Source organism: Haliotis rubra, unplaced genomic scaffold (assembly GCF_003918875.1).
Source record: "Haliotis rubra isolate DU_JTF1 unplaced genomic scaffold, ASM391887v1 Scf254, whole genome shotgun sequence".
Classification (NCBI taxonomy): domain Eukaryota; kingdom Metazoa; phylum Mollusca; class Gastropoda; order Lepetellida; family Haliotidae; genus Haliotis; species Haliotis rubra.
In genome coordinates, this window is record NW_025766603.1 from 457,842 (window position 1) to 579,737 (window position 121,896).

The 121,896-nt window shown below is 41.0% G+C and overlaps 1 protein-coding gene across 1 annotated transcript; it reads left to right on the top strand.

Moving 5' to 3' along the window:
• The first annotated feature begins 43,105 nt into the window (after positions 1-43,105).
• Positions 43,106-120,159, top strand: LOC124279656. Its single transcript, XM_046715495.1, has 2 exons — positions 43,106-43,260; positions 118,091-120,159. The coding sequence occupies exons 1-2, from the start codon at positions 43,222-43,224 to the stop codon at positions 119,420-119,422; spliced, it is 1,371 nt and encodes a 456-aa protein (XP_046571451.1). The 5' UTR covers positions 43,106-43,221; the 3' UTR covers positions 119,423-120,159.
• Positions 120,160-121,896: the final 1,737 nt, after the last annotated feature.

Genomic DNA, 121,896 nt, shown 5'->3' on the forward strand with positions numbered 1-121,896 from the left:
CGCCCTGAACTATTATAGTTAAAGCACGGGGACATTGCGAGCGCATTCGTAACTACTCGTCCCTTTCCGTAACCTGAAAGAAGACTCGTACCCCTCTCGTAGCCATTTTACTGAACTTGACTGTCTGAGCGCAAAAGTGCAGAGAGAAAGAAATAGTCTAGTCGCCGAACTATGTTTAACATGGTTAATACTTTCCTACGCCATAATGTTAATATATCCTGGTTATAAAAATTCAGGAAACCCAGGAGGGCTATGCAATAATAAGAATATACTTGAAATGTTTGGGAAAAAACTTATGCAAGCCGAAATGAAAATTATTTCAACTAACTATTTTGACCCAATTTCTTCTCTACATACGCGAATTCTGATTGGCTAGGGGGATATTTCTCCCTGACATGGCTACGAGGGGGGTACGAGTCTTCTTTCAGGTTAACCGCCGCCATATAGCTGGAATATTGCTGAGTGTGGCGTAAAACTAAACTCACTCACTCACTCTTCTGGTTACGGAAAGGGACGAGTAGTTGCGAATGATTGCGAACGTTGCCTAGTCCAGCTGAGACATTCTATCCGTCGAAAAGCATTAACGTAATGTTTCCACAAGTGATGTTAGCCGAGTGAAGCACCTGCAAACCAAGAAACGGGGTGCTACAGAGTAGTTTATTGTAGGAGGCTGTATGAGGCGATGACAACTGACATGCATCGTGACGTCGGTTACCAAGGGTACGTTTGATAACGAGGGGGCAGACGAGAACAGCGTAGTGACGTCAATACACTGTGACGTAATGCTAAAAGTATACATTAACGTCTGATAAAGTACTGTCGGCGCCTTTGATCGTTAACCGAAGCATCTTAGAAAAGATGATATGAACACCACGTTGTCCCTATAAAAGATAGTTGTCTATAAGCTGTCAGCTGATCTGAATTTGTCTATTTTAATATTAGTGCTCCTTTACATCCATGTACATCATCCACAGAAGACTTGGAGCAAGGCTAGGTATTTATGTGCGTGCGTGCGTGCGTGTGTATCTGTATATTCACAGAAGGAATCTTTGTCAATGTTTCATGTACATATTACATAATTATAAAGTTTTGCTCAGGCGTAATTATATGTATGTATTATATATATATATATGTAACAGGTGTGTAATCTGGTGGCATGAAATAAAACAACGTTGGAATTATCTGCCCCTTGGTGGAGGTTGGTATATATACTACCCATCAAAAGTTTAGACTCACTAGTATAAATGTAGCCACTTACTTCAGTCAACAGTTCTAAACTAAATCTTGCAAAATATTCCATACTGTTAAAATGTACTGTTTACACATGAACTGATGTTTATTAAAACAAATTCGTAACGTTGAAAAGATTATTGTCATGAGTTCAGTAAATAATAAAAATCAGTGAAAATTGGGTACAATGTGTGAAGCCCATTTCTGGTGTCCCCCGCCATGATTTTGCTGGAATATTGCTAAAAGCGGTGTAAAACCAAACTCACTCACTCACTCACTCACTCACTCACTCAACTGATTTGAGACCAGAGCTCTAGGCACAGTAAATAAATGCAATTTAAAAACATACACCATAGGTGCAAGAGAACACTTCAACCACGAAGGTACTCAACCAGCCCAGAAACACTTAATATTAACACAACTTCACACCAAAACGCAGCTGTTCACATGCACGACATTTGCACATGTTTTTCGGCAATTTGATGCATGATCCTCGTGAAATTCATCTGCATAAAGTTTGCAGTTGGCTCCACCAAGTTAGTGGAGAAATCAGTCTTCGATGTAACCACATATATATATATATATAGATACATAACATATAGTGAGTGTTTTAAGTGAGTGTTGGGAAGTATAGAATGGAGGTAGTGACACAACGGCTATCATTTGGTGTCTATTGCTTGCGGCAGTTCAGAAGGATATAGGTGCCGGGTCCAACAGCGTACCAACTCCGTGAAACCCGTCCGACGATATATGAACAAAAGGACCGTACTCACAAAAAATATGTCAAACAACACACACGACACGTACATAAAACTCTCCTGCACATGCACACATAATGTACGCAATAAAGATATATATATATATATATATATATATATAGAGAGAGAGAGAGAGAGAGAGAGAGAGAGAGAGAGACGCACACAAAAGACACGCACACACATGCGTTCACATTAATGTACGTAAAAGAAACGTACACGAGACATGCACGCCCACGGTGTAGCTGTAGTAAGTTACCTGTGAAATTATATCCGTATAATTTTAACCCCTACTTTGAATATGTTAGAAGGTGAAAACAGATTAGAACTATCACTTAACTATTAATATACTGTTTGTAAGAATTCCTACTCAAGTTTATGTATGAAAGCCTGTAAAACTGTAGCAGGCGAGATCATTGATAACAGTTCAATTAATGAACATTGACAGCAAGTAGTTTTGTAGGTGAACACTCATCAGCTTTGTATGATTGCTGTAAATATTGAGTATCAGTTCAAATCCAATTGTCATAGAGTAAACCATTTCAATAAGTTTCTGTAAAACTTCATATATTCAAACGACATATTTGTTTCAATATATGTCCAAAGCACACCGAAGTTCTATCCCCTTTGTCTATTTAATGTATTCAGCAAACATTCGGTTTATCCCCTCTTATCATAACACACAAACACGCGCGGCTCGTCGACGGCCTCACATACGGCTACGTCGACGATAAAGAGTTGCCGTCCGACTACTGCCTGTGCGTGTAAGTGACAGAGCGGGTCTCCCATCGAAAATATTGGCCACTCGGTCCCGATGTGCGTTCTGTCTGTACATGATTTCATTTTATGTACTATTTCGACCATTATTATCCAACCACAATAAAAATGGCTGCTGCTGTCTTCAACTCTACCGCTGACTGTCTTCCGTCTCTTGTCCACCATCCTGAACTACCATCCGAGAGCACCCCCACGGACGCTCTTGGACACAATCATAAAGCACTATGTTCATTTAACAAAGTGAACACAAATCAGAAAGAACCAGTATGTGTATGATGTCAAAACCACGGCGAATGCTCAAATTGCAACCACAATTCGTTTCATTCCAAATAGATGAGGAGGGCACTATTTGATTCAGATGGGATACAAGTTCAATATCAAAACCAGAAACCCGACGTCTATCGATGGAGATTAGTTGCCAGAAAGATTGTCGCGCTACAATCAACACCAAGGATTACAAATGTTGTGACCGCGTACTCCAACCAGCACAACTGTCAACCAGATGAGAGCAAGATCTCTGCAGATCTCTGATCTTGTCTCTAGTTCATGGGTATCTAGTTTGACCCAACACCTGTTGTTCTATAGGATTATCACTCTTGTCTGGTTCATTAACACCATACAACCGAGCTGGGTGGATGGGAAACACACACACACACACACACACACACACACACACACACACACACACACGATCGATTAAAGCGAAATTAACATTGTGAATCCTCATAACTTTACCTTGCCAATTGAACATTCAAATCTCAGAATTTTATTCAACTTAGGATAAAAGTTGTTTAACAAACGATCATAGTTTCAAATCGCTATTATTGGTATTAAAATGGGGTATGCACATTAAATGAAACACCGAGAACAAGTAGGGCTGGTCAAAGTTAACGCTCATCACGTACCGCACGTGCTTTTGTTTCACTGTTCCATCTACTGCGCTTACCCCCTTGTAATACAAACCAATAATAGCGATTTGAATCTATGATCGTTTGTTGAACAACTTTTATCCTAAGTTGAATAAAATTCTGAGATTTAAATGTTCATTTGGCAAGGTTAAATAATAAGTATTCGCAATCTTAATTTCACTTAATTTGATTTACTTTTTGTTTCATCGGTACGTTTTCACTGCAAACAGACTATAGTAAACACTAATACGCATGTGACCATACCCAAAATAGAGACACCTGTAAAGCGTATCGGATGTCGGGTATCGGGCGTCGGGTGACGTGTGTCAGCATTCTCCAGATTGTTGTCATTGTTGCTGCAGCTGCAACTAGGTGACGTCACGTTAAGGCGTGTTCACAACAAACTACCTGTATCAACTCCTGGCTCGTGTTTCAAGTGCACGCGGGTGCACTGCACACCTGGTGCATCGCGGTGAGATCAAAGCATAAACTGCACAAGGTGTGTGTTGGTAAACTAACATTTCGCCTGGACTGAAAACGCGAATATTTGTTTTGTGTAATTGCCTTTTGACATATAAAATAAAGGAGCACAAAAATCTTTGCAAGATTGGAGAGTGGGTGTAGTAGTCGACTAAGGCGCCTCTATGCCGAGTTCAGTCCTGGTTCAATCTGATATTTCTCGGTGTGTCAGTATACCATACCCGTGGGTGTTAATGGGTTCATAGGGGCAGTGGGGTAGCCTAGTGGTTACAGCGTTCGCTCGGCGTGAAGAGCGAATACTAAAACCGCTGGGCTACCCCCACTGGTCCCCCACCCCACCCCCACCCACCCCTCCGACACTTATAGGACAAGGGACCACAAAAAACACGGATAGTTTTGCCAAGGTCACACAGTTTGGAGACGTCACTAAGGCAACGCATATCGGAGACGTAACCAGGCGACGCCAGTCGGAGAGTTTACCAAGGAGTCACAGGTCGGAGACGTTATCAGAGAGACTAAGGTCAGAGACATTAGAAAGGTGACACAGGTCAGAGACGTTAAAGTGAGTGAGTGAGTTTACGTTTACGCTGCTTTTAGCAATATTCCATCAATATCACGGCGGGGGACACCGCAAATGGGCTTCACACATTGTACCCATGTGGGGAATCGAACCCGGATCTTCGGCGTGACGCGCCAACGTTTTAACCACTAGGCTACCCCACTGTCCCCCCAGAGACGTCAGAAAGAAGACACAGGGAAACTAAGATCAGAGACGTTACCATGGAAACTATGGACAGAGACGTTACCAAGGAGACACAGATCAAATGCATTACCAAGAAGACGCATGTCGGAGACGGTTGATAAGAAGACGCCGGGCATGCAATGCACGTTCACGAAACCAAGACCTACAAACCGGTTCCCGTTCCCTAAAAGTGCTACGAATTTCAAAAGTCTGTGCAAAAGTATGTGAGTTAAAATCGTTATGTGAGCCGGGCCCAAATCTCTTGAGACCAAAATACCAACTTGCGTCCTTCAGTTTAAAAAACAACGCCCATGCTGTTACGAAACCGGCTAAAAAAGCATCCCAGTCGAGACGAATTCATACATTATTGAAAGTAAAAGTCTGAATTTTTAAACAGTCTTTACTTAAATATCGCCGCCTCCCCTATAAATCAATACCCAAGGGTTTCAGATCGATGCTGGCACAATGGTGTGGTCGGTGCATATTGAGCGAACGGAAATTGCTTACTCTACATGTGAGCCAACTCACAGCAGATCATTTCCTCCGTCATTAAAGAGAAAGGTAAACACATGTCACTGTACCAATTGAGTTGAAATATATGGATCAATTTCGTGTTGAATAACAAGCTTTGGGACACTTAAAAAACAGTCTGTAAATAAGCCAAGGTCGGCGAAGTCGTATTGAAGACTCGTCGTTACATTGAATCCATACGGAGTGTTTACAATCCACGTTCTCGTGGCGTTTACCGTTATTTTTCCAGATTGATTGCATCGGCCTGGCATCAGATGTAGAGATAAGAGTGATTGAGTTGAAGACATTTGAGTGAGTGAGTGAGTGATCGATCGCAGGGTTAGTGATTCACTGAGTTGAGTGAGTGAGTGAGTTTGGTTTTTACGACGCTTTTAGCAATGTTCCAGCAATATCACGGCGGGGAACACCAGAAATGGGCTTCACACATTGTACCCATGCGGGGAATCGAACCCGGGTCTTCGGCGTGACGAGCGAAGGCTTTAACCACTGGGCTACCCCCACCGCCCCTTTGGGTTGAGTGAGTGAGTGAACGGGAGATTGAGATTGGACGAATAAGTGAGTGAATTGGTCACCAAAGTCATGATGTTCGGTGAGGTAGTCTAATGGTTAAAGGTTGTTCAGTTACAGTAAAATCTCGGGTTCGATTCCCGACATGAGTACAGTGGATGACGCCTAATTTCGGTGTCCCCCGTCGTAATATTACTGGAATATTACTAAAATCGGTTATATTATAGTTTACCCCTCAAACGAATCAAAAACAAGTTCAACACGAAAAAAGCCAGTACACATCCCCAACGATACGGCTTGCCGTCGTTTCACTACCTTTGTACCTATCGCGAACTACTCAACAATATGACAGGTCACGTGGGACGTTTGGTTGACATTAGTCACGTCGACACAACGGTGACGTGACATCGCGTGACACACCGTGACTTATCAGGGCAAGCAAATTGTGAATTTGTCCACCTATTAACGTCAGAGGCGAGAATTGAAGACTTCAATCGCTCAGAGGGTTCAGCTGATAAGTAAATATTGATAGTGATATCACCTAGCGCTGTCGTAAGGGAGCGGTCATTAATATTGACTGGGCTTCCGTCTACCTAAACAGCGGATAGACGGTGGTCGATCGGTAGGCTCCGATTGAACGATGCCCAAATTAGCGTTCGTTGAATCTGGGTATCGAGTGAAAACGAATAGAGGACTTCGTGAAGTTTGTTCGTCAAGGAAAAGTGCTGCTTCTAAAATTAACATTAGCGGATTTTTATCATTTTCACTCTTTCACTTTTTCTACTTTCGAGGAGAACGCTTGTGTCCATGTTTATTTGCTTCATTATCGGTAGTGTAAGTTTAGTTTCATGCCTCTTTTAGCAATATTCCAGCAATATTACGGCGGAGGACACCGGAAATGGGCTTCACACATTGGACCCATGTGGCCTCAGACCACAATTATTTTTCCTTCTTTGCTATCTACAGTGACATGCCAGTGCACCATAATTAATATCGGTCGTAGGCTGTTCTCCTGTTGCATGCTCACCAACCTGCCACTTGTCACTTAATCGGCAAAATATGAGCCTGGATCGACCATGTCGATTTTGCTGTATCCACTGTAAACAATGGTCACCGGAAGTTACGAGCCGAAACACACCAGACAGCCTTGAACTTGGGGTCAAATCAAGGAAGGCTGGTGTCAATACCATGAGTAGATTGTGGACCAACAAAATTTTGCAATAAAGTACAATGTCTTACCTTTCATTTAAGCTATCACAAGTCACCCTGAAAAAATCAGCACAAGCAGAACAGCCCATTTAAACAAGGCACTATATTCTCATATTTTACTTCCGGGTCATGGTAAAAGTTAAGGGGGGTAACTGTGGTCTGAGGCCTATCAGGACACCAAAAGTCTGCAAATTAAATAAAACTTAATCAATACTAAGCCCAGACACTATGTAAGGCTCACAGAAAATTTGAAAGCCCTAACTCATACACAACTTGACTTATACTGCTTTTACTCCATGCTGTATCTCTGGCATTTGAGTGTTAATTTTGGGCATGAATTAATTTCAAACACAATTCTAATTTGTCTATAACTCCATAACCAGGTGGAAATTGACAAAAACATCAAGTGTTCCTCTTTTGTTATTGCATGTGCTATCAAAGGACAATGGTTTCAGTCCATTAAAGCATTTTTTCATTTTTTTCTCTATTTTTATATACATACATGCATTTTATACTAAAATAATTCCATTAAAGTTCATATTTTTCAACAAAAATGAAAATTGAAACTGTTAAATTTGTATTCATTAGAAAGCCCTATCTTTCCTCGTTAAATTGATTGGCTGCACAAGTAGCTGAGTACAGCCAATCAAGTGCAGCGAGTCACCAAGCATGTCCACTCTCACCTGACACCTGGCCAATACGCGACAAAGTGTCAGTAGGTGTGTATGGCTCAACTGCGATTTACACCAGTGGCGCAAGACATGTGTATGTCTTGAGTTTCCAATACATTTTCTAATACATATACCTGCTTGTCAGTGCCAGTGACAACACACAGAGATGGGATATATAAGTACATGCTGTGCTCAGAGCTCATTAGTTCTATTCGACACAATCACGATGAAAGGCGACCGCAAGAGAATCAAGTCACAGTTCAGCAAAGGCCATACTCCCTGGAACAAAGGTCTCACCCTTGAATCGGAAGAGTCGGAAAGTGCCTCTCCACCCCAGATACCCAGGACAGTCACTAGGTTGAGTGCAGAAGACTTCTCCCTGGTCACCAAGTCAAGGCTGGATGGCACTGGGCTGTCAACACCTGACTGCGATGGCATCTCTACTTCAGTGAGGCTGCTGCGTCCCACTTCAACGAGCAAGCATGACCTGAAACAAGAGTCAAGCAAAGATGACTTGGAGGGTATGCGACTAGTCGACAATGAAAAGGTGGCCGAAGCATGGAACACAGCTCTGCGACTGCATCGGTCAACATCCAGTGACTGTGACGACCCTCAGCTGCAGATAGCCAAGGAGAGAAAATGGGGAGCATGCTGGAAAATAACACTGAAATGTGTCACATGTGACTTTGTAGCACCTGAAATGAAGTTATACAAAGAAATCGAGACGGGTAAACCTGGGCCAAACCCAGCAGCACCCAACGTGGGACTTGCCTTGGGTCTACAGGACACACCTATAGGAAATACGAGAGCGAGGTTACTGATGGCCAACATGGACATTCCACCCCATGCAGGAGCGGTATGCAGAGGACCTCCAACAAGGTGGCTAAGGCTGTAACTGAACTTAACACTAAGGATATGGCAGAAAAGGTGGAGTTAGTGAAGGAAGTTAATCGAAAGAGGGGTACTGAGCCGTGTGAGATGAACATTGCTATGGATGGCCGATACAACTCGACAACAATAGCAAGCAGGAAGAAGCCAGGGCAGAATGCATCACAAGCAATCGGCATCGCCTGCGAAACTGTTACTGACAAGAAGTTCATCGTCAGTGCGTCATTCCAGAATAAGCTCTGCTGGACTGGTGCCTGGCTGAAAGGAAAAGGCATGGATGTGAAATGTCCAGGGGCACCCAGACTGTACTGCGAACATGTCGGCCTTCCTCCATTCTCTGAGTTCAAAATGGGGAGGACATTGGTAATCAGCTCACACTACAGGGTGTACTCATAAAGTATGCCACAACCGATGGGGATTCGAAGTCTGCAGATGGAGTAGACAAAGCTCTCAAAGTGTTGGACCCAATGTGGAAGGTGCAAAGGCTAGCTGACCCAACCCACTTGGCTCAAGGACAGTTCCGACAATGTTACAGAGCTGATTTTAGCAGATATGTTCCCCGGCACTACTCGTACACATAAAATGGAAGCAAAGAAGGTGCTGAGCCAGGATGTCAAAGCACGGTGCAGCCTGATACTAAAGAACTCATGAAAGATCATGCAGGTGACATGAAAACACTTCGTAGTATCTTACCAAGAGTGCTCGAAGCAACCCTCAAGTGCTACAGCGGCTGACTGCTCCAGGTGTGCCGGTACTCAGTTGTGTGTAGAGGAGGTGTAACAAACAGCTGGTGGCAGCGATCCATGTTCCTCGGCTGCAACAGTATCACTCATTTCAATATGGATGACAATGATAAACACTTGCTTAATGAAATTCTCAAAATGAAGTTAAGTGTAGAAGTGGTGGAACAAATGAAACTGTACACAGACACACAGAAATGTGAAGCTGCCAATCGATCACTGAGTATTTCTTTGCCAAAGAATGTAAACTTTTCAAGGAACATGATTGGGAGGGCTTCTTCCACAATTCACAGGCTCAACAATGGCCCTGGGACATCAGCAATCGACAAGTGCGACCATTCTGGGGTGAAACTTTCAAGCCGAGCTGTGCAGTCACTTGAACAAATGGACAAAGGAGGCTACCTATCACAAAGACTATCAGAAAAGCCCCAGTGTTGTGAAAAGGAAACTTACACAGCATGGAAGCAAGATCTGTGAACATTTGAAGTCTAAACAGACTGACAAAGCAGAGTGGGGACTACAGAAAGGGTCAGTTAGACCCTGTACCGTGTTTTCAGCAAAAACCATGAACATTCTTATTCAAAATATTGAAAATGTGCAGTGATGCTGCAGAACTGTATGTGCTAATTACTTCCTAAAGACAGATGCTGTGTAACTTTAAGTTTAAATACATCATAATGTCTCTAAAGCTATGTGTTGTGAATAAATGCTATGTCACAACTAACTGTGACTGTGGTGAAAATCAGGAAATATGAATAAAATTTTACTATATTATTTGATATAGTATTTTCATATACTTTGCCTTTGTTTTCTGTTCTCCTATGACTTCAATGCCAAAAGGCAATCTGGGAAAGGTGCATGGCCTTTACACACACCCTGTTTACACAGGCCACTCTGTCTGCATTTATGCTGTGTGGTTCAACAGACAGGTGTTCGACATAGGTGCATTTACTGTTGTGGCACAAATGGCTGATGTCGTAATCACCTATGTCGAAGTTTTTCCCTGTGTACTATAAAACTCAGCCTGTGAGCATGAGTAGTACGCCACTGGTAGGCTATGGGGCAAAATACCGCAACACCCCATACCCACTGTGCTTGCATGCTCCAGTCCACATATGACATATGCCATTTTCCACACTGAGGACTGAATTCTTCACAAACTTGGCTCTATATCTTTGGAAAAAGGCTTGAATATTAGCCATTTTAGGTATCACATGCATCTATAAGGCACGTGCGGTGTAGTGATACATACATTCACCATAATTGAACCAATATGTCTAAATATGATGCGTCCGCTCACTCACTAAAACAATATGCAATCAGAAAACTGAAATAAATTCATAAAAATGTAAAAAAAATATTTTCAGTTGAAAACACATGTATACATATTTCAAATGCTCCTGGCAGTAAATATGCAAAGTTTCAAGTGAATATTTTGAAAAATAACAGACATATAGCAAATTAAACACTTGCACTACCTTCACCATATCAGGCCTCAGACCACAATTATTTTCCTTCTTTGCTATCTACAGTGACATGCCAGTGCACCATAATTAATATCGGTCGTAGGCTGTTCTCCTGTTGCATGCTCACCAACCTGCCACTTGTCCTTAATCGGCAAAATATGAGCCTGGATCGACCATGTCGATTTTGCTGTATCCACTGTAAACAATGGTCACCGGAAGTTACGAGCCAGAAACACACCAGACAGCCTTGAACTTGGGGTCAAATCAAGGAAGGCTGGTGTCAATACCATGAGTAGATTGTGGACCCAAAAATTTTGCAATAAAAAGTACAATGTCTTACCTTTCATTTAAGCTATCACAAGTCACCCTGAAAAAATCAGCACAAACAGAACAGCCCATTTAAACAAGGCACTATATTCTCATATTTTACTTCCGGGTCATGGTAAAAGTTAAGGGGTAACTGTGGTCTGAGGCCATGTGGGGAATCGAACCCGGGTCTTCGGCGTGACGAGCGAACGCTTTAACCACTAGGCTACCCCACCGCCTCTCGTTATTGGTAAACCCCTGTTTGGTTATTCTACACCAAATCAGATTCCGTAGTTTAACAAGCACTTTTCGTAGGGAGCCTTCAGTGTGGACTGAATCACCTGACAGCTGTGGTTGGGTGATTTTGTGTAATATCTTTGTGTTTATAAAATTTACATCCACACAGTAATTTAAACTGATCATATTTTTCAATATTTAGTGCTGTCTCTTTCAACACAATGACTTATACTGAATGTGTGCAGAGATATTTTAAAGTTGGTGACATTTGCTGCGGAACCGGGGAATGGTGTGTTCAGCTTCCTGTACTCGGAAAAGGACATGATTAACCTTGCCAAAATTTGTGTTTTTTATTGTAGCTTTACGACCACATTGTAATGGCTGTTAACTACCGGGTTATTTTTTAAGAAAATATATAATGTTACTTTGAAAGTCTATGGGAAAATATTTGGGGGGTTTTTTGTGATTAAACTAGCCAAAATTTGTGTTTTAATTTTTGCTTTAAAGCCACACTGTAAAGGCTGTTAACGGCCTGTTAATTGTTTTGTGTAACCTGTGTGATTGGACCAGGAGTCGGCGGTGTTGCGACTATTGTAACGTTTTGATAATGTTTTTAATGTTTTGGTCAAATTCAATCTTTAAAAGACACTGTCTAAATTCTTTAATTCAGCAGTATATATTCATTGTCTTTCAATCTTCACCATTCGCAATAAAAGAAATAAAATGTGAACACGCATTCAAAAAGGCGGTATTTCACTTGATTCTATTTAGCTGGGGCTGACAAATAGGCCGAGTTCAGTCTCCCTTTAAGGGCTCCAAATCCATGTCTTATCACTGAGAAATTAACGAAGTTGTACAAATATTTTGTCACGTTAAACGGAACAGATTAAAATCTAGAAATTGTGAAATAAGGAATATGACCAACTAACGGACCATGCTCCAGTATCTTTAAGTGCCAAGGTTCAATCTGATAACAGACAACGGACTTAACCCAGGACCAGTATCGCTAGTCTGTCTTACAGTCCGTGAATCACATTATTTTCCCCACTGCTTAACCCTCCTTGCAATGCTAAAGCCCTATATGAAGCAAGTCTAGATATACTCAGGTTCTGAATCCCCCATCTCACTTGGGCTCCTTTTCAATTTAAATGGGATTATTTGTTACTATGAAAATATTCAGAGACTAAGCGTTAGTCTACAGTATCGCTTGCTGTGCTGGTTGGATATAGATAAGCAACACACTTTGGGCGTTAAAGTTACTGAGTGAGTGAGTGAGTTTAGTTTTACGCCGCACTCAGCAATATTCCAGCTATATGGCGGCGGTCTATAAATAATCGAATCTTGACCAGGTAACCTAGTTATCAACAGCATGAGCATCAATCTACGCAATGGGATACGATGAAATGTGTTAACCAAATCAGTGAGCTTGGCCCCCCGATCCCGTTAGTAGCCTCTTACGATAGGCATGGGTCACTGAAGATCAATTCTAACCCGGATCGTCACGGGTCTTAGGCGTTAAAACGAGTCTCTGCATCTACCGCTATGTTTGAACACTTCGTGAAGAGCGGGCGGTGGTGTAGCCCAGTGGTTAAAGCGTTCGCTCGTCACGCCGAAGACCCGGGTTCGATTCCCCACATGGGCACAATGTGTGAAACCTATTTCTGGTGTCCCCCCGCCGTGATATTGCTGGAATATTGCTAAAAAAAGCGGCGTAACACTAAACTCAGTCAGTCAGTCAGTCGTGAAGAGCATTGCCAGTACACTGATGCCGGTTTGATCTAGGATGCCAAGCTTTTAGTAAGACGTCAACGCTGGTACCATTAGGGCGTGTTAATGCATGAGCACGGGGCCCCACGAACATAGGATCGAGCTCCATGCTAATCTAGCCTGTCTCACAGCCCCTGAGCCGCATTATTTTCCCTGCTACCTAGGAAAATATTTGGCAGCAAAGAACACTTCATAATAAAAAAAATATATATAATGGAAATTGAGCACTGACACTTTATTCACTTTCAGAGACTAAACAAATCTGCAGAGGGCTACTTTCTTTGAATTTGACAACATGTACAAAGATTCTTATCACCCATTACTATCTAGAGCTATATGAGCTTTCTTGGGTATAATTGTTTCAGGGTCTGCAACAGGCTACTTGCTGCCTAGCCCTCCCTGCAATGCGAAGGCCCTTATTGAAGCAAGTCTAGATTTCCTCAGGCTCAGAATCTGACTTTTCACTGGGGCGGCTTTTCAATTAAAATGGGTTTATTTGTTACAATCAATAAGTAAATAAATACTAAGCTAATTTACTGCATTATATAAGTATTTGTTACTGGAAGATGTATATTTAATATGTGTGTGTGTGGCTAAACAGGTAAAATATCATATAGGGGCTCCAATTCTCTTCTTTGAAGAGGGGTCTGTAATACTGTTGAGACGGCCCCGGCTAAACTTGCTCCAAGGCTGTACCGAATACTAAACCCATGGATGTATGTATGGTAATTATATAATTTAAAGAGGCAAGTCTAGATAAGTGGACAGTCCAACGACGCCAGTCTGTTTGAGGGGCAATGTGTTAATTTTATTTATATTTTTTAAGAGTTTATCATTGAAACTATTAATTATTACCAGCGAGACGTATGCAAGTATAGGACCTGGCTACCATGAGCAGCTGAACTGACCGACTGAGGGTTAATATCTTGTCTAAATGGGTTCCGAAGACACTACACCTAGATATTTCTACAAACGGGGCGAGGCAGACTTGCAAACCACTTCGGAACATCTCTTAGGGTAAACGATCAGCACCTACGTGTATTTGTTCAGAGCTGGGTTCGCGAAAGTCCATACACCTTAACAAGATTAGTGTGGGTATTGTGTATACCGAGTTGGGGCTGGTGTTACGGTACACGAGATCGCATAGATGAATTTTAGAATCTTCAGAAGATATGATCCCGATTTAGTTTAGGCTGGTACGGTTCAGTTGAGTACTGCAATGTCAGCAGTTTACGACCCTCGATTATCCAGTTTATTGGAAGCTCTATAATAATATGGATCTTTTCCCTATCACAGCGTCATTTTAACTGATTTGAATAATAACAGCTGCTCAATCAGATTAATCGTACGAGAGATATTCTCTGCTCAGCTAGATTTAAACAGAATCGAGATATAGTACACTGGATATTGAGTAATTTGGGTTTTAATTCGAACACCCGGGTTCGATTCCCCTACACGGGTACAATGTGTGAAGCCCATTTGTGGTGTCCCCTGTCGTGATATTGCTGGAATATTGCTAAAAGCGGCGTAAAACCATACTCACTCACTCATCTATATCATCAATAGTCTCTTCATCTATATTATCGGGGGCGGTGGGGTAGCCTAGTGGTTAAAGCGTTGGCTCGTCACGCCGAAGACCCCGGTCTGAATCCCCACATGGGTACAATGTGTGAAGCCCATTTCTGGTGTCCCCGCCGTGATGTTGCTGGAATATTGCTAAAAGCGGCGTGAAACCAAACTCAGTCAGTCAGTCATCTATATTATCGACAGTCTCTTCATCTATACGACGGCCTCAGTTCTTACGGTGATATGTTCACAGCGAGCAATCCCGCTGGACCAAGATTAGATATAATGTTCTACATATACCTTCGAAGTCATCTTGTTTTGTAAGCGCTGTTTACTCCGGAAGCATCAGGGAATTTCACCGAACTTTTCATCGATCAAATTTAAATTAGTAAGCTATTTTTATTATCTCTGAAATTAACATTGATTTTCCCCAAAGAATGTACGTCAAAACAATTTGACTCGTGTTTCGGTAATCTTCTGGGTGTTATTTTGGATCAACCTCGCCCAGCTGCGAAATTGGTGCTGTTATATTGGGCCCCTGGTTAATGTTTTTGTGGAGTTAGTAAGTAATAACATGGTGGGTTATTTTATCAGTTTTAATAGCATATCACCACTTACAGAAAACTTATGAGAGATGAGAAGCGTGTATGTGCGTCTCAGTGTGCGTGCGTGCGTGCTTGTGTATGTGTGCGCGCGTGCGTATATGTGTGTGTGCCATTCGGTAGAATAAACTTCGATACGTTAAGTAAAACATATCTTTTCCATGTTTGTACCACATTAACAGCTTTTCGTCTCTGAAACTGGATGCCGATTTCTGGTGTTCCCCGCCGTGATATTGCTGGAATACCGCTAAAAGCGGCGTGAAAACTAAACTCACTCACTCACTCACTCAAAGAAACTGGATGACAGATTAAACTTTTTCGGCTGCGTAAACAAATATGTTTTAAATTTCAAAATATGGTGATATTTCGTAAAAGGATCATATGATCTCTCATTAATTGTATTTAATGAGGTGCGTTTGGGTAGCCCAGTGGTTAAAGCAAAGACCTGGGTTCGATTCCCCACATAATTGCTATTCCTTGATGTTTCCCAAAGTTATGAATACACAATGTCTTTAAGAAAGTGGTCAAATGTAGCAGATTCATAAAGCACAGATTCTTGTAGGGGCGGTCTGTAAATAATCGAGTCTGGACCAGACAACCCAGTGATCAACAGCATGATCATCGATCTGAGCAATTGGGAACCGATGACATGTGTCAACCAAGTCAGTGAGCCTGACCACCCGATCCCGTTAGTCGCCTCTTACGACAAGCATGGGTTGCTGAAGACCAGTTCAAACCCAGATCTTCACGGGTAGAAAGGAATAGAATAGAATAGAATAGAATAGAATAGAATAGAATAGAATAGAATAGAATAGAATAGAATAGAATAGAATAGAATAATACTTTAATGCCTTTTCAGGAATTTGTGTTACATCAGCAGACCTACAGACACATTAGAGAGATACCAAACATATTTACATGAATTCATTGATTTAGGTATCTTCACATTTGTTTAAGAGAGATATACTTGGAATAAAGGATGTACGGGCTCTCTTAGTTTTCGCCAATTGGAACTTTGTAGCGGCGGCCTGAAGGGAGGAGGTTGTATTCCGAATTTAAGTAGTGAGTATAACGGTCAGATATGATTTTGACTGCTTGATTCACGATTTGCCGCTCATATATTGATGATAAACATTCAAATCCAGTGGGCTCCATGCATTGTTTCGATGGGACGTGGTAAGTTGAACTCTGGTTTCGGGGCGCATGGCTACCTTGAGGTCGCTAATTGGTTGTGGGCAGGGTGTGTTGGTATGTACTAACAACGGGATCAGGGATTATGGATATGTGAGAGAGTCCTTCAGTATATATTTGTCTTTGGGCTTACCTAAATACGCCGATTCACTCGATTTCAGCCTGCACTGGCACGAATCCATATTGGAACTACTTCAAGCACGTGATTGTCACATGACTGATCATAACCTGCCGATAGTCGTAAACCTTATCTGGCTATTTCTGTTGAACAAATTATATAATTGGGATTATATCAGTTAGGTAACCCGTGAAGATTTGGGTTAGAATTAGTCTTCAGCAACCCATGCTTGTCGTAAGAGGCGACTAACGGGATCGGGTGGCCAGGCTCGCTGACTTGGTTGACACGTCATCGTTTCCCAACTGCGTAGATCGATGTTCACGATGCCAGTCACTGGAATGTCTGGTCGAAACTGATTATTTACAGAAATTACCAATAATAGCAAGTGTACATGCTTAAAGACCCTTGAAGATCCGGGTTAGGATTGGTCATCAGCAACCCATGCTTGTCCTAAGAGGTGATTGACAGGATCTGGAGTTCAGTTTGAATTGATCGAAGCTCGTGCTGTTGATCACTGGTTTGTCTGGTCCAGACTCGATTATTTACAGACCGCCGCCATATCGCTGGAATAGTGCTGAGTGCGGCGTAAAACTTAACTCACTCACTCACTCGTCTCTTTGAGGCCATTAAACGTTGATGAAAGATTAGCACCTTCAGCACTATATATGTTATCTTTAACACGAAAAACAACAAAAATCCGTAACAAAATGAAACAAAAGATAAAACCCCAACAAAAAAACTCCGTCAACCTCCCACAACCATCCCCCGCCCCCACCCCCATAATCAGTAAACTCCATCACAACGATAAACATTACATGCAAAAAGAAATGGAGTGAAAACTGAAATTTCCAGACGTGTCCTTGAACTCTAAAAAACACACGGTAATGTCGCGTTTTGGAAGGCATACATGCATGAACGAAGTAACTTCCTACGAGCCGTCGTGTGCCCATGGCAACCCTCACGTTCTATGCAGGAACTCACAATTTCGGCCAAAGTGGTGCTATAAAAAAGACCTAATCTGTCCTTGATGAGTGTGGCGTTAAACAACAAACAAACAAAATATCTGTTAGGTACAAATTGTAGTAGTTTTGGTTTCGAGTTCAATCGGGATTCGAACCCACACCCCTAGAATAATGTGCCAAATCGTCAGTACACAAAGTCACGGCTCTAACCCACTGTACCCGAGTGTACCCGAGTGTACCCGAGTTGATCCGAGTGGATCCGAGTGTATCGAGTTGATCCGAGTGGATCCGAGTGTCGTTAGAAATACACAGACTGGGAGCTGACACACACTTAAGAGACTCCGACTTCGGCAGGTCATTAGTGTAATGGTGTTCCATAACCTCGGATCTGTTGTTGCGGACTGAAGTTGTTCTTTTTGTACGGCTGTTGCTGTAACAATAGCATGTTTCCATAATACTTGGATTCTGAAGTCGCTACAATGGAGCGTTCTCCGTGGACTTGGATTAGGCCAGAATTAGCTAATGAGTCTGATATTCTGACTGAGGATTCTTGGCTCATTACTGAGAGTGGTCTTGTGGCTGTGTCTGTAAAACAACAACAACGCCTTCTACAGAACCCCTCCGTGGTCTGGTTGATAGAGCGTTTGCCTGGAGAGTGGAGGGACGGGGTTCGAACCCTGGATAAGTCATACCAAGTGAGTGAGTAAGTCTGGTTTTACGCCGCAATATCAGCGATATCACGACGGGGGACACCAGATATGGGAGTGAGTGAGTGAGTTTAGGTAGATTAAAGAATGAACCTAACTCAATTCCATAATGCCTCAACTCTTTAAAGGTCACATGCAACCAAAACATCAAACATAATTAAAACACAATTATCACTTATTCATGACATATAATATACATTGCTGGTTATGAAAAACATATAAACAAAATTATAAGCGTACAATCGCAAATCGAAAGTGCAATATTGTGTACTCTTGGGTTTACTTCCCTCGAAACGAAGCAGCCGGGATACCGAACCCATTCAGAGCGGGTGGGTGTGCACTCAAGTGTAACGGCTGGTTCATTTGCAGATGCCCTCACGGCTCATTGTGTGTGTATATATAGAGATGTTGGGTTTTGTAAATGCATGCTCATTTTTGTGTATAACATTTTACAATCAACAGACATCATAACATGTCATGTGTTCAAGTATCACACCTGCCTGTCTGTGTAATTACATAATGTGACAGAGACCGAACTCGGGCCATAAATCAATGCATTTTGTTTATGGTGTACAGCCTGATTGGTGTTAAGTTCAAATTGCATGTGGTCAGTGATAGCAGCTGTGTATTGAATATTGTCATTAGCAGACAGGCAGGCAGACACACAGGTGTCAATAAAACAAGACATTGAGTTTTGTCTGTGACAACTACATATCTATATCACAGTTAGAAATTCTGTCAACGCTAAATAATGTCATTGCTTTCAAGTATCGAACTGAGAAAGTGACTCGGTAAGAAGAACGTGTGGTGCAATAGACAAATGAAATTATATAAACAGTTAATTTACTGTTATAACATATAAAAGCTCGCGCCTGTGAGATATCAACAAAACATTAGAAAAATAGCTCACACCAAAGCCTTCACCGAACAACCCGCTTCCAAGCTGCGCGAACCTATTTCACTGCTCACGTGCTCAAAGAGGCAAGTCTAGATAAGTGGACAGTCCGAGGACACCAGTCTGTTTGAGGGGCAATGTGTTAATTTTATTTATATTTTTTAAGAGTTTATTATTGAAACTATTAATTATTACCAACGAGACTTATGCAAGTCTAGGACCTGGCTACCATGACCAGCTGAACTGACCGACTGAGGGTTAATATCCTGTCTAAATGGGTTCCGAAGACACTACACCTAGATATTTCTACAAACGGAGCCAGGCAGACTTGCAAACCACTTCGGAACATCTCTTAGGGTAAACGATCAGCACCTACGTGTATTTGTTCAGAGCTGGGTTCGCGAAAGTCCATACACCTTAACAAGATTAGTGTGGGTATTGTGTATACCGAGTTGGGGCTGGTGTTACGGTACACGAGATCGCATAGATGAATTTTAGAATCTTCAGAAGATATGATCCCGATTTAGTTTAGGCTGGTACGGTTCAGTTGAGTAATGCAATGTCAGCAGTTTACGACCCTCGATTATCCAGTTTATTGGAAGCTCTATAATAATATGGATCTTTTCCCTATCACAGCGTCATTTTAACTGATTTGAATAATAACAGCTGCTCAATCAGATTAATCGTACGAGAGATATTCTCTGCTCAGCTAGATTTAAACAGAATCGAGATATAGTACACTGGTCATTGAGTAATTTGGGTTTTACTCCGAACACCCGGGTTTGATTCCCCACACGGGTACAATGTGTGAAGCCCATTTCCGGTGTCCCCACCATGATATTGCTGGAATATTGCTAAAAGCGGCGTAAAACCATACTCACTCACTCATCTATATCATCAATAGTCTCTTCATCTATATTATCGGGGGCGGTGGGGTAGCCTAGTGGTTAAAGCGTTGGCTCGTCACGCCGAAGACCCAGGTTCGAATCCCCACATGGGTACAATGTGTGAAGCCCATTTCTTGTGTCCCCCGCCGTGATGTTGCTGGAATATTGCTAAAAGCGGCGTTTAACCAAACTCAGTCAGTCAGTCATCTATATTACCGACAGTCTCTTCATCTATACGACGGCCTCAGTTCTTACGGTGATATGTTCACAGCGAGCAATCCCGCTGGACCAAGATTAGATATAATGTTCTACATATACCTTCGAAGTCATCTTGTTTTGTGAGGGCTGTTTACTCCGGAAGCACCAGGGAATTTCACAGAACTTTTCATCGATCAAATTTAAATTAGTAAGCTATTTTTATTATCTCTGAAATTAACATTGATTTTTCCAAAGAATGTACGTCAAAACAATTTGACTCGTGTTTCGGTAATCTTCTGGGGTGTTATTTTCGATCAACCTCGCCCAGCTGCGAAATTGGTGCTGTTATATTGGTCCTCTGGTTAATGTTTTTTGGTCGAGTTAATAAGTAATAACATGTTGGGTTATTTTATCAGTGACGTTTTAATAGCATATCACCACTTACAGAAAACTTATGAGAGATGAGAAGCGTGTATGTGCGTCCCAGTGTGCGTACGTGCGTGCTTGTGTATGTGTGCGCGCGTGCGTATATGTGTGTGTGCCATTCGGTAGAATAAACTTCGATACGTTAACTTATAAATATCATAAACATATCTTTTCCATGTTTGTGTCACATTAACAGTTTTTCGTCTCTGAAACTGGATGCCCATTTCTGGTGTCCCCCGCCGTGATATTGCTGGAATATCGCTAAAAGCGGCGTGAAAACGAAACTCACTCACTCACTCAAAGAAACTGGATGACAGATTAAACCTTTTCGGCTGCGTAAACAAATATGTTTTTAATTTCCAAATATGGTGATATTTTGTAAAGGGATCATATGATCTCTCATTAATTTGTATTTAATGAGGTGCATTTGGGTAGCCCAGTGGTTAAAGCAAAGACCTGGGTTCGATTCCCAACATAAATTACTATTCCTTGATGTTTCCCAAAGTTGTGAATACACAATGACTTTAAGAAAGTGGTCAAATGTAGCAGATTCATAAAGCACAGATTCTGGTGGGGCGGTGGGGTAGCTTGGTGGTTAAAGCGTTCGCTCGTCATGCTGAAGACCAGGGTTCGATTCCCCAGATGGGTACAATGTGTGAAACCCATTTCTGGTGTCCCCTGCCATGATATTGCTGGAATAGTGCTAACGGCAGCGTAAAACCCAACTCACTCACTCACTCACTCTTTCAGCTAACACCTGGTGTCATCACTGATTTCAGTGAACCTTTCGTATATTTATCACAGCTATTTCTTCCTATACATGAAACATATTTTGTTTCTGGGGATAGTCAAGACTAGATATTGTTTGCACTGACGTTCTACACATACCCTACTAAATCATCATAATACAGATATTTATAACCTTTCTAAATATATGAACAAGATAAAGGGGTCGAAAGCATATTTACCGAGTTTGTTTTTGTGCAGTCACAATTTGAAAAACTGTTGTTAAACTTGATTATGCCTTTTCAGTGAGTGAGTGAGGTTAGTTTTACGCCGCACTCAGCAATATTCCAGCTATATGGCGGCGGTCTGTAAATAATCGAGTCTGGACCAGACAATCCAGTGATCAACAGCATGAGCATCGATCTGAGCAATTGGGAACCGATGACATGTGTCAACCAAGTCAGTGAGCCTGACCACCCGATCCCGTTAGTCGCCTCTTACGACAAGCATGGGTTGCTGAAGACCAGTTCAAACCCAGATCTTCACGGGTAGAAAGGAATAGAATAGAATAGAATAGAATAATACTTTAATGCCTTTTCAGGAATTTGTGTTACATCAGCAGAGCTACAGACACATTAGAGAGATACCAAACATATTTACATGAATTCATTGATTTAGGTATCTTCACATTTGTTTAAGAGAGATATACTTGGAATAAAGGATGTACGGGCTCTCTTAGTTTTCACAATTGGAACTTTGTAGCGGCGGCCTGAAGGGAGGAGGTTGTATTCCGAATTTAAGTAGTGAGTATAACGGTCAGATATGATTTTGACTGCTTGATTCACGATTTGCCGCTCATATATTGATGATAAACATTCAAATCCAGTGGGCTCCATGCATTGTTTCGATGGGACGTAGTAAGTTGAACTCTGGTTTCGGGGCGCATGGCTACCTTGAGGTCGCTAATTGGTTGGGGGCAGGGTGTGTTGGTATGTACTAACAACGGGATCAGGGATTATGGATATGTGAGAGAGTCCTTCAGTATATATTTGTCTTTGGGCTTAGCTAAATACGCCGATTCACTCGATTTCAGCCTGCACTGGCACGAATCCATATTGGAACTACTTCAAGCACGTGATTGTCACATGACTGATCATAACCTACCGATAGTCGTAAACCTCATCTTGCTATTCAAACCTTTTTCTGTTGAACAAATTATATAATTGGGATTATATCAGTTAGGTAACCCGTGAAGATTTGAGTTAGAATTAGTCTTCAGCAACCCATGCTTGTCGTAAGAGGCGATTAACGGGATCGGGTGGCCAGGCTCGCTGACTTGGTTGACACGTCATCCTTTCCCAACTGCGTAGATCGATGTTCACGATGCCAGTCACTGGAATGTCTGGTCGAAACTTGATTATTTACAGAAATTACTAATAAAAGCATGTGCACATGCTTAAAGACCCGTGAAGATCCGGGTTAGGATTGGTCTTCAACAACCCATGCTTGTCCTAAGAGGTGATTGACAAGATCTGGAGTTCAGTTTGCATTGATCGAAGCTCGTGCTGTTGATAACTGGTTTGTCTGGTCCAGACTCGATTATTTACAAACGGCCGCCATATCGCTGGAATATTGCTGAGTGCGGCGTAAAACTTAACTCACTCACTCACTCGTCTCTTTCAGGCCATTAAACGTTGATGAAAGATTAGCACCTTCAGCACTACATATATGTATTATCTTTATAGACACCGCCCACACCTTAAAAACTCAACCAAACACGAAAAACAACAAAAATCCGTAACAAAATAAAACAAAAGATAAAACCCCAACAAAAACACCCCGTCAACCTCCCACAACCACCCCCCACCCCCACTGGACGCTCCCATAATCAGTAAACTCCATCACAACGATAAACATTACATGCAAAAAGAACTGGAGTGAAAACTGAAATTTCCAGACATGTCCTTGAAATCTAAAAAACACACGGTAACGTCACTTTTTGGAAGGCATACATGCATGAATGAAGTAACTTCCTACGAGCTGTCGTGTGCCCATGGCAACCCTCACGTTCTATGCAGGAACTCACAATTTCGGCCAAAGTGGTGCTATAAAAAAGACCTAATCTGTCCTTGATGAGTGTGGCGTTAAACAACAAACAAACAAAAATCTCAGTTAGGTACAAATTGTAGTAGTTTTGGTTTCGAGTTCAATCGGGGATTCGAACCCACACCCCTAGAATAATGTGCCAAATCGTCAGTACACAAAGTCAGGGCTCTAACCCACTCAGCCCGAGTGTACCCGAGTGTACCCGAGTGTATCCGAGTGTACCCGAGTTGATCCGAGTGTCATTAGAAATACGCAGACTGGGAGCTGACACACACTTAAGAGACTCCGACTTCGGTAGGTCATTAATGTAATGGTGTTCCATAACCTCGGATCTGTTGTTGCGGACTGAAGTTGTTCTTTTTGTACGGCTGTTGCTGTAACAATAGCATGTTTCCATAATACTTGGATTCTGAAGTCGCTACAATGGAGCGTTCTCCGTGGACTTGGATTAGGCCAGAATTAGCTAATGAGTCTGATATTCTGACTGAGGATTCTTGGCTCATTACTGAGAGTGGTCTTGTGGCTGTGCCTCTAACAACAACAACGCCTTCTACAGAAGCCCCTCCGTGGTCTGGTTGATAGAGCGTTTGCCTGGAGAGTGGAGGGACGGGGTTCGAACCCTGGATAAGTCATACCAAGTGAGTGAGTAAGTCTGGTTTTACGCCGCAATATCAGCGATATCACGACGGGGGACACCAGATATGGGAGTGAGTGAGTGAGTTTAGGTAGATTAAAGAATGAACCTAACTCAATTCCATAATGCCTCAACTCTTTAAAGGTCACATGCAACCAAAAAATCAAACATAATTAAAACACAATTATCACTTATTCATGACATATAATATACATTGCTGGTTATGAAAAAACATATAAACAAAATTATAAGCGTACAATCGCAAATCGAAAGTGCAATATTGTGTACTTGGGTTTACTTCCCAAGAAACGAAGCAGCCGGGATACCGAACCCAGTCAGAGCGGGTGGGTGTGCACTCAAGTGTAACGGCTGGTTCATTTGCAGATGCCCTCACGGCTCATTGTGTGTGTATATATAGAGATGTTGGGTTTTGTAAATACATGCTCATTTTTTGTGTATAACATTTTACAATCAACAGACATCATAACATGTCATGTGTTCAAGTATCACACCTGCCTGTCTGTGTAATTACATAATGTGACAGAGACCGAACTCGGGCCATAAATCAATGCATTTTGTTTATGGTGTACAGCCTGATTGGTGTTAAGTTCAAATTGCATGTGGTCAGTGATAGCAGCTGTGTATTGAATATTGTCATTAGCAGACAGGCAGGCAGACACACAGGTGTCAATAAAACAAGACATTGAGTTTTGTCTGTGACAATGACATATCTATATCACAGTTAGAAATTCTGTCAACGCTAAATAATGACATTGCTTTCAAGTATCGAACTGAGAAAGTGACTCGGTAAGAAGAACGTGTGGTGAAATAGACAAATGAAATTATATAAACAGTTAATTTACTGTCATAACATATAAAAAGCTCGCGCCTGTGAGATATCAACAAAACATTAGAAAAATAGCTCACACCAAAGCCTTCACCGAGTATTCACCGGACAACCCGCTTCCAAGCTGCGCGAACTTTTTTCACTGCTCACGTGCTATGAGCGCAGCCCAGCTGTTGAAACCAGTTTTCCCCAGAAAAGTCGGGGGAAAATTAGTGAAACGTTTGAACTCCGATTTCGCGCGGTTGTTTTCATCGCGTTATTTTTCAAGTTTATAAGTTGAATTTGCATTTTTTACGATTTGTTTCGGTAAGTCCATACCGAAAGGTATCAGAATCTGCAAAGTTGTGTTTTACGTTGCATGTGCCCTTTAAGTGAGTGAGTGGTTTTACGCCGCTTTTAGCATTATTTAGCTTTTAGCAATATCACCACGGGGTACACCAGATATGGGCTTCACACATTGTACCCATGTGGGGAATCGAACCCTTGTCATCGGCGTGACGAGCGAACGCTTGAACCACTTGGCAACCCCGCCGCCCGTCATACCAAATGACGTTAGAAGATGGTACTTGTAGCTGCCCTTCCTCCAATGTCTGACTTGGACATAGGTGGCTGAGAGTGACTGAGTGAGTGTTGGGGTTGGGGAGTGGGGGTGGGGTGAGTGCGGTACTGAGTGAGTGAGTGGTTGGTTGGTTTGTTGTTTAACGCAACATTTAGCAATGTTACAGCTCTTTGCTCTTTGCAAATAATCGATCCAGTGATCAACAGCATGAGCATCGATCTACGTAACTGTAATAAGATGACATGTGTTAACCCAGTCAGCGAGCCTGACCACTCGATGACGATATATAGTCGCTCCTTACAAGGCCCGTAGAGAATAAGGCATTAAGAATATTAGTGAGCGAGTGAGTGAGTTTAGTTTTACGCCGCACTCAGCAATATTCCAGCTATATGCAGCGGTTTGTAAATAATCGAGTCTGGACTGGCACAGACCAATGAACAACAGCATGAAGATCGATCTACGCAAGTGTTTCAGACAAGTCAGCAAGCCTGACCACCCGATCCCGTTATAGTCCGTTTGTTGGTTACCTGGCTGTTGTACCAATTCTGAGACAAACCATCAGAGTTGGTCTGTCGATTCCATGTGACTGTGCAAAATGTGGTTTTGTTGCAATTATTAGATTTTGTGTTAGTGAGCAATTCATCGGTCTAAAATGAAGTCAAACGGACTCTAGTCGCCTCTTCCGACAAATATGGGTTATTGAAGATCAATTCTAACTCGGATCTTCACGGGTCTATCAAGAATATTAAAGAAGGATAGTTTGCAATTGGCTAGCTAGGGGTAAATATGTTCTGTGGCTGCGTGGCACATTGGTGGTGAGTGGATAGGCGGGTTAGTGAGTGAGGGAATGAGGCATTAAGAATATAAACTAGGTACACTGGTCTCATCATCTATATGATCAAGGATCTCTTCATCTAAATAACCAATAAGTTCTTCATCTATATATGCTACACACAGCAACTAAACCCCGTGTTTAACAGTCCCCTTTCATCGTCACCCTTCTCTATTTAATGTTCTTATTTGCTTCCGATACGACCCCTTTTAGAAAGGGTGTCGACAGGTTATGACAGTTCCGCGTTTTAAAAAAGGGTCCCGGTGTCGCTCCAGCGACCCCGACCATTAAAGTTCTCGTTGCGTCAAACAGCATGAGTGACACGGATCGAGTGATAACCTCGCAACAGAGACATCTTAAGAAAACCGTGATAAAAAGGCGCCAAACAAATGGCTTTTAAGCATGGCCGATTTTTTTTTTATCTTTAAAGTCGTACCTGCCTGGACCTTTTAAAAAAACCATCGTCATTTCATATTGTCGAGACTTTTCTTCATAAACTCAATAAAGGGATTAAGGGATAAAGGTTTACTTGACTCCTACAATCGCCATCCTCGAGAGTATCAAGGGGATTTCAGACTATACTGAAGGAAACAATTAAGGGAACACCATTTCATGGCAGTGTTCCTATACTTATTCTCAGATTTCCTCCAACAACGCTTTTCCAAGCTGGTGATGAAAAATGGAAAATATTGAGGAACACTTGAATTTTCATGTGTTCCTTTATTTGTTTCTCTCAGTATATTATGATAAATACCCTTGACTCCTTCGCAGCAGATTCGAATGTTCGCCACGAACAATCAAATTACTCGAAAGGCATTCTGTGCAGAGTTAATGATACAGACATGAGGAGATTCTGACGTCACTTCCGACACGAAGTCATGGTGGTTAATGGTTCCAGAGGAACATGAAATACACTGGACAGTGAAGGCTGTCCATTTATCAGTAGCCTTGCTCCAAGGCTGTACTAAATGCTGAGCCCATGGATGTATACTAATTAGAATCCAGTCTGTTACTATTATTTTTTAGAAATTATCATTTAAACTATTCATTATTACCCTAGAGACTTGTGCAAGTCTAATTTATCAGCTGTAACAAATTTCAAAGTCAACCAACGTTGTTTGCTTGGTAATAAGTGTGTATGGCAATGACACTTATTACCACCGCCATTGCACTAGGGACACATTTACTCTACGCGCTTTCAACATTTGTGAAGCTATGCAGCATGCGCAGACGCTCGTATATAGGCAAAAACATGTCGCTAGGCCCAGAATTGTACCCATACACAACCATGTCACCAGGCAGAACCAAGACAGAACCACGTCACCAGGCAGAACCAAGACAGAACCACGTCACCAGACAGAACCATGTCACCATACAGAACCATGTCACCAGGCAGAACCAAGACAGAACCACGTCACCAGACAGAACCATGTCACCAGACATAACCAAGATAGTACCACGTCACCAGACAGAACCAAGACAGAACCACGTCACCACACAGAACCACGTCACCACACAGAACCACGTCACCACACAGAACCACGTCACCACACAGAACCATGTCACCAGGCAGAACCAAGACAGAACCACGTCACCAGACAGAACCACGTCACCAGACAGAACCAAGACAGAACCACGTCACCAGACAGAACCACGTCACCACACAGAACCACGTCACCAGACAGAACCAAGACAGAACCATGTCACCACACAGAACCACGTCACCAGGCAGAACCACGTCACCACACAGAACCACGTCACCAGGCAGAACCAAGACAGAACCACGTCACCAGACAGAACCACGTCAGAACCACGTCACCAGACAGAACCAAGACAGAACCACGTCACCAGGCAGAACCAAGACAGAACCACGTCACCAGACAGAACCACGTCACCAGACAGAACCACGTCACCACACAGAACCAAGACAGAACCACGTCACCAGACAGAACCAAGACAGAACCACGTCACCAGACAGAACCACGTCACCACACAGAACCATGTCACCAGGCAGAACCAAGACAGAACCACGTCACCAGACAGAACCAAGACAGAACCACGTCACCAGGCAGAACCAAGACAGAACCACGTCACCACACAGAACCACGTCACCAGGCAGAACCGAGACAGAACCACGTCACCAGACAGAACCATGTCACCACACAGAACCATGTCACCAGGCAGAACCAAGACAGAACCACGTCACCAGGCAGAACCAAGACAGAACCACGTCACCACACAGAACCACGTCACCACACAGAACCACGTCACCACACAGAACCATGTCACCAGGCAGAACCAAGACAGAACCACGTCACCAGACAGAACCACGTCACCAGACAGAACCAAGACAGAACCACGTCACCAGACAGAACCACGTCACCACACAGAACCACGTCACCACACAGAACCAAGACAGAACCATGTCACCACACAGAACCACGTCACCAGGCAGAACCACGTCACCACACAGAACCACGTCACCAGACAGAACCAAGACAGAACCACGTCACCAGACAGAACCACGTCACCAGACAGAACCAAGACAGAACCACGTCACCAGGCAGAACCAAGACAGAACCACGTCACCAGACAGAACCACGTCACCAGACAGAACCACGTCACCAGACAGAACCAAGACAGAACCACGTCACCAGACAGAACCAAGACAGAACCACGTCACCACACAGAACCACGTCACCACACAGAACCATGTCACCAGGCAGAACCAAGACAGAACCACGTCACCAGACAGAACCAAGACAGAACCACGTCACCAGGCAGAACCAAGACAGAACCACGTCACCACACAGAACCACGTCACCAGGCAGAACCAAGACAGAACCACGTCACCAGACAGAACCATGTCACCACACAGAACCATGTCACCAGGCAGAACCAAGACAGAACCACGTCACCAGGCAGAACCAAGACAGAACCACGTCACCACACAGAACCACGTCACCAGACAGAACCATGTCACCACACAGAACCACGTCACCAGACAGAACCACGTCACCAGGCAGAACCAAGACAGAACCACGTCACCACAGAACCACGTCACCAGGCAGAACCAAGACAGAACCATGTCACCAGACAGAACCAAGACAGAACCACGTCACCAGGCAGAACCAAGACAGAACCACGTCACCACACAGAACCAAGACAGAACCACGTCACCAGACAGAAACCACCAGACAGAACCACGTCACCAGGCAGAACCAAGACAGAACCAGAACCATGTCACCCACACAGAACCACGTCACCAGGCAGAACCACGTCACCACACAGAAACACGTCACCCAGGCAGAACCACGTCACCACACAGAAACACGTCACCAGACAGAACCAAGACAGAACCACGTCACCAGACAGAACCACGTCACCAGACAGAACCATGTCACCAGACAGAACCACGTCACCAGACAGAACCACGTCACCAGGCAGAACCAACACAGAACCATGTCACCAGGCAGAACCAAGACAGAACCACGTCACCAGACAGAACCAAGACAGAACCACGTCACCAGGCAGAACCAAGACAGAACCACGTCACCACACAGAACCACGTCACCAGGCAGAACCAAGACAGAACCACGTCACCACACAGAACCACGTCACCAGACAGAACCATGTCACCAGGCAGAACCACGTCACCAGGCAGAACCACGTCACCAGGCAGAACCAAGACAGAACCACGTCACCACACAGAACCACGTCACCAGGCAGAACCAAGACAGAACCATGTCACCACACAGAACCAAGACAGAACCACGTCACCACACAGAACCACGTCACCAGACAGAACCAAGACAGAACCACGTCACCACACAGAACCACGTCACCAGACAGAACCAAGACAGAACCACGTCACCAGACAGAACCAAGACAGAACCACGTCACCAGACAGAACCAAGACAGAACCACGTCACCAGACAGAACCACGTCACCACACAGAACCACGTCACCAGGCAGAACCAAGACAGAACCATGTCACCACACAGAACCACGTCACCAGACAGAACCACGTCACCACACAGAACCACGTCACCAGGCAGAACCACGTCACCAGACAGAACCACGTCACCAGGCAGAACCAAGACAGAACCACGTCACCAGACAGAACCAAGACAGAACCACGTCACCAGACAGAACCACGTCACCAGACAGAACCACGTCACCAGACAGAACCACGTCACCAGGCAGAACCAAGACAGAACCACGTCACCACACAGAACCCCGTCACCAGACAGAACCAAGACAGAACCACGTCACCAGACAGAACCACGTCACCAGACAGAACCAAGACAGAACCACGTCACCACACAGAACCACGTCACCAGGCAGAACCAAGACAGAACCACGTCACCAGACAGAACCACGTCACCACAGAACCACGTCACCACACAGAACCATGTCACCCACAGAACCACGTCACCAGGCAGAACCACGTCACCAGACAGAACCACGTCACCAGGCAGAACCACGTCACCAGACAGAACCACGTCACCACACAGAACCACGTCACCACACAGAACCACGTCACCAGGCAGAACCAAGACAGAACCATGTCACCAGGCAGAACCAAGACAGAACCACGTCACCAGGCAGAACCAAGACAGAACCACGTCACCAGACAGAACCAAGACAGAACCACGTCACCAGGCAGAACCAAGACAGAACCACGTCACCAGGCAGAACCAAGACAGAACTACGTCACCAGGCAGAACCAAGACAGAACCACGTCACCAGGCAGAACCAAGACAGAACCACGTCACCAGACAGAACCACGTCACCAGACAGAACCACGTCACCAGATAGAGCCACGCCCCCAAACATAACCACGTCCCAGCCATCTGTTCATGAGACAGAACCTCGTTACTAGCACACGTCGAGATATAGTCTATAGGTTGAAACGGATACAATTTATTTTGTCGGTCGTGTAATCAACACATGACACTAGTTTCACAAACCGGAAGCTGGTGCAGCTTCTGAAGGCGTCCATAATCCATAGCAGTTCCTATTTTCACCTGCTAATGATCCATTCCCCCTGTCAGACCCATCCCTCTCTAAATTATCCCCTACCAAGCTTATTTTATCAACCCCGAATATATAAAAGTCAGTTATTCTCTCCAGTTCTTATGAGACACCGGAAGTGGCACTTTACATAAACTCTTGAACGCAAAGGCGAGAGCGGATATGAGCAAATGGGCTATTGTGCCTCGTCGTGTCCGGTCGTTTGAAGACATCCCTGTTAGAAGCTTGTACTTCGTGAACTTGTCATGACGTCCTCTTTAAGCAATCAAGCAACTCCCGTGGTCACTGAGGGACTACGTCTGCGGTCTCGGGCCAAGACTATGTTTATGTTGGGCCCAGACTATGTCTGTTTTTTGGGCCCAGTTTATGTCTACGTGTCGGGTCCAAACTATATCTATGCCTCGGGCCAAGCCTATTTCAATGTTTTAGGCCCAGTCTATGTTTATGTCTCGGGCCCAGATTATGTATATATATCTGGCCCAGTCTTAGCCTACGTCACGGGCCCAGCCTATATATATGAGCGTCTTGGGTCGAGCTTATATTACATGGCAATGCCTTGGGCCCAGCCTATATCTTTATCTCGGGCACAACATAGATCTTTATCTCGGGCCCAGCTTTTATCTATATACCCGGCCCATGTCAAGATGTGGCCCTGCCCTGGGTCAAATGGGGACACGGGTCTCATTAATCACGCTAAGTGCCACGTACGGGGGGTGGTCTGTTCCTGGACACAATCATTTTCTTTCATTTCTATTCCCAAAGACGACAACCTGAATCTCTAGACATGCTGGATATGAGAATATACATTCTGAAAAACACTAAAATTGTTGACATCCTTCTGTTAGAGTAACGATTTTGTGTTGTTAGCTTGCTTGATGTATTGCTTTTATGCTATTCTATTTTTCTTTCTTTTATAAGTATTGTACTATTGCTTTAGGTGAACTTTTGAAGTTTTAAACTAATATCGGATGAGATACACGTGGTAGGTGCCAGGGTAGTTTTTTACAGGCCCCACTCGCCTCGTATCACTACAAGTTGCATCCTTTCATCTTTCGGTGTTCGGCTGAGAGTCCCATTCCATTATTACTCGCATTTGAAATTGGACAAATGTTTGGACATTAAAACTTTCGGAATACAAATCCGTAGTTTTTTTCCATGTCATCGTTTCTCAATCGTTGTTTCAAGTTTCGAAGGATCCCTAGCTGGCAAGATGAATGTGTTCTTTGAAAACTAATCCTTATTTCCTTGGAGAAATATATTTCGCTCATTGTGTAGGCGCAACTTCCTGTCTGTCGAGTTGCGAGTGCTCACTGTACAATAACTGAGTGACGGAAAAGGCCCATACCCTCTCGGTGCGATAGGAAATTAGTGTAAGTAGGGGTTGTATAAGCACGAAAATTTCAATATTTCACGACAACGTTAAGTACTGTCATCATGACCCCAGTATCGAGGTCACATAGGTCATGAGATGTCACACTTAGATCATGAACTACACGTATACCGTTGCCATGGAAACGTGTAAATAGGGTAAGAGTCTGTCAACATTTTATAAGCGTCCTATACTTCAGCAATGAAATTGTTAACTTATAAGTCTATATTTAAGGTTCTGCATAAAGAATTTGATGCAAAGGACCAATCATTACTTTACGTTTAATTACCCCTTTTTTCACTATTTAAGGGTTCGATAATTTGAAAAATGGCAAAATCAGGTATCACCTTAATATCAGTGAGTGAGTTTAGTTTTACGCCAGCAATATCACGGCGGGGGACACCAGAAATGGCCTTCACATATTGTGCCCGTGTGGGGAATCGAACCTGGGTCTTCAACGTAACGAGCGAACGCTTTAACCCCTAGACTACCAGATATACTTATGCATTTGGGCCAATAATGGTACTTACATCCAAAACTGGAATTTTGTGTCTGATTTCCAAACATTTAAGTCTGTCAGACGTGAAATGTGAGGCCCGGACGTGAGTAAGTGAGTGATATTTTCGGTAGCCTTTTAAACTTTTCCTGTAATATCGCGACGGGGTATCCAATAACGGGCTTCACACACTGCACCCATGTGAGCAATCGAACCCTGCCCACTGGCGTGACCAGCCAACATAATTGACAACGGTGACTACTTTCTCCTTAATCCTGTATCAAAAACAACAACATATCGCTGATCAAGGGACAGCGTCTGGTTCTACAAGAAATCAAGACAAAAAACATCGGATAAAGAGAAAGACGTGGACAAGCCGCCGACGATGTAATTCACTGTCAAGAGTCGCGTCCCTTATGGATTCAAGAATCCTATCCCTGTGAGTTCAAATCCGAGATTCTCCCGACTGAAATGGTATCAGCAACATACCTGTGTTTGAACATAGTGAGAGCCCCGTGGTGAATATTGTCATGTAGTAGTGTTGGTAAACAGCGTTGTATTTCTATTACATTGTAACATTCAATAGCAGGCAGTGGTGTGCTGGTTATACTACTATATTTCAGTGAATGAGTGAGCGAGTCTTATGCCGTTTTAGCAAGATTATAGCAAGATCATGGCAGATCATAACACGAGAAATGAGCTTTACACTCTACTTATGTGGAGAATCGAACCTGGGTCTTCCGCGTGACGGGCGAATACTTAAACCACTAGGCTACCCCAAGGCCGACTATATTTGAACTGGGAGGCGAAACTAGTGTGAAAATACAGTATCCAGGGTGACGATATTGCTGTAGCTTTATAGGTTTAACCTCACTGTGCCAGCTCTCTGAATGTTGTCCTAAAGATTTAACAAGGTATTAACGGTCGCCCATGAGTAGTTTTCAGTTATAGTCTGTTCACGGTAAAGATGAGTTGTGGTCCAAGCTCAGCTGTAAATCATAAATGATGAGTGAACACTTTTCATGTCAATGTTTATAACTGAATATAGCCTATGAGTGAATATAACCTATAACTGAATATAACCTATGATTGAATATAACCTATAACTGAATATAACCTATGAGTGAATATAACCTATAACTGAATATAACCTATGAGTGAATATAACCTATGAGTGAATATAACCTATAACTGAATATAACCTATAACTGAATATAACCTATAACTGAATATAACCTATGAGTGAATATAACCAATAAGTGAGTTGTGTCACAAGTTTAACGTATACAGTGCACCCTGGTTATAATGCCCCTGGTGATAATGTCACTCTTGTTATAATGCCATGCTTTGCCAGAACGGATTTCCTGCCTATACTCTGGTTATAGGAATTCCTTGGTTCCCTGAACTTATCACCACGTACAGAGATATCCACAACCATCCAGGTGATGAACAGGATGTCAAGATTCAGGAATTCCATGGTTCCCTGAACTTATCACCACTTACAGAGATATCCACAACCATCCAGGTGATGAACAGGATGTCAAGATTCAGGAATTCCATGGTTCCCTGAACTTATCACCACTTACAGAGATATCCACAAACATCCAGGTGATGAACAGGGATGTCAAGATTCAGGAATTCCATGGTTCCCTGAACTTATCACCACTTACAGAGATATCCACAACCATCCAGGTGATGAACAGTTCATCAAGATTCAGGAATTCCATGGTTCCCTGAACTTATCACCACTTACAGAGATATCCACAACCATCCAGGTGATGAACAGAACATCAAGATTCAGGAATTCCATGGTTCCCTGAACTTATCACCACTTACAGAGATATCCACAACCATCCAGGTGATGAACAGGACATCAAGATTCAGGAATTCCATGGTTCTGAACTTATCACCCTGAACTTGTCACCAGATTCAGGAATTCCACTTATCACCACTTACAGAGATATCCACAACCATCCAGGTGATGAACAGAACATCAAGATTCAGGAATTCCATGGTTCCCTGAACTTATCACCACTTACAGAGATATCCACAACCATCCAGGTGATGAACAGTTCATCAAGATTCAGGAATTCCATGGTTCCCTGAACTTATCACCACTTACAGAGATATCCACAACCATCCAGGTGATTAACAGGACATCAAGATTCAGGAATTCCATGGTTCCCTGAACTTATCACCACTTACAGAGATATCCACAACCATCCAGGTGATGAACAGGACATCAAGATTCAGGAATTCCATGGTTCCCTGAACTTATCACCACTTACAGAGATATCCACAACCATCCAGGTGATGAACAGAACATCAAGATTCAGGAATTCCATGGTTCCCTGAACTTATCACCACTTACAGAGATATCCACAACCATCCAGGTGATGAACAGGACATCAAGATTCAGGAATTCCATGGTTCCCTGAACTTATCACCACTTACAGAGATATCCACAACCATCCAGGTGATGAACAGAACATCAAGATTCAGGAATTCCATGGTTCCCTGAACTTATCACCACTTACAGAGATATCCACAACCATCCAGGTGATGAACAGAACATCAAGATTCAGGAATTCCATGGTTCCCTGAACTTATCACCACTTACAGAGATATCCACAACCATCCAGGTGATGAACAGAACATCAAGATTCAGGAATTCCATGGATATCCACAACCCCTGAACTTCAGGAATCACCACTTACAGAGATATCCACAACCATCCAGGTGATGAACAGTTCATCAAGATTCAGAATTCCATGGTTTCCTGAACTTATCACCACTTACAGAGATATCCACAACCATCCAGGTGATGAACAGTTCATCAAGATTCAGGAATTCCATGGTTCCACAACCCCTGAACTTATCACCACTTACAGAGATATCCACAACCATCCAGGTGATGAACAGTTCATCAAGATTCAGGAATTCCATGGTTCCCTGAACTTATCACCACTTACAGAGATATCCACAACCATCCAGGTGATGAACAGTTCATCAAGATTCAGGAATTCCATGGTTCCCTGAACTTATCACCACTTACAGAGATATCCACAACCATCCAGGTGATGAACAGGACATCAAGATTCAGGAATTCCATGGTTCCCTGAACTTATCACCACTTACAGAGATATCCACAACCATCCAGGTGATGAACAGGACATCAAGATTCAGGAATTCCATGGTTCCCTGAAATCATTTGGAACCATCTCTACACGTATGGGGCTAAGACGACAAACCATCTGGAAGGCTGGCACCCCATGCAAGCTAAACGAGTTAGTCCCCAACCATCCCAGCATGTTCAAGTTTGTGGAAATGTTGAAGAAGGAACAGAACTACACAGAAAGTGTTCTACTACAGATCAATTCAGGAGGAAGATTGCCACCCAAGAGAAGGAAGTATCGACGCCTTGAGGACAATCTGTAGCAGGAGAAGGACAATCTACTGGCAGGCAGAGACTTTGTTTGAATATGTTGATGTTATGTGTAATTTTGTAAATTTCTGATTATTCAAATAGTAATAAGTTTCTAAGTATTTTCAGAACAGACTTTAACTAATCCCTCTATTGTCTGCCTGTTAACCATGGTTGACTGCACTAGTAACCTAAACAACAACAGCTGGCACAGGGCACAGGGCACATAGGGCATGTTATGGCTCTGAATGTAAATATAGAAATAATATCCATTGTATGCTGTGAGTTTCACAGTCACCAGATACAAGTTAAATTGAAAACTGTTTGCGTCTGTGGACGAATGGTTTGAGGGGACGAATGTCCAGCTTCTGAAGTCTTGGAACGTGAAATACGGGTTGTGTGGGAAAATATTCTTTTACACTATATTAGGAACTTGTAATAATACGATCAAAAGGACACATCGCTAAACATTGAGGTAAGCCATCAAATAGTATCTGAATTTATAGCACTCGAAGTAGCTGCTTATGTCGTCTCGAGATGACGTCAGCCATGTTTGCTCATATAAACGTATGGCACACGGTAGATGAAATAATGTTCAGACTGGAGTGGAGCTCAGTTCACTCACTTACCCGCTCGCTCACTCACTCACCAACCCATTCACTCGCCCATCCACCTACTCACACACACACACACACACACTCACTCACTCACTCACTCACTCACTCACTCACTCACTCACTCACTCACTCACTCACTCACTCACTCACTCACTCACTCACTCACTCACTCACTCACTCTCTCACTCACTCCAACTCACTCACTCACTCACTCGTAGGTGCAATCCCCGATCGGAGCTTGGGAATAACGGTACTTAATAGCTTTAACTACAGTGCGATGTTAAGCTGAAGTAATGTTCAACTGGATTGTCTGCTCCAAACACAATTATTTACAGACCGCCGCCATATAGCTGGAACATTGCTGTTGAGTGCGGCGTAAAACTAAACTCACTCACTCAATCCCCGATCGTCTGTTCCTGACACCTTCAATGTCGTGACACTATACACTCCTTCCTTATCGTCAATTTCCGTATATACATTCTGTTTCCCTCGCGCTACATTTAGCACGGTTTTTAAACTCACGAATCAAGGATCATTTCCTTAAAGTATACAGCTAAGTAGAAGGGTTGGCAACAACATTCCTGATGTCCCTTAGTAAGTCAACATCGTTTCTTATCTATTCGCCGAATGTATAGCTTTTCCGCCCAAATATTTTTAAAACAATATGACGAGTTAGCTCACTTTACAAATTTCTTGAATTGCGTCATAATAATTCAAGTAATACGTTTGTAATTCTGAAAAAATGAAAAATGAGTTTTGAGCAAATGACAGTGGTATAACTAATTCCATTATGTCATTTACGTGTCGTTGTATTTGGGTATTAATCTCTTAGAATTCGAAGAAAACTTCTTATTGTTTTCTCCTTAATTTGGTATGTGTCGATGACTGCAGTATCTTCCATTTGAAAAAATACTATCCCCCGAGGCTACGGAGCTGCTAGTTTCTAATTTAGACAAAGTGTTTCCATGGTTATTAGTTTGAGGTGTATGAGTTATGTTTGCTTTTGTCTTTACAATCCTATTGTATGGAATCCTAGAAGGGACATTGTCGCGTTATCGCATTGTCGCCTTTACAAAAACAAGCAAAAGGTGGCAAAATTAATCAAAGTGCGACAACGCGACATTTTGGACATGTGTCGCATTGTCTCTATGTCACATTGTCGCGCTTTCAATAATGTGTTTTAATCAACCAAAGGGCGATATATATAGCGACAATGCGACAAATGGCCAAAATGGTTAATTTTGCCACTTTTTGCTTGTTTCGTAAGGGCGACAACACGACACTGTCCTAACTAAGATTCCATACTATTGTGGGTGGTGGGTAGCCTAGTGGTTAAAGCATTGGCTCGTCACACCAATGACACGGGGTCGATTCCCCACATGGGTACAATGTGTGAAGCCCATTTCTGGTGTCCCCTGCCATGATATTGCTGGAATATTGCTAAAAGCGGCGTAAAACTTAACTATTGTGATTACGATGACCATAACGATGATTCGTCGATCAAACGGTTTCACATGTCCCGCAAGAGCTTAGCCTTTGAATACGTTATGCCGTGATATGATAATCTTTCAGCGATTACGTAAGATGCGATTTGTAACCGAGGCCATTATGAAAGGCTTCTATAGGTGATACAGTTAGCAATTGATTTAAAAAGGTTGAAAAACTGCATCAACACAAAATCTGTTTCCAGCATCTATTTCATTCATGATGATACGTGCACAGACATCCAGGAACAGAAATTCTAAATTTAGGAAGAACTTTATGACTTGTTTGAGTAAAGGAAACTATTTTTGAAACTGGCTTCGATGGCTCTATCAGTGCTCACATAGGGGAGATCTTGCTCTTGCACACAGCACAAATCCGTGAAGATCCTGGTTAGAATTGATCTTCAGTAACCCATGCTTGTCCTAAGAGGCGACTAACGGGATCGGGTGGTCAGGCTTGCTGACCCCAGATACCATTCGGACATTGGCCCAACGTCTGAATGCTATCTGGGACTTGGTTGACACATGCCATGCGTAGATTAATGCTCATGCTGATGATCACTGGATTGTCTGGTTCATACTCGATTATTTACAGACCGCCGCCGTACAGCTGGAATAATATTGCTGAGTGTGGCGTTAAACAACCAACTTTAAAGCTCATACATGATTGGATCTGTGAGGCGACGGTTGACCGTGCTCGCTGACTTTGTTGTTATTATTATTATTATGCTAGCATTTGTATAGCGCCGATATCCAGCTCAGCTCAGCTGCTCAAAGGCGCTTTGTTTTTCCCTCGTTCACTGGATGTTGTAGTCTGTCTCACAGTCCCTGGACCACATTATTTTCCCCACAGCCTAGCCTTCCCTGCAGTGCTAAAGCCCTAAATGAAGCAAGTCTAGATTTCCCCAGGTTCTGAATCTCTGGTCCTTCTAGGGCTCCTTTTCAATTTATAATATTTTTGTTTGTTACTATCAAAATTATATCTATTCAGAGACTAAGCATTAGTCTAACTTGGTTGATACCGTGCCATTTTACTCTGTTGCTCATTATGCCAATCACTTGTTTGTCAAGTCTAGACTCGATCATTCACAGACAGTGGCCATATTAAAATACAAGAAAAAATCTTGTCTTGTCTTGTAATACTGGAGCGCTAAACCATAAAACCCCTGAAGATCCGACTTAGAAATGATCTTCACAAATCCATGCTCATCGTAAGAGACGACTAATGGGATGGGGCGGTCAGGCTCGCTGACTTGGTTGACACCAGTGTATGAAATAAGGCCCGTCCGACAGCCTGAGATGGTCTTGATTTCTGACGGACGGTCTAAATTTACAGCTAGCCAGCCCGATGGTCGGGTAAAATTGTAGATGTTCCATATATCTGAGTAAATTCACTATATTTGGTCCGGTTAAATCCATTTGGGGCTGGTAACATTTTGATGTCTTGCTGGGTTTTTGGCTTATTTCATACACTGTTGACACATGTCATCGTATCCCAATTGCGTAGATCGATGCTCATGATGTTGATCACTGGGTTTACACATTTGTATATATAATCAAGTCATTCATCTTCAGTAACCCATGCTTGTCGTAAGAGGTGACTAACGGGATCGGGTGTTCATTCTCGCTGACTTGATTGACACATGACATCATATCCCAATTGCGTAGATCGAGGTTCATGATGTTGATCACTGGATTGCCTGCATGATTTGCAGACCGCTGCCATATAGCTGGCATATTGCGGCGTAAAACAACAACCAACAACCAAACAACAAAAAATGATATGTTAAAAACAATTCTCGGTGAAGTTCCCGTAAAATGCCTCAAAGGTGTTTTTACTTGACATCTGCCGTGTCGTATCTTGTACGCCTGTCAGTTCATATACTTACTTAATGCTGATCTGTTAATCTGTTATTGTATAGTTAGCATTATCATTGCATAACAGCAATAAAACATCTGCCACAAAAGCAGATAGCGCCAAGCCAACCATCAAAGATCTGTTGTATAAAACGTGCCATTGATTGAAACTTACCGAAGTGTGAAATATGAAAATTGATCTAAACCGAATTCGGATTGTTTGATCTCCATCGCGTCAGTTGTATTTTTTTATTCTTTCGATTTCAAAGTGTTTGTGGAAGCTCGTTTAGATAGAGATAAGTGAAGTCTAATATTATCGATTTTTGAGTAGTAATAGAATGCATGATATCTAAAATTGGCGTTGTTTTTTAGTTTTCTAAAACGAAATCGATAAATCCGTCTTTGAGGTATGGATAATATTGTCATACGTGGATTGTCTGATTAGATTACTAGCACGTTAGAGGGAAACTGTATGATGAAAATCGTTAATTATCAAGATAACATGATAACCTTGAAATATGACGTCATTGAATGTAAAGGGTTCATAATCCGTAGCTTTGCTTCAAGGCTGTACTGAATGCTAAGCCCCTGGATGAGATGCATAGCAATTCTATTCTTAGACTAACGCTTAGTCTCTGAATGCATATCATTTAGATAGAAACAAATAATTCCTATCAAAAAGGAGCCCCAGTGAGATGGGAGAATCGGAACCTGAACCTGAGTAAATCTAGATCTAGACTTGCTTCATTAAGGTCTTTGACATTGCAGGGAGGGCTAAGGGAAGGGGAAATGTTGCGTTACAGGGACTGTGTGACAGTCTATTCTAGTCAAGAAAAGCAGACAGGATACCAGTCTGTTAGAGGGACAGTGTGCACTATTTTGCATATTTTCTAGAAAATATAAACAATAAATTAATAATTATTGCCTGATAGACTTGCGCAGATTTAATCATTCTTTTTCAGTGAAACTATTGAAAAACCGCCTGTAACCGTGAAGATCCGGGTTAGAATTGATCTTCAGTAACCCATACTTGTCGTAAGAGGCAACTAACGGGATCGGGTGGTCAGGCTCGCTGACTTGGTTGACACATGTCATCGGTTCCCAATTGTGTAGATTGATGCTCATGATGTTGATCACTGGATTGTCTGGTCGAGACTCTATTATTTACAGACCGCCGCCATATAGCCGGACAAGAAACAAACAACCAAACAAATCCCGCTTGCTTTAACTGATTTTAATTATTTCAACACGAGGAGAACTCTGAGAAGACACATCGACCCATTATGGATAACTGCAATCAGGCCTACCAAAGAAAACTTTCCAACTGTTTGCAGAAAAAAGCAGAAAAGCCCGGCAATATTCCACCCCAAACAAATGTTGCCATTGATGTTGAAACATGAAGGCCACCCGGAAAGATCCGGGTTAGAACCGGTCACCCACGCTTGTCGTAAGAGGTCACTAAGCTTGTTGCGAGGGGCAACTAACGGGATCGAGTGGTCAGGCATGACTTGGTTGATGTACGTCATCGTGATCGCTGTGATCGATGTTCATGATGTCAGTCACTTGATTGTCAGTCTATTTATAGACCGCCTTTATATAACTTGAAAATTGGGCCTAAACAACGTTGAAACAGACATGAAAGGGGATTAAAAGAGACCCTGTGAAACAAACCCATATCAACATTATGACGTAACGCGCTTGGTAAGGTATGACGTCATATTCACAACGTCAAATGTATTGTGCGCCTATGCGTCATAGAGGTTCTATGAAGTGTTTCTGTAAGACTACCACGTTGTTACAAAATTATAATAATTAAACCACCTGTTAGCGTCTTATATGCCCCTTAGCCTCTTTAATTAAAATTCAGAACAGTCAGCCATATGGAAAGAAATATTGACAACATGAGCATCCATTAACACAACTCTCGGATACGGTGACATGCACGCAACAAAGGCAGCGAAAATTGTCACCCGATACCGTAATTGCCTCCCGTTACGACCAAAAGAGGTTGATGTGGATCAATTCTAACTTATTTTTTGTGGGTCTGATATTAAAAGATAAACCCCGTTGAAAATGTGTTACATCAAAACAACAAGGCTTCTATTGTCATACAAATAATATTGGAAGGGGTTTTGTCTCCACACGCAAACAAACATCCCGCCGGCTCGCTGTATTATATATAGATAATCTGAAATAGCGCTGACGAAATGAAACCCTCAAAAGAACTCCCAAAATAGCACATTCTAATCCCACCCGGTGTGGTGTTTCGAACCCAACCCGGAACCAGCAAGTCGAACTTTTACACTGATTTCTCCCATGAGGAGCTCCCTCTCGCGGCGAGTTTGCAAAGGTAGGCAACTGTCGAGGTACAACGGAGAATCAGACAGGCACGTTCGTAGAAGAAGGCTTTCATATTTTGGACTAGACCCACCAGGAGGACACGCGGTATGGAAAGGGAGATCAGAGGATGACGATGAGAAGAAATTTCGTCATCGGCCTGTTTTTGGTAAGTGTGATTCTTTTCCTGCTCGAGGAAATGTGCCCCGTCAGCTGATGTTACTTTCGAGGGATTTTGCTTGACGGATTTGCCCGTTTTAGATCTAGTTTTGACTGCTACTAGACACATTCAGACACTTTGGTCTACAGATCTGATTATTTTGTATGTTGTGTTGTGTGTTCTGGAGGCAACAGTGTCTCTGGCGTTTTTCTGATAGTCCCGAACAACAAGCTGTCTGCAAACAGGCATCCCAACTCATACGGGGTTCATCTCATAAGCTTTTCGGCGAATTTATACGTCTCCTATCATTTCACTCAATCTCTGGTATCGTTGTGTGAACTTGAAGAGAAGGTTTTTGTTATCGTTGTGTGAACAGTTTATGTCTTGAGTCGTGCTATTACTTGATTGATTTGACACGATTAAAGGGAACTTGGTGTTCGTTTATGAAGATTTCCCCTTCTAGTACAGTCTGTTTTGTGTGGACAATTTCCGCTTGATAACTTAGATATGTCACTGTTCACAGTACAGCATTTCATGTGTATGTGTGATATGTTATTAAATATCAGATATATTATTATATGTCACATATGTTACTAAATATCAGATATGTCATTTTATCTCAGATGTTCAATCCACATATTATAAGTGTATCAAAGACAACTGAATAATACTAACACTGAATATTATATGTTCTTTACTCAGTTTGGCTGAGTGAAACTTGATTATATCCAGACATTCATGTTCTGGACAAAATATAACAATCAGTAGTGTAAAATAATACTTCTCTCGCCTTGAAACAAGTAAGGGATTGTTTGTATTTTCTGGTTTTGAAAACGTGAAAAATTATTAATGGTTTTACTTAAGATATGAATAATTATTTACATAACATGGTTTTACATAAGATATACAATGAGGCCTAGCTTTGTGATTGTGTGCTGACAATGTTAGGTAATTTTATTTGGTTTTATTTCAATATTCAAATTCAGGAGCTAAAGCTGAGGCTATCTAAACATGCCACATTATTCTAGACTTGAGTCGAATTTACTTTCAAACCATGTCTACAGAAAGCCTAAGAGAGCAGGAGAGTAAACATGTGACATATTTGAACTTGTTGAAATTTTGATATATTACATGTAAAAAAGTCAAACTTTCCTATGTACGTAATTGATTTACACTGAACCAGACTAAATTTAGTAAATTTGAGCCTTTGTGGTCACGCTTCCTAGCACTCAGCTGTAAGGAGACAACATAGGATCTCATTGACTCGGAGTCAGTGTACTGACTACTCCCAAGAACAATCCTTATTTGGAACTGAGGTGATCTAGACTTGCCAAATCATTCAAGACGTGAGAAGGTCTCTTATAATTAGTGGTGTCTGTTAGTCTGTGTCACATTCCCTGAACCACGTCATTTTCCCTCACACATAGGGGTGGTGGGGTAGCCTAGTGGTTAAAGCGTTTGCTCATCACGTCAAAGACCCCGGTTCGATACCCCACATGGGTACAATGTGTGAACCTCATTTCTGTCCCCCGCCGTGATATTGCTGGAATATTGCTAAAAGTGGCATAAAACATACTCAGTCACTCACAAGTACACTCATTACTGTTTCAATATTTGTAGGGGCAGTGGGGTAACCTTGTAGTTGAAGCGTTCGCTTGTCACGCCAAAGACCCGGGTTCAAATCCTCACATCAAGAATATTGGGTATTGAATACAAGTCAGGAGCTGACCAGTATATTTAGTGAAACAATAACAAAATAAATTCTTTGACATGTTTTGACCACGTTCACAGTGTTAATTTATCATGACAATGAGTGAGTGAGTTTAGTTTTACGCCGCTTTTAGCAATATTCCAGCTATATCACGGCGGGGGACACCAGAAATGGGCTTCACACACATTGTACCCATGTAGGGAATCGACCCCGGGTCTTCGGCGTGAAGAACAAAGGCTTTAACCACTTGGCTACCCCACCGCCTCTATCACGACAATGAACAGTGACCACGTTAATGTCAAATATACAACAGTATTGGCTGTTATACTCACCAGTGACCACATTACTGTCAAATTAGATCGATAACAGTGTTGTTTAGTATCTAGTCTGTCTCACAGTCCCTGAACCATATTATTTTCCCCACAGCCTAGCCCTCCCTGCAATGCTGAAGCCCTATAGGAAGCCCGAAGTAATGCACAATGATCCTCCAACAGACTGGTATCCTGTCTGCTTTTCTTGACTAGAATAGACTGTCACACAGCCACTTCAACGCATTATTTCCCCTTCCGCCCATCCCTTTCTGCAGTGCTAAAGCTCCAAATGAAACAAGTCTAGATTTCCTCAGGTTCAGGATCTGAATCTTTGGTCTTCCTGGAGCTCCTTTTCAATGTAAATTCTAAGACAAATCGTTAGTCTATTGAGTGTCCCCCCATGAAGATCCGGGTTAGAATGTTGATCTTCAGTAACCCATGATTGTCGTAAGAGACGACTAACCTGATCGGGTGGTCAGACTCACTGACTTGTTTGACACATGTCATCAGTTCCCAATTGCGTAGATCGATGCTCATGCAGTTGATCACTGGATTGTCTGGTCCAGACTCGATTATTAAGATCGCCGCCATAGAGCTGGAATATTGCTGAGTGCGGTGTAAAACTCACTCACTCACTCACTAGTGTAAATTGTCAGCTACGGTCACAACACTGTTAGAAATGCCTCGGTAGGTATATATTAAATTTTAGCTTGTTTACATATTATTTGCAATACTCGACAAAAATTCTTGCATTTGATAACTAAAGAAGTTAAGATATATCTGTTCAAAAATAAATGCCAACAAAAGGACTGTTATGACTGTCCTGCATATTCCGTGAATCAAGCCGTATCCATTCAAGAATTCAGTATTGTATTTGCCACTATTGGAATTGAACTTTCATGAAAGAGTGTTTTATTGTGAATCGGGTGTTATTTAACAAAGTGAAACATGCAAAGTGGAATATATTCAAGTCACGCAGGATATTCAATAGAGTGAGTGAGTATAGTTTTATGCTCACAAAACATGCCTCCTCAATTGATGTTGAAATACCCAATAACTGTATCCAAGGAAGAAAATATACTCAGTTCACAAAGAAATGCAAATAACGTAAAACTGATACTGCGGTGAATAACGGGACTGATGTTTGCATATGAAAACATGCAAAGAAAACCTGTCCTTGAACACACAAATAATCTTTATTCAAAACCAGTCGGGTTTTGTGATAATGTCAGTACTAAGATAGATAATAATGTTGCTAGAATGTGCCATTTGATAATGTCACTCGAGATTCATGAGAAATGGCATCTATAGCCTCCATCAGCAGCCACTTTGATATCATCAGAACACACGACAAGAGTAAATGAGTATTGGACACACACCACTTCATATTCTTTATGTCTTATTTTGTGTAATTTCAAATATTGTAATATTTGTGTTACTTTTGATGTTTGGTATATATGTTGAACACTCAAATTAAATTCTCAGTTCCTAAATATTTGTAATATTCACGTTTCTTTTGATGTTTGGTATATATGTCGAACACTCAAATTAAACTTTCGATACCTAATCTGAAAAATAATTTGTGGATAAATACTCCCCAGCTCAAAGGATTTACTGGAGACTTGATGTAAGAAAATGAGCTATTGATTCTCTGAAGTATATTTCTTACCAGAATAGATGCGTCAATCTTTTGTATAACTTGCAATCTACAGATGCAATTAGTTTTCAGGACTCAAAGAGACAAACCGTTTTTTATCTCCAGACTTGCATTTTAGATTACTGAGACGGCCAATCGCTGTTCAGAGTTTTCTGTTTGAACTTTCCATTTATCATGTTTATAAAGTTTCATAGGATCTAAATTTGTATTACCAGGATATATTAGATCTGTTCAGAGAACAATATTTGATGTAGTCCGCAGCAAATGACAGTTAAGAAATTCAAATTTGAATTAAAATGTTCCTAATTCTTCACAATTTACAAAAGTGTGAACAGTAATCAAATACTTTTTTAACAGGAAGTAAATATTTTTTTAACGGTATTGTAATTTTATTTTTATAATTTTGCTGCCCTGGCACTGAGGTTATCTTGACAGATAAATCTCTGCTTTAAAACACTGTTATCTCACGGAAGAATGCCAGATAGGGTGTTTGACACTTCCGCTAGTCCACTAGTTAAGATGCATTCTACATCTGTCCGATATCAGCCATAATTATCCCGGTTGCCTTATCTCCATGCTTTAGATACCTTGGACCCATATGCCACAAGCTTTGTTTCAAAAAGTGATGTCATCACCTCCGTCTCTCTTATCGTCAACTTAACACAGAATTGATTTCATGACCTTGAGATCAGTGACCAATCAAACTGCATCTTTCAGAGGCAAGTTCGATAAAAAAGTCCTCATTCAAATCACATGACTCAGTGTTGGATGTAGTATGGGGTGGGGTGATGTTATTGTGGTTAAAGTGTTTGCTCGTCAAGCCAAAGGTCCAGGTTTTATTCCCCAATGTGTGAAACCCATTTTCTACTAATATTGCACTACAGTTTTGTGTATCAGGAAACGATAAAAAATATTATTTTAAGAAATCGTGTAGTTAACTAACTTGGCAATTTTCTTATACATTTGTATTCCATCAAATGAAAAAAATGGGGGAAAATCTTTACTGACCAATGTTGAAACATTTTGACCGAAATAAAACCCTAGTTCCTCGTAAGTACACTCATGGGCAGGAAATCTCCTGGTTGATAAATTATGGGTTTTTTTAGCTGATGGAAATAGCTACTTGGACTGAAGTTAGCCCCGTCTTTCATACAAGTATTTTAGCAATAAAACATGTCGTCACCATTGGCATCCCCCATTGCTCTCAAGTGGCTTACTGCATGTGTATATCAACTTGGTATCTCAGAGGTGTTGATACGACTTGACCTTTGAACCTTGAGGTCTGGATGGACAAGAGTATGTAAACAATGGCTGACCGATTAGCTGTGGGTATTGCATCGGTTTGATATGATTCATATCCCCATCGTAAATATGTGTCCCATGGATCCGGGTTGTGTGGATTTTACATAACGCAGGACTCAGTGTTGGATATGGCATGTTTGCAAATTTGGTATAAAAGAATAGTTGTACAGGGTTTCATGCGATGCTCAAATGTGCGTCCATACAGTGTGTCTACAAATGTAGAGAACAGATGCAGAAAAATAATACATTGCGTCCAGAGGGACCCACAACATTGTTCACTGTACCCCATCTTTGACTCGGCTAAGTGTTTGGTTGTTTCCTTCAGAGCAGTTACATGGATCATTTCATCCATCAGTCCACATGATCAATGAGTCGTTCCAGGCTCGAAAGAAATTATCGTACAGTTCTCTACACCATTACTTCACAGTACCCACGTATTGCCTACAAGGGCCCTTAAAACTAATAATTAGGGGTCCCCGCGACCCCCATGTTTGTGAGTCAAGGTAACACCCAGCATAACGTATGACACAGTGTTGGATATGGCACAGAATGACTGAATAGTTGTGTGTATTTTGATATTTATATCGCCAGTATATAAAAATGATTTGTTTTTCATTTTATTATTTTATTTACAAAAGATTTACAACAGCCGTCTTCCACTCAGGCCACATGTCTGAAACATGAGTCAGGTAAAATTCTTTTTGGTGTTGTAATCTCAGCTAATAATAGTAGACCTACATTTAATAACATCGTCTGTCTACCAGACCCTGTGGAATAAATAAACAAGTGAATCGAAAGTCTAGAATGATTTGACATGTCAATACAGCCTCAGCTCTCCTGAAATGAAGCATTGTTCTGGGCTCCTTTGGGATTATATTATTTATTTGTAGGTAAAAAGTTCTAAATTAAATCATTTCTGGGACTATGTCTTGTCTTATAATGACACTGAATTCTTTGAAAATAATGCCAAGAGCTAATTTGTCTACAGTTTTAATGTGCAGATGACAAGAGTATTGAGATTCACACTAGGTACATGCTATACACGGAGTTTGAAATGAACATGGAATATTGATTAGCTAGAAGTTATCTGAGACGCAATACGTCTTGGGGCGTCTGATTGATCATGTATCACTGCAGCACAATTGCTTGTACTAGGTGACCAGACGAAAATATGGCACAATTAAAATAATAATACCACAATTAAATCTTCTGACCTCAAAAGGGATACATAGAAATCATAATTCTTAAGGTGATATGTTTTAGTAGGTTAAATGGGCGGTTGGGTAGCTGAGTGGTTAAAGTGTTCGCTCATCTTGCCGAAGGCCTGGGTTCGATTCCCCAAATGGGCACAATGTGTGAACCCCATGTCTGGTGTCCCCTGCCATTATTTTGCTGGTATAGTGCTAAGAGCGGCGTAAAACTAAACTCACACACTCATTTAGTAGGCTATGGAATTTTTTGCTTTTACAGTGTCCGTTGTTTTTGCTAAACTGTGCAGTAGCTGAGGGTTTATAAGGAAATTGGCTGTTTTTAACGGTTTTGCTCTCTTTTACTATTATAACGACTATTTGACTAAAACATTTACTTTCTGTTGTCGCTGCTCAGCTGGGAACTCGCACAAATCTTTCACTAGAACAAAAACTACAACTGGTCACAGTGTAGCAAAAACTCGGGGATAATCCTTCAGTTGTGTGTAAATTGTGTTTTTTTAATGACACAGAGATCCCCATGAAGACTTTACTTACAAACACTCAGCAACTTGCTTTTCTTTCAAAAAACCTGAACCTGTTTATTCAAACTTCCACAACCTGTCTTGTCTGTGTAGCTATCTCCTGGCTAAGCTTGAGCCATCACAGCCCTACTGTACATACATATATCCTTTAACACTATTGACATTCTTCAACCTTAGGCAGTTACGTTCAATATTACATATTTTTTTAGGGGATGGAGTGTTGAATTTAGGACTGGGAGTTAGTGAATGGAATGGTGCTAAATCGATTTAGGTCTGAGAGATGACACCTGATTGTAGCTGTTCTGACGCCATTGGCTGTCGGCTTGTTTTTTTTTAATGGTTTGATTTATTCGCAATATTTTTCAGAAAAATGTTGACATTTCTGAAGCTTACAGAAGTTATTGAGGTGTTGAGGATTGGACACTTTCTTATCTGGCCATTATTTGTCTATCTGTAATCTGTAAAACAGATTTATCTTGGAGTTTCAAATAAACTGCTGAGCCAGGGAAAGGATGCACTTACCAGTTGAAATGGAACTGAAAAAGTATAAATGTCAACTTAATGTCAACTTAATGTCACCAGGGTGAAAACGCTCCTTGAAAGACTGAAATCTTAAGGTCCAATATGGCCAATGATCAGATACTTCACCATCGAATACAATTTGTTTTGGTAAGTGTTTAGCTACCATTAAACTTGGATGTGTGCTTTTTTGGCTTTGATGACAAAAGGGAAACTTTGTGTCAAAGTTTTGAAGTTTTAAACTAAGGCTGAGTTTCATGGCCAGTGATATGAATCGTCAAATCTTTTTTGAAACTTGTGCCCTCACCATGAATAGTTGCAAGTTATGCTAATGTGGTGTTAGGTATTATTTGTTTTCTGTCCCTCCCTCACTCACCTGATCACTCATTAGGCTATGCAGTCATTCACTCACTCATACACCAACCCATCTACATGCTCACTCACTCAGGCATTAATATGAAAGTCACTCACTCAGGCCGGGCGGTGGGGTAGCCTAGTGGTTAAAGTGTGCGCTCGTCACACCGAAGATCCGGGTTTCAATCCCGCACATGGATATAATGTGTGAAACCCATTTCTGGTGTCCCCCACCGTGATATTGCTGAAATATTGCTAAAAGCAGCATAAAACTAAATGCACTCACTCACTCTCTCAGGCATTAATATGAAAGTCATTCAGGCATTAATATGAAAGTCACTCACTCAGGTTTTCATATGAAAGTCACTCACTCACTCAGGCATTCATATGAAAGTCACCAGACATTAGTATGAAAGTCACTCACTGACTCAGACATTAATATGAAAGTCACTCACTCAGGCATTAATATGAAAGTCACTCACTCAGGCATTAATATGAAAGGCACTCACTCAGGCATTAATATGAAAGTCACTCACTCAGGCATTAATATGAAAGTCACTCACTCAGGCATTAATATGAAAGTTACTCACTCACTCAGGCACAGTCAGTGTTACACATAGTTATTGTAGATCCTGAAAGGAAGCAGTATATTTGGGTTTGTTTTTTGACTGTTCAATATTTTGCAAAAATAGAAAAGAATTCAAACTTATCCAAAACAAATAACATTTTTCAGGAGACTTCATAAAACCAATTATCCATTCACAATTCTTCTGCACAATCTTCTTGACATATTGACCCAAGAAATCCCTGAATCCAAACAAAACCTTGCCACGGCCTATGGTTCATTTGCAACTTCTACACAATGTAGGGGTCCTAGGAAAGAGGGTGTAGACAGTGGATTTCTAATTATAAAAAAATAGTTGTGGAAATTCAATCACCTGGTTCATCTTGTGAAGGAGCAATGAAGCAGATGCTGATGAAGTTTAGATCGTCATGGCAGATGCTGCACACCACTAAGGTAGACCATAGAAACCGTCTTTATTGCACCAAAGCAGTAAGGTGCTGGCAATGTATCTACTGGTGAAATTTTCATTTGGTCGTCCACAAAATCTCTACATGTAAAAGTGAGTGAGTGAGTTTAGTTTTACGCCACACTCAGCAATATTCCAGCTATATGGCTACGGTCTGTAAATAATTGAGTCTGGACCAGACAATCCAGTGATCAACAGCATGAGCATCAATCTGCGCAATTGGGAACCGATGACAAAATCATGTAAAAGAAATTTAGCCGAACTGGTTTATTTTTATGTTTTAATTATTTTTTACACTATTGTCTGAGGCAAATTATTATGATTGTTATCAGCACTCATTTGGAAAAAATATTGAGTTTAGTTTTATGGCGTTTTTAGCAATATTCCAGTAATATCACAACAGGGGACGGGCTTCACAAGCTGCACACTTGTGGGGATTTGAACCCGGGTGTTTGGCATGATGAATGAACCCTTTAACCACCCGGCTACCCCACCACCCCATGATTTATAAGATATTTTTGTGGTTACATATTTTTTAAATGATGTTCATGTGATGTCTTTTCTTCTATTTGTGTTCAACAGCTACAAACTAAAAAATTAAAACAAAGTGTAGGCTGGACAAATTAAATTTTAGGCACACATACATCATGTACAAATAAAAATATTTTTAATAAATTTATTTTATAATATTTTTTAAATTTTTAGTTGTTAAAAAATAAACTATATATCATTTCTAAAAAAAATGATTTATAATTTTGAAAATTTGAAAATATCAGATACCACTGCTCTCAAGCCTTGGCAATGCATTATTTATAAGCTTTTCACAGTTAATTCCACCATGTCAATAGTCTCAGCATACCCACAAGGAAGGAATATCTATTTCCATGTTCAGTGCTCTGTACAAAGTACAACGTATTGCACCTAACAGTAACTTCTCTATCCTGTTCCTGAGGATAGGAAATGTGAAGCATGCTCTGTAATTGCCTGGAGGGGGAGGGGGTTCGGGGGCAGGTCATTCACCTCTGGGAATAAAAGATCACACTCTATATATTAAACCTGACCCATCGTTTTCACAGGTAACAGCCCTGTGTCACTGATACATCAGTACTTCTCTCATCTAGAACCTCTTTAAGACCATCCTGAATTAATTATTAGATTTTCATCGTTCTCCCCTCTTTATCTAACAGCCGGTGGGGATTGCGGGTTAGAAATGGTCCGACCAAGAACCTGTCCCGTTGCTCTGTATATGTTAAACCTGACCCATCGTTTTCACAGGTAACAGCCCTGTGTCACTGTACATCAGTACTTCTCTCATCTCGAACCTCTTTAAGACCATCATGAATTATTCGATTTTCATCGTTTTCCCCTCCTTATCTAACAGCCAGGGGGTATTGCGTGTGGACTAACGCTTAATCTTTGAATATATATAATTTTTATTATAACAAAAAACAAACATTTAATTTAAAAAGGAGGCCTAGGGAGACAAGAGATTCCTGAACCTAGGAAAATCTAAACTTGCTTCATTAGGGGTTTAGCATTGCAGAGAGGGCTAGTCTATAGGGGAAATAATGTGGTTCAGGGACTGTGAGACAGACTAGGATTGCGGGTTAGAAATAGTCTGACCAAGAGCCTGTCCCGCTGTAAGAGGTGACTGAATGGATTGGGAGGTCATGCTCAGTGACTTCGGCTGACTGAGTCGTTGTACCCTCAGGGCATACTTCATGTTTCGTTAAGTACTGGACTGTGTACGAGCCACAGTTACATTACTGGTATGTTAATTACAGTACAAGCAAGTTGTATTCTTCAGGGTAAATCAATCACTGGATTGTCTGGCCCAGTCTCATCTATTTAAGGAGTACCATTGTATAGTTGTAATATTAATTACTGTGGCATAGTTGTAATAGTTGTTCATAACATCAGTCACTGGATTATCTGGCCCAGACTCAACTATTTCAAGGCTGCCATTACATAGCAACAAAATATTATTCATTGGGGTTGTCTGCATATATCAGTCACTGGATTGTCTGGGATTACCATTAATTTACAAAACCAGCTTATATATTAAATTTCTAGGCTCAGGTTAAGAATACCGGATACCTTACCATCTTTGAAAGCAACATGAGTTTACTTAGGGTTAGGGTAAGGTTTACATTGCGTTAGGGTTAGGGTTAAGTCACTGCTCATCCTATAGTGTACCAGGCTCAGACGTAAATGGGTTCAAATGTTTTTGCCCTGATGATGATTTGCACTATATCTGGGCTCAGGGGTTTTCTCAAAAAAGTTTAGAGAGATGAAAAACTCCCACACAACACTGGAAGATATGCAATGCTGAAGCTCTAAAAGTCTAAGCTGACTGGATTGTCTGGTCCAGACTTGATTATTTACAGACCACATATCTCACTCACACCTTTTCAGCTCTTGGTGACCTTTATGCAGGACCAAGGACAATGATTGGGACACCCAAGTAGGAAGAAATAAACTTCATGAATTGACGCTATCAACAATTGGTTATACCTACTTGACCTTTGTCAGTCAAGAACTTCATGAATTGATGAGGTAATTTTACGATGATGTCATATTGGCCACAGTCGGTTTACTCGAGACTATCTGCTGAAAATGGGTAGAGAATTACCTCCCATGTGTGTCTCTTGTGATGAAGTGTTCACCATCAAGCATATTCTGCTTGACTGTGTGGACTTATCAAATGCAAGGAATTCACATTATGAAGCGATAAATCTGTATCATAAATTGTAACTGTGTAGTGTTTGAGACAAATCGTGTGTATTTTAATTCGGTGCAGTGACATTTTCTCCTTGTGGATAGATAATGTAATGAATAAACATGTGTTTTAAGAAACTCATTTGAGCTCTCAGTGCTTGGAGTATGTCTGGATGCAGACTTGGTCTCGTCACTATACGACTGAAATAATGCTGATGTGACGTAAAACTCAATTCAGCTGAACTCAATATAAAAGTGAGTGAGTGAGTGAGTATGGTGAGCAATGTCCTCAATGTCCAAGACACCAGAAATGGGCTACACACATTGTACCCGTGTGGGAATCGAACCTGGGGCCCTTGGCATGACGAGCGAACACTTTAACCACTAGGCTACCCCACCGCTCCTTCACTATAAAAGTAATTAGTCAGACCTCGTTAATACGAACACTTTGGTTTTTTAAAAAAAACGTTCAGATAGTGAACCGTTCGTACTTGTTATGCATTAGCAATATTTATCACAAGGTTGGTTTTACTGTTACATTTCATAAGTACTACTAGCTTGTTCCAAGTCATGATTGAAATTATCTTTAATATAATTTATGTTCCTAACATATCAGTCATCCTGTGAAGATGTGAAATTTGTAAATGCATTGTGTGCAATTTGCCCCAAAAAACCCCAGAAGAACGACATGTGTTTTCTTTATGTTTGTGCCTTAAGAAACATAACCAGGAAAATTTGATGAATGACGCGAACCAATTATTTTTGATGATTGATCGGTTGTAATGAACCAATCATCAGTTATGAGATTTTAACCCATTCCCAACAATACCCCACACCCCAATACCATGACTCCGAGCCGACCAGTCCTTGTACCCATTAATGCCAAGCGCCAGGCAGGGACCAACAAGTACCATATTTTAACCACCACGGAGGCAGCCCAAAACATCTTCTACAGTATTGTATCATATGTATTGTGATACAGGTGCTGTAAGTCGTATTGCATCCGAGACCATAAAACACTCTCCGATTGTATCATCATCTTCTTATTCCGATACACTTCTGTATAGCCACACTGTTATGCTAGTACACCACAGGGGAAGACACAGAAACAAATCAACACATTATACATTATGACCGTTAAAGATATCGGAGGCAGTGACAACAGAAAGACCATTCAGAACCTGACTGAAGAAAGTTCTCCATGGAGGACCTATCTACGCACATCTGCTTCTTGTTAAACAAACAATCCTGTGTACTGAATCAGGACATTGTACATAGGGACTGTACCCTCAGTCTCACAGCCAATATTGCTGCCAACATGGAGGAGGGGTCGTGTCAAGAGTACTGGTTAGATGCTTGATTGGAATTTTAGAAGATGCTATTTGATGAACATAGAGATTTTTCTGGGTTACATTTTCTTTTTATTCTTGAGTACTCAAGAATAAAAAGAAGATGGAACCCAGAAAAAATCTCTATGTTCAAGAGTACTGGTGTTTTCAATTTAATAATTGAAATTATGGAAGATTGGTCACAGTGACCAAATGACCAAGCAATCGATCACATTTCTCATAATCAAACCCAAACGATTTTGGAACTACTGTTTTAGTGTTTGAAACACTTAACAATGGAACATATCTTAAAAGTTTTCGGGGCCTGAAAACATGATTGTGTTATGGATTTGCCTACTTGTGGTTTTCATCATAATGGATGGCCGATGGGTTAGCCTTGTGGTTAATGCGTTCACTCGTCACGCTGAAGACCCAGGTTTGATTCTCAACCTGAGTTTGACTCTCAACGTGGGTACAAATGCTGGAATATTGCCAAAAGCGAGGTCAAACTCACTCACACATCATAACGGTTAGTGTAAAAGATTCATCTCTTTGGGTCTTCCCTCCACACTAAGCCGATATATTGTGACGTAAATAATATGTGATTCAAAGATGGATATAAACATTTTTCAGCCCTTGGAAAAGTCGGTTTAACTACTTCTTCTTCTTAGAAATTGATTTATTTCAAAAACACTGTATCCTTCATATTATTTTTTATAAATTCAATTATATATTTTGTTTTTAATTTCAACATTTCAGTTGTGTATTCTTTCTTTTATTAATTTTTAATCATTTTTTTTGTAAAAAAATATCTGTAAATAATAAAGTACAGCTAAAATTTGAAAACTCCTCAGTTTGTGTATTTATTCACACGATTTGATCCTGTACATGTTTTATAACTTTTCAACTCTGCAGCTTCTTCAACACAAAGATAACTTACTCATCATATTTTTAACATGCATATACTCTCCAAAAAAGTAGAGGAACTTCATTTATAATTTACGATTGATAAAATTGGGAGATATATCAGTCAATCAATGGTGACGTGATAATAATGAATGTTTTGAGAGTGCATCACCACTTGCACTTCCTTATGACTATAGTTGTTGTACAGTAATTGCTCTTGAAAGATGATTGACTATGACGTGAAATTTGCATGTGTACAATTTCATTTTCAAACAATAAATACTGGCTAGAAAAAAACTCTAACAAAGATGCAAGATGATTATGATGCAGGATGATTGTCAAAATTAATGTTCTACAGTGATTTATCGACCTTGAAAACCATCAAAATCAAGAATGACACCCCATGCACGTGTATGGGCGACTGCGTTGTGCACGTGCATCCCATGCGTTGTGTTTAGGGGTGGTGATAAAGAGAAATGGTGGTGCGTTCATAAGATGTCTGTCTTTGAAAAGTTTGTTAACGCTTACACTCCTATCCAACCTGAAAGTCCATGTTCCCCTACTTTTTTTTAGTCCAAGCCAACATGTGTGAGGTGTCCATTGATGCTGCTTTGTGAACCAAAAAACATGACTGTATTCCTGGAAGTATTTTTTCATTTTCTTCACCTCGTAAGTAAGTCCCCCACCCCCGAGGTGTTGGATCCAGGTGGCTTGTGTAAATAATTCAGGCTCTCCTACATTTGTGCTCACTAAAATACTACTTTGGTTTCCAAACAGGACATATTTTCTTTCCTGAATTAGGGGTTGATTTACACCTCTTTGCCTGCACACCATATGGATCCATTCCCTTGAGGTTTGGTATACACTCCCACAGTTCCAATGTGGATTCACCCACACAGTGAAACGGAAGAGTTCATTGTTATATGGAGGGAGAGGGAGAGGGAGTACTTGATGAACAGCTTTTTTTTTGTATCCCCTTAGTTTCGACATGGACTGACCTGTATCTTGAAATGGAAGAGTTTATTGTGAAATGGAAGGCGAGGATTTGGGAGTACTTGATAATTAGCTGAATTTGTATCCCCTTAGTTTCGACATGGACTGACCTGTATCTTGAAAAGGAAGAGTTTATTGTGAAATGAACGGGGAGGATTTGGGAGTACTTGATAATTAGCTTGTTGAATTTGTATCCCCTTAGTTTTGACATGGACTCACCTGTATCGTGAAATGGAAGACTTTATTATGATTTATGGGTTGCAAGATGTAAGAGAAAATTCTTTTCCCTAAATAAGGTTGGAAGTTCTCCTGACCAACTTGTAAAACACAATCTTAAGTTATCATCATAAGCATCTACCTCAATTGTCTGTTCCAGACAGCTGCCATATAGCAGGAAAATTGTTGAGTACAGTGTTAAATTTTGCTGTTGATCACTGGATTGTCTGGTCCGGGCTCAATTATTTATAGACCACCGCCATATAGCTTGAATATTGATTAATGCGGTGTTAAACAACAAACAAACAAATAATGTCAATTATATAAGGGTATTCCGTGAATAATCAAGTCTGGACCAGACAATCCGATGACTGACGTCATGATCACCAATCTATGCAGTTGGGATACAATGACATGGACCAAGTCACCAAGTCTGATCGATCAATCCAGTAAAGCCTGACCGATAGCGGGAAGGTCGTGGGTTCGATCCCCGACCGCGTCATACCAAAAGATGTTAAAATATGGTACTTGTTGGTCCCTGCCTGGCGCTCGGCATTTATGGGTACAACAAGGACTGGTCGGCTCGGAGTCAGTATAATGTGTCTGAGTGGGGTATTCATGCTTCACTGCGGCATGGTATCTCAGTGGGCTAGCACTATAAAACCAGCTTCAGTCTGGGCCAGTACAAGCAGCCGCACATACACATACACACGCATGCACGTCGTCATATGAGCGAAATATTCTCAAGCATGACGTTAAACCCAATTTCACCTCACCTCACCTCAGTAAAGCCTGACCCCCTGATCACATTGCTGAAGATCAATTTTAACCCATATTGTCACGAGTCCGTTTGTTATAATGATGGGGCATTGGGGAAGCCTAGTGGTTAAAACATTTGCTCGTCATGCCAAAGACCCAGGTTCGATTCCCCACATGGGTACAATGTGTTAAGCCCATTTCTGTGTCCCCCCACCTGATGTTTCTGGAATATTGCTAAAAAGAGTCATAAAACTAACTTCACTCACTCACTGTTTTAATGGCTCTTTATAGGTCTTCCTACTCAGCGGGGCGGTGGGGTAGCCTAATGGTTAAAGAGTTGGCTCGTCACGCCGAAGACCCGGGTTCAAATCCCCACATGGGCACAATGTGTGAAGCCCATTTCTGGTGTCCCCCGCCGTGATGTTGCTGGAATATTGCTAAAAGCGGCGTAAAACCAAACTCAGTCAGTCAGTCTTCCTACTCAGCATCCATTTCATGATAAATTCTACATCACATACATAAAGCTATTTCAGGGATGTATTAGGCCTTCTCATCGATGAATGCACGGCGCCGAGTCTATAACAAATATCCATAATCATTCCCAATTTGGAAATAGAAATTAATCCCAGTGATATCAACTAACATTATTGCTTCGTAGACGGGACTCATATGTCGTATTTCACTGATAAAAGCAGCACTCATGGCATATGCTTTTTGGGTATTAAATGCAACTCTGCGTTTCAGATGATAGAAATATAAAAAATCCCAATTTTAAACAAATAGTTATTTTTTACCATTTTGCCTGCAGAGGGCACTTAGTGAGAAATCCCAGATAAACGCTGTATTCAGCGGCCTCGGTAGGTGTAGACAACGTAGACTGGGCTTCCATTGTCATCGCTGTATCAAATTCGCCAGACAGAAACGGATTCTGGAGTTAGATCTGATTACATGTTTTTACATATTTTGTAATTCTTCATATATATTGTTTTGTCCGGAAAAAAAATTAAAATAATGGGTAATGCATCAGACAGTTTGGTTAGCGATGCGACTAATTTTGTAATGTTTTTAACAAGTCTGCCGCAACAAGTTTTGAAAGCCTTACTTATTCCTTGAATTTATAACCCCAGTCAAACAACGTTGTAAGAGGCTTATAAATATCTCAGTAGAAACAGCATGCGAGATTGTACCTCAGAAGTTTGGAACAGTAGACATCAAAGCCTGGACGTATTGTAGACTAATATTTAGTTTCTGAAATGAACATATTTTACCGGAAAAAAATGGTTCATGAATTATGTTCATAAATATAATGAAAAGGTGCCCAGAGACTTTTTTCATTTTCTGAAAGCTGTGGTTATCTAGACTTGCATGGGCTTTCTTGGATATATTTGTTTCAGGGTCTGTATGTCAGACAAGACTTGTGGAATATTGCTTGGCTTGAAAAGAAAGAGGGTGATTGGAGGTCAGTATCATCCCTCATCCTTATTGTCACAGACTTTTGATAAAGGATGGGGTAGCCTAGTGGTTAAAGCGTTCGCTTGTCATGCCGAAGACCCGGGTTCGATTCCCTAAATGGTTACAACATGTGAAGCCCATTTCTGGTGTCCCCCGCCATGATATTGCTGTAATATTGCTAAAGGTCACGTAAAACTAAACTCACTCATTCTTTCAGATTATCAGAGTAACAGCTGTCTTAGCTTTGTCCCACCCCCCTAAAGAGGCTGTTCCTGAACTCGTAGCTAATGCATTTCACTGGTCAACACGAACCCAAAGTATCATGCGAATGACATTATCAGTCATGGGTTTAAACAGAAAGTTTGATAATCAAGTTTGGTCTGTTTATCAGTACGAATCATCGATGTTGAGAGTCATGGCCAGATATAGCTGCTGCAAGAAGGGAAAGATTATCTTCAACCTTCGGGATACCAAACAACATGGTTTTGCAATTAATTCAAAGAGAAATGGAAGCAGATGTTATCAGATTATTTTCAAGGGACACATTGAATCGTATTCCCTTGCAGTTTAGTGTGTACGAAAAAACGTTGCAGATTGTGTGTTTCGAATCTCGTGTTTACATTATCCGAGCAAAGCAAAGCAAAAAGGTCTTCTGTATTATTTGGTGGTTGAGGTTGGTGTCTCAAAACAATTTGTCTTGGGAATCCATGCATCAATTATTCATGGACAAACGGTGCATTAAGATTGTTATTGTTGGGTCTGGGTGCATATAATCATGACTATCTTATTTCAAGACTCACCTGATCAGTTATGGCAAAGTTGGGTAATCAAGGATAGATATGCATTATTTTTTAAGAAAGTGACCATTTGATATTTTGGGGGAATTGTGGTTTGTTCTTTTCAATTTATTTGTTTAAGAATAAAAAGCATTTTTTGAGTCAAGAAGAAGCTTGACTTACATTTATAATAAAGGTAGTGACCATTTGATGTTCTTTGGGACCTCGAATTATTATTTGTTTTAGTAATATTTTTAAATAATAATAAAAAAAATATTATTTAGGCAAGACCAATTTTATTTCTTGTTTTACGGATCTTTTTTTAAGAAATGGAAAAAAAGAATAAATTAATTTTCCCCGCTCAAAAAATGAAATCCTATTGTTTTCATTGGCCAAAAATGTTAACTTTAAAAAAACAAATTTTAGATTGTTTTTGGCCTCATATACACTTCAAAAATACTTTTAGTATTGAAAAGGAATAAAGGATTATCAGTTTGACTGGTATTTTTTTTTTTTTTTACATTTTTCCTCCTGCCTTTAAGTTTTCTGAGGAAAACAATCCATAAAACAAGAAATAAAATTGGTCTGGCCTTAGCAAAAACAATTATTCTAAAGATTGGATTGAAAAACTATATTTCATATTACACATTGAAAAAGGAATTTTGTGATAATCACCTCACTTCACCTCACCTCACCTCACCTCACCTCACCTCACTTCACCTCACTTTGCTTCAGTTCCAAGTGAAAATATTCTTTTGGGTCATACTATTTTTATTAAACTATTTAACACACAAAAAAGTCTTAAATATTTTTGTTGTTGAGGCTAGAATTCTATTTTTAGGAAGGTTGTCATGCAGATCCTTAAAAAAATGTATCCAAAACAACCCATGCAAGTCTATAATGTGAATACACACTGCCATTTGGAAAGTGGTCAAATGTAACACATGCTATATTCAGTTACACTTTCTCAGTAATGTAAAGTTTCTGGTACTTTTGTTTGGTTGAGTCCCATCGAAGATTCGAACCCACACAAAGTCAGACATCTAACCCACTCAGCCACCGTGGCTTCTACGGAATGCATTGTGTAATCATTGCTTTCAGCTGTGGGAGCTGTGCCAATTATACACTTGTCAGAGGGGCACACAAAGTGTGTGATCTAGACTACACGTTGTCCGACTTCCATTCTGTGGAAGCCGTGGTGTGCTGGTAATTTGGCGATTGACTCTGAAAGTGTGGGTTTGAATCCTAGATAGGACTCAACCCAACAAAAATATTATAATCTGTACTTCATTGAAAAATTGTAATCTCAAATATAACGTGTTAAATCTATAATAGCTGCAAAGTCTAGATTATGTCTGTTTCTGAATTTGAAAAGAGGCTTCAACTCAATTCGACTCCATTTTATTTTTATTTATTAAAATAATTTAACAAGCGACCTTTTCCGTAAGATATTTTCAGTTCCGACACCACGTGTTTGTCTACAAAGAAGGTAGAAAAGTTATGACCTATTTTCAGCGTCGGCTGCGAAACTTGCCTCTGCTCGTTAAATGTCACTGGCACACTGATGTAATTAGTTAATTCATAGCCCCCATGATGGCGCCAATTAGCGCATGGAAAAAATGGTGAAATTAAACATAACGAGCATGTATTATGATTGATGTATAAATGTTCCTCCTTAACAGTGCCTATGAAATAACACCAACACCATGAATCACGTTGTCCATGCTGTTAAGTGATAATGTTTTGACCAAATATGTTACCTATGTTTAATGTCGCGGGCCAACAAAACCGACAGAGAGGACCTTGTGGTCAACAATTATATTGTATCCTACTCAAAAGTTGTTAAGGATCGGTTTCTCATGTATATTGATATGATGAATCAGGTGGTTCTCCTGTTGAGTAGTATATATCGGATGACACATACCAAAAGTGTTTTAGGTACTGAGATTACTTAATTCTCATGTATTTCACATGCCTTAGTTTTTCTTATGTATGTAATGTTGAATCAATGCCACTCAGCCATTAGGCCACAATAAGATGTGTTTTCGATTTTCACCCTCATTTGTAAAAAAAGTGACACTTAACAATGGGAAAACTACCGAAAAGCATTTTTTTTATATTTTGGAAGTGGTATTACTGGTATGTTGGCATACTATTATTTGATATGCAAGTAAATACATATCACAATACGTTAAGAAAATACAGCTCAGTTTTTCAAAATTGTGCATATTTTCGTCTAAGATGCAAAGTTTATGTAAGTGACAAGCCGAGGTGAAATTCAGAAATCAGCAGCGATTGTGATTGAAAAAGCCAAATTTATTCCCGACCAGCTTCATGTAAATTATGTGTTACATGCTGTTGTGAGCAATGCAACGAATATCTGACAAAATGGCAGATGACTACAAAGTTGTTAGAAATGAGCAGAGAGTGTACAAGGTCCATTTGGGTTATTTTAATTCACTTGCAATATATCGCAATATATGACTTATTGGTACTTATCACAATATATGACTTATTGTTGCATTAAATTGCAATATGGAAGTACCCATCACTTATTTTAAGGGAGCCATACTGTACTGGGTGTCTCTCCCATGACCATGTGTATTAGGTATCGTTTTTGTTTCTTTCGGCAATATTCTAGCTATATGGCTGCAGTCTGTAAGTAATCGAGTCTGGACCAAGAAATTCAGTGATTGACGTCATGAGCATTAGGGATATGATGTCAGCGTAACCAGATGAGTTGGTCCAGATGAGTTGGACCGTTGTTGGCAATATCTGTCTCTGGTCCAGAAGAGTTGGACCGTTGTTGGCAATATCTGTCTCTGGTCCAGAAGAGTTGGACCGTTGTTCGCAATATCTGTCTCTGGTACAAAAGAGTTGGGCCGTTGTTGGCAATATCTGTCTCTGGTCCAGAAGAGTTGGACCGTTGTTGGCAATATCTGTCTCTGGTCCAGAAGAGTTGGACCGTTGTTGGCAATATCTGTCTCTGGTCCAGAAGAGTTGGACCGTTGTTCGCAATATCTGTCTCTGGTACAAAAGAGTTGGACCGTTGTTGGCAATATCTGTCTCTGGTCCAGAAGAGTTGGACCGTTGTTGGCAATATCTGTCTCTGGTCCAGAAGAGATGGACCGTTGTTGGCAATATCTGTCTCTGGTCCAGAAGAGTTGGACCGTTGTTGGCAATATCTGTCTCTGGTCCAGAAGAGTTGGACCGTTGTTCGCAATATCTGTTTTTGGATCGCCTGGCCCAGACTTGATTATTACAGTCTTGCAGCATATAGCAGGACATTAGTCAAACATTGCTGAGGGAGGCGTTTAACTACAAACAGATCCCACACTCTTGTCCGTTGACAAATTTGATGATGTCAGGCGATATGTTCGGTATTGAGGTGGGAAAATCTGGTAATGACTTCATTATGGCCTTATTGGTATTATGTGTTGGACTTCTCAGAATTCCCATTGGGATATGTAACTCTAAATGAAAGTGATGGTCTCTCACATGGTAACGATTCACAAGCAGCTTTGGCAAGACTAACAGAAAAGCCACTCTTGGTATAACAGTGCTTCAGGGAGACACTCAATAAAGAATCTCAGAACAACAAATTGTCCAACCCCAGTGCTGGCCACCAACAGATGATCCTGTCAACAAATCTCTTTATCTTCGCTTTCTTAGATTCCATTGGTCAAAATTGTCGGTGACAATCTGGCCAGTTTGGACTTCATATGAGTCTCATGAGACCTTGGAAGGATTTGCAGGAGGTTTTATCAACTAAGTCATAAAAGCAGCGTCTGAATCTAAATACATTTCTTCTGACTATTCAACAACACTAAAGCATTTCCAGACCAGGTTAGCCGTCTGCTTCTTTACAGGGGGCATCTCATAAGTAAGAAGGGTGAATTCATGACACAACAATTGTGCAAAAGTGTGATGGCATTCGCAGCAGAGTTGAAGGATGGAAAAATGGAGCATAGAGTACAGAAAAACAACAAACTGAAGTTTTAACCTTTTAAAACAGCATGTTCTCATTTAATCTGTTTTCCATATGGAAGTTAATCTGATATGGATTGTTATACCTTACTCTGATGGGTATCACGGATCAGAATCAGTCCCCTGTAAGTCTCATCTTCAGACCCTAGAAATAAATAAAATAATATAAATATAAAATAAAATAATAAATGAATCCAGCTCAAGTCTAGAGTGATTTGACAAGTAAATTCTTTGAGCTCTTTCAGGCAATGTTTGGGGCTCCATTTAGATTTTATTCTATACTCTATAGGTATGTTTTGGAAGAAGACAGCCTTATTTCTGGGACACAATGTTGGACTGTGTGCTATAGTGTTGGGAATTGGTTAAAATCTCATAATTGATGATTGGTCCATTACAACCGATCAATCATCGAAAATAATTCGTTAGCGTCATTTATCAGTTGTCCTGGTTATGTTTGTTAATGCACAAAAAAATCATGAAAAAAACATGCAGTTCTTTCGGGGTTTTTTTGGTGCAAATTTCACCTCTTTAAAGGATGACTAGTATGTTAGGAACATAAATTTCCTGGAGTCTTCAAGATAAATTTAATCACGACTTGGAACGAGCTTGTAGTGCTTATGAAATGTAACATTCAAAACCAACCTTGTGATAAATATTGTTAATGCAAACAAGTGTTACAAACTTGTTTGTGTTCGATTATGACAAAATGTGATCGAATTATTGGCCGTTTAGTCATTGCGACCAATCTTCTATTATTTCAATTAATTGGACCACCACTAGTGTGCTACCAATTAGGTGCCTGACACTGAGAGTGTGATTCGAATCCCAGATGGGACTCAACGTGATAAAAGTACTTACTGAGAAAATGTAAATCCAAGTATAACATATGTAACATTTGACCACTTTCTAAATGGCATTACATAATCATTGCTCATTATGTCGATCACTGATTTCTAGGAATATTCCATTGTATGGTTAGAATGAGACCCCATTTATTAATTCCATGCCTCAACTCTTTAAGTGAGTGAGTGAGTGTTTTTATGCCGCTTTTAGCAATATTCCAGCAATATCACAGCGGGGGACACCAGAAATGGGCTTCACACATTGTACCCACGTGGGGAATTGAACCCTGGTCTTCAGCTGACGAGCGAACACTTTAACCACTAGGCTACCCCACCGCCCGCTTGTCGTAAAAGGCAACTAACGGGATCGGGTGGTCATAATCTTAACTCAATTCCAGAATGTCTCAGCTCTTTAAACAATGTCATGCACAGCATGTTACTTTGACAAACTAACTTAAAAGGATCCCTTAAGGGATTTGGGTTAAAATAGGTCCTCATCATCTTCTGCTGGTCATAACAGGCGACTAAGTGTATTGGATGGTTGTAATGTATTGATATGTTAACCTTTGGATAGAGATTATTCACGTTATTCATGTGCACGGGTTTACCGTATAGCCGGGATGGAGGTTATTTCATACAGAGTATAAATACAAGCGAGTGCTATGTGACATCACTTGGCGGCCATATTCAAACCAGCGATGTATCTCTACTGATTCTCGTGGGGTAATTAAAGATGTGTGAAACAAGAAGATGTTGTGTGGTGATATGAGAGGGGCGGTGGGGTAGTCTAGTGGTTAAAGCGTTCGCTCATCACGCCAAAGGCCCGGGTTCGATTCCCTACATGGGTACAATGTGTGAAGCCCATTTCTGGTGTCCCTCATCATGATATTGCTGTAATATTGCTAAAAGCGGCGTAAAACCATACTGAGTCAGTTAGTCAGTGATATGAGAAGGTGATACACTACAGAGGTCAGGCATATGGTGACTTGGTTGTTTGCATGTCATCGTGACCTGACTGTGTTGCTCATAATGTCGACCATTGATTTGTCCGAGTACATCCATGGAATGGTTTGAATGTTGCTGACAGACGAACAATATTAAACTAATAAATTTTTCACAAGAAAGAACACTGCTCCATGTGTAAAAGCCATTTAAATCTGTCTAGACATTCCAATTAGTGCCCAATTGGAAACCGAGACATTGTTTTGTGTAATGGGAGCAATCAGGAACTACTAAATAATGTTTGGGTAATTGATATTTTTTAAGCCTGTTCTTGAGTAAGCGCAACAGTATCTTCTTCTAAGAACGTTTCTTGATTTCGATTTACAAGGACACGATCCGAATATGTGGAGACAATCTGCATTTTATCACAGGCCCTACGGTGTGTGTGGGAGACATGTGTCTTGGCATGACCTCGTCTTTATATTGATAAATGAGGAGAATATTCATATCTGCTTCAACACGTTGGATGCAACTAATTTTCCACCTCAGACACAAATGCAGAGACAATCATAGACAAAGACCATTGCTCTTGCATAATTTGCTCACTGCTAAACTATTCATGAATGTTAGACGAATTCTGGTCTAGTCGCTCGTAGTCTTTGACGCGGATAATATGTCTGCACTTCTGGCCCTCCTGGGCAGTGGGTAAGGGCATGACATTTGACTGATTTATATTGCAAAACTGTATGAATATTATTCAAATGGCAATCTCCCATCATCAGCCGTATGGTAATGCAATCTTTAGCCCGAGTAGAGCTACAGGCCATTGGGGCTTTTGAAAAGAATCCATATTGAGCAGCAGAAGTGAGAAGGTCGCACTCAGAGTTGTCTCCACTTGTTGTGAGTGTATACAGGTTTTTGACCCCAGTCTTCTCATCCTACTTGATGTGGGGTGGTGGGGTAGCCTAGTGGTTAAAGTGTTCGCTTTTGGTCATATGGACAAGGCATCAAACCTTGGATCAGGTCTTGGGTTCAAATCCCATCTCAGGTCTCTGATTTTGTTTAACTGCAACATTGGTGCCCAACATGTATGTGTTCATGAAGATCCAGGTTAGAATTGGTCTTCAGCAACCCATGTTTGTCATAAGAGGCGACTGACGGTATTGAAGAGTCAGACTCACTGTCTTGGTAACACATGTCATCGTATCCTAATCCTAATCAATGCTCATGATGTTGATCACTGGACTGCCTGGCCCAGACTCCGTTATTTGCAGACCACCACCATATAGTTTGAATATTGCTGAATGCAGCGTTAAACGTTAAACAAACCCCAAGACCTTATTTCGAACACAGATTCATAAATTCCTTGAAAACCACCTAATTGCTAAACAGCTGGAACTAAAAAAGAGTCACAAGTCACATCAGGCAGTTTCGTAAACAGATGATAAAAAACAACGTCTTAGAGGCAAGGAGACAGAGTGCACAAATATTGCTATGTCAGCAGTTTTGGCCTGGAACAGGACCACACAGCATTAAAGACAGCCAAGAATGTTTTGTCTGCTAGTCGATGACAAGGAACCGGCTGACACAACAAACCAGTGTTATGACTGATATTCTACACCTTGATATATACTGAATATACACACTATATTTAAAGTGTAAATAACCATTTGATTCGCAAGATTAGATTCCATGATTTTGCCTTTTGGTTAAATATTTACAAATAAGATTATGAGGTTTTGTGGGATATGCTTCAACTGTCAAATATTTGAAAGATTGAGGATATTTTTAGAATAAAAAATGATATTTTTAATTCTCTGCCGATGCAATCAGCATATGTTTACATTGAGCTATGTCTACTGTTTCAAAATTCCTAAGTTGAAATGCTTGTAATGAAGGGCTAATGGTAGGGTAGACTGTCTCACAGTCCCTGAACCACACTATTTTCCCTACACTACACTATCTTCACTACTGCCTAGCCCTCATTGGGCCCCGTTCCTCAAAGCGATCGTAGCGCTACGACAGTTTTAAGTCTGCATTAAAGTATGGGAGTTACGATCACCTTAGAGCTACGACTGTCATAAGTCTGCATTAAAGTATGGGAGTTACGATCATCGTAGCGCTACAACTGTCGTAAGTCTGCATTAAAGTATGGGAGTTACGATCATCGTAGCACTACGACAGTCGTAAGTCTGCATTAAAGTATGGGAGTTACGATCATCGTAGCGCTACGACAGTCGTAAGTCTGCATTAAAGTATGGGAGTTACGATCATCTTAGCGCTACGACAGTCGTAAGTCTGCATTAAAGTATGGGAGTTACGATCATCGTAGCGCTACGACAGTTGTAAGTCTGCATTAAAGTATGGGAGTTACGATCACCTTAGCACTACGATCGCCTTGTGGAACGGGGCCCTGCAAAGCTCATGCTCTAGATGAAGCAAGTCTAGATTTCCTCAGATTCTGAATCTCCCATCTCGTTAGGGCTCCTTTTCAGTTTAAATGGGTATATTTGTTACTATCAAAATTATATATTCAGAGACTAAGTGTTAGTCCAATGGCAGGGTAAAAATTATCCTGGTGCCTGAAGTACTCTCATAGAATTTTTTCTTTTTGGCCAAAATATTACGTTTTTGGTAAAAGCACCAGTGTAGTTAAAGTGTTAAGTAAAAAGATGGAATATTTATTGTGTAACATTCGAAGATCAAACAGTGGCAATAATCTATAAATTACCAAATATATGATAAGTTCTACATAAATAGGAGATACGTTCCAACAATGTCATTTTAAAACAGTATCAGAAAATGGGCTTTACACATTGTACCCATGTGGTTAATCAAACCCGGATCTTCGGCGTCGTGACGAACGAACGCTTTAACCACTAGGCTACCCCACCGCTCCTGTTCCTATAAATAAAGTGAACCAAATTCTACATGGTGATTGGAAAACTGATACTCTGTTGTGATTGTATTTGAAGACTAACATGGCATAGTGATGTTGCTCATCACTTGACGTTACATGTGATCAGTGTGCGAAATAGCCCGTGGCTAGTAAAAATCCAGTCAGGCCAGTAAATCTCCAAAGTCGCTGGCCCGACTGGCTAGTGAATTTTCATGGGGTCATTTTGTGAATATATCTCTGATTTGTTAAGTTATAATACACTTTTAAATTATGCAAGATTATGGTCTGATAATCTAGCTGGAGGTGAACTCATGTTGATGTTTGACGGTAATCTGATGTCTTCTTCAAGTTGAACACTTTAATTCCAAATATTACACCTAAACATCTTTGCACATTCCTGAGCTTTACTTGCGAAAAATAAAAATGTCTATCTCAGCCTTCTGAAAAAATACACCCCAACTTGAGGGGTTTCAGATTCTTGAGAAGTATATGTAGAAAAATGACCATGGCCCTTGTTATATGGTCCCCTTAAGCTACCTGATGCAGCCAGACTTCAAATGGAGACGTAACAGTATGCAAAAAAAAACCCATTGCTTTCTTCCCTGATGTTATCGAGCCAATTTTCAGAAATGGGTATTTGAAACACTTGGAACCCAAGAAACATTTCTCGAAGAACTGTGTGAGCTCTGAGCGTCCCTGTTGCTGCATTTTCACAGAGTCAATCACAGCAGACATCAAATAAAAATTATCAGTTTTATCATTCTTGTGAACAGTTTTTAGGGAAGTAGCTTGAAGTTTTCACAGAGTTATGGCACCATTATGGGTAGGAATAGCAATGATATTTTTATGTTGTGAACTCCAGCTGGTTGAAAACTATTGAGGAGTAGGTCATCATTGTATCTGTGTGAGTTACTGTGTGTATGGTGGGATATTTTCTGGAACTGAGGGAAAAAAGGGGTGTTATCACTAGCTGGGGTTGAGCTGAGCCATCCTTTATCACGCTCTCAATATTCATCACGCCGAACCTTCATCTCTCTCAGGTTTCATCGCTCACATTCTTCATCACTTAACATTCCTCAGTTATTTTCTTCATCACTTAAAATTCTTCAGTCACATTCTTCATCACTTTCATCTCTTCATCGCTTGCAGACTTCATCACACTCTGCCTTTATCACTCACAAACTTCACCATTTAAGCCTCACAACATTCACAGCCTTTATCACTCTCAGCCTTTATCACTAAGATTTCATCTCTCACAACCTTCATGAGGATCCGGGTTAAAAAGAAACCGTCTTCAACCCATGCTTGTCGAAAGAGGCGACTAACAGGATCGGGTGGTCAGGCTCGCTGGCTTCGTTGACACATGTCATCGGTTCCCAATTGCACAGATGGATGCTCATGCTGTTGATCACTGCATTGTCTGGTCCAGACTCAATTATTTACAGACCACAGCCATATAGCTGGAATATTGCTGACCTTCATGACCTTCATGCGGATATGTCAATACACAGATATTCTGGCCACCAAATCCTCATTGTGTATCCCTATATCACTTGCGACAAACAATACATATTGTGGTAAATTGGTAGCTAAAGTGTTTAACAATGATTAACACTGTATATGCACAGCCTATATACTTAAAGCACTACTCAGCATGGTCAGTCGTGGCCATTTTGTTGTCATGGATACAAGGGAGATAACTATGTGACAGAAAATTCACTTCCACAGTTCCACAATTAATTTCCTAAGAACATCATTTTTAAGAATTTTGGTGTAGTTTTCATTTTTAAATGATACAAATGATAAAAAAATCATGTTTTTTATCAGAATAAGAAAAAATATTGTAATATGTATCATTTGAAAAACTGCACCAATAATAAAATTAGATTCTGCTTATTGTGAAGCATGGCTTGCATCTATTCCACCCCAGAATGTACAAGGTTGTAGATTCGGCAGCTGAGGGCCGCAAGGACAGAAGTTTGATGTTATACAAGTTGAGTGTTTACTTCATCGCAGCATTATCCAGCTTGCCAGACCTTGTGTACACACGCCATTGTTTTCCTAAGCTATGGCGGTACTGTTCCCATCCCAACATTTCCTTCCCTCAACCTATTTACAACTAATTGGTGTATCATTACGGGAAATCTGTTAAAGGAAGATTTGTCGGGCCAGTTAGCAGACATGCTGCTGTTGTTGTAGCTCAGTGGGTGAGGTGTTGGATCGTCACACCTGAGGTCTGGTTCAGTTCCCACATGGTTCATGGTGGGAGACTGTTTATGTTTCTATATCTGGAATAATGTTGAATCAGCTTTTTAAACTCACTCACTCACTCACTCAGTGAAGGGGTGGTGGGGTAGCCTAATGGTTAAAGTGTCTGCTCGTCATGCTGAAAACCGGGTTCGATTCCCCACATGGGTACAATGTGTGAAGCCCATTTCTGGTGTCCCCCGCCGTGATATTGCTAGAATATTGCTAAATGTGGCGTAAAACCATACTCACTCACTCACTCACTCAGTGAAGATTCCGAGTAAGAATTAGCCTTCAGCCACCAATGCTTGTTGTAGTAGGGGAGGACTTGGGATTTGATGGTAGTGTCATTGATGCATGTCATTGTATTCCTATTGTAAAGATGAGTGCTCATGTTTAGCCTGGTGCAGATTCAGTTATTTACAGTAACAATACAGCATTGTGATTGTGAAGCTGAGTAAGTAAAATGCCTATTTATCCATTCCCTGTTTGTCTTCCATCCTTCACTCACTCACTAACTCACTGGATCATTAACTACATACATACCACTTACTCACCTGCTCACTCACTCACTCTGTACATCACTCAGTACCTTACAGACACACCCACTCCCTCACTCACTGGATCATTTACTACATTCTTACCACTTACTCATCTCTCACTCACTCACTCTGTACGTCACTCAGTACCTTACACACTCACCCACTCACTCACTCACTGGATCATTAACTACACGCTTACCACTTACTCATCTCTCACTCACTCATTCTAAAGCCTCGCTCTGTACCTTACACACTCACTCACTCACTCTCTCACTCAGTTCCACACTCACTCAGTACCTTGCTCTGTACCTTACAGTCACCCATCCACTCACTCACTCAGTTCCACACTCACTCAGTCAGTACCTTGCTCTGTACCTTACAGTCACCCATCCACTCACTCACTCAGTACCACACTCACTCAGTCAGTACCTCGCTCTGTACCTTACTCATTCAGTCATTCACTCAGTCCACTCACTCACTCCATCCCACCCACGTACATCTTGTCATCTTAATATTAGCTTGTTCACATACAAGTGAGATTTATCTTGTTTGCGAGCTGCCATTGATTTCCAATGCTTCTTTCGTGGATAGTGGTTATTACACCACAAGCCCCCTGTTTCCGACCAGACAGAAAATCCATGGCTACGAGAGGCGTCGGCTGATGGCTTATGACTGATGAAAGAAACATCCTGGTTACAATGTAACATTGTAATCGTCTACACACTGATGAGGAAGTGACCACTTGCTAACTGTTGCTTCCCTTGTTAGGTTTCAAAACGACGTCGGAGATATTTTGTGCAGTGCAACCAATCCACTAAGATGTGAATATGGTTCAAGTCCACTATGAATGCAGTAGCAAGTCAGGAGCTGAAGTAACATTCAGTATGTTCAGTGAAGCCATAACAAAATAGTGAAACTATAACAAAATAGTGAAACTATAACAAAATAGTGAAACTATAACAAAATAGTGAAACTATAACAAAATAGTGAAACTATAACTATAACAAAATAGTGAAACTATAACAAAATAGTGAAACTATAACAAAATAAATTCTTTGACATGAATTGTCCATGTTGACAGTGTCATTTTATCAAGACAAGCATTGGCGGATCCAGAGGGGGGTTTCAGGGGGTTCGACACCCCCCCCTTTGAAAATGACTTTATAAGGACCCCCTGAACCACCCCACCCCCCTTTAAAAATTCCTGGATCCGCCCATGACGAGGACCAGTGACCACGATAATGTCAAATTAGATCGATAACAATGTCAAGCATTCTGCCTGGCTTTTATAGTCCATTTTGATTATCCCATTTGAAAACACTCATAATATTTCATATAATTTTCACAAAAGACTCATAAACTATATTTCTAGTGGGGCGGTGGTGTAGCCTAGTGGTTAAAGCGCTGACTCGTCATGACGAAGACCCGGGTTCGATTCCCCACAACGGTACAATGTGTGAAGCCCATTTCTGGTGTCCCCCGCCATGATATTGCTGGAATATTGCTAAAAGCGGCGTAAAACCCAACTCACTCAGTCATTATTTCTAGTGATCATGAATAATGACTTGAATTGAAGAAGGTTTCGCAACATAATGAAGCCGCCAGCCTGAGTAAGATGACTTCCAGTTGGACACTTAAATCCTTTGTGTAATGTTTTGTATATGAAACCAGTTATGACTGTTTCTCCACACAACTACACAGTATTATTTGGAAAATTGGCGTTGGGGTAGCCTAGTGGTTAAAGCTTTTGTTCGTCACGCCAAAGACCCTGGTTCAATTCCCCAAATGGGTATAATGTCATTTTGTGTGAAGCCCATTTCTGGTGTCTCCCTGCTGGAATATTGTTCAAAGTGGTATGGAACCAAACTTAATGGATAAATCATTTTGGTTTGTTGATTCTACGATTGTTATCAACAACTGTTGCAAAAGTTTGGGGTCTATGACAATAGTGAAAATAGTAATACAGTCACACTAGTAGACTAATGCTTAGTCTCTGCATTATAATTTTGATAGTAACAAACAAACCCATTTAAATTAAAAAACAGCCCCAGGGAGTTTCAGAACCTGGGGAAATCTAGACTTGCCTCGTTTAGGGATTTAGCATTGCATAGAGGGCTAGGCAATAGGGAAAATAATGTGGTTCAGGGACTGTGAGACAGACTATCACACTATTGAAAATATCCACGACAGTCTGTCCTCTCTCTCTGTCTCTCTCACCCATCCACCACCACACCCCCCCCCCACATGCACACACCCCACTCCCCCAATCCCCTTCCCTGACCTACAATCCCTCCCCATTTACACCTTCTCAAGTGGTTCCCCATGGTTCACTGCATCGGTTCACTGTATCAGACCGTAACATAAAATGTACAAAATACTTTTGAGACAACCCCTCCAATGTAATGGTCTCCCCGCTCCTGATCTTAAAAGGTACTAAGTGAGTTTGAGACACTCCCTTCATAATGCCTGCCTACCCCCAACCCCAATCTTTAAAAATACCAAGCTCTTTTTTTTTTAGACACCCCCCTCCTGTTACGTTCTCCCCCACTCCCAATCTTATAAGGTTCTAAGTGATTTTGAGACAAGCCCCCTCTAATGCCCCCTTACCCTCACCCTCCACTTTTTAAAACTCACAAGTGATTTTGAAACAATGTCCATGTTAATGGACCCCCACCTATCATAAATGGTACAAAGTTATTTTGAGATTACCCCCCAAGGAATTAATTAATACTCTCACTATCTATACTCTCCGTAGACAAATGGTGAGATGATAAGCCACATCCAGCAAGGTGCTCCCAGCATCCCAGTGTTGAAGTCACACGTAAAGAAGCAGAACGGCCTGACCTTAATGGCTCCCACACTTCTAGGTCAGAACGGGGAAATGCTGGCACCAATGAAAGGACAAGCATGTGTTCCTGTGTTCACAGTCACTGATGAGACTTCAGGATAGGAATGCTTATACTGAAGTCTGGAGCAAGATGACACTAGGGCTGAGACCACAGACTTCTGATTGGGGGAGGTGGGGGTGCTGTAAAGCTTCTTTGAGTTTGAAGAAAATATCAAGATTAAAATGCTGGCAAGAGATAAACTGAAGAGTATGACCGGCTTGGCAAGAGTGAGTGAGTGAGTGAGTGTGTGGTTTAAAGCTTCTTTGAGTTTGAGGAAAATATCAGGATTAAAATGCTGGCAAGAGATAAACTGAAGAGTATGACCGGCTTGGCAAGAGTGAGTGAGTGAGTGAGTGTGTGGTTTAAAGCTTCTTTGAGTTTGAGGAAAATGTCAGGATTAAAATGCTGGCAAGAGATAAACTGAAGAGTATGACCGGGCTTGGCAAGAGTGAGTGAGTGAGTGAGTGTGTGGTTTAAAGCTTCTTTGAGTTCAAGGAAAATGTCAGGATTAAAATGCTGGCAAGAGATAAACTGAAGAGTATGACCGGCTTGGCAAGAGTGAGTGAGTGAATGAATGAATAAATGAATGAATGAGTGAGTGCAGGAGTGAGTGGTTTAAAGCTTTTGAAGAGCTGCAAGGCCAAGTATATTAAAGTTTAAATCTCTGAAATGATATATTTTAACAGTTTCCTCATAACCAGACAGTGTGGTACTAACTCACAATATCAATCACCAGATTGTCTGGTCCAGACCAGATTGTTTAGATTCAGCTATCAATGCTGGAATAGTGCTGAGTGCAGCGTGAACTGTAAAAGGACAATTAAAAAAGGCCACAGAGGTCAAGTGTATATGGCCCCATTACTGAAAGTGTTGTATTGAAAGATAGGTGTGAGATACAGCCCCAACACAAGATTTACGACCATAACAGTGATGTATTCATAGCTGTAGTGTACAGGTCACTGCCTCCGAGGCCCTGGCTCTCTAAGTGGTGTCAATGTTATGAATATAATGGTACAGGTGTTAGGTAGTAGTAGCTGTGATGTTCGTACAGGTGGCCTGGAGATATCTATTGCCAGCCACATTGCCAAAATTTATAACAGCATTCTTGAGATGTTATTCATGGAAGGATACAATTCACTGCATCCGTGGATTTGTTTCCCAAAGTGGCCACAGGGCTATGGATATCGTAAGTCCATTTTATAGTATGGGAACAGACTTGCACAAGTCTCTTAGGAAAAAATTAATAGTTCAAATGATAATTTCTAAAAAATAATATATAACAGAAAAAAGTTCAACATTCAAATCATGAAAAGTGAAATTTCCTGTCTGACTCAATGTAAAGAGGAATGATTTTGCTGAAGGGATGTCCTGCACTATCACTACACAGAAAAACGAAAGTCGATGATTATCTTTGATACCAATTTATTGGAGTTATGCGAATAAGCATCAAAGCGACCATTTCATTAGGCCTGAAAAGTATCACTGTCCAGTCCATACTGGTATCTGCAATGTCAAACGCTCAACTTAAATATGCTTCTTGTCATCATGGCTATCTCTAGAAACTGTTTAGTCAGTATCGAGAATTATCCACCTCTAACACGAATCACATTTTCAAGACGCCTTCTCATGCTTGAAATGAGACGCCTGATTCTAAGCATCGGGATTCTCTGCCACTCCTCAGTGAAGAGCCTGTTGCAGTTCATCCATATTCTGCACAAGAGGATCTCTGGCTCTCACTTGGCGCTTCAAGATAATCCCATAAATGCTCTATGGGATTAAGATCCGGGCTTTTGGCTGGCCATGGAATAGTGTCAATAGCATTGTTCCTCAAATGATCGACTACTGCTCTGGCACGATGAGGCGTGGCGCTATCATCCATGAACAGGGGACTGACTGGCAAGGTGTGTGTGATTGTCAAAATGGGGTATTACAGCAACATCCAAGATGTCACGTTGATAACATTGTCCGCTTAACGCTCCCGTAATTACTGTGATTAGGTCCAGCTTGCAGTCGAGGGACACACAACCCCACACCATCACTGAGCCACCGCCAAAGGGGACCCGTTGGTTCAATCATTTCTGGGTTATAAGCTTCATTGCGGCGGCGCCAGACACGGCTGCTCGGCCGCCAGTGACATGCCAAAGGTAGCGCCTTTCGTCCGACCAGTGGACTCTGCGCCAGTATCGGAGATTGTGGTTTTGCCCTTAACCTGCACCACGCCAGGCGTTCTTGTATGTGTCTGTCAGTGAGAAATGGGCGTCTGACTGGTCTACATGCGCGCAATCCTGCAGCTCTTAACCTCTTCGAGGCGGTATTCGTGGACAGTCTGGCCCTTTCGCCATTGTCATCTCGGAGGTCTTCAGCATGGGTCATTGGATTGCGTCTGGCTAAAATGAATTAAGGCCCTGTGGTCACGAGCACTAGTGTTTCTTGGGCGTCCAGGTCTGGGTAGGTCTTTGACGCCTCCAGTTTGCTTGCGTGCTTATGTACCCAGTGTCGGCTAACAATGGTGTGATTGAGATTCAAATTGATACTAATTTGGACGGCATGATAAACGGTTTCATGCATGCCAATGATTCTCCATCGTAGGTTCTCGGATAGCCCTCGTCTGCGCATGTTGTATTGGAACAGTACAATAAGATCTGTTGCTTCAACGTTCAAATTTCAGCTACCAAGTATCAAACAACAATACTGTGTTTTCAGTCGAAAGACCCGTGCATGTGTATCGAAAGCGTGCATCTTCTATATTGCGAAGATTATGTCGCGCGGTGTGATGCCACGGGCAATACAGGCATATAGCATACTGTGAAATTTCATTATCCTTACTTGACACTAATTGATAATATTTACTTTTTGAATTTGGTGGTGCTTAATTAAAAGTTTAACTGATAATTTCTAAAAAATAATATATAACAGACTGAGGTCCTTAGATGTCCGCTTATCTAGTCTTGCCTCTCTGGAGGATAGAATTACTATACATCCATGGGCTCAGCATTCAGTACAGCCTTGGAGCAAGGCTAGCATGGGAGTTACGTAATAGTAGCTGTGATCTTCGTGGAGGTATCCTGGCCCCGATTTCTCAACACAAACTTCAGTTTTTACTCAAATTTCAAACTGAGTGTGACAATTTGAAACAGCTGAATTTTTAACTCAACTGCATTTTTGAAATAAAAAAGCCCAAACAACTTAGTAATCTATCCACCAAACTCAAATTGCCCACTATGTTTGAGTTTAATAACGATTCCAGCTCATTCTGGGAAATGCAGTTTTCTGTGTTTCCCAACTTAAGTAAAAACTCAGACATAAGTTTGTTTCGAGAAATTGGGGCCTGGACATATCTATTGACTGCTGTCATTGCCAAAATTTATGACAGCATTCTTGAGATGTTATTAATAGAAGGATGCAGTTCACTGCATCCGTGGATTTGTTTCACAAAGTTGTCGCAGGGCTATGGAAATCGTAAGTCTGTTTTATTGTATGGGGTTACGGTAGTACTGGGTGAGATCTGGGTGTAACTACGCGGGAGGTATGTATGACCAACCGAGGCAGCCAATGTTAATAACCACAACATCGTTGAGATGTTATTCATAGAGGAAGACTACAGATGACTGCATCTGAGGCTATGTTTCACACAGTCTTCTCATGGCTATGATTATCGTAAGTCCATGTTATATGATGGAGTTATGGTAGTAGAAGCTAAGATCTATGTGAAGCTGCGTGGAGACACCTAGGACCAACAGAAGCACCCAATATATATCACCCACTTGTTCCTCTGGTCCATGTATGAAAACACACTGACCACCATTTTGTCCTGGAATATTCATGGTTAGGATCAGTGACTTTCTGAGTGCTGCATTAAGCGACAGTTGCTCATAATATCACCCACTTGTTCCTCTGTTCCATAGGGGGCGGTGGGTTAGCCTAGTGGTTAAAGCGTTCGCTCGTCATGCCGAAGACCCGGTTTCGATTCCCCACATGGGTACAATGTGTGAAGCCCATTTCTGGTGTTCCCCCACCGTGATGTTGCTAACAGCGGCGTAAAACCCAACTCACTCACTCACTCTGTTCCATTGACACACTGACCACCATTTTATCCCGGAATATTAGTGGAATACTTTTGAGTGTGGTCAGATATCACCCATTTGTTCCTCTGTTCCTGAGCCCACTGCTGTTATCCTGAAATATGCGTGGTCAGGCTCAGTGACTTTCTGAGTGCTGCATTAAGTGATACCGTTGCTCATGATATCACCCATTTGTTCCTCTGTTCCATATATGATAGCCCACTGACCACCATGTTATCCTGAAATAGTGAGTGGTCAGGCTCAGTGACTTTCTGAGTGATGCATTAAAAATGAACTTGCTAAATATATCAAGCACTTGTTTCATTTGTCCATATATGACCAAAGACCATTTTATTGAATATGTCAGAGTGAAAACAAACATGCTTCTTCAAAACTCACCAGTATCCAACAAACCAGTATTTCAAGTATTATTTTTAACATCCGATGTTTGTGCACTTCCTTCTTCCGGATTCTTGAGTATTAAAAGCCAAAGTGCTGATATTTTAGTGCAAACAATGGCTACAAGTGGGTGTTGTATAACGCAGTTTGACCTTTGGCACTACTCAATCATATTCTGTAACTCTTTGTCTGCTGTTGCGCAAGGCTTCGACTTCCTTTCTACTGAACATTGTTATGTCCAAAGTGCTGCACACTTGAGAACTTGTTTAAAGGTCATTTCATTATCTGAAGGATGACTGCTACCATTGCTAGAGTGTCTGCCTGGAGAACTTATGGTTGGCAGGTTGAACCCCAGCCACGTCACACCAAAGATTTGAAAAGATGGTACTTAATGTTACCTTGCCTGATGTTTGACATTATTGGAACTGTATGGGTCAACTTGGTGTTTCATGTCTGAGATACGGCTGAACAAATCCCCTTTGTGGGGAATATCATGCATATCATGAATATCTGGTAATGGATACGAGTCTCGGTTGACAAATACAGATGTCAGCAGTTGATATATTGTTCAGTATGTTTAGTAAAACAATAACATAAAACTCTGTTTGACATTTTAGCCATGCTGACAGTGGGTTTTGTTATCACTGAACATCCGTTGTTGTGAAAAGGGATTCTAGGACTATCCCCAACCAGATCTGTTATTGTAAAAGGGATTCTAGGACTATCCCCAACTAGATCTGTTACTGTAAAAAGGGATTCTAGGACTATCCCCAACTAGATCTGTTATTGTAAAAGGGATTCTAGGACTATCCCCAACTAGATCTGTTATTGTAAAAGGGATTCTAGGACTATCCCCAACTAGATCTGTTATTGTAAAAGGGATTCTAGGACTATCCCCAACTAGATCTGTTATTGTAAAAGGGATTCTAGGACTATCCCCAACTAGATCTGTTATTGTAAAAGGGATTCTAGGACTATCCCCAACTAGATCTGTTATTGTAAAAGGGATTCTAGGACTATCCCCAACTAGATCTGTTATTGTAAAAGGGATTCTAGGACTATCCCCAACTAGATCTGTTATTGTAAAAGGGATTCTAGGACTATCCCCAACTAGATCTGTTATTGTAAAAGGGATTCTAGGACTATCCCCAACTAGATCTGTTATTGTAAAAGGGATTCTAGGACTATCCCCAACTAGATCTGTTATTTTAAAAGGATTCTAGGACTATCTCCAACTAGATCTGTTATTGTAAAGGGATTCTAGGACTATCCCCAACTAGATCTGTTATTGTAAAAGGGATTCTAGGACTATCCCCAACTAGATCTGTTATTGTAAAAGGGATTCTAGGACTATCCCCAACTAGATCTGTTACTGTAAAAGGGATTCTAGGACTATCCCCAACTAGATCTGTTATTGTAAAAGGGATTCTAGGACTATCCCCAACTAGATCTGTTATTGTAAAAGGGATTCTAGGACTATCCCCAACTAGATCTGTTACTGTAAAAGGGATTCTAGGACTATCCCCAACTAGATCTGTTATTGTAAAAGGGATTCTAGGACTATCCCCAACTAGATCTGTTATTTTAAAAGGATTCTAGGACTATCCCCAACTAGATCTGTTATTGTAAAAGGGATTCTAGGACTATCCCCAACTAGATCTGTTATTGTAAAAGGGATTCTAGGACTATCCCCAACTAGATCTGTTATTGTAAAAGGGATTCTAGGACTATCCCCAACTAGATCTGTTATTGTAAAAGGGATTCTAGGACTATCCCCAACTAGATCTGTTATTGTAAAAGGGATTCTAGGACTATCCCCAACTAGATCTGTTATTGTAAAAGGGGTTCTAGGACTATCCCCAACTAGATCTGTTATTGTAAAAAGGGATTCTAGGACTATCCCCAACTAGATCTGTTATTGTAAAAGGGATTCTAGGACTATCCCCAACCAGATCTGTTATTGTAAAAGGGATTCTAGGACTATCCCCAACTAGATCTGTTATTGTAAAAAGGATTCTAGGACTATCCCCAACTAGATCTGTTATTGTAAAAGGGATTCTAGGACTATCCCCAACTAGATCTGTTATTGTAAAAGGGATTCTAGGACTATCCCCAACTAGATCTGTTACTGTAAAAGGGAATTCTAGGACTATCCCCAACTAGATCTGTTATTGTAAAAGGGATTCTAGGACTATCCCCAACTAGATCTGTTATTGTAAAGGGATTCTAGGACTATCCCCAACTAGATCTGTTATTGTAAAAAGGGATTCTAGGACTATCCCCAACTAGATCTGTTACTGTAAAAGGGATTCTAGGACTATCCCCAACTAGATCTGTTATTGTAAAAGGGATTCTAGGACTATCCCCAACTAGATCTGTTACTGTAAAAGGGATTCTAGGACTATCCCCAACTAGATCTGTTATTGTAAAAAGGGGTTCTAGGACTATCCCCAACTTGATCTGTTATTGTAAAATTGGATTTTTTAATTGTGATTGGATTATCAAACTTTTAGGTGGTATTGCTACACGTTGTTATTACTCTGGCTCGTGGGCAGGCATTCCTGGTTTATTTCCATCACCCTGAGATGTTACATGAATTTGTTTGATAAAACACACTCCAGCAACCGAAATCAGATTTATTGTTGAGATATGAGAAAACATGATCAGTGTTTTCTGAAATCTGGTTGCTGTAAATCGCAACAAGACGGCTGATACAGCGTTAAGCAATAATCCCTCTCGAACCGATATCTGGACAATGTTATTGGTAGGATAAATACAATGTTATTGACGAGCAGAAGCCATAGGAAGAAATAAACATGAGGCGAGGAAAATAGATGGATGATATTTCAGAGATATCTTTATGCTGTACATTATGCGTTGTTAGCAGGGTAATTAGAGACAATCTTATAGGCGATATCGATCTGGCGCCTCGTATATCTTGCAGGGTTTTATCATGTCAGGAGATGTGTATCACTCATCCCAGTTACAAATTGATTTCAATGAAATGTTTTTCAGAATCTCATTGAATTACGAGCCTTTTATCTGAAAAAGACTTTCACAGGGATAAGATACAGAATTAATCCATATTGAATTCCAGTGAACATGCTTCAAGAACCGACCATAGAATATTTTCGGAAAGGCAGGGCAGGGATTAACAGAGTTGTCTAGGAAGTCACTGAGAAGGTGACAGTCAAACTTTCAGGGCTGGTAATGCACTTCGATCATGTAGAATTCATGTTTTTTTATAAATCAGTAAAGTTTCAAATTACCAATAACATGCTTGTTTACATGCTTAATGACCTTTGAAGATCCGGGTTAGAAATTTTATTGGTCTTCAGTAATCCATGCTTGTGGTAACAGTTGGGTGGTCAGGCTTGCTGACTTTGTTGGCATGTCATCGGTTCCCAATTGTGTAGATTGATGCTCATGCTGTTGATCACTGGATTGTCTGGTCCAGACTCAATTATTTACAAACTGCTGCCATATAGCTGAAATATTGCTCAGTGCGGTTTTAAACAACAAACAAAACAACACATGATTAAAAATCATATCAATGAAACTCTAAACAGTCTTCAACACGAGCTAAAGAGCAAACTCATTGGACCGAGACAACAAGCTTATTTATTTTTTTCAGCATAGTGATCATTTCCAAAGGACTGTTATCGACCAAAAGATGTAAAATCCATGTGGATTTTACAAGAATACGGCAACATGATTTGAATGGCTTGGGTTCACGGCTGAAATAACAAAATATGTTGGTATGTATTACGGAAGATTATACCTCATTGTTGGTGCCGTCCCTTGGGCGATAAAGGTTTCGTATTGCTATAGATGGGGATACATCGTGAGAGCTGGTTGCTAGGGAATTAGTGGCCATATTGTATTGTAAGCTCACCTTCATGGATGTTTGGACAGGCAGATCTGATATGTATCTCTACATTATTGACGATAGACTACCCTCTGCCCCATGGCAATACTGGGAAGAATACGTCCTAAGTACCTATTCGTTAGGTGATACTTTTTAATAATATTAGTTTATGACCCCACCGACTGGAATGATCAGAAACCAATATTTTTATATCAGAGCTAACTGTGTTATCTTTGGATCACTTCAATGGTCTAGTTGAAGATCACTTCAATGGCCTAGTTGAAGATCGCTTTAGTGGCCTAGTTGAAGATCGCTTCCATGGTGTAGTTGAAGAGTGGTCTAGTTGAAGATTGCTTCAGTGGCCTAGTTGAAGATCACTTCAGTGGCCTAGTTGAAGATCGCTTTAGTGGTCTAGTTGAAGATCGCTTTAGTGGCCTAGTTGAAGATCGCTTCCATGGTGTAGTTGAAGTGTGGACTAGTTGGAGATTGCTTCAGTGGTCTAGTTGAAGATCGCTTTAGTGGTCTAGTTGAAGATCGCTTCAGTGGTCTAGTTGAAGATCGCTTTAGTGGTCTAGTTGAAGATCGTTTCAGTGGCCTAGTTGAAGATCGCTTTAGTGGTCTAGTTGAAGATCGCTTTAGTGGCCTAGTTGAAGATCGCTTCCATGGTGTAGTTGAAGTGTGGACTAGTTGGAGATTGCTTCAGTGGTCTAGTTGAAGATTGCTTTAGTGGTCTAGTTGAAGATCGCTTCAGTGGTCTAGTTGAAGATTGCTTCAGTGGTCTAGTTGAAGATTGCTTCAGTGGTCTAGTTGAAGATCGCTTTAGTGGTCTAGTTGAAGATTGCTTCAGTGGTCTAGTTGAAGATCGCTTCAGTGGCCTAGTTGAAGATTGCTTTAGTGGTCTAGTTGAAGATGCTTTAGTGGTCTAGTTGAAGATCGCTTCAGTGGTCTAGTTGAAGATTGCTTTAGTGGTCTAGTTGAAGATCGTTTCAGTGGTCTAGTTGAAGATCGCTTCAGTGGTCTAGTTGAAGATCGCTTCAGTGATACAGTGTCTGTCCGGTGAGCTTAAGGTCAGCAGTTCGATCCCTTGTCACGTGATGCCAAAAATTAGGTATTTGTTGACCTGTTGGGTTAATTGCATTAGGGATGAACCAAATATTGGCCTGATTTGAGTCACTGTAATGCTTTGTTTTAGGGGGTATCTTTGTTAAACTACTTGATCAGGTGAGACCCGTGAAGATCCGGGGTAGAATAGGTCTTCTGCAACCCATGCTTGCCACAAAAGGCGACTATGCTTGTTGTAAGAGGCGACTAGCGGGATCGGGTGGTCAGGCTCACTGACTTGGTTGACACATGTCATCGGTTCCCAATTGTGCAGATCGATGTTCATGCTGTTGATCACTGGATTGTCTGGTCCAGACTCCATTATTTACAGACCGCCGCCCTATAGCTGGAATATTGCTGAGTGTGGCGTAAAACTAAACTCACTCACTCACTCACTTGATCAGGTGATCACTAAGGCTGACTAACTGTTAACTGAAAACACCTCACAATGATTTCATTGAGATCAGCAACACATGAGACTCGCAATCCTTAACTAAAAGGCTAGCAGCTCATTAGTCTTGCCTGTCCGATGATTTCCAAGCCCCAAGCAGCATGTGAAGCAATAACTAAACCAGGTCACAAGCCTCTGGCCAATAATAAATTACAACTCCCTGAATAACGATCAAATTTATCAGTTTAAAAAATTATCAGTTTAAAAGACCTATTTCTTTCATGTCCTCCCCATATAGTATGTTATAATAAATGCCCTCTTTCAAATTTCATTGTGTCATTTTTTCATGATAACCCTGATCCCATAATATTTTTTCGGGTCTCTTCATCTCCTCCCATCTCTTTCCCCCCTTCCCCATGTTGTAAGTGACGGGGAGGGGGACTGTCTCTAATAGCCCAGTCGTGTTCAGCCTCAGTCCAAGCACTGTGTACTCTTACAATGGGCTTCATTAGATTTAGGTCCTGAGCTGACAGAAGTGTTCCTGTCCTGGATTTCTTAATAGGGGTTAAAGGCACAGACTGCTGTTGTGTAAGGTTTCCCTCTCAAGCCAGCAATAAATCCACTCCTCCAACGGAACTTGTTTCTGCTCAGGACTCAATTCCGACCACACACAAGTGACAGAAATGAAAAATTGCTAGCTGCTATGTTGAGATCCACTTGCTCCTATTAAGCCTTTACTTCCTCCTGAAGTACCTCCCGGAGTAGTTCAGCATCTGTAGGTGTAGTTGAAACCGTACACTGCTACACTGCTACACAGCTACACTGCTACACTGCTACACAGCTACACAGCTACACTGCTACACAGCTACACTGCTACACTGCTACACTGCTACACTGCTACACAGCTACACTGCTACACTGCTACACTGCTACACTGCTACACTGCTACACTGCTACACTGCTACACTGCTACACTGCTACACTGCTACACAGCTACACTGCTACACTGCTACACTGCTACACTGCTACACAGCTACACTGCTAGTCTGCTACACTGCTACACTGCTACACTGCTACACTGCTACACTGCTACACTGCTACACTGCTACACTGCTACACACTGCTACACTGCTACACTGCTACACAGCTACACTGCTACACTGCTACACAGCTACACTGCTACACAGCTAGTCTGCTACACTGCTACACAGCTACACTGCTACACTGCTACACTGCTACACTGCTACACAGCTACACTGCTACACTGCTACTGCTACACTGCTACACTGCTACACAGCTACACTGCTACACTGCTACACAGCTACACTGCTACACAGCTACACTGCTACACTGCTACAAGCCTTCAACTGGACGTGACCTGTGAAGATCTGGGGTAGAATAGGTCTTCAGCAACCCATGCTTGCCACAAAAGGCGACTATGCTTGTTGTAAGAGGCGACTAACGGGATCGGGTGGTCAGGCTCGCTGACTTTGTTCACACATGTCATCGGTTCCCAATTGCGCAGGTCGATGTTCATGCTGTTGATCACTGGATTGTCTGGTGCAATTAACCGTTTTCAAGGATTCCTTGTGGATTCATATTCAATATTTTGAAGACATATATATATTCTTAAATAGGTAACTTTTTTTCTGGGATTCTTCATCACAATGGGGCTGTGGAGTAGCCTAGTGGTTAAGGCGTTCGCTCATCACGACAAAGGTCCAGGTTCGATTCCCCACATGGGTACAGTGTGGCCCATTTCTGGTGTCCCCCGACGTGATATTGCTGGAATGTTGCTAAAAGCGGTATAAAACCATATTCCCTCACTCACTAAATCACTCATCAACACTACATTCCTCTTTCTCATATGAGCTCCACACAGCAACCAACACTCGCTATTAGGTCTTATCGTTTCATAATACATTGATAAACTCCACACAACCCTCTGCTTAATCTGCAGCATCTAATTGAGTAGGTTTACGTAAAGACAACTTATTGATCTGTTCCCCAAACTGACTAACTATCTGTTATGGGCGTAAATGAGATTCCTTATTTACCATGTTTACCCTGGCAGCAAGATTACAAGAACTCCTTTACTCCTTGCTGTCAATAATTCAACTCAATCTAACACGTGTTTGATTTGTAAAAATTGAGCCGGTATAACTGTTTCTAGTTTAGTTGACGGAGCAGCACCATCAACATCAACATCAGCCTCTTCGTCTTCTGGCGGAACCACAAGGTTTCTCAGATTATCAATAAATCCACATGACAGTGTTACTAATATGTATTCATGGTGGTTTGGTAAATTGCAGATTGATTCTAACATTCGCGTGAGGTCGCTCCAGTAGGAGGTGCTTAGGATAGATTTGTAAACAACATTTACGTCCTACTCAACTTTGTTATTGATCACATGGAGTGATGTCCATTCAGTGTTATTAAAGATACTTTAGGGACCTGTTTGAGGAAGGAAATTGAGCATTTACGATCCTTAATGTCCATTCTTTTTCACAATGTAGTTTTTGATAACATTTCACAGAACAAACTTTTACATTTTGAAAGATTGTGCAGTTTTTTTAAACTTTTATTGACTCAATATATATTTTTTGTGGAATTTTCACACTGAAATTCTAAATTCTTCCAAGAAAATTGATTTTCTTCACCTCGTGAATAAGAATTAAATACTGTCACAAATCTGCTTCTAATAAATGGCAGGTATTAGTATGAAAAGAAGAAGAATATTCATTGCCCCAGCTTAGAACCATTGAAAATGTTATCACCAGGTTTCTGTGAGCCATTAAGTCTTGGAGCTGGTCTTGCAGTAAGGGCACAATTGTTTTTGAAAAGGTCATTGCTTAGAACTATTGAAATACTTAATATTGGGCTTTCATTAACCATTATGCCTTGGACATGGTGTAACATTAAGGGTCAAGCTGTTTATTGAAGTGTGTGAGTTTAGTTTTACGCCGCACTCAGCAATATTCCAAATATACGGTGGTGTTGATTGATTGCACCGAGATTAGAACTGTGGAAATTTTTAGAACAAAGCCTCCATTAGACATCAGTATAACAGTGAGGCCCAGTTGTTACACAGTTTTAACCTACAGTGAGGCCCAGTTGTTACACAGTTTTAACCTACGTGCTTTTAATCAACTTGACCCTTAATGTTACACCATATCCAAGAGGCCGTGGGGTAGCCTAATGGTTAAAGCATCTGCTCGTCACACTGAAGACACAAGGTTTGATTCCCTACATGGGTACAATGTGTGAAGCCCATTTCTGGTGTTCCCCGCCGTGATATTGCTGGAATATTGCAAAAAGCGGCATAAAACCATACTCACTCACTCACTCACTCACTCACCATATCCAAGACTTGATGGCTAATGGAAGCTTAGTTCTAGCAACTTCCACTGTTCTAATCTAGGTACTTTCAATAAACAATGTAACCTTTAATGTATACCATGTCAACATTAACACTAACATTAACACTTGATGGTTAATGGAAGGAATGGTTAATGGTTAATGGAAGGAATGGTTATTGGTTAATGGAAGGAATGGTTAATGGTTAATGGAAGGAATGGTTATTGGTTAATGGAAGGAATGGTTAATGGTTAATGGAAGGAATGGTTATTGGTTAATGGAAGGAATGGTTAATGGTTAATGGAAGGAATGGTTATTGGTTAATGGAAGTAATGGGTAATGGTTAATGGAAGGAATGGTTAATGGTTAATGGAAGGAATGGTTAATGGTTAATGGAAGGAATGGTTATTGGTTAATGGGTCAACTTGTGTATTATATGTACTCGTCTTAAAACAGATAAGATGGTTAGAGCCAGGCATTTAGTCACCATCAAGTCTTGGAATGGTGTAACAGTAGTATCCAGTTACAAATTATAAGATCTCTCTTCAGAACAGATAAGATGGTTGGCACCAGGCGTTTAGTCACCATCAAGTCTTGGAATGGTGTAACAGTAAATGCACAGTTGTTTATCATAGGAAATGCGGTATTCATTCTGCAGACAAGCTGACTGTTTCTAGGAGGTGAAGCTTGTCTTTGTGGAGATGGTATGTTGATTCATGTTTTTTATCTTGATCTTCAAGCAAAAATAGACTGTGTCAATATTCTGGCTAATGAAAATCAATTTGTTCCAGTGTCAAAATGTTCTATAAACTTGTAGCAGTTTGGAAAGATGCATTAAAGATTTGTTGTAGATAGTCTGTTGTGCTGATATGTTAAAATGTTCAGGTTCCATATTTTATGGCAATAACGATAAGATTTAGAAATGCCTTACTTGTAACATGCCACCAAAACAGTCATTAATAGAAGTTCTAGTGAGTTTGCAGTGTTAGAAACCTTTCAAAACTTCCCACTAGACCACAGGACCAGTGAGTGGACAATAACTAGTGGTCCTGTCTGTACTTCACTGGCCCAAAATAACATTCATAGATTTACTTAAGATTTACTTAAAAATTCAGTGGCCATCAGGACCACTACAAATTTATTATTTAGTGGTCCTGATGAATTTTTACTAGTCAGGGACCACAGGACCAGCGTAAATTTAGGGTTTAGCCTAGTGAGTTGATTCCGCACATAGGTACAATGTGTGAAGCCCATTTCTGGTGTTCCCTGCCGTGATATTACTAGAATATTGCTAAAAGAGGCATAAAACCAAACTCACTCACTCTTACCAGGAGGGGCAGCCTCGTGGTTAAAGTGTTCGCTTGTCACACCGAAGACCCGGGTTTGATTCCCCACATGGGTACAATGTGTGAAGTCCATTTCTGGTGTCCCCACCGTGATATTGCTGGAATATTGCTAAAAGCGGCGTAAAACTATACTCATTCACTCACTCTAGCCAGGATGTTCACTGCAGAGTGTTAGTTGACTGTGGAAATAAAATGAAAGGCGATATTAATTGTCTTTTCAGATATCAAGACACAAATTACACCAGCTAGAGGCCATTAAGCTTTTCTGTCTGCAACTGGTAAAAATGCCTGTTTATTTCTAGATAAATATCAGTGGTGAACAGGGAAAATGTTTGTTATTGATTGATCAGAGAACTCCTGAATTGATTAGGAATATCCAGATCATAAACCATCACTCTCTGTCAACCATATACACAAGTTATCAGAAACAGTGCCTGGATTATTTGAAATGTCAGAAGCTGCCAATTTAGAGAGAGCTCCTAAAGCATTGTGAACTTACAATAACCATTGCCGTTTATAATTGGTTTGGATATTGGTGGAACTGCATTTTTATCCCCCACAACATGTTTTGCGGGGGTATCAAAATGGACTGTGTCCGTCCATGCATCAGTGAACACATTTGTCTTTAACAGAGCAGAACTTTAAAACCGTTCAATACTTCTTCTCCAAACTTGGCACATAGATAGATCTGGTGGTATACTGGTGCATTTTGGTAGTTTAAGAATTCTGAATAAAATATTTTTTGCGTTTCCATGGCAACAAGTTTGACTTCAACTGAAATAGGTGGTAGTGTTCCTTTCTGGAGCAGAACTTAAAAACCTTTCAATACTCTCCTTCCACTTTGCTATATACACTCCAAAACATTTGACATAATCATAACTAGTAGACATATTCATGAAGAGTATTTTGCCATTGCAGAGGATATTGATGACTTTGTCTTCTTGTTTACTACAGAGGTGTGGTGTCCTTTGTGCAGTTCAGAAGTATTTGATGGTTGGGTAGTCTAGTGGTTAAAGCGTTTCGCTTGTCAGGCAGAAGGCCTGGGTTCGATTCTTCACATGGGTACAATGTGTGCAGCTCATTTCTGGTGTCCCCCGCTGTGATATTGCTGGAATAAAGGTAGTATAAAAAGGACTTACTCACTGTGATTATGGGTTCAAATCCTGGGCCCCGTTTCACAAAGCTCTTGTAGCGCTACGACTATCGTAAGTCAATGTTACAGTATGGGAGGTATGAATGCTACGAGAAAAGTTACGAGATCTTAGGGTTACGAGAGCTTTGTGAAACGGGGCCCGGTTTCTCAGTGTGTGTAGGTTTGTCAGCACCGAACTCCTAGACTCACTCACTCACTCACTCACTGCAACCAAATCAATTATCAGCTCAAGTTCTGTGACTTGGTTGGGGTAGCCTGATGATTAAAGCGTCCGCTCGTCATGCTGAAGACCTGGGTTTGATTCCCCACATGGGTATAATGTGTGAAACCCATTTCTGGTGTCCCCCGCCATGATATTGCTGGTATATTGCTAAAAGCAGCTTAAAATAATGCCCATTTACTCTGTGCCTTTCTAAGTGTCCTTTTGTCGTCAACGACATTGGTCGTTGCTCTGGGTATGAATCACTGGATTGCCTGATTCATTCTCAACTATTTACAAGCAACCATCACATAGCGGGAATATTGTTGAACTCAGCATTGGACGAGCTAACAACAATAACAACGTTAGCACTTGCTCATTATTACATATCCAGCTTTTTGCAATAACAACCTTGGGTGAAATGTTTCAATGGAGGATACAACAGAGCCTCAAGCAGGCTGCAGTCATCTGAACAATATGTTCATGTAAGTCACAAACCTAATCTCGCTTTCTACAATCTGTGATCTGCATGCATAATGACTTTTCCTTACAATTCTTATTGCCAAACATCGAAAACAATATGCAATTGTTTTTCTTTAGGCTTCAGCTGTATGTACTTAGTCCTGCGTTTCTCTTCAACCGACCCACACATACAACCAAATTACATCGACTTGTTTTGCAAGGGAACATACCAGTTTTTACCAGTTTGTTGAAGTTTAGCACAACCAGAGAGTTGGAACAATCACTGCTATGGTGGCCTGTGCGAGCAGACGGCATAATAGGCAAGAATGACTTTTGTCTTTCTCAGATGTCTAAATAGGTTTCATTTGAAGAAAAGAAAGAGAAACGTCTCTTATCCAAAGGAAGAAACCATTCAAGTGTGCCTTTCTCATTCTCTTTCAAGATGCACGGCTGTGTTTGATGAGACTCGGGGGTCATCTCAAACCATCAATAATCATTTGGAACAACTGACTTACATCTGAAGCCATCAAAGATGATGAAACTGTAGCGTACTGGATAAGTAGAACTTGCGAAAAAAATGGGGTCTTTAGCAAATTTGCAATTTTGCCAACTGTATAACTTTCCGTTGCTATGGTTATACAATCAATATCCATAAGTGCCTGTATGTAAAGGAATTGTGCACACTTTTAGAATATAAAAATGATTCTTTTTTGGTCCAAAGTTTCCAGTTTTTGTTTAAGGGATTACCTTTTAAATAATTATATGTATTTTATGAAATGTAGTCTTGCACACATGCATGCATGGCTCGGGATATGTGGAGTTACCTTGAACGTGACATTAAACTCCATTTCACCTCACCTCACTCCGATTGATTAGCTATTGAACGTTCATGCATGGACTATAGGAACTCTTGGGTAATGCATCTTGACAGAAGAATCGACATGTTTGTACAGGAAATTATTTCAATTGATCTCTTTTGTAAGTTGAAAATTGTTGCAGCTAAGTAACTTGTCAGTGTAGACTTGAGAATCGACATGTTTGTACAGGAAATTATTTTCAATTGATCTTTTTGTAAGTTGAAAATTGTTGCAGCTAAGTATAGAGTTGATCCTGGGACCTCCTCAATCTAGATTGTCTGTTGAGCAGCGAATCAGTTGCCAGCCAGGTCATGCCAAATGACATTAAACAATGCTAGTTGTTGTTACTGTTCCTGATGCTTAGCATTAAGGGGAGAGAACAAGAACTGACTGGTTGGGACTTGATCCTGGGACTTCCTCAGTCTAGGTGAAGGTGGGGTAGCCTAGTGGTTAAAGCGTTTGCTCGTCGTGCCAAAGACCCAGATTGGATTCCCCACATGGGTACAATGTGTGAAGCCCATTTCTGGTGTCCTGTAGCCGTGATATAGCTGGAATAGCTAAAAGTGGCTTAAAACCCAACTCACTCACTCTTCAATGTAGAGTGTCTGACAGCAGAGCGAAGACTCAGTAGCCAGCCAGTTCATACCAAGAGACATTAAACAATGGTACTTGTTGTTACTGTTCCTGAGTCTTAATGTTTCGGGATAGAATAAGACCTGGCTGGTGAGAAGTCAGTATACCATGGTATTATCTTTAAGGAGGCACCAAACCCAATTTCACTGACTTTTCAGTTTTATCTTGTCTGATTTTCAGGGATGAGAATTTTCCTCGGATCCGCGGAATTCCGGGAATTTCATAAGGCCAAGGGTCATTGTTGTGAATCGTCTAAATCCGATATATGCTAAATCCCCGGCTAGTTTTCAGATTTTTTCTCAAAACTTCATTCTCACCCCTGGATTTTGATTTTCAAGATATCCCACAAAACAATTTCGTAACTACCACCTTCATAAGTCTGTGTTAAAGAATTGGAGTTACAATTGTCTTTAGACATCTGTAAGTTATTGCCATGGAAACCTGATTATGTCCTTTAAAGGTCACATGCGACGTAAAACACAACTTTGCAGATTCTGATACCTTTCGGTATGGACTTACCGAAACAAATCATCAAAATTGCAAATTCAACATATAAAGTTGAAAAATAAAGCGATGAAAAAACCCGCGCGAAATCAGAGTTAAAACGATTCACTAATTTTCCCCCGGGGCTTGGGGAAAAAAGTGGTTTCAACAGCTGGACTGTGCTCATAGCACATGCGCAGTGAAATAGGTTCACGCAGCTTGGAAGCGGGTTGTCCGGTGAATACTCGGTGAAGGCTTTGGTGTGAGCTATTTTTCTAATGTTTTGTTGATATTTCACAGGCACGAGCTTTTTATATGTTATGACAGTAGATTACCGATTTAACTGTTTCTGTAATTTCATTTGTCTATTTCACCACATGTTCTTCTTACCGAGTCACTTTCTCAGTTCGATACTTAAAAGCAATGTCATTATTTAGCGTTGACAGAATTTCTAACTGTGATATAGATATGTCGTTGTCACAGACAAAACTCAATGTCTGTTTTATTGACACCTGTTTGTCTGCCTGCCTGTCTGCTAATGACAATATTCAATACACAACTTCGATCACTGACCACATGCAATTTGAACTTAACACCAATCAGGCTATACACCATAAACAAAACGCATTGCTTTATGGCCCGAGTTCGGTTTCTGTCACATTATGTAATTACACAGACAGGCAGGTGTGATACTTGTATACATGACATGTTATGATGTCTGTTGATTGCACAATGTTATACACAAGAAATGAGCATGTATTTACAAAACCCAACATCTCAATATATACACACACAATGAGCCGTGAGGGCATCTGCAAATGAACCATCCGTTACACTTGAGTGCACACCCACCCGCTCTGACTGGGTTCGGTATCCCGTTCTTCGTTTCTTCGTTTCTTTGTACCCAAGTACAAAATATTGCACTTTTGATTTGCGATTGTACGCTTATAATTTTGTTAATATGTTTTTTCATAATCAGCAATGTATATTATATGTCATGAATAAGTGATAATTGTGTTTTAAATATGTTTGATTTTTTTGTTGCATGTGACCTTTAAAGGACTATACGAACGAAAACGAAACTTTTGATATATTGTAAAGGATATTCTTAAAGTCACATTCCCGGATTAAAATTAAACAAAAAGTTTGTAAAATAGCAATAAAAACACAAAAACGTACTCGTATTTCCGCCTATTACGGACACACCCGACAGTTAATGAGCAGAGGGGGTATCACGTGACATGACGTCATATGTGCCTGTTGCTGATGGCTTTCTCTTTGATTTTACCTCACAACTTAACAGTGTCCGTGGATTCTGAAGCAGTAAAAGATTTCCTGATGTCATTTCTGAAATGGATGTTAGACCGTATCAATACGATCCGATTTTACATCTTGCAAGACAATCTTCCACTGAAGATGAAGAAGAAGAATCAAGCGAAACGGAGGCACCGCTTGAGGTCAAAATAAATTTTAAAATAGACCATATCATTTAACAAGATTACTATTTGTCAGCAAAATGTCATACAGTTCCAGCCAGCAAACTCACCCCTATAAATATACAGTCCAATCCCGATGAGTCGAAAGCCGGTGTCTCAAATATTATGCATAACTTGAAGTACATGTGGGTCCCGACCATTCCCTGTTATAGTTGTCATCATTTGAATACCGGTTACACGAATTCGTCTCATAAATACACGCGATGACTTGAGAAGAAAATTTGGTCCCATGAGATTCAAACAACAGCAATCTTGTATACATAAGCCAAAGTCAGTCAATGAGAAGTTGATTGGTGTAGCAAACTGATCCAATTAACAAACCAGCGCGGCTCACACCTTTCCGCCTTTGACGGGTGAGTTCAAAAGGCAGATTAGTGATTTTACGGAAATCACTGTCTGTGCCCCTATTAGTGATAGGGAAATCATTAGATAAACAAAATTAATGCTTAGGCGGAGGAATTAGGACTGGATCATCTTTTTTCTACCCTCATAGACATACCTATGTCTCGAATACATCGATAAGTCGAATTTATTACTTGGTCCCCAGAGATTCGACTCATCGGGATTTGACTGTATGTCAAATGGGTGACTGTAGGGTGTCTGGGATATAAAAACAAAATAATTATGCTTCAGATGAGGGAAAATAAAAATTATCTGCTTCAAAAATTACACTGGAATTATTTTGTTGAAAAAAATTAGGATCCTAGTTCTCATTTATAACGTATCAAGTATCGATACAAGATCCCAGCCTGGTCGAGCAGAGATAATATTCTCGACGCCGAAGTTATTCCCCAAAAACTGGTGAATCATAAAATACAAGTCAGGACAACGTATGTTTCCCCATTGTTTGGTTATGGAAATAGTTATGGTGCTCGGTCATAGCCTTAGAATGACATCTTGTCAGCCAATGAGAATACAGAAGAACTTTCACGGCACACACTACTGACAAATAGCAAGTCTGATGCCGACTTGCGTAACTGGACAAAATGGAAAACAATGAAAGCAACAAGTACTTCATGATTTGCCGTTGTATTCGGCAATGTTTCGAGTAGACTGCATCATTTAGGGCTCCAAACCGAAAAGAACTTTATAGCGAAACGTTTTCAAGCTCATGTGAAATCTCTTACTGATTTTGATAATATATATCTTATGTGTACCAGTCGAACTGCCCCAGCTACAAAATGCCCAAGCAAATTTGGTCATTCATTCTAATTTGTTCAAATTTATTTATAATGATTGAATATATGCCGTAAATGCATAGTTTTTGTCAACTTATTATGATATTATGTTCTTCATATAAAAGTTATTAGGAAGTAATATTTCTGATAAATGTTTCATTAGTAAACTCATAACTATGTATATACTTATATATGAAGAACATAATATCAAAGTTGACAAAACTATGCATTTATGGCATATACTTATTCATTTTAAATAAATTGGGGCATTTTGACTACCCCACTGGGGCAATTTGACCAAATTTTGTGGGTCATTTTGTGGCAGGGGAAATTCGACTGGCAATGGGACTTGATTTACTTTATGTTAAAAATACCACTGACAGTAAGTTGTTACAGGGAATGATGGAGTATAAATGAATCTCGTGGGTACTTTTTCCTTCTTCAGCCAAGCTTGGGGATTTCCATACCCCATGCATGCATGTCTCTTTCATCGGAATGATCGGCGCATTTCTCCTGCCGAAATCTGTCATTTCTCTTGGAAAACAGAAGAAATGGTGGTTCTTTCCCATGTTTGATGATGCCGTGCATCCCCAGGCAACACAATACACCATCGTACCATTTAAAAAAACGACAGAAACAACACGATTTGTACTACTGTCGCGCTTGGTCTTTGGCAATATGGCGGACTCCAGGCACATTTGACATCACGAGCGGAAAGGTCACGTGGGTTCCAGCGAAATATGCATAATGGCCAAAACTGTTTTCGTGATTAAAACAGAATTATACATAATTTTAATTGAAAATTTGGGAATTTGTTTCTGATGACTTTATATTTCACCCATTGCAAATTATTGCAATTCACTCGTATTCTCCTTTAAGGCAAATGAGACAAGTAGTTCTTTTATAAGTTAACACAGAGAGATATTAACCTGAATATTTATTACTCTACCTACAAGACCTCAAGGTCATGGACATGTTGATGATAATCACGTATTCTCCATCAGAAAGATGACTTTGAGAAACAACAAAACCTCTATAAAGAGTTGACAGTTACAGATTGCCACTGAAAGTCTTCAGCTGGAAGAATGATCTGTTTTGATTGTGTCAATCTGAAAAATATTCATCTTCCAGCCTAGAAGTAGTGGCCTTGATAAAGCCAACATCGTCTTTATACACTGTTGAAAGCTGGATCTTTATGTCTTGTGGCAGGAACATGGCCCGAAAAAACAAACATCCATTTGTAAAGAGTTGGGCAGTTAAAAATTGCCCCTGAAAGTCTTCATCTGGAAGAATTATGTATTCTGGCTGTCCATCTGAAAAATATTCCACTATCCGTGGGCTTGTAGTTGCCTTGAGAAGATTAGCATCATCTTTCTTCAGAGTTGGATGTTTTGAATTACCTGGAATGTCTGATATTATTCACTTGTCCTCGGGCAAGGCAAGTGCCAAGCCATACTTGCTTCTTGATGTATGTATGTGAGTGTTGAGGCAAATGTACTTTAGTTGGATGGATAGAGTTTCCATAACTTGTTTGTTTGTTTGTTTAGAATTTCCATACTTGGTGGGCTTGTTTGTTTTTGTTGAAAGCCACACTCAGCAATATTTTAGTGTTTCCATATCTGGTTTGTTTGTTTGGAGTTTCCATACTTGGTAGGGGCGATGCCGTCATTGTTCCCAATTACTCAGATCAATGCTCATGACGTCAATCACTGCATTATGTTGTCATTATGTTGTCAGACATGATTAAAATAGATAGAATATTGTTAAACCACAAACAAATAAATATTGTCTCCAAGTTGTCCCTGGAGATAAAGAGTAATGATTATATCCACGGCAACCTGAGATGATCATAAAAGGTAACTTGATAGGCTAAGGGGGCGGTGGGGTAGCCTAGCGGTTAAAGCATCTGCTTGTCGCGCTGAAGACCCAGGTTCGATTCCCCACATTGGCACAATGTGTGAAGCCCATTTCTGGTGGTCCCTGCGGTGATGTTGCTGGAATATTGCTGAAAGCGGTGTAAAACCCAACTCACTCACTCACTGATAGGTCAAGGGATCAAACACGGTGAGTTGACTGATTGTTTGTCATCGTAACCCTCCACCCAGACTGCATGGATGCTTACGATATCAGTCATTATGTCTCCCCCCGAAGGGTCGGGAGACATATTGTTTTTTGTTGAGTTTCTGTCGACATCGGCAGTGCCTTTGGCGCCGGCGTTCACAGAACATAACTCTGAAACTACTTAAACAATCTTGACCAAACTTGGTATACTGCCTCTCCATATCATATACATGTGCCTTTTGGGTGTTTGTGGGATTTTTCAATTTCATTTTTTTCTGTTTCCATAGCAACAATTTGGACTTTGTCGCTTTGAAGGGCAAAGTTCGTTTCCGGAGCAAAATTCTGCAACTATTTGACCCATCTTCACCAAATTTGGTATACTGCCTCTCCTTATCATGTAGATGTGCCTTATGGGGGTTTGAGGGTTCTTTTCAATTTCATTTTTTTCTGTTTGAATGGCAACAAATTTGGACTTGGTCTTTTTGAAGGGTAGGGTTTGTGTTCGAAGGAAAACTCACCCATCTTCACCGAATATTGTATGCTTAATACAAATTATTGGTTAGCTTAGAAGCATCAACCACATACATGAACTTCTATAAAACACCATGAACGTTCTCTGTAATATTTTGCTAAATTGTTTTGTCTTCGGTAATAAATTCAGTTTAATTGAATTTAACACTATTACATGAAGACTTAACAAACATAATAACATACTATCAATAATATGTATTTTCATACTTAGAGATTTTGAATTTGAAGGAATCAAATGAATTGTTTGAGGTCTCAACGTTGAATTGGGGGAAGGGGGGGACATCTGTTTTTACGAGTAAAAACACTTTCTAGTTAGATTGTCTGGTCCAGACTCCATTATTTATCAGCCGCAGTTGCATAGTCTCAAAATTGCTGAGTTCGCTGTTAACAAATTAACAAACACACTCGACTCCGCTCTGGTTTTGCTGAAAGTCGTTTTCCTCAAAACAGTAAATTCTAATCTGACACATAAAGCATACTTTTTCCTGTTTGTTTTGTATGTATATTATTTTAAGGAGCAGCAGAACTTATACAACAGTGCTAAATCAATCCAGTTCGTGTGTTGTCTTCTACTATATTCCCAGAAACTTGTTTCTCCAACAGGAAATGATATATGACGACAAGGGGAGCAGTCATTATCTGGGTCAAAGTACAAGATATTTCCATGGCAACCACATGGTTCTGTTTTCACCAGTGTTGTGGCAATTACACAAATTGCTGGTAAATGGTGCCAACCAAAAATGCTCGTTTTGCACCCAAAACAAAAACAGATTACATCTTCCTCTGTCATGACCGAAGTTATCTAGTAAATCTAGCCATTTTGAGTAATCAGGCAAGCGGTACGCTGCTAGATTCAGACAGATTCTGTGGGTTACATCGTCAGTTACATCGCAGGTTACATCAGCAGTGCTGACCTTGTAACTTCATCGCCTTGTGGGAGACAGCAGGCAGTTAGCCTCTAAAGTGGTGTGAAATACTGATAGCCTTGACCTTGGAGAGGAAAATCTTCAAAGGGATACTCAAGGACAAATATGCAGGGTATGTTAGCTTTCTTAGAAGAAGAAATCAGTTGAAAACTACGATAATTATCAGTACAAATTCTCATTTAAGTTACGTTATTCTTTCATATTCCTTATCTCCATTAGATCGTTGCCATAAGTTGGCTTTAAATCAACTGTAACAGTCATTAGATTTTCAACAGAAGCCCTCTTCACTTTCAGATGTTCAGAGTCAGTCATGTGGATAATAGTCTTTTACTTCCAAATGGCATTTTGGGGTAATGGTTTGGTTTGTAAACAACTTAAATTACTCAAGTCCAATAATTAGACTTGTACACTAATTTGAAGAATGTAATGGAAGTACCTCTGAATTAAAGAAAGATATAATGACATAAGGAATAATTTTGAACTAGTTCTTGTTTTGTAACAGAATTGTACATATAATATTTAATGTGTGAAAAGCCTTGTTTTCTGTTCTTTAAAGGAGGGTAGTCACAAGCTAAATTGCAACTCAAGCAGAAATGACTCAACCTTTCTTTCAATGTCAGGATGAATGTATAGAGAATCATTCCCAAGAGACTCCTGATTTCAAATATATCTACAAGAATCAATATATATTTAAAAGTATGAAGTCTGCCGATTAATTCACTTAATCATACAACAAAATTGCCTCAGTTGCTTTGTAGACAATTGTGATACAATCTGTTGCCATGACATCAGGACTGGTAGTCGATGTTGTCTCATTGTACTGCCAGCATTGTGATACTATATGATTGTGTTGATATCGCAGTATCTCCTCGATCTCTCCCACGTGATATCTCCCATGTGATAACTCCCATGGGACCATAAATCAGTTTATCAGTTCCTGATAACCATCATACTTTTGAAATTGGTTACTGATAACAACTGATAACAGTTAGAATAGGGAGACAGCTCATCCTAAACACAATTCTTCCATTATCAGGATTTTCCAGATTGTATTTCCATAGTGGAAAGGTCTGTGGACATGGCCTCTGTATCTTTTCAACTGAATTTGCTTTAAATGAAAAAATATCATTTTTTGAAGAATCAAAATTACAAAAGTAATTACAATTTATTTATTTATTTATGTAATTACAGGGTATGAAACTCCAAAAAATTTCAGCCAGACCACAGGGCTGGTTAGATGTAAAACTTGCCAGCCCTGACCAAAACTTACCTGCCCACAAAATAACCCATCCCGGGTGGTCAGGCAGGCAGGTATTTCAAACGCTTGTAATTGTATTGTAGAATCAGACAGGTAGTTCAAATAATCAGAATTATAGAGGAAATTACAAAGATATTATTTACTGCACGTAATGGCCATCAGACTGGTGACTACCAAATGACCGAGGCAACCTGACCACATTGTTCCGATTAAACTTTTAAGACTTCAAATCTGACATTTTGCTGCCTGAGGTTGTCATCCATCTGAATATTTTATATAGTCGGAATGTAGACTCTCAAAAATATTTCTGATCCCATCGTACATGATTTTACCACAATCGAAGACTGAAGTATAAGATTTCCAATAGACAAAGGAAGGCATCATGGCCCAGTGGTTCAGGTGTCCATCTGTGGTTCAAATCCAATGGTACCTGTGAAGGTCCGGGTTAGAATTGATCTTCAGTAACCCATGCTTGTCATAAGAGGCGACTAACGGGATCGGGTGGTCAGACTCGCTGACTTGGTTGACACATGTCATTGGTTCCCAGTTGCAAAGATTGATGCTCATGCTGTTGATCACTGGATTGTCTGGTCCAAACTTGATTATTTACAGACAGCTGGAATATTGCGAAATGTAGTGTAAAACTAAACTCACTCACTCACTCAAATCCAATGTGAAGCCCATATTTGGTTTCCAGTTTTGTGATGTTGCTTCATATTGTTAAAAACAGCACAAACGCTAACCCACTTGCCAACTCATGCTTCTGAAATTGGACTGCATGTTTTTTAATAAAAACAATACATAGTTTATCCCCTGGGCTCCGTGAGAAACTTCAGTATTCATATCATTCCATTACATTTTCAGCTATAAAATCTTCTCCAAACTTCGATTATTTGCATTTATGTCGGTCTTGAATTTAAAATTCTGAAGTAATGATTCTTTATGTTTGAATCAAGCTGAAGAATGCCAAATGCCTTGTTTACGTTTCTCATCTTTCTGCTCCTGAAATATTCATAAAACATCATCTGCTGCCTCAGCAGCCATACGCAAGTTGTCGTGGGCTCATGGCGCCATTGCCAGATAACAATAAGACAGTGCGATGTGGTAAACGCTTCCACTGTCTGGCATTGTCTGACAGTGCAGTACATTAGGATGTCAGACCTCTTCATGTACAGTCTTGTAAGGCTTTGGAATTTGCCTTGCATGTCTAATCTGTGCCAGAAATCATTGGTTTAAGTGCGTGGGTGAGTTTAATTTGACCCTGTTTTTTATTTCAGCATTATATCAGTAATACCATGATGGGAATGCCTGGTGGGGGATCAAACACAGGTGTTCGGCATGACGAGCCAACACTTTAACCACTGGGCTACCCCACCGCCCCTCGTTGGTTTATGACCCCTATAAGTGTTGGCTTCCTTCTTTCATTCTGCTGATTTGCTGTTGACAAACAAACACACACACATAAATACAAAAATAAATAAATAAATAAATAAATGAATGAATGAATGAATGAATGAATGAATGAATGAATGAATGAATGAAAGTATAAACAAACAAAATAAATAATAAACCCCACACAACTACCACAATTACCTTCATCACCAACAAAAGAAAAATTCCCCACACAATCAACTCCCATATATCACCTGAAGTTAAAGTTGACTTTCCCATCACTCACTCTGTCACACTTGAAATACCAGTGTACCTGACCTGACCATCAGTCTTTCTTACTGACAGTGTGTGCACCTGCTTCTCACTCACTCACTCACTCACTCATTTAGCCACCTACACACCCACCCACTCACTCACCCTCACTCAGCCACCCACACACTCACTCACTCACTCAGCCACACACACACTCACTCAGCCACACACACACACACACACACACACACACTCACTCACTCAGCAAGTACGACTAGTGTGTTCGCATACCTCAGTGACATTGATCATTGCTCACTCACTCACTCACTCATTCACTCTCAGTTACTCACTCACAAAGCGTTCGCTCGTCACGCCAAAGACCCGGGTTCGATTCCCCACATGGGTACAATGTGTGTAACCCATGTTTGGTGTCCCCTGCCGTGATATTGCTGGAATATTGCTACAAACAGCGTAAAACCAAACTCACTCACTCACTGTAAATATGCCAGTATACCTGACCGACCACTCACGCACCCACTCTGCTGAATGCCCATCACTCTCCAACTCCATTAAAATGCCACCGTAACTGACCCATCTGTCAACAGCCCCAATGACTAAAGCATGTCAATATTGATAAGCTATGACTCACAGCCCACAAAGGCAGATAATGTGATATTAATCTGCTGATAACCGATGTAGTGCAAACAGCGAAACTGATCAAGCATACTGAAGGATGAGTGACGGCGCCGACCATGTTCCCATGTCTGCGAGACCGATTCCACTTCATCTCCAGCCAAGCAGGGAAAACATTTGCCAAAGATCAGAATTCCCATTTATGAAAATAAAACTCTTTCCCTATCAATGTCTCGTTAAGCTGAATTAGGATATCTGGGATGTGAGGTCGTCAACAGACGCAGTTATCACTTCGCGGAAACTTTCGATGCTTGTTTCATTGAAACTAATGTGCACTGAACTTTTAAAGTTGGGGCAAAAATATCCAAGTTGTCCATGAACAAGCTGTGGTGATTCATGCAGACTTTTTGCTGATCAGGCTAATGAAATTGGAACATTTTTAATTTTGAATTTGTCATTTCTCTCCATTTCTCCCAATTTTCGATTTATCATAATTAGAGAAATGGTGTGAGCGGGAAGCAGTGTCAGGGGACAATTGCATTCTGGGAAAGTTCCACTGATGCATGCTGCCAATAATTGATGCTTGTAATTTATATCATCTGGTTGGTGTTGGACATTCAGCAGTCAGGTCCAATACAGCGGAACTGAATCCTGATATTGCTTGGTCGGTTCTGTGCAGGGTTACTGAGTTTGATTTTGTTGTTGTGAGTAGATGAGGGAGTTCAGTTGCTCCTGGTACAACTGCAGCCCTGCCTCTCTAAACTGCTCCCTTTCTGACTCTTTTTCTTCCTCCTGTACCTTCCTCCTTCCTTCTTTCCTTCTGCTCTTGCTTTCTCATTTCATTCCTTCTGTACCTCTTCCCCTCCTCTTCTGTCGTTGCGTTAGAATATTGATCTTCAGTAACCCATGCTTGTCGTAAGAGGCGATTAACGGGACTGGGTGGTCAGACTCTTTGACTTGGTTGACACATGTCATCGGTTCCCAATTGCGCAGATCAATGCTCATGGTGTTGATCACTGGATTGTCAGGTCCAGACTCGATCATTCACAGACTGCCACCATATAGCTGAATATTGCTGAGTGCGGCGTAAAACTAAACTCACTCACTCACTCACTATACCTTTTCCCCTCTTTTCTTCTGTACCTCCTTCCTTCCATACCTCCTCTGTTCACATCTTTTCATTCCTTCGAAAACCTCCCCTTTCTGCTTTCATTTCTTCTGTACCTCCTTCACTTATCCCGCTTTCCTTTTCTATCCCACTCCATCTATCACCTTTCTTTATCCCTCCCTCCTTTCCTCAATACCCCGTCTTTCCCCTTCTTGTTACACATCTCCCCATATCTCCTCCCTCCCTCCTTTCCTCAATACCCCCGTCTTTCCCCTTCCTGTTATACTTCTCTTCATCTCTCCTTGCTGCTTTCATCCTTTCCCATCTGTCATCTCCTCACTCTATCTCTTCCTGCATTCTGTTACCTTCTCAGCCCTCCTTCCCCCAGTCTTCCCCCAGTCTTCCCTTCTGTTTATTCACTGCGGATGAGTATTTCAGACTGATTGCAATTCATGCTGATTGCCACTACGTAAGCCCTGCTAATGACTTCTGCAGTGACTGGTAAAGTACTGAACTCTTGTGAATACATGACAGGTACCAGTGCTTCTTGAAGAGTCAGCTCTCATCCATCACTCATCCAGAGATACTCACTTACGCACTCTCTAAAATATACACTCACTTGCTCTCACCCCTAAATGCTCAGTCTTACATCGATGCACTCATTCCTTCATGTAGCCATGTAGACAAACTCACTCACTCCACTCACATTCACATAAACACTAACAAACTCACTCATTCCACTCACATTCACATAAACACTAACAAACTCACTCATTCCACTCACATTCACATAAACACTAACAAACTCACTCATTCCACTCACATTCACATAAACACTAACAAACTCACTCGATCCACTCCGCTCACATTCACATAAACACTAATAAACTCACTCATTCCACTCACATTCACATAAACACTAACAAACTCACTCGATCCACTCCGCTCACATTCACATAAACACTAACAAACTCACTCATTCCACTCACATTCACATAAACACTAACAAACTCACTCATTCCACTCACATTCACATAAACACTAACAAACTCACTCACTCCACTCACATTCACATAAACACTAACAAACTCACTCATTCCACTCACATTCACATAAACACTAACAAACTCACTCATTCCACTCACATTCACATAAACACTAACAAACTCACTCATTCCACTCACATTCACATAAACACACTAACAAACTCACTCATTCCACTCACATTCACATAAACTCTAACAAACTCACTCATTCCCTCACATTCACATAAACACTAATAAACTCACTCATTCCACTCACATTCACATAAACACTAACAAACTCACTCATTCCACTCACATTCACATAAACTCTAACAAACTCACTCACTCCACTCACATTCACATAAACTCTAACAAACTCACTCATTCCACTCACATTCACATAAACACTAACAAACTCACTCACTCCACATTCTCACATTCACATAAACACTAACAAACTCACTCACTCCACTCACATTCACATAAACTAAACACTAACAAAACTCACTCCACTCACATTCACTCCACTAACAAACTCCACTCACATTCACATAAACACTAACAAACTCACTCATTCCACTCACATTCACATTCACACATTCACACTAATACACTCACTCATTCATTCATAAAGCACTCTGCTCTTCTCATTCTCACTCTCCCTCCACTCCACTCCCTAAACCACTCCACTCCACATTCACATTACCACATACACTCTAACAAACTCACTCTTTCCACTCCACTCTACTCTATTCACATTCACACTAACAAAACTGACAGTCACTCATTCCACTCCTCCTCCACTCCACTCCCTCCACTCCCTCTCTAACAAACTCCTCTCCGGCTCCACTCCACTCCACATTCCACTCCACTCCTTCTCCCTCCACTCCCTCCTCCACTCCTGCTCCACTACTCCACTCCTCCCACTCGGTCCCAGTGTTTGCTCATCCTCCAATATCTGTCTCCATTATACATGTAAGTGAAGCCTACACCTGTTATCAATTATGTATTGACACAACTCACTCACAGTAATGGAATCATGGTGAAGATGATTCCAGATCAATGACTGACTTTGAAGTTTAGACTGACCTGATGGCTTTGTCTTATCCTGAACCAAACAGTGAATGAGAGACAGGAGAAGAGAGTGAGTGAGTTCAGTTTTACCGCACTCAGCAATATTCCAGCTGTATGGCGGCAGTCTGTAAATAATCAAGTCCGAACCAGATAATCCAGTGATCAACAGCATGAGCATCGATCTGCGCAATTGGGAACCGATGACATGAGTCAACCAAGTCAGCAAGCCTGACCACTCAATCCCGTTAGTCACCTCTTATGACAAGCATGGGCTACTGATGATCAATATTCTAACCTGGACCTTCATGGGTCACAGGAGACAGTAGAAGAGAGTGAAGGTGTGAAGTTTCTGTTTGATTGTTGTTTAATGCCTCACTCAGCAATGTTCCAGCTATATGGCGGCGACAAGTTTGGACAAGACAATTCAGTAATTAACTGGAGTGAATGAAGGATGAATGAAGCTATAAGTGAATGAAGGAGTGAGTGAGTGAGTGAGTATACTTTTACGCCGCTTTTAGCAATATTCCAGCAATATCACGGCGGGGGACACCAGAAATGGGCTTCACACATTGTACCCATGTCGGGAATCGACCCGGGATCTTCAGTGTGACGAGCCAACGCTTTAACCACTAGGCTACCCCACCGCCCCAAATGAAGGAGTGAAGGTATAAATGAACCAGTGAGTAATTAGGTTTATGTCGCATTTAGCAATATAAGTGAATGAACGATGAATGAAGGCAAGAGGGAGTGAAATAGTAAAGGCATAGTGAAGATGAAGTAAAGGAGAGAGTGAAGGCATAAGTAAATGAAGGAGTGAAGGAATAAGTGAGGGATGAGCAATGTTACCAATCCTCCAGTACACACACTACAACTGACCCCTGGCCTCTGGGTAACAGTACAGGTCCCCAACAGTCTGTGCTGGTCATAACAGGTCACTTGATTTGTCAGTGGTCAGGTTTGGTGACGTTCTTTATTTCATGTCTAATGATATCCTGGTTGAATGTATGTCCATCATGTCTGTCTCTAGCTTGTCCGTGGCTGGATGAATAATCTCATACTCTATTTACCTTGCTCGTTACTTTATAGGATACTCTGTCAGGGTTCTGGTTAGAGATGGTCCCTAGCAACCTGTGATAGTCCCCAGCAACCTATGGTGTTCGCTATGGGGGGTCTCGTGAGTAGCTAAGAAATCCTTGAACAGGCAAGACTGGTGTCCTAAGGCTCAAATATTGCTTCACAGATTGCTAGACTCAAGGATATCCTTGAACATTCAAGACTCATGTCCTGGCTAAAATATTGCTTCACAGATTGCTAGACTCAAGGATATCCTTGAACAGTCAAGGCTCATGTCCTGGCTAAAATATTGCTTCAGTCTGCTAGACTTGCTTGTCAGAGCAACTTAATGGACTGGGATGGGTTGACAAATGAGTTGATGCATACCTTGATGGTGTGAATTCTTGTGTATAATATCTATCACTGGATTATCTGGTCTAGAATCCATAACAGATCAGATAGCTATCAAACAATACTTCCATCTGGATAGGATTTGGTACCCTTTGCCTCATGTTTGTCATGGGAGGCCCTGTTGATGGTAGTTTTACGCCGCTATCAGCAAAACTCCAGCTATATAGCTGCAGTCTGTAAATAATCGAGTCTGGACCAGAAAATCCAGTGATCAACAGCATGAGCATCGATCTACACAATTGGGATACGTGTGTCAACAAGTCAGCGAGCCTGACCACCCCGATCCCTTTAGTCGCCTCTTACGACAAGCATGGGTTACTGAAGACCAATTCTAACCTAGGTCTTCACGGGTCCCTGTTGGAGACTGTTGGAGGTGGCCTAATGGACTGGCCTGTTTGGTTTCTTGGTTCAAAGTATGTCATCGTACATGACATTGATCAAGAAGACAAAGTCATCAATATCCCCGCAATGGCAAAATACTCTTCATGATTATGTCTACGAGTTATGATTATGTCAAATATTTAGGTGTGTATATAGAAAAGTGGAAGGAGAGTATTGAAAGGTTTTTAAAGTTCTGCTCCAGAAAGCAGCACTATCACCAATTTCAGGCTAAGTCAAACTTGTTGCCATGGAAATGCAAAAATATTTTATTCAGAATTCCAAAACTACCAAAAGGCACCAGTACACCACCAGATCTATCTATGTGCCAAGTTTGGTGAAGAAATATTGAACAGTTTTAGAGTTCTGCTCCGGAAAAGAGCAGTACCACCAATTTCAGTCTAAGTCGAACTTGTTGCCATGGAAACGCCAAAAATATTTTATTCAGAATTCCAAAACTACCAAAAGGCACAAGTACACTACCACATCTATCTATGTGCCAAGTTTGGTGAAGAAATAGTGAACAGTTTTAGAGTTCAGCTCCGGAAAAGAGCACTACCACCAATTTCAGTCTAAGTCGAACTTGTTGCCATGGAAACGCCAAAAATAGTTTATTCAGAATTCCAAAACTACCAAAAGGCACCAGTACACCACCAGATCTATCTATGTGCCAAGTTTGGTGAAGACATATTGAACGGTTTTAGAGTTCAGCTCCGGAAAAGAGCACTACCACCAATTTCAGTCTAAGTCGAACTTGTTGCCATGGAAACGCCAAAAATATTTTATTCAGAATTCCAAAACTACCAAAAGGCACCAGTACACCACCAGATCCTATCTATGTGCCAAGTTTGGTGAAGAAATATTGAACGGTTTTAGAGTTCAGCTCCGGAAAAGAGCACTACCACCAATTTCAGTCTAAGTCGAACTTGTTGCCATGGAAACGCCAAAAATAGTTTATTCAGAATTCCAAAACTACCAAAAGGCACCAGTACACCACCAGATCTATCTATGTGCCAAGTTTGGTGAAGAAATAGTGAACAGTTTTAGAGTTCAGCTCCGGAAAAGAGCAGTACCACCAATTTCAGTCTAAGTCGAACTTGTTGCCATGGAAACGCCAAAAATAGTTTATTCAGAATTCCAAAACTACCAAAAGGCACCAGTACACCACCAGATCTATCTATGTGCCAAGTTTGGTGAAGACATATTGAACGGTTTTAGAGTTCTGCTCCGGAAAAGAGCACTACCACCAATTTCAGTCAAAGTCGAACTTGTTGCCATGGAAACGCCAAAAATATTTAATTCAGAATTCCAAAACTACCAAAAGGCACCACTACACCACCAGATCCATGTATGTGCCAAGTTTGGTGAAGAAATAGTGAACAGTTTTAGAGTTCTGCTCCGGAAAAGACAAATGTGCACGGACGGACGGACGGACGGACAGACGGACGGACGGACGGAGTCCATTTTAATACCCCCCGCAAAACGCGTTGCGGGGGATAATAATCTATCGGAAGCTGTTATAAACCTGACGAAAATCTCAATTCTCGTGTGATTAATTCTGGTGAAGGTCATCGTGACCTGTTTGGAGAGACATGAAGGGACACTGGGATTAGCAGTGCTGTGATATAAATCTAATCATTCAAACAATACTCAAACACCACACAAGACCATAATATTCACCACACAAGGCCCCAGTATTCACCAGACAGGATCCCAATATTCACCACACAAGGCTAGTATTCACCCCACAGGGCCCCAGTATTCACCACACAAGGCTAGTATTCACCACACAAGGCTCCAGTATTCACAGCACAGGGCTGCAGTATTCACCACACAGGGCCGCAGTATTCACCACTCATGGGCCCAAGTATTCACCACACAGGGGCCAGTATTCACCACTCAAGTATTCACCACACAGTATTCACCACACAGGGCCCAGTATTCACCACTCAAGGCCCCAGTATTCACCACACACCGGCCCCAGTATTCACCAGACATGGCCCTCAGTATTCACCACACATGGCCCCAGTATTCACCACTCATGGCCCCAGTATTCACCACACAGGGCCCCAGTATTCACCACACAGGGCCGCAGTATTCACCACTCAAGGCCCCAGTATTCACTACACACGGCCCCAGTATTCACCACTCAAGGCCCCAGTATTCACCAGACATGGCCTCAGTATTTACCACTCATGGCCCCAGTATTCACCACTCATGGCCCCAGTATTCACCACTCATGGCCCCAGTATTCACCACTCAAGGCCCCAGTATTCACTACACACGGCCCCAGTATTCACCACTCATGGCCCCCAGTATTCACCACTCAAGGCCCCAGTATTCACCAGACATGGCCTCAGTATTCACCATTCATGGCCCCAGTATTCACCACACAGGGTCCCAGTATTCACCACTCATGGCCCCAGTATTTACCACTCATGGCCCCAGTATTTACTAGACAGGGCCCCAGTATTCACCACTAAAGGCCCCAGTATTCACCAGACATGGCCTCAGTATTCACCACTCATGGCCCCAGTATTTACCACTCAAGGCCCCAGTATTCACCTCTTAAGGACCAGTATTCACCACACAAGGCCCCAGTATTCACTGCACAGGGCCTTAGTATTAACCAGACAGGGCCGCAGTATTTACCACACAGGGACCCAATATTCACCACTCAAGGCCCCAGTATTCACCAGACATGGCCCCAGTATTCACCACTCAGGGCCCCAGTATTCACCACACAGGGCCCCAGTATTCACCACTCAAGGCCCCAGTATTCACCAGACATGGCCCCAGTATTCACCACACAGGGCCCCAGTATTCACCACTCAAGGCCCCAGTATTCACCACTCAAGGCCCCAGTATTCACCAGAGAGGGCCCCAGTACAGCTGTGCTTGATACAGGAACCTATTATCACTGCTCCAGTCTGTCTGACTCCAAGGTACACATAATGTTCTCCATAAATCCCTTGGGTCCAAGTGAGAAATGTTTTCACCTCCCAGGGGCCTCCCATATTGAATATCTGGTGAAAGGAGATCCAGGAATTTATCAGAACATGTATGGGGGTCAATGGGTTTTGAAGGGGGTGAGCATGTATCTTTCAGTATCAGTCTGGTGCAGTCTAGAGGGGTGGGGCAGTCTCAAATCGCATGTATGTGATGATGGAACATTGATAAGGATAGGATGGGAATGAGCAGAGTGAGTGAGTTTAGAGGAATCGAACCTGGGTTTGCAGTCTGAAGAATGAATGCTTTAACCACTAGGCTACCCCACCGCCCCATGAGTGAGGGTAGTTGTTTGGGAGGCGGGAGGAAGACTGAGTGGTGTGTTTGTGTAAGTGAGAGGTGAGGTGACTGACAACATAAAAGTCTACATGAATGAATGAGTGAGTGAGTGAGTTTAGTTTTACGCCACACTCAGCAATATTCCCTTTATGGCAGCAGTCTGTAAATAATCGAGTCTGGACCAGACAATCCAGTGATCAACAGCATGAGCATCGATCTGCACAATTGGGAACCAATGACATGGGTCAACCAAGCCAGCGGGCCTGACCACCCGATCCCCGGGAATGAGTAGAGCATGGGGTTGTCTTGAATTATATGTACCTGGTGTATGGTTGGTGGTATAACGGGGCAGTGTGTGAAATGTATGCTGGTCCTGTGGTCCATGACTAGTAAAAATTCATCAGGACCACTAAATGATAAGTTTGCAGTGGTCCTGGTGGCCAGTGAATTTTGGATTGACAGGTAAGCGAATTTTTGGTAGCAATTCAGCAGGACAAGGCAATCTGCACATGTATTTGATATGTTCTGCATTCCATTACGACAGCGACACATTCTTCTAAATGAACTTATACAAGTTTGATACAGTCTCCCTCCAAACATCCCCAACTACAAGTATACGGCATGTTGATGATGCAGGAGCTGATCGTCCCGTCCCCAGCGTAGTCACAGATACATCAGTTTCTCATCAAGGGGAACCCTGGGAATTCCCCCGATCAGTCCGCATGGCCCGCAACCTGATTGATGTCTGGCTGGGCCTCGTTCGCTTCAGCCAGACTTTCTCCACTGCATAGCAAAATATTTAGTTTGTCTTGTGGGACGTATCGCTATACGTTATTTATCGACTCCGGAGCCTGCATGACTGATGCTTCTTCATTGGAGAACAAACTTAATTTCTTTTCTCCATCGCTGATTTTGATGCTTCCCATGTACATTAAAAAAAAAGTAAAAAAATACTTAATAGAAATGTATTGTTGGTTTTTGATGTCCAGGGACTGTACCATGCGGCATGTGAACCTGTAGCTGGCTGGATGATTTCATACAATATTCATTATGTTGGTGTACTTCATAGATTACTCTGAGGGGATCCTGGGTTAGAAAGGTCCTCAACAACCTATGTTGTTGCTCTTTGGGTCAATCGGTGCTAGTCTCATGATTGCGACCAAATCCTTGAACAGATAAGGATTGTGGCCTGGCTCAGTACTGCTTGACAGATTTATTGTTTCACCGAAATCGTTGAACATACAGGAAGTTTGTCCTGGTTCGAATATCTGTTCACAAACTGATAGTCGCATGGAAATCCTTGAACAAGGAGCAAATTTGGTCCGGCTTGAATTTTTCTTCACAGATTGATGTAACTTGTGGCTTTTCAGTACAAGTGCACCTTGTCAGGACAACTAAATAGATCAGATTGTCAGGTTTAGTGACTTGATTGATTGCATTTCCTCGTACCCCGACACGCATGTGTCCTCGTACCCCGACACTCATGTCTTTGTACCCTGACACCCATGTGTCCTCGTACCCCAACACCCATGTGTCCTCGTACCCCAACACCCATGTGTCCTCGTACCCCGACGCCCATGTGTCTTCGTACCCCGACGCTCATGTGTCCTCGTGCCCGACACCGTGTCCTCGCATTACACACGACACACTCGCCGACATTACCGACACCCATGTGTCCTCGTACCCTGACACCCATGTGTCCTTGTACCCCGACACCCATGTGCCCTCGTACCCTGACACCCATGTGTCCTTGTACCCTGACACCCATGTGTCCTCGTACGCCGACACCCATGTGTCCTCGTACCCTGACACTCATGCTTGGTGATTGCTCACAATATCGATCACTGGATCGACTGGTCCAGACTCAATTATATACAGACTGTAGTCATACAGGTGGAATCCTGCTAAATATAATTTTGAACAGTATTTTCTTAGTATATTACATAATTAATTTGTATGAATGCTACACCAAAATATCACAAAAAATACGGCCGCCTCCGTGGTGTAGTGGTTAGAGCGTCTGCCCGGAGAGCGGAAGGTCGCGGGTTCGATCCCCAAACGCGTCATACCAAAAGACGTTAAAATATGGTACTTGTTGGTCCCTGCCTGGCACTCGGCATTAATGGGTACAACAAGGACTGGTCGGCTCGGAGTCAGTATAATGTGTCTGAGTGGGGTATTGATGCTTCACTGCGGCATGGTATCTCAGTGGGCTAGCGCTATAAAACCAACTTCATACACATACACACGCATGCACGTCGTCATATGAGCGAAATATTCTCCAGCACGACGTTAAAACCCAATTTCACCTCACCTCAGAAGAAATACATTTCCATGAACACCAGTATCATAGGGCTATAGCTCCGCCTGACTCCAGAATAAACGAAAGCGATAACATCAAGTGACTTGAATCGTGTTGCTGTATTGTATTTTCTTCGGAAAATCTGAGTTAGAATTGGTCGTCAGCGGCGGGGCGGTCAGGCTCGCTGACTTGGTTGACACATGCCCTCGGTTCCCAATTGCGCAGATCGCTGCTCATGCTGTTGATCACTGGATTGTCTGGTCCAGACTTGATTATTTACAGACCGCTACCATATAGCTGGAATATTGCTGAGTGCGGCGTGAAACTAAACTCACTCACTGTATTGTATGTAGGTGATTCTATAAACAGGCTTAGGTGTCCGGGTAGAAGATGATAACAAAATACTAACAGTGATTCAGGAAAGATCGCCGCCATTTATTGTGAAAGACTGTGGGGAGGATCTCGTCCCCGGTGCCTCATGTTTCTTGAAGCATGGAGATCAAGCCATCAGCATAATTCCAGCACAGATTGCTGATTTGTCTGTTAACTGCTGCTTGACTGTCAATTGTCATCTGCTCGAACAACAAGCATGGGTTACCTCCAAGTACACCTGATTATCAAATATTACCCTGATCATCATATATTACCTCCAATTACACCAATTTTCAAATATTACCCTAATTATCATATATTACCTCATTATCAAATATTACCCTGATTATCACATGGCACATTATTATATATTACCCCATTATCGAATATTACCCTGATTATCATGTGACCCCTGATTAGCATATATTACTCCAATTACCCCATTTATCAAATATTACCCTGAGTATCATGTATTACCAATTACCCCCATTATCAAATATTAACCCCGATTATTATGTTACGTCCGATCACCCCTGCCTTTAAGATTTTACTGATTCTCTCAATTAACAAACATGACCTCCAGAGTTCCCCTGATGATTGAATGATTTTTGTATCTCTTGTCCCCAGAGCCTCATGTTTCTTGAATAATTGAGATCCAGTGATTGCAGCGTAATTTGAGCACAGACTGCTGCTCTGTCTGTTAACTGCTGGTTGACTATCAATTGTCGTCTGCTCCAACGACCAGCATGGGGTTTGGGGAACCTATTCCTCCCATCAAACCCATTACTCAATTTTTGATAGTGACAAGAATGAACGAATGTTTTAAACGCTGTGGCTAAGAATTTTATAGTTGTACAAAAAAACAGTGAATAGATTTGGACAAGGTAAACCAGTGATTCAAAGAATGAGAAGCGAACAGATCACTGGGTCACGATGACATGCAATCACCTAACTCAACCATCTGGCCCGTTGTTGTCGCCTCTTACGACCACAGCTACCCATGAAGATCCGGGTTAGAACTGGTCTTCACCAACCCATTCTTGTCGTAAGAGACGACTAACGGGATCGGGTGGTCAGGCTCGATGACTTGGTTGACACATGTCATCGTATCCCACCTGCGTAGATTGATGCTCATGCTGTTGATCACTGGATTGTCTGGTCCAGACTTGATTATTATAAGCGACCGCAGCATATAGCTGGAATATTGCTGAGTCGGCGTTAAACAACAAACAAGCAATCTTACAACCAGCAAAGCCCATCAGGTCTATGCTGGCATTCTTTTCAACTTTTATGGTTTTGGGGTCGATAATGAAGAAATAGAAAAGTGTAGCCTTAAAATGTGGTGCAGGTCACACATTCAATGGATGCAATTTTGAATTTCTACACTTAATTACTCGATTTCCATGCCTGCCATGATTTCCACTTTTCAAAAGAAATTCACGGCAGCGTATGAGTAAATCTGATTTGATTTGTTTTCATGGATTATTCCGATTATATTACTGAGAATATTTCCCACATTTCTGTCTTTGATTAAACTCGGTGCAATATCCCGCTGATCAATGTCCAATCATCCAACAGAGTTAAACAAACATGGAATATCGGCTGTGTGCAAACACATGCCCACCACACAATCACAAAGTCCTTGAATCACTCCCAGTATTTGTGGGCCGTCAGAATCTGAATACAGTTATTAGAATGTTTTCTACCGTATTCTCTCCGGTGTGTCCTATACAGGGAAAAAATGAAGCTGCCACTGGATATTTTGGGTGAGGATTTTTCAAAATAAAATGTTGCACAAAATTGTTTGAAAAATAGTTTAGAAAAGATGGCATGCTCAAGGTCTAGAAAATGGCCTTTTGATGTGCTAGAAGGCTAAGATTTGACATGTTTAACGGTCAAGAAGTGAAGTGTTAGAGGGGTAAAATTGACATGCTGGAGGGCTAATAATTGACATGCTGAGAGGTGAAATATTGACATGCTGGAAGGTCTATGAATTGACATGCTGAAAGGTTATGCATTGACATGCTGGAAGGTGAAATATTGACATGCTGGAAGGTGAAAAATTGGCATGCTGGAAGGCAAAATTTTGACATGCTGGGAAATATTGACATGCTGGAAGGGGAAATGTTGACATGCTGGAAGGCAAAATTTTGACATGCTGGAAGGTGAAATATTGACATGCTGGAAGGTGAAATATTGACATGCTGGAAGGTGAAATATTGACATGCTGGAAGGTGAAATTTTGACATGCTGGAAGGTGAAATATTGACATGCTGGAAGGCTAGAAAATGGATGTCTAGATCTTGACTTTACATGTTGATCTTGCGTGGTGGCATGTTTAGGGGTCGGCGCACACACTAGTGCAGATATATTATTCACTTTATGAAATGGAAAATCTAATAAAGTGTGTATTTAAATGGTTATTGGATTGAAACACTTCATTCACTGAATATTGAATACAGACTCACAGACATTTCAAAATGTTTCCCAAAATCCAGACAGACATAGCTTTTAACTTTGATAACGGTGTAAGAATCTACACCAAAACGTTGTTCTATGCAATTATAACAATTAGTTGTCATCCAGTTGTATGCATCATTATTGACTCACCAACTTCTAGAATGCCCATGAAACAATTAACAATTGGCTCAGTCGTCACCTTTCAATGACCACCTTCTGGATTTTTAATTTAATTCTAATCTTGAACTTGAAAATTGAAACAGAAAAACAAGATTGAATTTTACTGAATGCAGGATCAATATTGTTTTTGTTGTAGAAAATTGCCACCAAGTAACTGGTTTGAAAGAATTGTTCAGAATGATGTTATCATGCTGCTTCAGGTTTCAAATTGCAATCTGTTTGGCATCAGTGAACATAACTCCATCACCTCTAAAAGCTGGATTTGATGTCCACTGTCTTCATCTAAATTTTCTTTCACCAAAGTTGAAATCATCTTACGCCTGTCAACTCAGGCTTCAGCCTCCCCTGTTAAGCAGACTGACTTTGATGTAACCAAATACTCTTCTAATGGACATTTAACTCACTCACTCACCCACCCACACTCGTGCCCACACGCACCCCCAACCCCCCACATACCACATATCACACATACCACATACCACACACATGTTCCTGTTTACCACATGTTACCCCCAATAGACCCGGTCCGGGTTAGAATATTGATCTTCAGTAACCCATGCTTGTCGTAAGAGGTGACTAACAGGATTGGGTGGTCAGGCTAAGCTGATTTGGTTACCTGTGCAGATCGATGCTCATGCTGTTGATCACTACCTGACTGATTATTTAGACCGCCCATGTAGCTGGAATATTGCTGAATGTTTGCCCCAATTATCAAATATTACCCCTGATTATCATATATAACCTCCAGTTAACCCTGATTATCAAATGTTTGCCCCAATTATCAAATATTACCCCTGATTATCATATATAACCTCCAGTTAACCCTGATTATCAAATGTTAACCCTGATTATCAAATGTTATCCCCTGATTATCATATATTACCTCCGATTAACTTTGATTATCATGTTACCTCCGATCACCCCTGCATATAATATGTTACTGATTCTCTCAGATATTCAGACTTTCTCCCCGATTAACAAATGTTACCCCGATCACCCCGATGATTACCCTGAACAATTCTTGTATCTCTTGTTCCAGATGAAACCTAAATATGGACTGGCAATATCACTGTGTCTCTGCATCGTCACCGTCATCATCAGCCTCTACTTCCTGGACGACCTCACACTCAAGGTGCCGCTAGTGCAACTCGAAGTCTTTCCTAAACCTGAAAAAGAAGCCCTCTCTCAGAACATCAACGTACCAGTCCACGCTCCTGTGATACTGAACGACATCGAGATAGAAGTAGCCAACTCCAGCAGCGAACAAATCCCCCAACACGCGTGCGTCGAACTGAAAAACATATCGCGACACCTACAGCTTAACGCTCTCATCCCTAGCAATCGTGATAGGATTCTACTCAATCATTTCCAAAATACAAGTGTGCACAGAACAAACTCCAATCGTGAGAAATATATAATTTATTATTGCCGAAAAAATATCACGTGTTGCGGATGGGGAGATCGGCAGCATGGGATATTATCAGCGTATGTTATATCTTTAGTTACAAACCGAACATTTGGAGTGGATATGTCATCTCCATGTTTGTTATCCAATTTATTCCACCCTAGGAAATTGAACTGGAAAATAAATTCAACGCTACTTCAAGGTCTTTCAACCAAATATTTATACACAGTTAACGATAAAGTCTTTCGACAGCTGATCGGTCAGATCGACTTTGATGCTGTGTATCCACAAGATGTTGTATACCTTACAACTAACTATGACTATTTCTACGCCTTGAAAAATAATCCTTACTACAAGACGATATTTCGTCAAAAACTGAAAACCAAGCCACGACCAATCGTGTTTGCCGATTTGTGGCAGAATATCTTCAAGCTCAATAGGCGGGTGAAGAGACGATTGACAACAGCGTTGGCCAAAGCAAAGCCTACGCAGAACTTCAAGCTTGTTTGTGCTCATTTACGATTCGGTAAGAATCCCACGCTACCATGGGACTCGGAAGTGAGGAATACTATGGAGTCCGTCTCCGTGGTGTGGGACTTCTTCAAGAAATATAACGATCATCATCGCTATAGAATATTTGTCGCAAGCGACTCTGACAATGTTCGCTCAAAAGCTATGGAACTCTTTCCTTTACAGAATGTTGAAATAGAGGGGGATATCATTCATATCGATAAAACAAAAAGAATAAAAGTTGACCCTTGTGTTGGCTTCGAGAAGGTACTAGCTGATCAGTACTTCTTGAGCATGTGCGATGTGCTTGTGTTAACCTATAGTGTGTTCGGTAAAGCGGCTGCCTACATGAGGAGGTCAAACAATGACCTCTATTTTTTAGAAGATGGACAGATAAAGCCGTTGAAGGTCTTCAATGACCGATTTTTGCTTGAGAATGGTCAGTCGAAGTCTTGATGAACATTAACTGGAACTGTCGCTAGTCACAGCAAATATCCACACAAGTTGAATGAAAACATGCTGTTATGATCTTCAGATTGCTCTTATTGATTTATAATTTATTCAGTTTTATTCTGTTCAATGAAATGGAAGTCTTGTTTTGATATAGGTAGAGAATTAATGAAACTGAATTCTTATCAAATGGTGGGGTTTTTTCAAATTAAGACCAGATGGGTTTTTTAAGATTGGTTTACAAATTCGCCAACTTCCAAAAATGGAAATGTGACAAAATTAAAAGATTGAGTTTTTTATTCTGCCAACCTGAAACGAGTAGAAGTATATCAAGTATAGTCATGTATGCATTACTAATTTTATTAAATGTTTATTATACTAAAAATAAATAAATATCAAATTTAATATCAAATTTAAACCTGTTTAAAATTCATGTTATAAACTTTTCTTCTTACCATCCTAACATTTTTTTCAAATAAAAAAAAGTTTTTTTGAAGTCATATTTATGTTCAGATTGTAAACCAATCTTTTAAAAAGGTCTGGCATCATGTTTGTGTGTATGAAGACATTGTGATATCATTCTGTCAAAAGGGGAAGATAACATTTTTCTTGGGGCAAACTATTTGGCTCTTTTAAAATCAAAATCATGTTGCTAAAACTGTTTTCTGTTTCATCTTAATTTTTAGCTCAATCTTTCATTTTCTTCATTTTCATAAACCAACAAAAGAAAAGATTTTACATTAAGTGTATTAAAATCAATTGCTTGTATCTCAATACCTGCCCTCCTTTAATATTTCCCATGCTCCTAATATTAAATGAGCACTGTTCATCAATTCCTTTTTCAAAATTAAGTTTTCCGAAATTTAGTAGTAACTAAACAACATTGACATGAAACACATAGTGAGTGAGTTTAGTTTTACACCACTTGTAGCAATATTCCAGCAATATCACGGCTGGGGACACAAGAAATGGGCTTCACACATTGTACCCATGTGGGGAATCAAAACCGAGATTTCAGTGTGACGGGCTAACGCTTTAACCACTAGGCTATCCCACCTACCCTGAAACACATAAATATGATGAGTCATCAAAGAATTTCTCATGCTTTAATACATCAGTTTTCTTTTACAGTGACCTGTTAAGATCCGGGTTAGAATTGATCTTCAGTAACCCATGCTTGTCGTAAGAGGCGACTAACAGGATCGGATGGTCAGGCTTGCTGACTGGGTTGACACATGTCATTGTATCCCAGTTGCATAGATTGATGTTCATGCTGTTGATCCCTGGATTGTCTGGTCTAGACTCAATTATTTACAGACCATATAGCTGAAATATTGCTGAGTGCGGCGTAAAACTAAACTTCCTCACTCACTCAATTCTTTTACAGTGAACTGGCAAAGAATTTGCTTTTAAATTAAAAAAGGAATAAAACATGAGAAACAAGAAAATATTTGTAGTGGTCTTGTAGAAATTATCACAATGTAGTTATCTCCCTTTGACCCCATTTGGTTAATAGCATGTCAGCGTTCCCTGTGATCATGGATGGTTGAATATCAATCTCCCCAAAGTCTGTTCTTCATCCTAGCTACAGCTAAACAAACATCTAAGGACGTCCCATTTCAGGTGATGCTGAGAACTTAAACCAACCAATGAAATGACTCCATTAGCTAATCAGAAACACTTTTCTCAAGTAATGGCAGCATCCATTCTAGGGCTGGGACGGGTAATTCGTATACCCGGGACGGGTGGGTAATAAGTTGGACCCGGGTACCCGTCTCAGTACCCGGACCCGTTATGATCATGTCACTAATAGATTAAACAATGTAATATGTTATTCTTTCATGATTAAAAGGCTGTATTGTCTTTGAAGATTTAGACATAATTACAGTCACTTCTTTTGAATATAATACATGGTTAAGATATTGAAAAACTTGAACTTTTAGTCTCTGAGCAGAAAAATCTATTGCCCTTTTTTACAAATTTGATGTCAGGAATTAACATAACGGGTATCCGGGTAGGGTAGGGTAGGGTAGTAAGGGATGGGGTACCCGGGTAGAAAATGTGGACCCGTCCCAGCCCTAATCCATTCTATTCCTTTGAAGAATATTTTGACAAAATTCTTTATTCAAAATTTCAAAACAGAACATTTTCAAAATGTCTAATAGATGGCCAAAATTGTTTGGCTGGAGTACCGCAGGCTGTGAAAGGTCATTTCCGTTTAAATGTTTATCTCATTGAAACCACGATGAATCAGTCGCACAGACATTAAGTGTTCCTCGGAATTCCCCATGTTAATGTTTTCAATGCTGCGTAATGTAAATTTCTGATCTTGTAATTGACGCTCCCGTTGGTCAGAAGAGGAGTCGCTGTCACGGCACCCGTAATAGGATGTTCTCAAATCTTTTATCAGCAGTAGCTAGAAGTACGATGTGATTTTAAATGAGATTGCTCATAATATCAAGGACAGACTTGATTATTTA

Coding starts and splice junctions, on each gene's coding strand:
- LOC124279656 (XM_046715495.1), top strand. CDS start 43,222: ATGACGATGAGAAGAAATTTCGTCATCGGCCTGTTTTTG. Junction 43,261..118,090: donor TCGTCATCGGCCTGTTTTTG/GTAAGTGTGATT, acceptor CTCTTGTTCCAG/ATGAAACCTAAATATGGACT.